The sequence below is a fragment of the Pelobates fuscus genome, chromosome 6, assembly GCF_036172605.1.
Source record: "Pelobates fuscus isolate aPelFus1 chromosome 6, aPelFus1.pri, whole genome shotgun sequence".
Lineage (NCBI taxonomy): Eukaryota > Metazoa > Chordata > Amphibia > Anura > Pelobatidae > Pelobates > Pelobates fuscus.
This window is the reverse complement of record NC_086322.1, coordinates 60,315,826-60,460,004: the sequence shown is the minus strand read 5'-3', so window position 1 is coordinate 60,460,004 and position 144,179 is coordinate 60,315,826. Positions and strand designations below refer to the sequence as shown.

The 144,179-nt window shown below is 38.7% G+C and overlaps 2 protein-coding genes across 2 annotated transcripts in view; one reads left to right on the top strand and one right to left on the bottom strand.

Moving 5' to 3' along the window:
• The window catches only part of STK32B (serine/threonine kinase 32B), a 227,830-nt gene extending 202,815 nt beyond the window's left edge, over positions 1-25,015 (top strand). Inside the window, exons 10-12 of the mRNA XM_063457772.1 lie at positions 10,071-10,202; positions 15,842-15,906; positions 22,540-25,015. Of these exons, the coding sequence (XP_063313842.1) occupies positions 10,071-10,202; positions 15,842-15,906; positions 22,540-22,684 (342 nt within the window). The 3' untranslated portion in view covers positions 22,685-25,015. The remainder of the gene's footprint in view (positions 1-10,070; positions 10,203-15,841; positions 15,907-22,539) is intronic.
• Positions 25,016-46,542: 21,527 nt separating this feature from the next.
• On the bottom strand, positions 46,543-142,957 carry EVC2 (EvC ciliary complex subunit 2). The gene is made up of 20 exons (XM_063457771.1): positions 142,799-142,957; positions 133,869-133,922; positions 121,603-121,798; positions 120,295-120,404; positions 120,005-120,064; positions 113,477-113,599; positions 107,124-107,275; positions 104,461-104,785; positions 99,625-99,864; positions 97,219-97,394; positions 87,458-87,617; positions 83,395-83,855; positions 81,770-81,974; positions 75,892-76,008; positions 67,899-68,126; positions 62,998-63,185; positions 62,648-62,735; positions 60,241-60,437; positions 50,780-50,881; positions 46,543-47,210 (listed from the first exon to the last, which is right to left on the bottom strand). The coding sequence occupies exons 1-20, from the start codon at positions 142,856-142,858 to the stop codon at positions 46,973-46,975; spliced, it is 3,480 nt and encodes a 1,159-aa protein (XP_063313841.1). The 5' UTR covers positions 142,859-142,957; the 3' UTR covers positions 46,543-46,972.
• Positions 142,958-144,179: the final 1,222 nt, after the last annotated feature.

Here is a 144,179-nt window from a genome sequence, read left to right as displayed (position 1 = left end):
GGTGTCGCTCGATAGATCCGCAAAGAAAGACAGCGTCATTCCCTCAAATTGGAGTGGTGGCTTTCCTCGCATGGCGGTGAGGATCGCCATTTTGTCTTGGTGTGTGCGGAAGGCCAGGATTATATCTCTGGAGGCTGAAGATGGTGCTTTGGGTGAGATGGGGATCCGGAAGATGCGTTCAGGGCCCGTTTTGTCAGCTTGAGTGTGTGACAATATGGTCGTGATCAAGCGTTTGACGAGTAGTGGTAGTGCCGCTGTGGGTATAGCTTCTGAGATCCCCCTCAGTTTAATATTATTGCGCCTTCTGACATCCTCCTGGTCCGCCATGCGGCGCTCCATGCTCCGCTGCTGCTGTTGTAAGTCACTCACGTTTTTTTGGAGTTCCCCAATGTCTCGGGCGTTCTTTGTGGAAGTATTTTCGAGGGTGTCCATACGGGTTGTCAGGCCTCTCAGGTCCCCCCTTAACGCCAAGATATCTGCTTGCAAGCTAGTTTGGAGATCAGCGAGCAGTTGTTTTAGGATCAGCGTGGTTACCGGAGAGGAATCCGGTGAGGGTCTGTTAGGCTGTGGAGGTATTTTTGGCGCCGGAGCTGGTGGGTATTCTTCCCCCGACAGGTCGTCGGAGAAGTCCGAGCAGCCTCCGTGGAGCGCCGCCATGTTGTGTCCGCTGGCGCCATGCGCTTGTCTCCACATATCCCCTATCGTAAGACCTGGGGTAGCTTTGTCTGCGAGTATTTTCTTTGATTTGCGTCCCATGTTGTTGGGGGGATGCCGGGGGACCCGGTTCTGTTCTGGGGGGTACGCCGTTTGTGTATAGTGTCTCAGTTTTCTCGTTTGGGCCTAGGAGCTCCGGTTTGATGCGACTGCTGGCTGCTGCGGCTAGGCTCCGCCCCCTGCATTTATTTTTTAAAGTGTGTTAATTAGTGCAATACATAATTTTTTTTAATATATATATATATATATATATATATATATATATATAGCTGGAGTGCTCACGCTTTCTTTGTTTTCGGAGATTCTCAACTAAAGCTGTGTTTATTTGGTGTTAATCTGCCCATAGAATTGATTACTTTATTATTGCTTCTCTACAATTTTACACATATATTTTAGTTATATTTAGTTTTTATGTGTATCTGTTTGTGTCTGTATCACTTATTTTTGTATACTCACTATGCTCTTACTAGGATTTAATTTAACACCTTTTATTTTTAACACTAGTACTATTTAATTTGTCCCCCACATTTTAGCGTAGGACCCACCAATATTGGGGTACTTTGAAAGTAGTGGTGGGCTTAACAACATATGGCCATATGGTGGAACCAAATCCCCATATTTATACTTAGTTAGGCATTTTAGTAGCCTTCTTTGTGTTATATTTTGTGTAGTCTGAGTGCGCCGCAACTATTTATTTTCTCATTATGAAGTTTGGTCACTGCGGCAGCACCTTTCATGCAAAATGCAGGTCGGGTTGTGCCCCCAATCCTTTCTCTGTAAATGCCCACCCGTGTCACAACTACTAGATAAACTTAAACAATATTATGTATATGAAAAAATGTCTCTTTTATCCGCCAAACACACTGCAATCTTCGACATAGCATGGAAACCATGGCAAGACAAGGGGTTTATTGGATAACTGTAATCAGAGTGTAACGGATCGACTGGCACCCCGACTTGGTACCTCCGTTAATGGATGCTCCTAGTGCTTCCTGAGGACTCCAAGCACTCTGGCAGACACCACAATCACCGAATCCGAGAAACCTTTAAATTCTCCCAAGCATATGAATGCTGTAGACCATTGAATAGGAACCATACGAATAGGCTTGTACTCCTAGCAGTCAACTGGAACAGCATGCAATAAATCCTTCCCCCAATAATGAGACGACACTTCACTTTGAGGGTAAAACAGGAACTCTGGACTGGCTCATCCAGCCTGGCTTTTATTTCCAACTCACACATACAGGCCACACCCAGGGGGAGGCATAAAAGAACCAATGACATAGATGTTACCTCCCACACATCCCCTCCCCTTAGTGTGACACATAATCCCATTATGCATACAGTGTAAAATATACTTTTACACAACTTTCATAACTTTAAAACCATACATCACATTCACATAAAAATACATACCCACAATCAATCCATTCAGGGGAACAACATATTAAAAAATGGCATGAATCCGACCAGGGGTTCAAAAGTTACTAAAAGTATCTTTTGTTCCTTTCTAGCTGGCAGAAAAACATCCCCACAATGCACCCTGGTTTCCTCCCTTCTGCCCTGGAGTTAATTGGAGAAGTAATCCAATTACCCAGGACTAAAGGCAGACTCCATTAACCACATGGTTGCAAAACAACATAAAACACTTTAAAATACATAAAGTCACATTTACACATAACACACAGACATTTCACCTATCCCCAGATAGCTGGGATCTGCACGCACAAAACTACCGAATAGCGCGCAGATCCTACTCACACAGTACAATTGCCATGGTGCTAAAGTCTTTCCCATAGTCTTTCATTATATGAATAGGCTCCATGGTATGGCTATCTGGGGTATCACATTCCCATAAAGTCTGGTCCATAGTCCAAAGGCAAGAGGCGGGCAATCAGCCCCCTCCAAGGACACGTGGCGAGGTCGGTTTCACCACACTTCTCCCCTTTACCCCCCAGACTAACAGGGTATCTGACCTCCTGCCGGTCAGTGCCCTGGTTAGTCCAGCAACCCACCCATGAAGCACAAACAGCAGTACCTCCCACCCACAATAACTGGTTACTACACCTGGGTAGAGGAGAACTTTGTCCAGGTCCAGGTGCCTCACCACGGCTGTGTGGGGGACTGGTAGTCTGCCTTGGTGGGTTGCTGAGTGGGCAGAGACCAGCGGTACTCTGCCCTGGTGCCAGCGCTACCACTGAAGTAGCCTGATTGGAGCCTGGTTGTGGGAGGGGGAGACCGACCGTCTCCCCTCTGGGTACACAGCTCTGCTGCTGGAGACAGACTGTCTCCCCTTTGGCTAAACAGCCCTGTCGTGGGGGGGCAGGACCGACCGTCCCTACCCCCTGTGCTGGAAGTGCAGAGACCACTGTCCCATCTGCACAGGTGTGGGGCTTACAGTCTCCCCCTGGTACATTAAGCTGCCGCTGGGGAGAGGTGGTAACCAGCTCCTCTCCCATACATACTTCCCGTCTCTGTGGAGGGAGACCGACTGTCTCTCCTCCCAGCACAGAGTCCTGCTGAGGGGGAAAGGGGGCTGGGCTCTCCATTCCCTGCTGGATACTCTGCCACTGGGGAATGGAGACTGGGCTCCCAATTCCCAACAAATCACACTGCCGCTGGGGAGGGAGGACGGCCCCTTCAGCTCCCTGTAACTTGGGCGCAGAGACCACGGTCCCATCTGCGCTGGTGTGGGGCTTACTGTCTCCCCTTGGTGTGCTAAGCTGCCGCTGGGGAGAGGGGGTAACAAACTCCTCTCCCTTACACACTTTCAGCCGCTGGGGAGCAGGGCTGACCCTCTGTACTCCCTGTAGGCAGGGCGCAGAGACCACGGTCCCATCTGCGCTGGTGAGGGGCTTACTGTCTCCCCTTGGCGAGCTGTGCTGCCGCTGGGGAGAGGGAATAACAAACTCCTCTCCCTTACACACCTTCAACCGCTGGGGAGAGGGGATAACAGGCTCCTCTCCCTGCACCGTAGACTGCCGCTGAGGAGCAAGAACGGCACCTTCAGCTCCCTGTAACGCACACTGTCGCTGGGGATCTGGGCCGACTGCCCAGCATCCCTGTAGGGCCGGTAGAGAGACCGCAGTCCCATCTCCACCTGCCATCTGTGGGTCTTCCCAGGACCAATCCGTGAGGCCCCTCAACATTTGTGAGTAAGGGCCACCTGCTTCCCCACCTGGCAACTCTGGCTGCTGCTGGGGATCTGGGCCGGCTGCCCAGCATCCCGGTGGAGAGACCTTGGTCCCATCTCTACCTGCCTGTTGTGGTTCCTCACAGGACCAGTCTATGAGGACCTCCACTTCGGGTTCCTCCCGCCGCCTCAGGGAAAGACGGCTAACCTCCTCGGATGCAGCCTCTACTCGGCTGCTGTAACGCTCCTGCTGCTGAGCATACTTCCTCTCTTTCGCCAACCGGAATTCTCGGTCCAGCCTTGTGTTTCGCTCGGCCATGACCTGGTTCCAGATCACTCGGCGTGTCTCCATGGGTATATCATCCCCATACTCGGCCACTCGCTGCCTCACCTCGGCCAGCCAATCATCTCCAGAGCCAGAACCTTCCATACTAGTCTGCTCCCAGGGGCGCTGCACGAGTGCTAGCGTTGCCCTCAATTTGTAAATCCAAACAGTGTCTCTGAGCTGCTTTACCTCGCACTAGGACGCCATCCCACCGCTTGCCACCAATGTAACGGATCGCCTGGCACCCCGACTTGGTCCGTTAATGGATGCTCCTAGTGCTTCCTGAGGACTCCAAGCACTCTGGCAGACACCACAATCACCGAATCCGAGAAACCTTTAAATTCTCCCAAGCATATGAATGCTGTAGACCATTGAATAGGAACCATATGAATAGGCTTGTACTCCTAGCAGTCAACTGGAACAGCATGCAATAAATCCTTCCCCCAATAATGAGACGACACTTCACTTTGAGGGTAAAACAGGAACTCTGGACTGGCTCATCCAGCCTGGCTTTTATTTCCAACTCACACATACAGGCCACACCCAGGGGGAGGCATAAAAGAACCAATGACATAGATGTTACCTCCCACACATCCCCTCCCCTTAGTGTGACACATAATCCCATTATGCATACAGTGTAAAATATACTTTTACACAACTTTCATAACTTTAAAACCATACATCACATTCACATAAAAATACATACCCACAATCAATCCATTCAGGGGAACAACATATTAAAAAATGGCATGAATCCGACCAGGGGTTCAAAAGTTACTAAAAGTATCTTTTGTTCCTTTCTAGCTGGCAGAAAAACATCCCCACAATGCACCCTGGTTTCCTCCCTTCTGCCCTGGAGTTAATTGGAGAAGTAATCCAATTACCCAGGACTAAAGGCAGACTCCATTAACCACATGGTTGCAAAACAACATAAAACACTTTAAAATACATAAAGTCACATTTACACATAACACACAGACATTTCACCTATCCCCAGATAGCTGGGATCTGCACGCACAAAACTACCGAATAGCGCGCAGATCCTACTCACACAGTACAATTGCCATGGAGCTAAAGTCTTTCCCATAGTCTTTCATTATATGAATAGGCTCCATGGTATGGCTATCTGGGGTATCACATTCCCATAAAGTCTGGTCCATAGTCCAAAGGCAAGAGGCGGGCAATCAGCCCCCTCCAAGGACACGTGGCGAGGTCGGTTTCGCCACACAGAGTTACATGCAAATTAAATACGAACTACTATGTGACTATGCTTGGATGTGTTAGACCTAGTTGATGTATAACAAGGAACAGATACGGTCGTGGAACAATTTTAAAACCTTCCCAACAGGAGCACCAGCTATGTTAGACTATTCATTAAAGATTGTATACTGCGATTTGAAACTGTATAAATGACAACACACCCCCACCCCCTCTCTTTCCTTCTGTACCCTTCCCCATGTTAATATCGCAAAATGAAATAAAACATTCAAATATGAAAAAAAAGTAAAAAAAATAGAAAACACAGTTTAAAAAGATGGATCATTTGCCCTACCTAATGCACAAACTATATAAATATTGGAATATCTCTGTCGGCAAGTATACTCTTGCAAGTATAAAGAAAATCATCTGGATACATATACTGGGAAATAGCTAAAAATAAAATTATACCTCAATTGTTGAATCAACCTTGTGAACAGCTGGGTAAAGAAATTAGCCATAAAGAAATTGTTAATTGCATTAAAGAATTACCAACAGAAAAATCTCCAGATCCAGATGGTTTCACAAATGGATTTTATATAAAAAAAAAAATCAATAAGCAAACATATTACGGTAATTCCACAGTTACAAAACTGTATCATGTAATGGAAGAACATTTTCAGTAAAAGGACGTTTTTGCTGATGACAATTATTATGAAGCTAAATAGCAATCTCGCGTAAAGAGTGAATTATAGGTCAATTGGTTTATTTAGAATAGATCTTACTATTATTGAGAACATTTGACCAATTTATATACATAAACCATAACTTATGCTATCCACCATAATCACAGCAGATGGTGACAATATTACTAAAACTGTTTCATTAGAAATGTGCTTCTATGACGCTGTTATCATTAGATATCACAAGACGTTTTCATTATGTTTTGTCTTTAATCTAACAGGAATTCTGCAAATTCCGATTATTTCGATTCTTTTCTCAAAGTAATTTGAACACTGTATGAAAAGGTTTTAAACTTTGAAATGAAACAATAATATTAATTGGGTGGTGCTCCCCACCACCACCACTACTTCTGACAGAGAGCTGGAAACAGGGCTTAGCAGATTTCATTTTCTTTTCTGAGCAAAATCCTTCATTCAGCTCTCTGGCTGATGTAGTGGAGATGGGGAGCAGCACTAGGCAGAACCCAGGTAAGTTTTAACGCCACTCTAAAATGGTCTTGGTACTTACGGGGAAGGGGATGGGGAGGGGGCACTGGAGCACTGTAGTGGAGAAACTATATTCATACTCCCTATCATTTTCCATTCGTCTTCATTGCCTGTGACAGAATATTTGCTTCCAAGCCTTCCTAGTCCTGTATTTAAAGGAATCAACCTGTAAAGTACTTTAGCTCGCTGAGTGTGTTCTCTTTCATTTTACAAAAAAGTGCAGATTCCAATAGAAATTGGCAAAGTTTTGTTATAAATTAAATTGTTACACCGCCCCTTGCTGTCAGACAACCGGTCCAGTTACATCCAGCTTGTTTTGCTCAATTGCCCAGAGCCCCTGGCTTGCAAAGACTTCTCATTGAGCTGCATCGCAGTCTGTGATTGGACACCCACTGAAAGTCTGGACAGAGTTAGTTGGGGAGGGCTTGCAAAGGCTACAGACAAGACATCTGCAGCTTTTGCCAACTGTTTTAGATCTACTCACAATTTAAAAATTGCATAATTATATACATGCATGTTTTCCTTTGTAAATATCTACTAAACACTGATTTTGTTTTGTATTTGGATAGTGGAGTATCTCATTAAATCTTGGCACTAAATACAGTCCCATGTTTATTTGACAAGTAGGCATACTGTACAGCTTATATTTGTTTTCTGGACTATCTGTTGTCAGTGGCAACTTGTCATACATTATATCCAAGAAATGTAAATTACAATAAATATGAATACATTTCCCATAATTGTATTTACTTGTAATTTACAATTATAATGCATTAATTCATCAAAACAAAGTCATTATGTTCATGGGCCTTCACAGATGTTGACAGGGTATAGCCGACATGTTTGTTTTGCTTTGTTTGTTTTTTCTTTAAATGTCACAGTAATGACATCTTCTTGTGTTACACGATCATGTAAACCTACAAGCCCTCTATTACATTGTCAACACTTGATGAACTGGTTGCAAGTGTGCTATAAGCCAAACTGACAGATTGAAGGTTGGAGATGGTGTTCTCTCAATTCTAAAGGACATGCTATATTAAAAGTCCAAGCAATGATATGCATGGATATTAATCTGTAACGGTAATATGTATCGGCAGACCAAGTTACGGAACAGTGCTTGCAACCTTCAATTGCATTTCTAAGTTAATGAAAGAGATAGCATCGTCCTGGCTGATAAAGTGCATGTTATATGAATTGCTCATATTAAGTAATTGGGACTGTAACTCTTTTTATTATTTTCTTCTGTACGCAATAAATATGTAATCGGAAAAAAAGAGAGAGAGATAGCATCTTACAGAAATGTTCTAATCTTTCTAAGTCAAATACAATGAAGTTTCTCTAAATTCACAAAATTTTACAATATAATATGACCAATATTAAAGACATGAACTTGAGTACTAGCAGACATCAAGGCAACTCACATAGCAATGAGGAGAACATCAACGTCAGTTATGTGTGAATCAGCAAAATCAAAGGAAAACAAAAAGACAATTAAGTTGCTGCAGAATTTAAGCATCACCCTACTTCACATGTCAGACCTCATCACCACCCCTTATGTGGGAGTGAAGAGAATGCTCACCAGATGGGACTAGAGCAGCGGTAGGCAACCATCGGCACTCCAGATGTTGTGGACTACATCTCCCCTGATGCTTTGCCAGCAATATGCTATATGTAGTGCACAACATCTGGAGTGCCAAAGGCTACCTGCCACTGGACTGAGCCTATTCCTCAGCTTCCTGCACAACATAAAAGATGTCACTAGCCCCTTAACCCCCCATCCCCGGTCTGCAGCAGCCACAGCTACCTGACTGCATCCTGTAACAGCTTCCTCAACAGCGACCACATCATCCAGTGCAGCAACATACGCATCATCTCTGTGCAGTTAACATCTGTAACGCTCGCTTACTGGCTTCATAAAACAGCATATTGAGAAATACAGAACAGAAATGAGTGACCTCATCTGTAATCAAATAAGTAACATGTCTAGACACATACACTCAGCTATACTGCAATTATGTCTTTTTAATTGTATGTTAAATGACATTGTTTTAGTTGGATTTTAATGAGTTTTGCTAAATGCTATTATGATTAAGTCAGCAGGCATTGCATCCTTGATATATATATATATATAGCAGATTGTTAGAATGTCCCTGGCCATTCTCATTTAATTTCTCCACACTGTAGACATAGCAATGTTTTTTGTGTTTTCCAAGTGTATAAATAGACGTATTAGACAACCTCTTGTATAGCATATTAATAACTTACACACAAACATCAGCCAAATAATAGATACAGGTGGTCACATCTAGGATGGAATCAGGCCCATTCTTGCAGTGTGATTACTTTACAAGCTCTGGCAATTTTGCATGGGTCCAGGACAAAACTTGCAATGTGACTGCAATACCACCTGCTACCATACATGTGATTAACATTCTACTGCTCAAACAAAATACTCATGTGTTTTGTCATTACCAATCAAGTCCCACAAATACACAAATACACAAATACGCTGTTTTATAACTGTGTTTGAGCAATGAGTTTATCCCATTACTCTAGTGGAAGATTCCCTTCTTTATTATACTCATGATTATTGATGTCATGGCTCTGACTAGCCCCTGCAAGTATACCCCATTTTCTATGATCCCACCCTGACCCTGTTTTTGTTTGACTGTCACCTGTCACCTGGTATCGGTACCCACCTTCTAGGAGGTGCCTGTGTTTCATTTGGACAGCAACTCATACTAATCTACAGGAATACCTCTTCCCCCTAATATTGGATTCTTTTTACCCTTGTAGTGCCGTAGTGCAAGCATTCTGCTCTACATGCTTACAGTCATTACAGGGGGCAAATAAATAAACTATATTGGAGGAAGTTCTGGTCTTATATATTGAGATAATGGGGGACACTGCAAAATTAGAATAAATATAAGAACCAGAAGAAAAGACTTGAAAAATGGAGCAAATGGAACAAAATGTGTCTAGAGAGCAAAGAGGGTCCTCTCGTTACATGGGGATAAGACATACATGGAAACTGGAACTGGGTGAATATTCAGTCATCTGTCCAGATCCAGGCAAACCATAACCCCAATTACCCTAAATGGCCTAACTTAATTCTCCCTAAACCTGAAACCCTATGTTTCCTTAAGACTAACATTAATCTTTAATATTGAAGTCTGAATATGGGATGCTATGCATTAATATTTTATTGATATATATTTGTCTGATTTCAGCGCTGGCTGAAAGGGATCTCAATTGGTTAAATCACCTGCTTCAACTTTGTGATTACATGTTCAATTCATTAAGGGCTCCGATGAGCCTTAAATCTTTCCAAGGTCAACATTAATCCACTAACAGTTTGGATAAAATTCAAACATATGAGTCGAGAGTTATGCAGGTGTACAAAGTGTTATATGGAAAAAAGCAATTATAAAATAGATTATCATATAAATATCATTTTCTTGTTCCATTCCAGAAAGGAAGACTGAACTGTGATCCCACATTCGAACTCGAAGAAATGATTTTAGAATCAAAACCTCTTCATAAAAAGAAAAAGAGACTTGCTAAATATAAATCAAAAGAGGCATCCAAAGAAAGTTGTCCTATGGTAAGTTATTCATTGATTTCCCCTCATATTTCACTTGGTTATTTGAGGATAATTCCTATTTAAAATACTATCATAGTATTTAACTTGAAAATACTAACTTAGTTTTCACTATATTGAAAAGGTCACTCTAGAGTCTAGACTGAAAGTGACCTTCCACCTCCTTTTTAATAAACTATATAGATGACACTATACAAGTATGCAAAAAGAAAAATTAAAAAAATGTGAAATCATAGAAAAAACAAACAAACTCATCTTCAAAGTTCCAACCAGTTTCTACTATTGAAATGGAGCCAATTGTGTCAGATTAACCCCTTAAGGACAGAGGCAATTTAGAATTGGAGCCATAGGTTTGTTCCTAAAAATTGGTGGGGGAGGGATGAAAAACAAAATACTATTTTTTTTTCACATTTTTGCTTAATAACATTTTTACACACCCAGTGCAAGTAATTAAAAAATAACTCATAATAGATTCATATTTCAGTCCTGATTGTTAACACCTAACATGTTTAGGATCTAAATTAATGTTTTATAGTTAACGCTAAACCAATACCAACTATACCCCTTACTCAATGCTAACATTAACTCTACATGAATTCCTACCCTAACCTTAGCCTGAACGTCTACCCTAACATACACCATCTTTATTTGTAAAACAGTATTAACCCATACGCAGCATTAACCCTTACGTTACTGTTGTGAATTCGTTAGATCAATTACTGAATGCCACTTCTGTGTCTGAGTACTCATCTTCTTAGAGAAGGATGAGAAAGGTGGCTTGTTCTCCTGCAGGACCCCTTAGTCAGAGTTCTCACCTTTCTGGTGATGTATGGCACTTTACCCCTGTGAGAGCAACTATGGTAACATTTATTGATTAGCAGTGTATTAGTTTCCTGTAATTCATTCTTACGGGCATTGTTATTTTCCAAACATTCATTTGAGATTAACAATTTTTGTTCTACATTCGCTAATTCTTTTTCTAGGTCGCGTCTCTATACTATTTAATTTTTTTAAGGCATTTAAGATAATCTAACCTATTTCTGCTGCATCCCTGCTCTCATGTTTCGAATAAACCCCTAAATCAAGCTTGAATGCCATATTTAGTGTCTCTTCCCCAATCCTTGGGTACACAACATCACCTTAACAGACTAGCTCTTGCATCTACCCATAGTAGTAGCCCAATGTGATACAGTCCCAAATGTGGTTCTTTTATCCCCCATCCATGCACTTAACTTCTTCTTCAAAGCAAACTCAAGTGCCAGCAAAACAATCCGTTTTCCTGGCACTGCAGGTCCCCTCTCCCTCCCACCCCCCAATCCCCGGTAGCTGAAGGGGTGAAAACCCCTTCAGTTACTTACCAGAGGCAGCGACATGTCCCACGTCGCTGCTTCTTCCTCCGCCGCCGCTCCTCCCAGTGATTACGTCAGCCGGTGGGCGAGACTGATCCCGCCCACCGGCCGGGGAGACCTAATGCGCATGCGCATTAGAGCTCCCTGTAGGAAAGCATTGAAAATGCTTTTCAATGCTTTCCTATGGGGAAATGAGCGACGCTGGAGGTTCTCACGGTGTGAGGACGTCTAGCAATGCTCTAGCACAGGTTTTCTGTGCTAGAAACCAGGAAGTGCCCTCTAGTGGCTGTCTAGTAGACAGCCACTAGAGGTGGAGTTAACCCTGCAAGGTAATTATTGCAGTTTATAAAAAAAAACTGCAATAATTACACTTGAAGGGTTAAGAGTAGTGAGAGATGGAACCCAGACCACTCCAATGGGCAGAAGTGGTCTGGGTGCCTGGAGTGTCCCTTTAATGAAACACATTGTCTCAGTCAGAATCTCAAGTGCAATCAGACTGCAAGACAATCACATGTGTTTCTAGTGAGCCTTGCGATTATATATTCTACCACTAACAGAAATGGGCCGCAGTTACGCTTTAGCTTTTTTATATACTACTTTCACACATTTGTCTTGGGATTTTATCTTTCATCTGCTTGCCTAAGATTCAAGTGCTAGTCACTAGTCAATTGTCCAATTTCATGGTACAAGTGCTAGTTAGTTACTTGTATGATTGCCAGCATTGAAAATCACTTATCTAGGTACAAATGCTAGTGACAAGTCAAATATCCAATGTAATGGTACAAATGCTAGTTAGTCACATGCCTAGGCTACAATTGTTACTAAAAAATAAAACCCCTTACATAGTGTTATGTCTGTAATAATCAAGTTTATCCTGACACATTATGTTGGGCAGCTGCAGAACCTTTGACCCCCGGTTACAGATTAATTATATATGCTTCAAGTTTTATGCATAACATACAAAATCACTGGTCAGTGAATAAGCATCTTGCATCAATAACAACACTCAAAAACATCCCTCTAGTAGCAGTATGGTATTTTAGAATAACTTGGGAGGCTTACTGACTAAATCACATTGGGAAAAATATTAATGTAAAAGATAAAATTGTATACAAATTAATTACATTAAAAAATAATATTTATGTCAAATTGGTAATTAACTGCTAATATTCTTCATAACTCAAATTCCTGCCAACTGCGCCATTTTGTTGTGCTTCGTGGTTTTGGATTAATTAGTTTATGCGATTCAAAGGGTTTCACAATAACTACTGTGTTAAAATGTACTGTGTTTATGGAGTACCAAGATGACCAATGCTCATGTACTTTCAGGAGCACCAAAGATGGCCTCTAATCTTGTGCTTCAAAGAGCATCAAGATGGCTGCCAGACATGTGTCCTGGTGTAACACTAATAACGGGACCATTTACTACTTTCTATCTACCTGTCTCTATACCTACCTTATCTATTCCTACTATCCTTTACAGCAGGCCTTATTTGTATAATGCATGGCCCTTTGTGCACAGACAGAATATGTCTGGGATACCCACGAAAAACGGGGGAAGGTTCACATATTTGTGTTATCCGAAGGATGCTCCACTCTTGATAAGTGTCATGCTATTTAACGACAAAAATAGGGGTGCTCATCTATTGTAAGGTTTATGCTATAATTCATTGCTGTGCTCTCAAATGTACATTTATGTGCTATGTTTATCTTGTTTTATGCGGTGAAGCCTACGTGCTTTCACTTGTATTATATAATTTCTGTGAAATATTTCCAAATAAAAACAGATTTTACAAAAAAAATTATCTCTCATATCCATCCCTAACCCTTACCCTATATCACTTACCCTAACCCTAACTGTAAAGCTAACCCTAACTCTACCCTAACACTAAGTGTAACCACTCTTACCCAGGGCCAGATTAATAGCCCAGTGGGCCTGGTGCTGACAGTTATGAGGGGCCTAAGTACAGAATCTTATTGACCACAAACACTAAAACAGTCATACCTCTCAAGTATTATGAGAGATGTTGCCGGAGGGAAACTTATAGGATGCAGCTATAAAAAAAACTCTCTTAAAATATGCTAATCTCTCTCTAATTCATGCTTTCATCTTCCAGGTAAATCCATATCCCCTAACAGCAGTGTCCAGTGAAGCAGGAAAGCACTGGGTGGTGTAAAAGGGTGGGCCACTGATGCGGATCATGTAACCAGAACTTCCAAAAGGGACAAATGTGCCCAAAAAAGAGGCGTGTCTACCCAAAGAATTGGAAGTATAGCCTGGCATGATTGCATGACAGACTGCCTGCCAATCATGCATGCTGGCCAACACGTCTAATGATGTGCTCGTTCCATGCTTTCTAAGGACTGTCCCCTAGCACTCACATGTCCACTTGTCTCCTTACCTTCTTACTAGCAGACGGAAGCTCCTAGTATACAGTCTGATACAGAGAAGAGGTGGATGTAGGGAGTATAGAAGAAAGGGAACATGCCACAGTGTTAGAGAGATGAAAGTCAGCATTACCTTAACTAATTTCATCTCAGCCAGTCCACACAAGTATTGTTTCCATATATACCTCTTAAGTCTCCATACTTAAGCAAGAGTATGTGAAGAGTAGTTAGGGTTGCCACCTTTCTTGGAAAAAATACAGGCCTTCTAATTTGCATAACTAATTATGTATGTGTGACATCACATTATGTAAATCACAAGGAGTGACAGAGAAAATTCTGTGAAATCACCAAAAAACTACTTAATTTGATTCTGCTGTATAGATGGATTGCTCCCAGTGTCTCCCTGTCTCCCAGTGTCCCCATGTCACCCATTATCCCCTAGTGTCTGTGTCCCCATTGTACTAGGGGACACTGTGAGACATGGGGACACTGAGACACTTGGGGAGACTGGGGGACACTGAGACTATGTATCACAGTGTCTCAGTGCCCCATGTCTCTTAGTGTCCCCATATCTCTGTGTCCTATAAGAAAACATTGTGATTGGCTGAGATCATCACTTCTGATGATGTCAACCAAGGATGCAGATGAGGGGCAGAGCCAGCACCAGCAGATTGGAATAAAGGTCAGATTTTACTATATTTAGGTGGATGCATGGGTGGATGGGGGGTGGACGGGGGGAGGCTAGAGAGTGTTGTTGATACTATAGGGTCAGGATAGGGTCATATTTGTGTTTCTGACCCTATAGCATTCCTTTAAGTTTATATTTTGTGGCATGAAATCAGTTGACTAATGCATCTGTAACGGAGCTGCCTGTACCCCAGCTGGGTACCTCTGCCAAGGACCACTTCCTAGCTGGAACAGGGAACACTCCTGCCCCCAGTCGCCGTGACTTGAGTCAGGAACTGTACAAACTCAATTATCTCCAGGTACAGAAAAACACACAATTTATAAAACACCCCGAAATACACGTAAAATACATGGAAACCCAACAAAGTTATATCCCCCGATAGCCCTGATCTGGGTGACCAACATATCCAAAAATCACCCAGATCGGTTCAGGGGTTCAGGATTTTCATGGAAGTCAATTATTTGACCGACCACGCACATGGTCCTATGCCCAAAACATTTCCATGAAATCAGTGCTAGCGGTCGGTCAACTTTGGCAACAAAAAAAACAAATAAAATACAGAATGTAGTCTCTATTTGAACTGTGGAGCTTGTTCTCCACATCCAGATGAACAATTCCACTGAACATTCTTCTTCTAGGATCTACAGAACTGAACGCAGGCGATGATGGAAGTCCAGTGGTGTTCGGGAGTTTCAGTTTCCGACGACCAAACACCGCTGCCTGCGTTCATGTGAACAAGATGGCCACCACCTTGTAGTGGTTCATACAAATTGTGGCCACCCAGATGAATAATTAGAACAGTTCCAAGGTGTTAATATGAGGTTCACAAGCTCCTGGATGGTCCCTGGTACATGCGGTTGTTTGGTTCCCGAACGGTATAGGGAAATTACACGAACCAAGCCAGTTAAACAGTCTTTTACAGGTTTCCCTGCAGGGCCCATAGTCTGTGGGCAGGAGGCTGGGAAGCAGGCTCCTCCCAGGGCTCATGGCAAACTCATGTGGGAAGGGGACTTTTTCACAGCATCCATTCTAGAGCCTGCTTAAGGCAACATGAGAAGTCTGGACAGAGTCAACCTTAATCCCTCTTCGGTAACTAAAATTATGAAGTGTGTGTTGTACGTGCTTTGAAACCAGGAGACAGCACTATATGAAAAAAAGATGATGATTATTATTATTATTAAAATATAGTATAATCAGCTTGTTTTATCTTCTTCCAGAATGGACACCTGCAGCAGTGCTTAGAAACAGTGAGGAAAGAATTCATCATATTCAACAGAGAAAAGTGAGTGCATTTATCAAATCATGTTCATGTTCTACAAGGAAAATTGCTTGGAAGTTATTTTTTAGCTGTTACTGGCAATGATTAATGATTGTGACAACAGGTGCAAAAGGGCTTTGCTGGCTGACTTCTGCATGACTCCTGGTGTGAGTCTGTTTATTGATTACTTGACTTTCTTGTCTGTAATGCAGTAGCCAACTTTCTTTACACTCGAAATCCTAATTAGCTGTAAATGTTCATAAATGTTAGTGCTAAGATTAATCTGCAAGGAAGCAGGGTTTAACTGTATAGCTTTCTCTAGTTCTCCAGTCTACAAGATCAAAGCAGATGTACGGAGGCCCAGCTGTGGATCGAATAAACACTTTGGAACCTTTAATGAAATGCTAGTATTATGAAATTGTCAGCTGTGGATTCTAGAGAAAAAATAACGGTGACAATGAAACTGATGAAATTTGTAAAATTCCAAATTTCTATTATTACCCTAATTTAAATGGATAGGTTTGTGTATACAGTTACATGTTGAGATTGTATAGAGAAATATTTTGGGGTATAAGAGAGGACAGATAAGGGAAATATTTTAAACTTTGTCTTAAAAACAATACAGGTCACAAAGTTTGTATTGAGGACCAAGCCATACAACAACCAGTCCCTCTGTAAGGAATGATCTTGAGTGAGGTAGTAGGGAGTCCCTTCTCATTTATCTCTGCTGACACACCAGATACACTGCAGTGTTACAATGCATTTAGAACAATTTGTAGAAAATTGTCATCAAGGCTGAATACTTCCTTTTTAGCTAATGATTCAATCATAACCAATTCTTACACACTAAGAAATCAGCTGGAAGTTGCAATGGGTAAAACAAGTCACAAATTAGCTGGCTGTGACTGCTGATCTGGATAAACCCAAAAATCGTACACCTCTTTATATCGTTGAACAGATAAACAGATACAAAAAGGATAAGCACTAGTGAATGATACAATGGATTACCTGTGGCATCAATTGCTATTAAGACAGATAACAAAAAACACAAACAAAGGTATCAGGATGCGCCTAATGTCAACTGAATATTTAGAAAAAAAGTCCAAAGGACACAGTCCAGAATTTTCTCCTTTAGCCACGTGATATTGCTTCTTTTAGTAGTTGGACAAGTCACCAGTACATTAAAAAAAACCCAAGAAGAGAGGAACCAATGGTGTAGTATTTTCAGATGAACAAAAGAACGCACAACATAACAAAATAAATGTTACACTCACAAGTATAGACGCTTGTGACCGGAGAAGAGGAAGATACAATAGTGTAGTATTGTAGCTACTAGTTAATAGTTAAAATATGAGAGGAGATACACTTACAGGTTAGGAACTCATAACACAAGTAATAGCTGTATTGCTTATAAAAGTTAATAGGTATGACTCAGGGTGGCCTAATCTCCTCCCAATGCATATTTCTGATGTCACAGGCTCTTCTTCAGTAGAAACATAAAATATAAACACAAAAAGAAATAAAATAGTGCTCTCTGGTGTGATGAGTGGTTATATGTGAAATAAAAAATGTACTCTCATATTTAGGAGCAATGAAACCACTCAATGTTCACAGTATAGGTGGTATCATCAACACCAAGGATACATTGCCAGAGTGTCTTCACTTAAAATCTTCATCAAGATGTCAGAAACCAATAAAACAATTAAAATTGGGCAGAAAACAATTCAAAATTTGAGGTAAAATGACTTCATTGGTAATATGACCATCAATGGTGCCTATTCTTCTTTGTGACCAATGAAGAATACAATATACAGACAATAACAGCTTTGATATATATATATATATATATATATATATATATATATATATATATACATATATATATATACATATATATATACATACATAAATCCCAGGTCCCAGCACTCAATGCTCCCGATCTTTAACTGCTCCAACCAAATAATATACAATCCAAGTAGAGAGCATTCTGGAGACTTTGAAGTAAATTTCAACTGTTTCTTTTATTAAGCAATAACAGGAATACACATCAAACAGGTCGACGTTTCAGTCTGTAAAGATTGTATATGTATAACACAGCAGCTTATATTATAAATTGCAACCTAAAATCAAGCTGTAATAAGGGCAGCAAATAAGAGAGAACAAGGTCAGGTGACATGGATTGAGGTTGTGCATCATGTGGCAAGAATGCCCTCGAGGGATAGCAGATGGGCCACGCTATTAAGGTGGCTGAAAACAAGGTTTCTCAAGGAGGTAAAATGTTTGAGAACATGGGTCTCATGGACGATAGCGGGGGTGATTTTAAAATTGGTGTAAGAGAGAAAACTATCCCGTAAGGGAAAAAAAAGGAAATTCAGAACGGACTAAAAATTCTAATTCTAATTTTCTTTATATATTTACGTTTATTATTAAAATCAAAAATAATAGGGAGGGCACGTGATTCGTTACTTTTATTTTGTAGGTTAAGAGATCTTATCTATCTTGTGTTATTACTGTGGCAATTGTGTGCTCCAAGTTTCTTTCAGGGTAGTTTTTATCCAAAAACGTATTTTATTAAATTATCACTTGTTGATTGAAGTTATCTATTGGCAAACAATTCCTCCTTATACATAAAAACTGTCTCTTGTGGATGCTATTGAGCCAGGAGCCTTAATGGCAGATGGACTGGTTAATGGCGGTATTAGTATAGATTTTTTTTTTAAAGTTTGGGTATTTATTTTATCGTCATGAGCAAAAATGTGTATGTCCAGGTAGTTGATCTTTTTTTTTTATTATTCTTATATTCAGAGGTAAGTATAACACCTCTATCATTGGAATTTAAAAAACATCTAAAAGGTATTTCAGTGAGTTTTCAAAACAATTACATATAAAAACAAATCATCAGTGTAACAGAAAGAGGAGACCAGGGTTGACTTCCAAGTGTGGTCATCTCGGATGGCACTGGATTCCAAATCTGCCATAAAGAGTTTGGCATAGCTAGGTGCGAAACAATTCGGGATACGGCTGTGTAAATCTACAAAAAGGATATAAAACAAAATATAGTGTAATACTGTTAAAAAAACTAAATAGTGCGCAACAATGTATACACTCACTAGATGTAGACAGGTTTAAGCGGTCTATGGGTGCCTTCCCCGGTGTAATGGGGGGCCAACAGATCCCTCTTATCACCTCCGGATGTTGGATCCAACACAGGACTTCCACAGATGAGGGTAAAAAAATGTAGAAATGTATTCAATAAAAGAATAAGCAGTCACCATTCAGCATAGGATATATATAGCGGAAAAAGGACCTTTTTTTTTTTACCCTCATCTGTGGAAGTCCTGTGTTGGATCAAACATCCAGAGGTGATAAGAGGGATCTGTTGGTCCCCCGTTACACTGGGGGAGGCACCCATAGAACGCTTATACCTGTCTACATCTAGTGAGTGTATACATTGTTGCGCACTATTTAGTGTTTTTAACAGTATTACACTATATTTTGTTTTATATCCTTTTTGTAGATTTACACAGCACTATCCTGAATTGTTTCTGTTGTGGTTTTCTATATACGATATAGGTCGCTTCTTGGTAACGACCTATGGAGGCTGTTTTTCGTTGTCTTAAGTTAAGTACCACTTTTTGTATTTTTCACTGTTGTGATTTTTTCACTTTTTGGCATTATATATTTGTTAGTTATATAGCTAGGTGCGAACCTGTTCCCCATAGCCATACCATGTTTTTGAAGACAAAAAAAGTCTATTACTCCCCAAACATATTGTTTAAAATAATATTAACATACCTTAAATAATAAAATGTATTTGTAATTATATAATATTTCCAGAATTCTAAATCTTTTTAATTGATTCGCAACCCTTGTCATGTGGAATAATCATGTACAATGATTGCACATCACAGGTAACTAAAACATAATTATTGTCCAAAGTAATGTGTTCTAGTACCTGGAGTAAAAAAATGGAGTATTTCAAATATGACCTCTTTTTTTTTCAACAGAAGGTTGTAGAAAGATATCTAAAAATTCAAATACATTTGAAAGGAAAGAATTGACATTGGAGATAATTGGTAGGCCTGGGGGGATTTTTCATTCCTATGTATTTTAGGAAGAACGCATATCACAGGAATTTTAGAGTGTAAAATTATGTAGGAAGATTCATGTTTGTTATTTAATATTTAGTTGTTTTCCTTTCTCAAGGCCAGCGCGTATCTATTTTATATTAGGATTTTGATCATAATCAAGTTTTTCATATACTTTCATATCTTGTAATTGTCTTAGAGCTTCTTCTATATACATTTATTTTGGTAATATCGCTATTCACCACTTCTATCAGCAGGTTTTATAACTATTTATTCATCTAGTTTAGGGCTTTAAGGGTTCTCTCTCACCTTTATTCAGATTATATTGGTCATATTTACTTTTTATATTGTCAAAATCTTTACAAACAAGTTTTTTTAAAGACCTCTATAGAGCCAGATTTAAAATTTAAGGGTACAATTTCCATTTCTCTTTTAAGTGTGTACTTATTCCTATTGGGTTATCTGTTGGTGTGGAACTAGGAGTATCTTGTTGAGGACTCTTGTTAATATATATATATATATATTTTAAGGGTTGCCATTATAACATATTTATTCACATTTAAAAGAGCTTGAAATGGGATAAAAGGATCGGTAGGGGCAAATTTAAGACCTTTGCTAAAATGCCTAATTGTATTTTAGTTTTTGTGGTCAAAGTCTTTCCATTCTTTCCCTTTTGTACTCTTCTTCTACCTTCCCTTCCTCTAATGTTAGGCTCCTTTTCCTGCCCCTTGGCAGATGAAACTGTTGTTGGTGCTGCTGGGGTTGGTTCTGATCTCGAAAAAAATGGTCATCTTGCTCAAAGTCAGAATCAGTAGATACTAAATGGTAACTATTATTGTGTGAAAAGCTAATGGGGGATTTATAGTGATTATCATTGTCATAGTGTTTTTGAACATACTTTTTGTCTTTGGGGTTTTAATTGTTGTTCTGAAGATGTGTATTAGTGTGGTGTTTTTCTCTTTCATATTCATAGTGCAAAGTGTTTTCACGATGTACTGGTGAATTTATGTATTCATTTTTGCAGTGTTGTTGGTGGAGGGTAGTGTTTGCTGTGGTACTGTTTAGGTGTTTGCCCATAGTGATCATTCCTTTTTTTTTTTTTTTTTTTTTTTTTTAGATAAACAGATTTTAAGAGAGGGTGGTTGGGCAAATTTGGTCTTCTTTTAGAATAAGATCTGTATCTTGGTATTATGGCATATCTGTGTGGCTAGTGAATTTGCTTTGGTACTTGAAAGTTATTTTAGGGCTTAAAACATTGGCTCACTGTCTAATACAACTACATAACATCACCTACAGTCACTGGAAGTCTTGACAATTAAGATACTTTGTTTTGAGGAATGTCTCCACTCCTGACACTTATCCTAGCCAAAACTTCCTTCCATGGAGGTCTGGGAAGTAGTAACACTGGAGACCTTTTCATCTAGAAGTACATACTTCTCATTCAGAATTCCTGCAGAGACACATGAACCACTGCCCTATCTCCTTTCAATACACATGTACAGCAACCAAGTAAAGGACTTGATATGAAAATGTACAAATTTTTTTCTAGAAACCTTTAAAACAGAGAGATCAATTTCAGGAACTCTGGTACCATGACTTGGATAGAGTGATAATGAATAGCAAATGGGAATACACTTTTCAAACATCTTTTTTTTTAAAAATACATGTACAGCTTGTCAATAATTTTCTTTCCTAACTATACAAATCTAGCGAGTCAAAGTGATGGTACAGAACTGTATAAATAACAGATAAAACATATATCAATATGCCATCTAAAATATGTGCACTAAGACAAAACAAGATAAATTAAATATGTGTGCTAGCTAAGAATGCACCGTAGCTTATTATTGTGTGTGTGTTAACTTACCTCTTTCTAAAATGTCATTCTATTTGTTGTAAAACATCTGAAGGAACATGCTTGCTGAAGTACTTTATATATAAAGAAGGTATCCTATTTTATAAATTAAACTCATTACACCCCCTGGCTGTCAACCAGAAACCCAATCCTGTTGCTTCCTGGTTTGGTTAGCTCAGGGGAGCTAAACTAAAGAGGCAGCAATTGCTCAGAGCACCTGCCTTGCAAAGACTTCTCATTGAGCTGCATTGTGAAGTCTGTGATTCAAACAAAACAATACATTTGGATGGCAGTATAGTGACCCTTTAAGGATATGTATATATTATGTAAAACTTGTATAATTTGCAAGCAATCACAAATAAAAATATTAAAAAATATTTTTTTTAAACAGTCAGATTGCAGCATGCATATTAAGTGTGTTTTACCTTACATTTTAATATGCGTGGACATTAACCTGGTGCTTGGAGAGATCCATTTATTATATTCTGGTAAAATACTATATCCCTAACCTGTTACTTATTTTTCTTTTACATTAAATGGGAACTGTCATTTCCCAAGAATTTTATATTTTATATTTCTCCGTTTGCAATGTTTGCCCTGGCGTTGCCTTCTCTAAACTGGATTATGATGTAATTTGCTAAATATTTTATATAAATTTAAGAGGTAATGGATCATCACATCAATATTCTAACACCTTAATTTCTTGACGCCTAGACTCAGAAAGCAATCGGAGCAATGTGGTCAAGCATCGAACATGGACAGCAAAGGAAGCAACCAACCACATATAAAGCTTCAAGATGGACACAGCACAAACAACAATATTTTAGTCCATGGCTGCACACGCGGATGCAGTAGCTAGTTAAGTGCACCCACCTAATGGACATTGGCGAGTTAATAAGGATACATTGCATGCCTTCACTCAAAACCATGAACCACCCTTAAACTGTGAATTATTACAAAATACTCAAGCACAGATTATCACTAGAACTTGGTATAAATACACAGGATTTACTTCCATCAAATACAAGCTAGAGCTGGTCAGATAGCTACTGTAGTACCTGCTCGAACCACAGAGTTGAAAGTTAAGTTGCCAAAAGAGTTAACTCAGCCTTTCTTCGCTCAAGGTCAATAAAATGAATTACATTGAGTTGGGTAATAAGACAGCTACATCCCAGGACATACTGAAGTTTTGTAGAAGAAACATCAACAGTGTCCTGGAACAGCACTTGAACCAGAACTTTTTCGTTTTGCAAAGTGTATATATAATTTGATACATTATCGACCAATGATATTCCATGGTGTCATAATGAGCTGGCCTGTGAACATCTTACATGTATAATATATGTATTGCACTCTTTATTCAGATGTTCTACAGATATCCACCTTTTACTATATGAGTAGGAAATTAACCCCTTAAGGACACAACTTCTGGAATAAAAGGGAATCATGACGGAATATTTCCCCCATGTGTCCTTAAGGGGTTAGACGTCATTGCCAGCTGATAGGATCCAGGTTTAAGATGACCTATATTTTCATTTGTCTCCAATACAAAATCCAACACATATATTATGGGAATGTAATAAATGTAGGGTTTTGTGTTTATCAACAAGTGAATTAAATATATTTTGTATAGAATTCTTAATAACTTAGGGTTAATTCAAACAGGCAAAATCCAGACCTACTGTGTGTTCTAGTGGTATTTCATAAAGGATCCAACATTCTATAGAATTGCAAAATGAATTCAAAGTGAATTTTGAATTTAACGCCAGAGTAGCCGTACTGAATGCATAGCTGACTTAGACAATCTTTCCAGTTTGGGTATTATGACATTACATTTGAACTTTACTTTGAATTCTCACTTTAGTTAATAACCCTGGACTAAATCAGAGTCTGAAGAAACTTGTCAAAATGAAACATTTGTTACTGTGTATTAAAGCTGTGAGTCATATAAATGGTTATCACAAGACTCAGGCATTTTTGTCTAGTGTTATATTCAGAGACAGATGATTAAAAGAGATGTCTGCAGCTGCTCACTTTTAGAAATCACGAATAATTAGATATAATCAAAATAATCTGACAGCATTCTGGAAATTTCACAGTAAAAATCTCTTAGAAATATTTTGATATTTTCTACTAATCATTTGGTAACGTTTCAAGAAACAAGCAAACCCACAGTTTAAAAACATGACTGAAGATTGTTGTTTTATATAACATAATAAATCGTATTCCAGTGAGAAAACATGTTGAGTTATTTATCCTTTTGGAATAAATGGCTGCATTCTTTTTGAGTTCTTGGTTAGTTAAGGAAGACTAAAAATTGGAGATATTATTTTCCCTTTTTTGGATTGAGCTGGCTCTGAGCAGGAACTTCTGGAAAGAAACCATAGAGATGGCCGTCTACAGAGCCTTTATGGAACCTCTCTATGATACTGTTGGCTCTGTCCACTAACAAGGACTTAACTTATAATTACATTATATATCACTCCCTCTTTAAATAAATAATTCCAAAACAATCCATGAGATATGTGGTTAATTCAAAGTTTTGTTTAAAGTTAAATGTTATTCAGTTTTTTTTCAACCACTTAAGGATTCGGGATGGAATTTTCCCATCATACTGGCCTTTTGCTGCTGAAGCGGTGTCCTTAAGTGGTTAAATTCATCTTGCATTTGTGCCATATATTTTATTTGTACGTGCAGTTGCCACAATCCTGATATTCACAACATATACCATAGTTGATGTTTAATTCCTGTGTAGACCTACCCTTGTGAGTATCGCTCATTTTGTGTAACCTAAAATGTAAGTGTTTCTGTAAGTGTTTGCCTCACGTTGCCTATCCCACACTTAAACTATCACTTTGTTACTGTTATTAAATTATTGACAGCTTAGAAAACAATACTGTGACTACTGACATTGTAAGCTGTTTTTCCTACAATGTCCTTATAATATTGAGCTAGGGTATATTTTCACTGAGCTGTTTTACACTTGTTATGTGTTTACAACATTTTGATAGACCAACACGTCTTGCTGGATATATTTATGGTTTGTTTTGGTCAAGCCCAGCATCACATTTCAACTTTTTAAATAAATTAGAATTTCTTAAACCAGGCACACCTTACTTTACAAGCTTTTTTATATTTATTCTATCATTTTGTAACTTTATTTTATATAAGATACTGTTTTATTTATATATACATATATATATATATATATGAAGCTATTTTTAAATTATGTTCGTCATATATATAATTTATATCATAATTTCATACCACTACTTTTTCATGATATCTGACTGCCCTCGTTGAAATGATGCATTGCACTGTAATTATATATTAAAGCATGGTTTTTATTTAATAAATAAAGCAAACTCATTTTGATTCATGTGGTTTATTCAGTGATATATGGAACAATAATAAGCACAATATCTAGAGGATCGTATTCTGATGGATTTTCTTGAATAAAATGTTTAACTACCATATTGCAGTTTCTTCTTGATTCTTTAATTCTGAAATAATTCTACTATTCATTAGCATTTTTTATTAGCATGATGCAAATGTGACGTGCGTGAGACCAGGCATGTGGTATAGCGCCAGTTAACCCTTGAAGTACTACAGCGGAGAACAGTGCAATGTAGCCCTGTCCACTCTGGTCATGCAGGGAAATGTATAAGTAATTAATGAATATGTGATAAGATCCCAGCATGTAATAAGAAAGAGCCAAACATACCCCTCGATTAAAAGTAAAATAAATAATTGAAAGTCCCTGCAGCCATATTTTCCCAGCATTGTGCAAAGTCTGTACTTATGCTGAAAAAAATAGATCCCTTGCTCTATTATGTCAGCTTGCAGTAAATAACATGGGGTTTTTAAACTGACTTCCAAATATCACTGATTGTATCAGCATGGTGGCTGTTTATACCCCTTAGTAATAGGACAGGGGTAGGCAACCTTCGGCACTCCAGATGTTGTGGACTACATCTCCCATAATGCACTAATGCATTATGTTGGCGCACTATAAAAGCTACCAGCAAGTAGTAATGACATTAATGCCTATACATTTTCTAAGTAGCAACACAATGTAGGTATTTCAATTTGTGACGTCTGCATTTATTTTGAGCATGATTCTGATTTTCCTGATTGGCAAAGCCCAATTTAATGTGCCTTGAAAAATAAATGTGTTGTGTTTGTATGAATTATTAAAGTTCTTTATGAAGACGGATGTTATTTTAAGCATACAGCCATCATTATATGAGAGAAACCTCTCGTTAGTCCTGCAAAATAAAGCCAAGGTCGTTAATCAAGCACCAACACTACAGGGGTTATCGATGTCTGCCGCTATAAATAAAAATCAAACGTATTATTAGCTTGCCAGCTTATGTTAGCACTCTATTGCAAATGCATTATGTTAGATAATTGTGGGTTCTAAACCTGGAGAGATGCATCACACAATGCCCATTGACATCACATTTGACTACCTATTAATTATAGAATCATTGGCACACTCTGAATTCTCTGTGTCCTACTTGCAGTTCCTTTTAACATTCTAAGTAGCTTCCTTCATGGAATCTTTGTCAATATAGATCATTTATGAAAAAAGAGAGTTATATGAGATATCGTTAGATCGTAAAAAGCTATGACGCAGCCTAAAAATGTACATGTGTGGCATGCACACACTGTGTGCATAAGCAATACAAGGTTTTGTATTTTTAGAAGGAAGCATATGTAGTGTCATATAGGTGGGAGGAGCATACAGCTAAAAAGGGAGTGTTTAAATAGGGTTATTTGCTAAGATGAGAATTGTTCAGAATTCAAAGTGAATTTAAAAATGTTGGCCTAAATAACTGAATTTGAAACATTCTCATAGCCAGCTTTGCTTCCATTTCAGATATTTTGATCTACAATTCAAGATTCACTTTGGATTTTCAACAATTCTCCCATTAGTGGTGAATCCTGAAAGTATCAGCATTAGCAAAAGTGGGAAAATTATAACATCGAGAACATTGAGTAAAGTGCACACACTCGTATGCTGCTCTTCTAAGGCATCTGCGTGTTTGACCTCACCGTACTGCTGGATATTATCTCCTACAGGCAACAATGCATTATTATTGACAATACACCAGGCACCACCCTCTGGTGGGAATGATTGAATAACAATTCTTTGTCTATACAGTCTTGTATTCACTAGAGCAGGGGTGCCAAAATGGTAGATCCCCAGATGGTTTAAAACTACAACTTCTATGATGCCTTGTCATTCTAAAAGCATTCTAAAGGCATGCAAAGCATCATTGGAGTGCTGTTCTACAACATCTGGGGATCTATATTTTGGGCACCCCTGCACTAGAGTCTTTTAAGCCAAAATGCCAGGGTACCAGCTAGTAAGAAGAAGTCCTTGGTGAGATACATTTTTTAGAGGACATCTCCTGTTAATTGGGCTCCTGCATAAAACATGGTAATCTTACCTAAAAGACATCTTGAAGTTTAAATCAAACAATCCCTCTGAAAGATAAAGAACAGAACATGACAGTCTAATTAACAGGCACGACATCCGAACAATGGCAGTGCCATCGATGGGCTTCAGAGCCAAATGTCATAAAATGTCCCTTTAAATAAAGAAATATAAATCACAAAGTTATCGTAGCTTCTCTTAAAGCGCTTAACAAACAAATTGCATTTTTTATCATTAGTGATTGTATTGTTGTACTACATCAGCAGAACTCTTACGTTGATTAATTAGTTTAAATGCATTCCATCATTATGATTTATAGCCTTTTCATGATGTAATGGTTTTTGCCCACACATACCTGAAGTCCTGTACACAAAACGATCATTTATAAAACTCATTTGAATATTTATGTTTTCCGGTTTGAGTCATTGTTGGATGTTACCGGTGTGCTACACATTAGTGTCAAATATTAAATTGTTCATAAACTATGATTAATCTGCATTTTTATATTCAAGCAAGTATTTCAGAGAGCACAACAATGCCCAAGAAACACGGTTAACCCCTTATGGACATATGACATGTCTGACGTGTCATGATTCCCTTTTATACCAGAAATTTGGTCCTCAAGGGGTTAAAGCTAGGGGATTAAAGTGAAATTTTACAAATACCCTTTTTTTAAATATAGCTTTCCGGATAAATCATTTTAATATATATATACACTTTATGCTAAACATTATAATATGAATTCAATTATTGTAAGGCATAGCCCCTGTTATCAATTAAATACTCGCACAATACTTTTCCAAAATAAGGCTACATATTGTAATGGAGTAGGAAGCAAATTGAGACATTTAAGATTCTATTCTGGGGCATGGTGCTACATTAGGACAGGTCACCCTGGAAACCCAAATTATGTAAATGTATTCAGTGTTAGTTTTTTTATGTAGTTTTTCCATGCTTTACATAAATATTACATCAATATTGGTTTGTCATTCGCTTAGAAATGACATGGAGCCCATTTTCTAACAATATTTTAACCAGGGAATTCCTACAGTTGATACATCTTAGCTAGGAGATTTTAGGTCTGGAAATCTGGGATATATCATTTTGTCTGGCAAGGTAAGTGTCTTTGGGTTCACAAGCCCACTCTCTGCAAATACCTAGAACTGTCACAGAGATTTCTCTTCATTTTATGCTTCCCAAACTCTCTTGGTCCATTCTACACCCTACATCCCTTGCAATCACTCACTCAATATTCCTACAAGGTAAGACATCAGATACATTTAGATTCACCTACCTTCCCTCCGAATTGGCTCCATCACTCCACAAAAGAGAGATTTCCCTCCATGACTACATCCAAAGTCTTAGCCCAGTTATGTAAATAGTCTATTCCCTTATCCTACTAAGATATCCCTTATTCTAATTTGCTCTTCACTCATGACTATTCTAGAGTTATGCATCCACTCCCCATTGTTAAATAAGAAGGATCTTGGAAGCTCACTTTTCTTGAATGGCCGAGTATCTGGGATTCAGTTCAGAAAGTCCGTGGCTCTATCCTTTATCGCTTACTACGTAGTGGTCCATCACAAATCCCAGTTCTTACTTTTTGTATTATCAACAATTCAACCACGAAAAGATGTCATGGAAATTAGATTGCCATTTTAAGCTACAGAAAGTTAAAAAAAAAAAAAACTATTAATTAAGTACTTGTTTTTCTTTATAAACATAAATAAGAATAGGATTCCAGAGATTTGAAGGTATTTGGTTGTTTTGAATTCTTGAAGTATTCAAACCTCTTTCTATTTCTAATTCATTCCGAATGTGATTTCCATTGAATGCTCTCTATAGTCTGAATTTTGCTTTAATTGTGATACATTATAATTTCAGTAAGTTCATCAAAGGCCACTATTCTTTCTATTGTCTTAGCTATAGCACTGGATACTCAAATATATTTATTCAGGATTGGTACAAACCTTCAGCTTTATGAGAGTAAAGGGTTCTGAATTCTATAATATCTTACACACCACTTCTTACTTTTCCCTTTGATCCATTTTGGTCTACCTACTACCAATCAGCAAAGATCAAGGTTCCATTCTGCTGCTAAAGAGGACTACTCATTTAATAATGTCATTTTTTTTCAGAGTGCCCGGAGAGTCTCACTATGTGTATTTACATTTAATTGCCACTGAAGCCACACTAAAATAATTCTTGTTAAAATTAGCAAATCTATGACTCGGAGATTTAAGTTGAAGAATCTAGTTTCTGCTCAACAATTAACGCAACATATTTAAAGAATCTCTGTCACTTTCTCTTCTCCCTATCCCCAAGCCTTTATATGTGCCCCTAGAACCCCTCATCCCAGTGATTGTGAGTAACCTTACTTTTTTTATGTTTTCCCAAGTCTTTATTCCTGTTTCCAAGGTCATGCTAGAGAGAAGTCTCGCGTTTGCCCTTCCTAAGGCGTGCGCACTGGACCTTGGGATGCATGCCTTGCAGTGGCTTTTTGACTCTCAAGGACTCTGTGAGAGTCAACACAAAGAGAAATTCCCTACTTTTTCTTCTGTATGACTTTTGAAATAATTATTTTGAGAAAAAAAACAAAAAAAATAAAATAAATAAAAACAGATTACCCATGGGGGACAAAGTGCACACATAATAAAATATTACTTTAAAAAACAAAAAAAAACAGAGACGTTTTAATATCACTGACGTTTTTTTTTTTTTTTTACGGTGCCTGTTAAACTTTAATAACAGCAAAATGCACAGCAATAAAGAAAAATGCTCACAGATCACACACATGAATACATACTGACACATCCAGAGTTAATCACTATAATATGACTTGCGGGCAATTCAAAGTAAATGTCAAATTGTATGATAGAATAGCTACATTGAAAAAATAGCGGACTTGGAAAATACCTTCAATTTGGTTATTTTTACTAAAAAATTTAAATTGACTTGGCATACTCAACAGTACACATTTTAGTAAATAACCTTGCTCAGAAGCCGCATGCCACAAGACATTCACCAATAAAGACAGGCGCATCAACAGTTACTTATCCTGTGGCACACCCAATATCCAACACCAACTACATCACAGCTGCTGCATCAAAACCTATGTCTTACATACATGCTAACTTCAAATATATCACAGGGTATTTATTTTTTTATTGCTTTTACCAGAGCAGCTCTGAAAGATTGTGTGTCCATAATGCCCCCAGTATGCAATATAGATCACATAATGTTACCCCCTAACACATAAAGCTGTCAATGCAGCACAACAAGGCACAGCAAAGTATACACTTTTGTATACAAAAAATTTACAGATATTTTTAATTGTGGTAGATATCTATATTTTAGGGATTTTTGTTTTTTGTTTTCTTAAAGAAATGTTTTACCTTAAAATCAATATTATTCTTAAAAAAAAGTGATTTCAATCTGTTAGAATTAATTTCTGAGCACCATCCATAATTCAGTTATAAAAATGAATTGTTGAAGGATCTGAAAATGTTTGCATAGAACCATATACACGGATTGGACATTTTGTTGTTTTTATAATACAATAAATGGAAAATATAATACATTTTTATATTCTAGTTTAATACCACATTTACATAATAAACTCATGCTTTAATGCAAATTATTATTTCACAAACAGCATGTGAATTTTTAGTGGAATGCAATGAAACCTTCACTGTTCTAAAGATCTGAAAATGAAATGAGATTATATAGGCTTTGGTTTTATGTATGTGAGAGACACATGGATCTCATTTTACACTAATAAAAAAAAGTATTCTAAAAAACAAAAAAGAGATAAAAAACAGTGAAAAAGTCACCTCGTATCAATGTATTACTAGCTGACATCTGAAGTGAACACGTAAAGGATGGAATCTGCCATAATGACGACAATGTTATTTCGATTTGTTCTAAGTTCCCTTGATTGATGGGGATCACTGCAGCATTAAAAATATATCAAAAGGATATCATAATACTTCAAAGGCAATATACAGCCAAGCAAAATACAAAACAAACCCAAAAGTCAACTGCCAGCATATTGCATTGTATCCACAGGCAGCGTGTGAAGGCTTTCAAAGCAAATCACATCAGCGAACAAATTCTATTTTATCAAAGTCACAGTGTACGAGGACCAGTGTGTGTAATACTTTATATTGTCAGAGTACAGATAATTGTTCTTAATCACAATTTAGAGGTCAAGTTGCTTTTTATATAATTTCATGTTTACACCACCAATAAAAAAAAACCCACATCTTTTAATATAATTTGTATTATACAAATAAATGACAATTTCGGTATTACTAGATACAGCAAGTAAGAGGTATAACCCATTGTACAGCGCTACGGAATCTGATGGCGCTATATAAATAATAACTAAAAAGTTGTTGTTTTTGTTTTTTAAATGATCTTCATAAATATCTAACACCGAATTAAGCCGAGCGGTGCAGGGAGCTATTCATTGGATGAGAGTGCTCAATGGAGCCAATAGAAGCTTCGTGCAGGAGTTTGTGGCCCCAGGGAGGCAATGACAGATGACTGTTTGACTATTTACCATGGGAGAGTGTCAGGACACTCCGAGTATCCTAACCATTACAGCAGGCTGCAGTGATTATGGTGCATTGAGTGTTTTTTTAAGATTTTTCTACAGTGTGAGTTGAGACAAATATTGGTATTATTGGTATTGCCTTTAATGTAGGTGCAGAACGATATAAAGATGAGGCATGTGCCTTTACTATCTCTATGATATTACAGTCTCAACAAAGTAAGCATCATCTGTACAGCTGTATTTACTTACAGACGATATCATTGTATTTCGGGGACAAAGGAATGTTTGGCATAGTTGGCTGATGTTCATGAGATCCAGGCACATTTTCATAAAAGTCATGTTTATTACTTAGGAGAAATACTATGCTATTAAATAATAATCATGTAAATATTTGCCCGGGAAAAAGTCAGAAATTGAAAAGATATCACAGCTTATACCATACACATAATTTAATTAATATAATATTGAATCCAATCACACAACAAAGATTACTTGCGATATATTTTATAACACACCTAGCTATCAAACACTTGATACAGTTAATTAAGGTGATTCAAGATTGCCAGTAGTCACTAATCACTAATACTTTAGTGTGATTGCATTGCTAGACTTTGCATTTGGGGTAATTCATTAACAACCAAAAATAAACTGAAATGTAAATATCTGGGAAAGTCCCATCATTTTATAAGAAATTGCCCTTTAATTATTCACTAAGACAAATCAGAGAAGCATTCAGAGAATAGTTAATGTAATATGGAGCAATACAGTTTTCCGTTGCATTAACAATGTCTGAGTTCTGAAGAATGGTCATAAACTTTGTGGAAACACAGAAGTGTCCTGAATTTGGAATTGTCGGAAGCAGAAATTTAATTTGGCCAGCATCTTTACTAAAGCAAACTTATACAGGTCAAGAGTGTGCAATAAAGAGAAAAATATAAAATTACCATATAGACATATCTAACTATGGACAACCATATAGATGATACGGTTACATTACCGGCCATCCACTTTAACCTTTCCCCTGAATGACAACACGCAATGCAGCAAGCTGATGTAACTCCCAGTACATATACAGGAGGTTGCATATATCATGCATACATATGTACACATACGTTTATGCGTGTACATCATTTGCACACATATATAAACCTAAACATATGCTTTGTAAGTGAAGAGTGCATGCGTGTGTGTGTGTGTGTGTATGTGTGTGTATGTGTATGATGAGGTGCCTAGACTTGACAAGACCTTGGGCAGCAAAAATCTCAAATACATTACTGCACTACACTACACAGTGAATAAACATTAAAGGCTTAGCAAAGGGTTTCGCTACTTATACAGTGGGGCACTACGGCGATCCTTGCACCGTAACCACTATAGTGTGCTGTAGTGACTATGGTACTTAGAGTGTTTCTATCCTCTGCACTATACCACACTACATAATCACTAAACGTTAGTAAACACAAAAAAAGAAAAAATACTAATTCACCGACATCCGTGCCCAAATGGGTATAGTGCCAGGAAAAAGCAGTACAACCCTTAGGTATGCTAAGAAATTAAAAGTCAATACTTTATTAATACAAAAGCTAAAAAATTACTTTGACTCCAACCAAGTTAATACTAGAGTAGGTAGGCTTAACTGCCAGAGGTAGAGTTGCAGGTAACTTCACAGGTAACCCAAACGGAGAGTTAAAGAGTCGATATTAGTCTGGTGCATGTATCCAGCGAGCAATAAACTCCATCCATATCAACTACACAGTCTAAACTGACCTGGTAATAACTCTGTCAAAAGCAACACGCTGACAGTCAAACACTGCCACGAAAAAGGGGGGGAAAAAATCCCTGTTGCCTGCAAACGCTTCACAGGTAGTCCAAAGTGGGAACCAAAAGAGTGTATATTAACCTAGTGCATATGATTAGGCAAGCAGTAAGCTCCATCCATGTACATAACACTGTCTTTAAAAGAACTGGTGTACACTCTGTCTAAGGCTCCATGCTAACAACTAAATGTTAACCAGACTGAACCCTGTTACCTCAGCAGTAGCCTCATGCTAATGCCTACCAAACCTCTTAGATTAAATAAAAGATCGAAGTCCTAGTGCTACCACCCATAACCCCAGTGCATAGTGAAGGAAATCAAATTAAATTAAAGAAAACAGCCCGACGCGCGTTTCAGCGTATTTAGACGCCGTCGTCAGGGGCAGAAACGTTAACCCCTACACTATAGAACACTATCATTAAATATAAAACACTATCACTAAACATTAGCCCCTTCCATACATTACACACAAACACTAAACAGGAACTTCTACACTATGCAACAATTAAATCCTACCCACTATCTTTACACTAACCATCAACCTCTAAGACTGACACAAACCATATACTAAAAATATACTGTAAAATAACATACAGTATGGCCGTGTATATATTATGGGGAAATAATGCCATCATAAGGTTCAAAAGACATTAATGAAAAAAACGAGACCTCTGGTATTGCGGTTTATCATGATGGCATTACCCCTCGATGGATTTATTTTCCCATACTTCATGCTTTACACAACTGAGCCATATTAAAAGAAAATCCCCAGAAGGCAAACTCTCTTGGCCTTTTGGGACTCTTGATGGAAATAACTGGCAGGAAACTGCACAATTCTTATATAACAGATTGTAACCATTGTTTCCACTGCAGCTTTCTTCTAGAATGATGATCTGATGTGATGTGCAATGTTCTAATCCCACATGTTCCTCTTGATTTACATACATGTTCAGATTTTTTTCATATACTGCTGTGAATCATTGACACATCATAAAGCAATTATGGAGATGCATTGACTCCGAAAGATCATGTTCCTCGACTTTACCAGAATGCCATACAAATACATGTAAAATTGCACAGACAGCAGTGTCACTTATCAGATGTTCATTCTGCAGTATTTTTTGTATGCTGCCTTTGCAATTCTGTTTCAAATGTGAGAATCCATAAAAATATCAGTATATGGTATATTCCAATGTATGATTTATGCTAACAAGGTCTAAGAATGTTTTAAAAGTTACAGATATGGGGCGGGGCCTGGACGCCGAGCTGAGTGGACGCATGTGGGCTCAGCTCCTGCTCTATAGAACATTAAACGACGGCGAAAAGGCACAAAACAGCCCAGAAAACATAAAACTGGGCGACCACACGACAGGCAAAGCTAAGCTGACTACACAGATGTCACGCAAGCCACTTTTCATGCCGGATCGCCGAGATCCGCGACTGAGGCCTAACATGGCGAGAGACCCGAGTGCCGGGGGAGGCGGCCGATCCCCCGACATGGGGCCCGCACTGCGCGGCTCTGTAGTCCTCCCGTCACCCCCCCCTATGGACCGGTGGGGGATATCCCGGTCCACGCTTGGGACTCCTTCTCACCTACCACAAGAATCACTCATACCGAGCAGAGAGCCACGCGCTGCGCCCAAGATGGCCGCCGCACAGCACTTGCAGCAGAAAAACGAAGACCCAGAGCTCCAGCGCTGGAGAATACAATTCGAGCGCCGGTTCGAGCAAATATGCCAAGCATTCTGGAGGCGCTTACAACTCAGACCTCCCTACAACGTCTCACCTGCTAAAAAGAAACAAGTAGCAGCGGCAGTCCATCCACCCAGCTCGGGGCAGGGGGCCCATACAGGGGTGCGCACACCCAGCCACTCCGGCAGCCGGAAAGCTTCCCGAAACAAAGCGACTACACCTCACTCCAACCCCAAGCGGATAAACATCCAGAGGAATAGACCCATGCTCAAACCACAAGCAGCACGGCGGTTGGCAAAGCGGAGGTCCCACACAGACACCCAAATCGGGCAGCTAAGCTCCTGCATACCCCGCAGTGCACGCAGGCCACAGCTCCTCAAGAGAAACACCCGGCCATGCCACGCGCTCCTATGGACAGCCCTCACCTTCCTCGAGAAACGGCAACAAGCCATCACTGCAACGCGAGAGAACCACACGGTCGGAGAGGGGACCTGCACTACAGCTGGAGGCCGGAGAGGCACAGTACAGCAGGACTCTTGTAACCCATATGGCAGGGATCCGAGGCTATTAGCAGAGGGCATCGGTTAAACGCGGCTAGAAACAAAGGAGCCGTGCGGGGAGAGAGTTTCAGACCCAGGCATAACGGAGTCACCTAGCCTACATTGTATATTTGCTAGCCTAAGGTCACTCACATATATTTACTGCATAACCTAATGTCAGGCAAATGTAAATCCATGCATAGCAAAACATGATACCAAGCTTAAATACCATGCATAGTACAGAGGTTAGTTAACATCCCACTGCTGAATAATGCTTAAACTCCTTAACCATTTAGTAACCTTCAAGCAGTGAGTTTATTGACACAATCTAAGTTTTCTGCTACCCCCACTTAAACTCAACTTAAGTGCAAATTAATGTTATTTTTTGGTAAAGCTTGTTCCCAGTGGCTTCATATCTTGTTAAGCATAATCATTTCTTTGTCTAGATAGTACAGCAATGATACTTTACACTATAAGCAAGAGCTAGATACGTTCACCTAGCATTAATTCCACAGGTTCCAGGATTAACCAGTTACTATCCTACTAAACACTATATGTAGACTTTCCGTGTAACCATGTTTGTTTTCACATTTAAAAAAAGTGCTGTTAATGATGCCATGATGCTGTAAAATATGTATTAATTCATCGGCTTGTACCCGCTATTGTGGCGATACAAGCGTGTGTTAAATCTAAGCACTGCAAAAATAAAGAATTAAAAAAAAAAAAAAAAAGTTACAGATATGGAACTTACCCCCAACACTGGCCTACGGAGAAGCGTGATGCCGTTGGAAAAGAGGCAATGAAGTGCGAGCCAGTGATGCAATTGCATCACTAGTCCAATCCAAAGGGGGTAGACACACCTGGAAAGGGGTGGGTTCCCATACATTATTGACAAGTCTTCCAATCAAGCAGGCCAGCCCATTGAGGGCAACACATACAGTGAGCACATACAGTGAGGGTCTCAGTGCCCTGAGTGTCGTGTGAGTACACACTCAAGAAAAGGTGCTACATCAACTAAAGAAAGTAAATGTAAACAAAGCTCCAAGGCCTAACAGCATTCACCCACGAGTATTTTAGGAGCTAAGTGTGGAAATAAGGGAACCTCTGGTTTTAATCTTTCAGTATTTGATTCGAAATTGTACCTGAGGATTGAAGAAAGGCAGATGTGGTTGCTATATTCAAAAAGGGTTCAAATTATTTGCCTGAAAATTATAGACCTGTGAGCTTAAAGGACCACTATAGGCACCCAGACAACTTCAGCTCAATTAAGTGGTCTGGGTGCCGGGTCCCTCTAGTTTTAACCCTGCAGCTGAAAATTACAGACCTGAGGGTTAATCCAGCCTCTAGTGGCTGTCTCACTGACAGCCGCTAGAGGCGCTTCCGCGATTCTCCCTGTGAAAATCACAGTGAGAAGACGCTGGACATCCATACGAAAGCATTGAGTAATGCTTTCATATGGGCTGTTTGAATACGCGCGCAGTTCTTGCTGCACATGCGCATTCGGATCTGACGTCGGCAGGGGGGTGGAGAGTTCCCCAACACAGAGGGAGCCCGGCGATGGAGAAAGGTAAGTGACTGAAGGGGTTTTAACCCATTCAGCCAAGCAGGAGGGGGGCCCTGAGGGTGGGGGGGACCTAATGACCCTATAGTGCCAGGAAAACGAGTTTGTTTTCCTGGAACTATAGTGCTCCTTTAACTTCTGTCACCAATGTTTTATGAAACATAGGTCATGTCAAACTAACTTTATTGCATTCTACGAAGAAGTAAGTAGAAGTATAGATAAGGGTGTTGCAGTGGATGTGATCTACTTGGAGTTTTCCAAGGTGTTTGTAATGGTTACACAAAATAGGTAAGTGTTAAAACTAAACGAAATTGGTCTAGATCAAAAAGTCTTGTACTTGGGTAGAACATTGACTTAAAGATAGAGTATAGAATGTTCTGTACTGGTTCTGTTCTGGGACTGCTTCTATTTAACATAGTTGTAAATGATCTTGAAATAGGCATTGGAAGTCATGTTTCAGTGTTTGCAGATTAAACAAAACTCTGTAAAGTAATACAATGTGAGCAGGCTATTACATCGCTGCAGAGGGATTTAGACAGATTGGGGGATTGGGCACTTAAATGGCAGATTACATTTAATGTAGAAAAAAATGCAAGGAAATCTCGGACGGCCAATCTGGGGTCAAGAACTATTTTTTTTTTCATATGTTTTTGCAAAATTGGAAAGCACTTCAAATAGTTTGTTGCCTTCTTTTGGCTCAACAGCAAAAACAGATGTGAAAAAGGCTGAACATGATGGACCAATGTCTCTTTTAAGCCTATGTAACTATACTATTAAAAAAGCAAAAAAGCCCTATAAAAAAAAAACAAAAAATAAACCACAACAATAAATATGCAGTCATTATGTTTAGTAGATACTGATTTCTTGCTGTTATTGTATCTAGAAAACATGGGATACAAGGTAATCCGGTTTTGTTCATCTGTTTCTTTCGACCACCGCCTGAGTCTGACCAGAGCTTTTGCAGGATCATTATTCCAGAATAAATGGAGTTTAAAACGCCTCCTGTGAAATGCAAGAGATAGCTGAAGTACACTGCAGAGAGGCTTCCCGGAAGGTCAGCATCCATTTTTATGATCATCATCCGTGCACTTAAAAACATGTAGAAGTGTGTAACATAGAAAGATTGATATGAATGATGCAATTCTGAAACCGAAGAACATTTCTGAGCAAGATATAGCCACTTAGTCTACACAGTATGACACAAGTCAAATAAATCCTACAAAACATTTTGCTCTTGACATACATGTATGTATAAGAAAAAAGTGGACATCAGTATAGAGTTATATTGAGGTAACACGTGAATTCCTAACAAACAAAGAGAGCTAATAAAAAAAAAAGTGGATTTGTTGAGCCTATTGTAATAAAATGAATGTGGACAAGATGCCACTAGTTCATTAGCGGTGTAGTGAAGACCTTAGCCGAAAGATTCTTTGGCCAACTGATAAATAAAGTGCATTTCTTAACTGAACTTTGTTAAGGTGATAATTTTAAGTGTGGGGGGAGGGAGGCAGAAACACCTCCATCATCTCTACATAAGTTTATTTACATGCAAATAATCAACCCTTAGTTTGAGGTGATAACTGTATTAAAGAAATCTTACTAAAGCTTCCTTCTACCTAGTCCTAAAGGCTACTACTCAAGGGATCAGAGCGGAATTCAAACTGGAATTGCTTGTAACGTTTCTTTTAAACATTGTGAATCAGATATGTGATTAATCGAATCTTATCTAAGGGGCTTTTTCTTCAAATACCACTATTTCTATATGACTATAATAATTCTCTAAATAATGAGCAGCCTTCTTCTAATCATCTTAATTCGCACACAACAAAATATATATGCCATGAGTTGGCGCAAAATATTGATGACAGTTCCTAAATAGAATGTAAATGGAATGTTTCTTTAGGTACAAACATTTCCAGTCCGTTTAAATGTGGTTTTCCTTTAAGGCTCTGAACAGGTCATACGTAAAATATTAAAACATCCAATGGCTTAGCAACTCTTGCGATTGCGACCACCACACACCCTTATTGATAATGCTCTCACCTGATATGGGGTCACAAAGTACTTCCACAGGTATGAATTGCTGTGACACTGTGTAAATACGGCGATATTCAGAACATTTATGGAGCACTCTGCACAAAAATCAACAGTCTCCGATTGTGCAATTCCACAGACCACCATCATGCATCTCTGTGTGTGGACGCTCACCTTCTTTAGAGACCAGCATCTTTCCCAGGATATACAGCGTCTGTTTTTGATTGGATGTCAGCATCAGTATGTTCTTTATTCCTGTTCTGGGGACACACAATATTGCCCTAAGTTTGAATGGCTACGTGACTGTGTATATACAGTGATTCCTAGGTCTATTTTGGAATACCCTGCACAAAAATCAAACAGACTCAAATTATGCAATATGTTATTCCACAGACCACCACCAAGTGCTGGCTCTCACTTTCTTTATATACCAGAAGCAGTATGCTCTTTATATATTTTTATATTTAAATAAAGAATGAAACACTTGTGAGTGGTAGCTTCTGAGTTGGCAGTTTAGTTACCCATTCACTGGGGATCCGTCCATCTTCCTCCACTCTCAGCTGCTTGAGGTCATAGACCATGTGACTTACGTGTTTCACCCTACTTCCGGGCTTTCACAAAGTCTAGTGGTGCCCAGATTAGGGAGTGTTTAAGTATCCTCCCATAGTCGAACTGTCATTAACTCTCTTAAATACATTGTTACAATGTATGCATACTGAGTCCTGTACAATCTTGTTATATTCTGAGGTAGTTATACTGTACAATCAAAAACTAATAATGATACTTATACTGTCACATTAATAAATAAAATATACCTCTTAATAAAAGATGCCGTTTACAAGAAAAATAATTCTGTTGGGAAGGATCCCATCTAGAAACAGAAAATAGGAGCACCCCGAAATATATATTTTAACTGATACACATGGTCAATATACTTTATCTCTATTAAAACTTATTTTATAAGCATATATATAGCAAACACATTTGTATATTACATTCGTTATGGGTATGTTTATCTTCATTTTGTTTTCAGTCGATTCAAATATTCCCACACTTACAAATTGCCGAATTTGGCTGAATTTCAATTCAGAAAGAAACAAATTGCACATGTCCAATATACACAGGCCGCCTAGTATGACTCAAGTGACCATCGTTATGACGAACAGTCCCTCACTGCAATCCCAGGCCCCTTCTCGGTCTTTATAGCCATTTTTCTCCTTAACCAAAAAAGTGTCAATTGCAGCATATTAATTTATTACCTGGCACCAAAGCAATAAAATGAGTTTACATTACTGTAAATGTGTTGTGTGTAATTTATGCTGTTAATACATTTAATCTATTCTAAATAACTTTCCTTAGAACATAAACGTCTCTCCGTAGGTTAATAATTAGTAAAAACAGGAGTAATAGGCGCTCACTAAATAAACTAGAGGTGGGCAGCAGTGAACCGAGTAGGAGTTCCCAACGCCTACTCAGAATAGTGAAACAAACAAGGAAAAAAGTGGTAAACCGCGCCCAAACAGTACAAGTAATAATGAAGATGTATACATACAAATTGTCCTATAATAAGGGATGTATGGAACCTTCAATAGAAAAATACAAAACAATAATAGTGCAGTATATCAAGCAAGTGAGAGTAGTTGAAACTATATAGAAGACTAACTCACACTTTGCAGAGCTACTCAGAGCTCTGCCGTATAGCGCCTAGACGGTACAATCCCCGTCTCAGGATGTCAAGTGATGGTGCAGTGCAGGGTCCAATCCTCCACAGTAGTATATGGAAAAAATAAAGATAGGATCCAATAGTATAGTATGTATAACAAACAGTGTTGGTAAAAAAAAAAAAAGGAAAAATATCCTACTTACAGATTTCAGAGCAAATATCTTGCTCTAGTATGTACAGCATATGGTGGTATAATCCCCACAAATGGATATATGCCAGGATTCAGGAAAATCAGGAACAGCAAATAAAGTAGTAAAAACTGTAACTTTATTTAAATATAAAATATGTCTATAATAGAACAAAATCTACTTAACGCGTTTCGCCCAGTCTAGGGCTTCTTCAGAAGTATCAAGTCCAAGTATGGATAAAATCCGCTTATATAGGTGTCCCTGATTGCTGAAATGTGGTCCTGGTGTGATTCCGCTTCCTACTTCCGGGTCGCACACGTCACCCGGAAGTGACGTCATCGCATCTTTCCGTGGCATGCTGGGACATGTAGTCTCCCTTCATTTGTGTTGTATGCAACACGGAAGTGACGTCAGTATAACTCCCAGTGCTCCATGGGGCATGTAGTTCGTATTGTCCTCCTTCCCATATACACGATTTCGTCACCCGGAAGTGACGTATCGCAATACATAGTAGTATGGGAATTGTAGTTTGGCAAATTGCCGATATAGGGTACAGTATATACGGGGGAAAAATACAAATAGAGAATAAAGAATAGATAAGTAAGCATAATAATATATCAGAACCTCTGTGGTATATATTAAAAAAGTAACCAATAAGCAGAGATTATAAATATATGTATAGATATCAGACATAAAAATATGGGCATGTATATAAATACATAAGGGGTGAACACTATTATAGTAAAAGAAACAACAGGGGCATATATCAAAAAGGTGGCCAACATATTATACATGAAGTAAAAGTAATATATTCAAATATATAAAAAAGGATGATGGACATAGTTTTAGAATACCATGCATAAAGTGAACCATGCATAAGAGTTCTTAAAGTGGTACTCAAGAGGTGGTGTGTGGACAATAGAACAAGTAAAATAAAATAATATGCAGAGATATATAGTAAAAAAATATAAAAAATATATAATAAAAATACTATAAAAAGTTAAAAAGGTCAAACTCTGCATTCAAACCTTTTGGGTGGAGTGTGTCTAAAAAATAGACCCACTCCATTTCTTTTTTGCCCAATTTATTAATTATATCACCAGCTCTCCAGTGTTGAGACAATTTCGAAATACCCATAAATTTTAGGTGACGTGGATCATTGCCATGTTGCTCAAAGTGTGAGGATACCAGGTAGGTTTTTAGCCCTTTTTCTATATTGCGGCAATGTTTTCCAATTCTGATTTTTAATGGTGTTATCGTTCTTCCTATATATTGTAGTCCGCAAGGGCACTCTAGTAGGTATATGACATTTTTACTCATGCATGTAATTGTGTCTTTAATATTGTAACTTTTGTTTGTATTATTTGATTTAAAATTATAAATACATCGATCGGTTTTACTAGTTTTTCTGCAGGCTACACAACAATTACATCTAAAAAATCCATTTTTGTGTTTCATAAAATTGTTTATTACTTCAGACTTTTTCTGTTTTGTGTAATTCTGTGAGAGATGCATTCTCAGATTAGGGGCTCCTCTGAATATAATTTTTGGCCGATCTGGGATGATTTTTCCTAGTATAGGGTCTTCCTTCAAAAGGTGCCAGTTATTCCGGATTAGTCTTTTTATTTGTTTGTTTTTATTATTATAGTCAAGGACAATAGGCAGTGTAAAATCTATCTATCTATCTATCTAGTAAAATCTAATTGCCTTAAAATTTCTTCACCGTCCCAGGCCACACGTCCTAAAGAAAAATTGAAATATTACTAAATGTTTGCAAAGTAAAACTTTCAAAGTTCTCCTAAAGAACTGGCAGAGAGCAGAGGGTTTATAAAATAGACAATTTTATTACAAGCTTCTTGTGTCGAGTATTGGCATCCAGGGGTTCTTGAAAATGAATGCCATGCCCTAGCAGCGATCTCGACTCGAGTTTATTTGCTACATTCTATTCCATTTCAGCTCTTCCCTTAAAATATTTTTGCAATGATGCCTGCAGCCAACTACATAATTACCATTTCATTTCTGAAACCTCATGTTCAGCTTCTTGTTCTTTCAGTTGATTTGAATCATACAACCGTTTTACCCAAGCTCCTTTATTTGTTTTTTGGGGCTGCATTTTGAACTGCCTGCTGTGACCTTGACCTACTTAACATGTAACATTTCCTGCATTCACCTCTGGTGCCTTGACTTGCCCAAAACCAAATCATCTACATTAAAGTGACACTGTCTCTAACCCACCATCCCCCAAATCCTCCACATTAAAGTGACACTTCCTCTATCCCTCCCCCCCCCCCCAAATTAGAAGCTTGATCTCACGGAATCCCCCATAGACCTCAATGCTGTACTCTCATGCATGTGCGAGATCACGTTTACAGTGTCCGCAAGGAGCAGGTTCAGGTAAGTAAACTCACCTTTACCTGTCCCCCGGCCACCTGACCACTAGTGGCGATGTCACCATTGGGGGACTTTGCGAATTCGGCAAAATCCCCAAACCGTGACAGTGATGCGTCACCTTTGTACGAGTAGTGCAGTAGAGACTTTGTGATGGCAAAATCTGCATTGATCCTTTTTTTTTGTAATTCTTTATTTTATTGAGACATTAGGTCAAACAGTACAAATAAGAGAATAGCAATTAGAACATTTGATAAGTTGTCACAACCACATTAGGTACACATACTCCTTATGAAACTGTTCTTTTTAGTGTTTAATAAACATGCAAGAATAGCATGTCAATAATTCTGAAATAACAAAATGTGAAACTGGCCATGCATATTCGACACCCAGGCACGCAATATAAAGTGTAATAGATTAAATATGGGTCTCAGGCTTTGCGCTCGTGAGTAGGTATAATATAATATAATAACGTGTTTGGTTGAGAGGTGAGTGAGGGTTGAGGTCCTTAGGTAAGCAATGCCTCGAAAGTGTGTGGGCAAATAATAATTGATGCAGGAGAGTGTAAAAATGGTGACACCGAGTGGTGTCATATAAGACAATACAATCTCTAGGTTAATATGCTACTAGGCATTGGACTCGCAAACTAAACACAAACTGGCAATGCAAGTAAGGCAAAGCTATAGAAATGATGCTAAAAGGAAAAATTATAACCATGCTCAGCTGCATTAAAGTGAGTCAATGTCTAGCTTCAGCCTATACCACAGTCCTGATCTAGCTGGGATCTGACTCTGCTGTCCAATAATGAGGGCTGGATGGCTCCGCTGCTTCCTCTTTGCCACACACATAAATCTCCGACAACTCCAATGTCAGAACAGAGGCACGTCAACCCCACTGCTCTCCAAGCCCAGGCTGGTGTGTAAGCCAGTGCCATTACACCACCTAGCCCTCCATCTTCAGCGGACCATAGCCCTGTAGGGTTCCCTCGACAGTCCCCCAGGGTTGTGGATGGCTGATGGACATAGCATCCATCTTGGCTCTTGGCCCAGAAGGCGAGCTGTGTATTAAAGCTCCCCCGGAATTTCCAGGTAAGGTAAGTGTTTGCTCCTGCTGACGTGACTATGTATTGGCCCAGAAGGCGATACAGAGAGCATCAAATGCCTTACTAAACTCAAATTCCCCTTGAGTCGTCGTCAGCTCATTTTGGCATGGCAGTCGTCTTAGGTCTGCTGCAAGGCCTTGTAGATGGAGGTTGTGTGAACTTCTGTGCCTCCTAGTGAAAGGCTAGCTCTCGTGGGGACTGGGATACCCAAAGTATTCATCCAATAAGCACAGCTTAGTTATAGAGGCCCACTAGTGCAGTCCAAATTTATTCAAAGAGCATTCAAAGTACAGACATTTAGGGACCCCTGTCCCTTAATCAATGATAAATGTCCTCAAATCATGCAACACACTCACCAGAATATATATGATAAGTGAAACTACCCTCCACCAACAGGACACGCTTGTTCCAGTTGCTGTTGCCATTTGGATATCCCCTGCCAGTCCAAAGATGGAGGGGGTTCGGGGTATCAGTCGGGGTATCATCTGACGTTTCTCCCCTGCACGTATCACCTTCTACGTCAAGGTCAAGGCCACTGGTGGGACAAGAGTGCTGGATATTCCCTCAAAAGAAGCTGCAGCTCACCAGAGCAGGTAGTAGCCGTTTAATTTACATTAGTGGGGAAATTCAAATCAAAGGAATAACGAGAGCACTCAATGGATTTTAAAAAGATGAAATAAATGTATATTCACAATCGCATAAATCGATCATATACTGCAGAGAGTCCCAGGAGGAAATATTTCCTAAGTGGATAAATCTCATAAGAGCAGGCATTAGGCTGTTCGAGTAGGACCTGCCAAGAATAGGGTACATTGACGTTGTGGCAGGCTTATACAATGTATGATCATATAATGTAACTAAACCCCCATTATTTTTTGGTCTAGATTAGGTGTTTTTAAATAAAACTATTACATTCTGCAAAACTTCAAATTGCTGTTTAGTGAATGAGTGAGTGCGCTGGATCTTGTACACACATACATACATACAAACACACACACACACACACACACACACACACACACACACACACACACACATATATATATTGTGACAAACTTACTTTCCTGTGTATGTTTGTCCAGGATCTCTTGGCAACTGCACAGCCCTCTAGGGTAAGAAAGCCAGGTCAAGACAAAGTCCAGTTTCAAAAAAAGGCCTCTGGCCTGTTTATTTTCTGTTGTTAAGAAGTAACAGGATACAATAAACAGCAAAACTTCTTTCTCCACAAAGCACTTTCTTTCTCCTCAAAACACTTCCCTCACTCCACCCTGCTTTAACTGCAGTTATATAGCTGCTCACAGCCCCTACAGGTGAGGCTAATGACCTCGTTAGGCAGTGAGCCAGAACTCCTTAGAAAACCTGGGCTGGACTCATGCACAACCACTCTGACAGTGGGTGGAAAATCAGCCCATCATGCTCTTTGGAATACTCCACCCCAGGGACCCAAATAACAACAGAGAAAAAAAAAAACCTACAACTTAAACTCAACTTTCCCTGGGGCTGCATGTGCTTACCCACATGTTAGGATAGTGGCTGTGCAAAAGTCTGGGTGCCAGATATACACCCCTGACCACCATTCCCAACACTCTGTCACAATATATATATATATATATACACACACACACACACATACATACATACACACACACACACATAAATACATACATATTAAAAAGGTTTATAGATTATATTCAATTAGAAAGGAATTTTGCATTGGAGGATGGTAATTTTATTTACAGTCATTGGCTTGATGACATATTGCCATTAATAATACACATATCTTCAGTATGAATCTAGAGCCTTGGAATTTGAAAAAAACAAAAACAAAAAACCTTCCATTTTAAGCTGTGCAATCTGATTATTCATAGATAAATAAAGCAGATTATGTTGATCAAATCCATGCAAATATTTAACTTTTCATATATATATATTTTTTTTTAAAATAAATTGTATGCGTAAATTAATATTTAATACACAGGAATTATATACAGAAAGAAAAGTGCAAATCCGAGATCAAAAACGTAAAAAATAATGGATGAATATTAAAAAAAATAAAATATGTGGTTGCAGTGCAATTTTTCCTCCCAACAAAACTGCAAAAGGATGAATTAAAATATAAAAAGATCCCAGTTCCTGGGTGTATCCCCCCAGTTTTCCCAGCTTTTAATGAGTAGTGGTAGTTCTTATAGAATTTAGGAAATTGCGCTTCTTCTTGGACTTGGTATAAGAGTTGGGAGACTCGCTGGGAGCGGTGAAGATAAACAGTTTCTCTCCAGTGTCTGGTAAATCTATTGCCTCCGCACTTCCAAATGTTTCACAGGACTGAAGAAGTTTTGAGAAGTTCTCAGTGTGGGAGAATGAGACACGCTTCACAGGCCGCAAGCGTTTCTTTTTCAGAATGCTAAAACGAAACAGAGAACTCCAATCAGACATCAGAAATTCATATTGGGAGATAATAAAAAAAAATATTTATACAAGCAATTTAAAAAAACAACACACAAAAAACACAAAAACAAAATTATTTATATAAGCTGTTCAAAAGGATTCATGTAAGTACCTTGGAAATACTTTCCCTACATTTTATGGTGCCACGGTAAAGTCACTCCAGTCCTATGTTTCACTAATCTGTTTAACTGGCAAAAGAGTCTTAAAGATTACATTTCTTGACTACCATACCAACTCATACCATTGTGTTGGTGCTTCAGAGCAGTGGTGGAGAGACTTACAGGGGCTGCTCCCTGATGAGTGGTATGTGTTGTAAAGCAACCTATAAATATAACAGAAATATACAAATTTTTTGTTATGTTAACTCTCTTTTTCCACCAGTTTGGAGCGGAACTTTTTACTGTAGAGAACCACAGCGTTCAATATCAAATTGACAAACATGCCATGTCAATGATGACACAAAGATCCAAGTTTTCAAGTTGCCCTTTTTTGTTCAAAGCGCATCTTCAAACTATGTCACTGCCATTGGCATTTAACCCCTTAAGGACACAGCTTCTGAAATAAAGGGAATCATGCCAGAATATTTCCGTCATTTGTCCTTAAGGGGTTAAACCAGTCCTGTGACCAGCCCCTGTTGTTTAATTGAAAGAGTTAAGATTTAGCAATACATTAGTCATGGAATCGGGAGCACCCAGACTGCCATTGACGTGTGGGTTATATTTAGTAGTGATTTAGTAATCGTTGTGTTCATTTACTACATAAGCAATGATGCGACAAATAAGACAAGCATTACTGGCTTCTAAATCATATCTGTGTGTTTGTTTCTGGGAAAGAGCAGGATTTCTGGAAACAAAAACGTACATTCTCACTCATTTGGCTCTGTTTCATTTGTTTATTGTGATGGAATATAGAAATTACTGCCCATATTAACAAAACAATAAAAAATAATTAAACACGATATACACACAAACGATATTTTACAGAGTTGACAGGCTATGCATTTTAATAGTCATCCTGTGTGATATATGTTTATAGAGTTTTTAGAAATCGCCTATTTAATGTGGAGTGCTCAAATCCCCTACTGGTACTGGGTGTATCATTTTTGGCCATTTCAGCATCACCTTATTATTATTATATGTTTGTTCAGGTGGGTGCTCCAAGTTTTGAATATTTTTTTATGAATTGGAAGCTAGACCTAGCTCCTTGGTTTACCACAACCTTCTGAGAGATCCTATGAAGGGTCATGTGAAGAACCATATCCACTCCACTACACCTTACATGTAGGCTATGCTGCAAGGAGTCTTTGGGGGTCACACCATGTCATTGTTAAACCAGTTACAAGAAATATAACTAAAATTGGAGCCCATCCTGGCACACAAACCCTGATGACTCTGCTGGCCCTCAGAGAATATTTCTAGAACATGCCCTGCAGTCAATATGAACATTTTTAAAAATACTATGCATGCTTTTTTCTTTTACTTTTCTTTGTTTTTTTTGTTTGAGGAATTGGTTATGTGTAGGGGAGGAGCGCTTTGTTATGAGAATTTAAATATCACAGAGCACAGACTCCATAACTAGATCATACATTATAACCAGTGATTCAAGAAAAGCACCTTTTAACTCTTTACAAACATATACTATGCTGAGCAAAGAAATCGTCAAACAGCACCCACCGAATGATTTAGAAAATGTATTCAAATCCTTCAGATGTAAGGGTAAAGAAATCTGAAAGCATTTTACCACAAACAAAATAACAAACCGTCTGCATATTTTTGGAAATGAGTGGTAAAAAGAAACTCTAGCACTTTTTTGCGAATAGGAATATAAAACGTCATGTGTGAATATTATCAAGCATCACAAATCACTATTTTAACTTGCAGGTAGTTCATTTTAAAGTATGCAAACAATTAAATGGTAATGTCATTTCTCTAAACCAAGAATTTATTAATTTTTTTTAACAGGGATATGTATACAAAACATGAGCAGAATACAGAACAAATAAATGCAGATACTGGTATTGTCATATGGAAAATTCTGATACGCTATCAATCTATGGAATGCATTAGCAAGCTATACCCAAAGAAAAATGGATTGTACCAGTGATAAAATCTTTGTGTTTCTACCTGCAGTTCCTCTACCCCTCCACACATTTTTCCAAATCTTTTTAAGGTCTTTTAGCCTTGCTGCTGGCATACATTTTTCTGGAATTTACAGAAAGCCATGGCAAAAATGACAAATGAACATAAGAAATATAAACTTTATTAAAGGGTTTCTCTGTTCTGCATGTTCTCTCTATGCTGACGGACAGGTGCAAGAACAGAGCTCATAGCAATGACAGACAAGTAGCTAAGATGGACGCACCCAGTTCCTGGACAGAGGTGTAGATTTCTTCATTCAATTTTATTTTTCACACCTTACAAACAGAGGCGTAACTAGAAACCATGGGGCCCCGGTGCCATAATTTCCCTGGGCCCACCCCTATATGTCTCATCCCCATCCTCAGCCCTTTAGCCCCTCCATGTGTCTCATTCACAGGGTTAGTGTGGCATGTTTGGGGGGATTGAGTATGACAGAATGGGAGCAGTAAATGAGATAGGGCGAGTGTGGCAGAGTGACATGGGGTGAGTTTGGCAGGGTGAAGGAAAGTGTGTCAGGATTGGGGTGGGTGAGTGAAACAGTGCAAGAGAAGGTGAGTGTAATATGGTGAATATGGAAGATCGATGGGAGGCGAGTATGGCATGGGTGAGTGACAGGATTGGTGGAGGTATTGTGAGTGGCAGAGTGAAGAGGGGTGACAGTATGTGTGGTGGGGTGACAGTTACATAGAGACACACACACACACAGACACATACATACACACCGATACATACACACACAGAGACAGACACAGAGACACACACACATACAGAGAAAAACATACACATGCATACATACATTACCCTCCTGTTTCCTACCTTTTAGATGCAGAAGGGTGACTTCCCTGCGGTACAGTGGTGGTTCAGTCTGATGCCACTCTGACTCCCTCCTCTCCTTCCTCCTGTGCGGCACTATGTGTAAGCTGGGAGGAGTTACCGAGGATGTCACTGCCTCCCAGCTCTGATGTCATCACAAGGGACCTGGCCACACTGTTAAAGCGCTGCAGCGCTGACCGGGCCCCCTGGTAATACTTTGCCATCGGGTGGCCCTAACAGCATGGGCCACCTGATGGGCCCCTGAATGTGTGGCCCCGGCGGTTCTACAGCGCGGGCCATGGCCGCAACACATGTCAGTGGGCACCCGGTCACAGAGGTCCATAAGGCGGCCGGGCCTCCTGGAGGGTGGTCCCGGTCGCAGCTGAGACCCCTGTGACTGCGGTAGTTCTGCCACTGCTTACAAATACATAATTGTTAATTATAGCAATACATAAACATAATATTCAAAATCCAGGGAAGTGACATTTTAAAATTTGAAGTAATAGCTCTAAAGTTTAAAGCAAAAATTTGTTTGTCTGGGTAAATATCTACAGATATGCCATAAAACTCATACCTTCTTTTCTTTCTTCCGCTAACTGTGGTTTTCTCTACTTCCGGGTTTCCTAGTCCTTCTTTTAGCCTCTTCTCTATAACTGTCCACAGCTCCTGGTATTTTCTTAAAGAAAAAAAATCATTTAAATATATGAGGATTTAAAGAAAGTATTTTCATATACACCCATAAAGGTCATTTCACAAGGGCTACAGAAATGACAGATAAATGGTGATATTTACAAGGTCAGTGCTGGAAACATCGTTCAATGGGATAGTGGGATCTACAGAGCTGTGTGCAACTTGCAGACTACAGGTTCGATTCCAGGCAGGTCCACTCAGCTTATAATCATGACTAGGTGGAAAGCAGTAGTAAAGATGTATGACCGGTTAAACCTAATGGACGTTTTTGAGCTTATATTACTGCACGTTCCTGTCCTCATAGAATGCATTGTAAAAACTCCAGGCAGTGTACCTCCATCAGCCCCATTATATCATTAAGATAATTAAATGTTGAGAATGCACCAAAACAGAACCTCTCCCTCTGTCGTGTGGTCTATCAGGACTTACTGGTCCAAGGGCACCCATGGCATCCTGGAGCAAATCCACAGAGGCCCTAGCACTCCATGCTTCTGTGGCCATCTCTCGGCTTTCTCCGAGGTCCTCTGTCAGCACCGGGATTCACAAAGGTAACTTTGCCACTGTAAGATGGCGGCAGCCACATGGACACTCGCTCAGTATGCAAGGGCGATTGGCAGGAGTCATAGATAGGTGGTGGTAAGGACTATGATGCAGCCAAGATGGCGCGAATTCCCAGAGTCCATTATATTGCTGTAGGAGGTTCAGCCTATGAGGAGGTGGGGGCCTGTCATGTGTCAACCTATATATACCCAGGCACTTCCCTCCCTCAGGCATTTTTCTTTGTGCTGTTTTTTCCAGTTCCTGCTCTTCCCTTCAGTATTGAAATTTTCTGGCTTTTTACCTTTGGATTTTCTTCTGACCTTGATCTCTAGCTGCCTGTCCTTGACCTCCGGACCACCTGACTTCAATTCCTGCTTGCTCCTTTAGTAGATACTTTGTCTTTTAGTCATTTTTGTAATAAAAGGCCCCATGCCACCACTGATCTCTCAGGGCCCTGTACCACTACCAGGTGCACCTGAGGGTCATGTTTGTGAGGGGTTCTGCTGCAACAGAGTTCTTCTCCAAACACGCTAATTGGTAGGTTATCACACCCTCTATATGTTCTGCCAGCAGCCTACCTGTCCATCCAACATCTTATACCACTTGTCTCAATCACCTCTCCCTTACTTTTCTTATTCTATGGTTTTTCTTCCACTTTCCTCACCATACGGAACTGTTTCCAAAACCACCTACTCAAAGAATATTTCAGCTAATCTTCTACCTTCCTTTCCAACCCCTAGTCTCCAAGTAAATTGTAAATTTCCAAAAAGTTGAATCATAATCTATTCTGTATCATTATGTATTCATTTGTAACTTCCTATTCCAAGTAATCAGTAAAAAAACAAGAGAAATAGGCGCTCACTAAATACACTTTTAGGGGGCAGCAGTGAACCGAGCAGGAATTCCCAATGCCTACTCAGAATAGTGAAACAAACAAGAAAAAATAGTGGTAAACCGCGCCCAAACAGTACAAGTAATAATAAAATCGTATACATACAAATAGTCCTATAATAAGGAATGTATGGAACCTTCAATAAAAAATACAAAATAGTAATGGTGCAGTATATCAGGCAAGTAAAAAGTGATTAAAACTTTATAAAAGACTAACTCACACTTTGCAGAGCTACTCAGAGCTCTGCCGTATAGCGCCTGGACGGTACAATCCCCGTCTCGGGATGTCAAGTGCTGGTGCAGTGCGTGATCCAATCCTCAGTAGTATATGGAAGAAAATATAGAGATAGGATCCAATAGTACAGCATGTATTGCAAACAGTGTTGGTAAAAAAGGAAAAATATCCTACTTACAAATTTTGGAGCAAATATCTTGCTCTGGTATGTACAGCATACGGTGGTATAATCCCCACCAACGGATATAAATCAGGATGCAGGAAAATCAGGAACAGCAGATAAAATAGTAAAAACTATAGCTTTATTTAAAGTATAAAATATAACAAATATATGTAAAATCAATAACTTAACGCGTTTCGCCCGGTCTGGGGCTTCTTCAGAAGTATAAAGTCCAAGTTTGGATAAAATCCGCTTATATAGGGGTTCCTGATTGGTAAAATTAAGTCCTGATGTGTTTTGGCTTCCTACTTCCGGGTCGCGCACGTCGCCCGGAAGTGACGTCATCATGTCGTTCCGTGGCATGCTGGGACATGTAGTCTCCCGCCGTTTGTGTTATATGTAACACAGGAAGTGATGCTAGTGTGGCTCCTGGTGCCTTATGGGGCATATAGTTCACAGTGTTCTCTTTCTCTTTCTAATGCACTAATACGTAAAACCAACATGGATACTATTCACCATAAAGAAAATCTTGATAGGAGAGAAAGGATTCACACACAGATTGAAACCACAGAATCCCCTATAGTTGTAAGACCAAAAACATACAGATTAACACAGGACCACAGGTCCCCTAAAGAAATTCGAAACAAAGATAGTAAACTCACGTGGAGAAGAGAGGAAAGGAAGACTCATAAAAGATATGAGGACACTAGAAACAGTCCCCCTGATGACGCACTCCAACATAATAGATACCATGCCCTCTCTTTCTCTGAACAATTTGATGAAACATCTTTTTTAGAGATTCCATCAAACCGGGAGAGACAGTCCGACCATATCAGCCCAATCAGAGGCCGCAAAAGAAGTTTAGAGGAAGAAGATCAGGTAGACGAAAACAAAAAAGGAAGAACAGAGAGATTCTAAAAGTAGCGACTAAAAAGGAATTAAAGGAAAATCTAAATGAGGATGACAATAAAGGGATTTTTAATCTATCAGGCAAACCTCTAACGAATATACAGCTAAAAGTTTTAAATAAAGGTCTTAAATATGCCCCTACAAAAACTTTTAATCCTTTTTTAGCATATATCGATATAAATAAGTTTGTAAGAAATGCCACAATAAAAAGGTTTTATATAAGCAAAAATGATGCGACTAATAATCAAGCTACAGATACGACTAACACGAGAGAAGATAAATATGTCAAAAGCTCCCTGAAAAATAAAAGTAAATTTTACCCGTCATATTTTAAGTCAAGCGCAATAGATATATTTGAAAAAAAGGTGTCTAAAGGTATAAGGAATCTAAGTGATAAACACATAGGAGACAAAAATAATTTATCAAAGAAGGAAAGAGAAAGCCTTAGAGATCTACAGAATGACGATACTATTGTCATAAAACCAGCAGATAAGGGGGGGGGACTTGTAATTTTATCGACAGAAATGTATGAAGAGGAGGCTTTTAGACAATTAAACGATACAAAAACATATGCTAAACTCACAAGAGACCCTACCCCAGATATTAAAAAAATTTTAGAAACATTTTTAAATAAAGGTAAGGAGGAAGACATACTAAGCATTGATGAATACAATTACCTAAATAAAAAATTTCCAAAAATACCGGTCATATATTTTTTACCGAAGATTCACAAAGACCTAAACAAACCCCCAGGGAGACCCATTGTCTCCGGTATAGACTCTATTCTATCAAATATGTCAGAGTATATAGACATTATGTTACAGCCCTATGTTAAACTGTCCCGTTCCTACCTCAAAGACACTATGGATTTACTCAACAAATTAGAGACGATAAAGTGGGAAGATGACTATATACTTATAACCTGTGATGTGCAGTCTCTATATACTATTATCGAGCATGAAAGAGGCTGTAGAGCTGTAAAAACTATTTTAGAAAGACACAATAAGATGAAAGAGGAACAGATAAATTTTATAATTGAAGGTATCTTTTTAATTCTTAATAACAATTATTTTTGGTTTAAAGACTCGTTTTATTTACAAAAGAATGGCACAGCAATGGGGACCAGGTTCGCGCCCAGCTATGCCAACCTCTTCATGACGGAGTGGGAAGAGAGAATGGTATGGAGCGGGCATGGCTGGGTGGAGAACCTGGTCGCCTATTTTCGCTACATTGATGATCTCCTTTTTATTTGGAAGGGCCCTATTCCCACGGCCAAACTATTTTTAGATTTTTTAAACACAAATGATGATGGTATAGTTTTAAAAGCGGATTTTAGTAAGACTAATGTAACTTTTCTAGATTTGGACATTTTTATCCACGATACTAATATTAATACTAAAACTCATTTTAAACCAGTTCATGTTAATAATTTTATTGGAAGGGACAGTTGCCATTATAGGAGTTGGCTTGATAGTATTCCCAAGAGCCAATTCCTTAGATTAAAAAGAAATTGTTCAGATGCTGAAACTTATAAGACACAGGCGAATATGATGAGTAAGAAATTTATTGAAAAAGGCTATAACGAAGAACAAATTGAGAAGACACTGGAAAACATTACGAGTTTAGACAGAAAAGATCTCCTAACCCAAAACAATGGTACAAAAAATATTAAAAATAACGGGACGGATTTTATATTACCCATTGTTCTTGATTATAACAATAAGAATAAACAAATTAAAAAATTAATTCAGAATAATTGGCACATCTTGAAGGAAGACCCTATATTAGGAAAGATTATCCCAGACCGTCCAAGAATTGTATTTAGGGGAGCCCCAAACCTGAGAATGCACCTCACACAGAATTACACAAAACAAAAAAAGTCTGAAGCAATAAATAATTTTATGAAACACAAAAATGGATTTTTTAGATGTAACTGTTGTGTGGCATGTAGAAAGACCAGTAAAACTAACCGATGTATGTCTAATTTTAAATCACACAACACAAATAAAAGTTATAACATCAAGGACACAATTACATGCATGAGTAAGAACGTCATATACCTACTAGAGTGCCCTTGCGGACTACAATATGTAGGTAGAACCATAAGACCATTAAAAATTAGAATTGGTGAGCATTGCCGCAACATAGAAAAGGGACTAAAAACTCACCTGGTATCTTCACACTTTGAGCTACACGACAATGACCCACGTCACCTAAAATTTATGGGTATCTCAAAATTGTCTAAAGACTGGAGAGGTGGTGATATAATCAAAAAGTTAGGAAAGAAAGAAATGGAGTGGGTCTATTTTTTAGATACACTCCACCCTAAAGGTTTAAATGCAGAGTTTGACCTTTTTAATTTTTTATAGTACATAACTTGGATCACTATTTTTATTCTCTCTGCATTCTAATTTTTATTAATTCTTTTATATTTTATATTATATATATATATATATATATATATTTTTTACACCACCTCTCAAGTACCATTTTAAGACTTTTATGCATGGTTCACTTTATGCATGTGTATTTTTTATACATGTTTTATATATTGTTACATGTTTATGTGTTCCATATATACCTTCACTTTTTAATCATATCTCCACTTTATGTATTACACTATTGCCCCCTATGTAGGAATATGCCTTTGTTGTCTCCTTTATTAGAATTACCTCTTACTGTTTATGTATAATTTCCTATATTTATAATTATGTTTGTTTATCCTTTCATAATCAACTTAAGTGTTTCTTGAGACATCATTTGGCTTTTTTACTTATTATTCCCTTTGTGTATTCCAATTCAATATCGGCATTTTGCCGAACTGCATATCCCATGATACCATGCAATGCGATACGTCACTTCCGGGTAACGAAACTACACTTCTGTGAAAGAGAACACTGTGAACTATATGCCCCATAAGGCACCAGGAGCCACACTAGCATCACTTCCTGTGTTACATATAACACAAACGGCGGGAGACTACATGTCCCAGCATGCCACGGAACGACATGATGACGTCACTTCCGGGCGACGTGCGCGACCCGGAAGTAGGAAGCCAAAACACATCAGGACTTAATTTTACCAATCAGGAACCCCTATATAAGCGGATTTTATCCAAACTTGGACTTTATACTTCTGAAGAAGCCCCAGACCGGGCGAAACGCGTTAAGTTATTGATTTTACATATATTTGTTATATTTTATACTTTAAATAAAGCTATAGTTTTTACTATTTTATCTGCTGTTCCTGATTTTCCTGCATTCTGATTTATATCCGTTGGTGGGGATTATACCACCGTATGCTGTACATACCAGAGCAAGATATTTGCTCCAAAATTTGTAAGTAGGATATTTTTCCTTTTTTACCAACACTGTTTGCAATACATGCTGTACTATTGGATCCTATCTCTATATTTTCTTCCATATACTACTGAGGATTGGATCACGCACTGCACCAGCACTTGACATCCCGAGACGGGGATTGTACCGTCCAGGCGCTATACGGCAGAGCTCTGAGTAGCTCTGCAAAGTGTGAGTTAGTCTTTTATAAAGTTTTAATCACTTTTTACTTGCCTGATATACTGCACCATTACTATTTTGTATTTTTTATTGAAGGTTCCATACATTCCTTATTATAGGACTATTTGTATGTATACGATTTTATTATTACTTGTACTGTTTGGGCGCGGTTTACCACTATTTTTTCTTGTTTGTTTCACTATTCCAAGTAATGTATGTCAATATATAGCAATGTTGAAATGGTCTAAAACACATTAAAGATATATTCTTTCTCATGAGAAAATATATGGTGTGTAAGCACACATGTACCCATACAAGCACATGCGCACACAGTGCAGCAGACAGATTTTAAAAAGAGAAATGTAGCTAGAATTAGCAACCCAGGTGTGATACATTTATCAAAAGAAAGAGCTTTTTCAGTCCTCATCCTGTGATACTTAGTCAGGTGTCCCAGTGTTCTCTCTGCTAGACCCATGATTTGTGTTTAGTGAAAGTCAGTGTCCAAAGTCTTAGCTCAGAGGGGGATGCTGTGTGTGAGGGGGTTTAAACAACTAATATTTATTAATTTTTGATCTTATAAGTGAGAAAAATTAAAGGGACACTATAGTCACCAGAACAACTATAGCTTATTGAATTTGTTCTGGTGAGTAGAATCATTCCGGTCAGGCTTTTTGCAGTAAACACTGTCTTTTCAGAGAAAATGGCCACTTCATAGATGGCTGCTAGAGGTGCTTACTGGGGCAGTGCTGCACAGTGTGACTGACATTCAGTGTCTTCACCCTCTGCGTGCAGACACTGAACTTTCCTCGTAGAGATGTATTGATTCAATTTATCTCTATGACGAGATGCTGATTGTCCAGGGCTGTGTTTGACTTGTGCTGGCTCTGCCCTTGATCTGTTTCCTTGACAGTCTCAATCAATCCTATGGGAAAGCACTGTGATTGGCTCAGATCACCACTTCTGATGATGACAACAACAGGGGCAGAGGTAGAAGCTTCAGACTTGAATACAAGTAAGATTTTGCTATATTTAGGGAGGCAAGAGGAGGCCAGGGGGGGCTAGATGATTTTTTAAACACAGCTATAAATTACATTCAAAGGTACCACAGTACAATCTTTTGTAGACCCATTAAATGTTGTATATAGGAAATGTTTAGGTATTTTTACTTTACTGAAGATCAGTTTAGCAACAAGCAATTCTGCAATACTTGGTATATTTAGTAATAAAATAACAGCACATGGTATTTTTCAATAAATCAGAAACGGATATTTGCACTTTTGCACCGGGGGTTAATTCCACCCCTGGCACTGTCTGTTATTTAATAAATATACAATATTTAATGGGTTTATGAAAGTTTGTACTGTGGTACCTTTGAATGTAATGTATAGTTGTGTCGAAGTTTACGATACATTTATAGGATAGTGATTTAAGGAAGACTATAGGGTCAGGAACAAAAACATGTTTTCCTGAACCTATAGTGTTAAAACCACCATCTAGCCCCCCCTGGCCCCTCTTGCCTCCCTAAATATTAGTAAAATCTTACTTGTATTCAAGTCTGAAGCTGCTACATCTGCCCCTGTCTGCTGACATCAGACAATTACTTGTCAACTGTCCAATTTTTGCCGGGACATTTTTGCCGGGACAGTCCCGGCAAACTGGAGTCTGTCCCAGGCAATTAATTCTCCTGGGACAGTTCCGGCAACTTGCAGGCCATGTGCCTTAATTATTTTTTCTCGGGCTGTAACAGAATGTTACAGTCCGAGGGAATTCAGGGCAGAGCTGCTGGGAGTTGCTGGGGGCTGTAGAGAGGTGCTGGCGGCTGTAGAGATGCTGGGGGCTGCTGGGGCCGGATAGAGCACTGACAGACTTCGATCTGATTAGCTTCAACCTTGTGGAAGCCTTTATGTTTGGTTCCCTTGCTCACGGATTAAATTAAGTTCAAACTCCCCCCCTCCCCCCTAAACCTCTAGTCCCCTGGCACTGTCCTTCCATGTAGCATTAAACCATTTCCAACTAAAGGCTGGGCTGTAAATGGTCAGGGGCATCTATTTTATTTTAAACTGCTTGAAAATGGTTTAACACTGAATGCAGAGACAGGGACTAAAGGCACTGTAACAAAGTCGATGAAATGAAATGGTTATAGTGACTACACAGTGTCCATTTAATGAGATAAGTGATTATAGTGCTTGAAGTTGATTAATATTTTAAAAATGGAAATTTGAAAATGTGGCAACATTTTTATAATTGCCGCTGCTCTCTAAAGTAGACATGGACACATGATTCCCCTAACCAAAAACTATCCCCACCATCTGAGGAAGATCCATCCACCATGGTCTTTGCCATGCCACCATCATTCAATTGAACAATTCCATGACATCATTATTCTTATGATTATTGTTGTCTTTTTCCATGCCACTATCAAAAGAAAAATCGGCATCCTGCCACAACTGCTCACAGAACAGCAGTCCACCACTAACAGGGCTATGAAACAAAACTGAGTATATACAGTAATCATAGCATAGTAACAGGACTTGCTCAAAAGGTATTACATCAGTGGTTCTCAAACCAGTCCTCAAGACCCACCAACAGTCCAGGTTTTGTTAGTATCTCCATTGGAATAAAACAGGGAAATACATAAATCCTGGACTGTTGGGGGGCCTTGAGGACTGGTTTGAGAACCACTGTGTTAAATAGACAGACAGGCAGACAAAAAGGCAGGCAGGTAGACTTGTGGATAGGCAGATAGGAGAGAAAATATTGCATTTAATTTGGCCTAATTCACATCTGAAGTTAAAAGCACACTGAATAAAAACCTATCTACATAACACTGCTATAAAGAGTAAAGAAGGTACACTGTAAAAAGGGTTAATATTTTGAGCACATTTAAAATACCAGGTAGTTCGCAAAAATGAAATAAATAACCGCAAGATAATTTAACGCCAACATCCACAGAGGAAGGAATTAGCTGAGAACCTCCATTCCCTATCCCCTCTCACACAATGTTGACATTGTTCTGTCTGCCCCAAGATGCATTTTCCCTGAAACAATAAGGTAGAATTAGATTTTGCTAGCAGAAATTGACATGCACTTACCTCTTCCTCCAGCTGTCAGCTTCATCCTCATTGCTGTCAGTTTCAGTAACATTCCCTGAATATTTATGACCCACTGAATATAGAACAGAAAGGATTTCATTCTCCAGACTGGAAGGTAGCAGAAGGTTCAGGACTCTGTGCAACATCTCCTCTGGTAACTTGGCTCGTTTAGTCAAATAAGCTGCCAATCTTACATCCTGCGGAAAGTAATGGTCTTGAGCCAGGTACTTTGTGTCCAACCAAATTAACCATCAGTTATTTGTCAGGCAAGACTAACTGTTTGGAAAATAAATAATAATAGCCTGGTCGTCCGACACTGACCTAGCAGTGAGTCGTAGTATTTGGCTGCAGGTCTGAGCAAAAGAAATTATTGCAACAAATGTAATTGTAAAGCAGGGACATGCATAAAGGTATTACAAGCAGAAATAAATCACCTTCATTTTGTCAGCTATAGACCACAGCTTCCATATAGCAATTATTTGTTTGTTTGTGTTTTTAATAAAAAGAAATGGTAAACTTCAGATTTGTGAAAAAGAAATTAAAAGAAGATGGGTTGATGGCATGCCATCAGGGTTATTATTTTAATTAAATTTTTGCAGTTAGGCATTTTTGTAAAATAGTGCACATTAACTAAGCCTGTTCCCAAATAATGACCCTCGTCGAAGAACTGTAGGACAAGGGGGGTAAAAATGAAGAAAAACAAACTAAATAAAATGACCTAAAACCTCTAACTAAACTAAAACTGTAAAACATTTCTATGAAACCAAACACATTTATTCACATCTGATATCTTTCATGTTACACCCAAACAAACCATAACGATTCATTTAAATATTGTATTGCTAAAACCTTAAAGCGACACTATAGTCACCAGAATAACTATAGCTTATCAATAATAGCTAACTCTAGGTGTTATACCCCAGGATAAACTCAATATTCATCCAAATGCACAAAATAAAATACAGGCACGTGATTTATTTTAGATCTTTATATTCACCTTGCAGATCTTTAAAGGGCCCAAGTCATATTTTCATAAATTAATCTATCTATTCTGCTGCTGATAGTTTTCATTTGCTGGCTTCTCATTTCAGTATTTGTGCAGTATCCTTCCAGGAGAATCGTTCTTGTATTCCACATGTTTTAGCATCTAATGACAATTTCCTGAGTGTTATCCTCTCTGTGCCCAGTTGATCTTTTGACTTTAGTATTTTATTTACAAGTATTCATTTAATATTCTAGTTTTGTATCAACTTCTTTATGGCTTTTTACTCAGGGCTTAATGCTGGATCAACATGAAGGCTTTAATTTGGATTCTCAGGGTCACCTTATTGTGTCTCTATCATTCAACAAACTCGTAATTGTGGCTTATTGTATATTAATTACCCACACTTTCCATTATTCAGCATTACCACTGTAAATTCCATATATGTACTTCTTGCCATTTATTCGGTTTATCCCAGCAGTCTGAAGTAGCTTACATCTTATTTTTCTTTGCACAGTAGACCGAAACAACTTCGCTTGCGTTCTTCTGCTTGCATATATTCGAATGTATGTGTATTTAGCATGTCCTGTGGCCATGTCAGGGTTGCTAGTGTCATACCTGGACCTCCTGGTGTTTTCTGTGACCCTGCATGCTCACACATCACATGCTCTTATGTACAACCACATTCGGGTCTGAATGTCAAATTTGCCAGGCCGGGTCTGGGTCTGAATGTTGAATTCGGTGCTATATTATGATGTTCGCAAGCAGTTTAATAGGGTTTTGTATCACCCTTGAATCATCTGGAATTCTAGGATGATGTGGGCCAATAGGAATTAATACTCCTCACCTCTCACACTCCATGTTTCCATGTTGTGGTTCTAGTTATCCCAATAGTGCTTTCTTGTATATCCTTTTTCTCGTAACTGATTCTTGACTTGTTTAATGTTTATTCTGATATCTGTACTCATTTAACCTTGGCTAGTTTACCATTTATCTGCTTTTCTCCTATCAATGACCTTGGTTATTCTCTCAGACACTGTCCAACGTTCGTCCACTTTAAGGACTGGTATACAAAAAAGTCTATTTGTTGTGATACAGGTCCTAAAGTTCAGGTTCCTACCATTTCCAGCCCATAAGTAGTTTTGCAGGGTACAAATGAATGCAGGCATTAAATTTCCCTCGCAAAACCACAGGAACAAACTGTCTGACTCAATTAATTCGACAGTCGAGAGGAAAGCATACAACATGCTTCATTCTATAACTTTATTGCTTTATTCTATATACTTGAAACAGCCCCAAATTTGTGTTCAGTCTGCCAAACACACTTATTATACATATTGAATGATGTTGCAACTGTTACAAGCAGGAGGTGAAGGAAAGCAAATCGCTGCACAGAATCTTATTTCTCAACTATTGAAAGATTACCTGATTGTACAGCCTGAGGAATATATCCATTAGTGCCTTGTCTTCTTGATCTTCAAACAACACATATTCAATTTCCTCTTTCTGCATTCTAGGATACAAAAAATGGAAAACATGTAGTCCAAAAATAGTATTTATACATAGTGAACCCAGAATGTATTGGGCATAGTCAATAAAGTATTCTGATAAAAAGGTATTTTTGAACCAAATTTAGAACAAATATGAGTGTTGCTACCATATAGTTGAGTTATGACCATATCACTAATGGGCTAGAATACAATACCTACTTTTTAAGAGCTAAATCTACTGACCTCCGAATCTTGGCCCATCATAAAAACTGTAATATTATTCACCTTTCTCTGTTGTGATTTATGATATATCTCCGCTTGTTAAGGGCTGAACGCAGAGCAGATGACAATGGCATGTCTGGTTCTTCATTGCTATCGGCTGAAGAATTCATTTTATCATTTGCCACAGGCTTATTAGGAAGCACTTCTTTGTGTATCCAGGTGTCCAAATTCTGATCGATATCTCGGATTTCCTAATGGAAATATGACAATTTAAATGCCAGTAAAAGGAACTATTTTGTTAAAGAAGAAGAAGCAAGTGAACTTCTTCATTTGAAATATCTGAGTATTAGATGTTGCGAGCAAATATTGAAGTAACAATGTTATGCAGATATTATGCAGATATTGTGGACCAACAATTATAAACCTTAGTCCTTCATTGTTGTTGGGCCCACTCAATTCCCTGACAATCTTTGGCCAGAAGAGTATTTGCTTAACCCCTTAAGGACCAAATTTCTGGAATAAAAGGGAATCATGACATGTCACACATGTCATGTGTCCTTAAGGGGTTAAGGTTGTCCAGTAAAATTTGGAGTCCCAAGGATTGACACTACCGGTATTCAATGGCCTGAAAGGATTAAATACAGGAAGTAGTCTTTTTTTGAGGCAAAATGTAACGTTACAGAAAAGAGATAATGGGTTATAGCAGATGAACTTATTACAATTATATCGTTATAGCATACAATATAACCTTGAGCATATCTTAATATATTTTCAATATAAAACAAAATTAAACAGAATAAGGTAGCTAAGCAAGCATGTCGAGCCTAGAGTGACACTGCAGTATTAGGCATGCAAAATAATCGGGTAACTGCTTAGGCAGTAAACAAGGCTTAAAGGGCCAGCTACACATGTGGAGTATAGATATAGAGGTCTGAATATAACAACTGACAGGTTGCTCATTAGTAGTCACTACTGGGTACATGAGCATATGTTAAAAGCGTATGTAAATAACCGCACAAAAACCAGCCTGAAATATAGTGTTTAGCCTTTGACTGACTTAGAATGCCCATTAGGTCAATGAAAAATGCTCACAGGTAATCCCCTGAACTAGGCTACACAAAACTCTAGGTCTCACTTTGCATGAATAGTGATAATATGCAGCAACTAAGGGGAAGTAGTTTTACCCCGTGCCTCCAGTTCTTCAAGAAGACGCGGACAACACAACTCTTCATGAAAGCATACCCTGTTTCTGGATAACATTTCTCTCATTCCACTGCTCTCATCAATTCGCTAGCCTCTGTAGCCCAGCTCACACTCTCTCCTGCCTCTGCTCGGTTCTTCCACACACCACTTTTACCAGATAATTTTTTGGCCCTTTCAAAGGAAGCACCTCTGGTGGCTGTCAGTGCGACGGCCACTAGAGGCATTTAAACCATGCAAGCTAAACATAGCTGCAGAACGACAATGTTTTACATTGCAGGGTTACTCAGACTGGGACACGACACCCAGACCACTTCATTGAGATTAAATGGTTTGGGTGCCTATATTGTCCCTTTAAACTTGTAGTTGCAATATAAGTATAATTGCTAAATAAAACAGCAGTAAACAACCTAAAGTTGTAAACAATAATTGTCAAACTCATATATAAATACATTAAGGTACAAATATACAGGTTTCTTATCCATCAATCCCTACCCCTTCTGACACACTTATTTCAATGGTGTGTTTTTACCCCTTCCTCGTGGACTTTAGGCTCATTTGAGCAAGGCCTGCTTTACCTCTTGTCTCTGTTATATTCCGTATGTAAATAACTTGTCAAATATCCCCAATTTAGAATTGTTGGCACTAAATAAATGCTAATAAGAAGAAGAATTAGAAGACATTGTTGACCTATTGCCCATGCTTTTGAGTAAGTTGGTGCTATTTTCTGGTTCTCAGTATTACATTGTTATTTAACAATTACATTTAAGAACTCGATTTTGGGATTTTGTAACTTCTCAGGGATATTGAAAAGGAAATCAGCCATTTATGAGGATAACAGTAGCAGCAGGTAGAAGGCTAAGAGGAAGATGCTGGGGGTATTGGCGGATTACTAGGAGCGACAGCAGATAGACTATTATGAGAGAAGGAAAGTGACTTTGGTGAGAAAATCCTTTCCATCCTAAAAAAAACACATCTCTGTGGAATGTGAATTGCTTTTTATATAGACAGGTACAGGTATATAGAAAAGTTTCATTTGGACAAGATCAATCTAGAATTATATATATATTTCTTGCAATCCCCTTTCAAATTTATACATTCAATTTCAATGCAGAGTAACATTTTGGAGATCTGCACAACATACAATATATATATATATATATATATATATGTATATATATATATATATATATATATATATATACCCATCCTAGCTATTAACCATTTGAGGGTTTGTAGATGTGACCAATGCTTAATTAAACTGACCAATGCTTAGTTAAACTAAAGGCATCAACAAAACATTTGGTTCTTCATTTAATCCATGACTAAGCTGCAGATAGTCAGACAAACCTCATGTAGTAATATCAGTCCCGCCCACCGGCTGACGTAAGGAAGGGGAGGAGCGGCGGCGACCCTAAACCACCGCCGAGGGACATTGGCAGGGGTCTCAGGTAAGTGACTGAAGGGGTTTTCACCCCTTCAGCAACCGGGGATGGGAGGTGGGAGGGAGGGAGAGGGGACCTGAAGTGCCAGGAAAACGGATAGTTTTCCTGGCACTGGAGTGTCCCTTTAAGCGTATCCTGTTGCTGGCAGAGATTAGTGGGAATTACAACTGCCACTCAGGGGTGTAAATCCCATTAAACTTGCCAGACTGCAAAATGTATATAATAATCCAAGCAGTATGGGATTCTAAAACATGATCTGCCCACACTGGTTTGCAATGCAGCACAAATACACATTGCCTGTTACACTGAGATTTAAGCATTTTGGACAAACACAGATTCAGACGTTATGTTTGCAAATTCCATTCTTTTTATAGAACTTAAAGGGACACTATATAGTCAATATCTCATTAAAGTGGTACGGGTGCAATGTCCCTGTCCCCTTATCCATGTAGCCTCTAGTGACGTTTAACTCTGTGAAACGATGGTGGACATCCAGCAACTCGAAAATCTCAGTAGGGAAGCATTGTCATTGCTTTCCCATGGGATAGACACAATGCATGCACATGCCCATTAGCTTCTCCCTCGCACGGACATCAGAGGAGGTTGAGATGGAGCCAGCGCTGAGGGATCTCAGAGCTGGAATCAGGGAATTGTTTAAAGGGTTAAAACCCTTTGACAGCTGGCTGGGGGGCGCAGGGGCAGAGGGATAGTATAGTGTTAGGAATACAGATTGGTATTCCTCACACTATAGTGTTCCTTTCATAAAAGGTGTGTACAAAACATCAGTAATCATCCTGGATAAATCAAATCATTATATATTTCCTGCATCAATTTGCAAATTAGCATGTATATTAGAAAATGTTGTCTGTCTATCCATCCATACATCCAATTACCACTACTGATTTTAGCACCTGCCCTAGCCCTTTTGCAATATTTTTACAAAGTGAGGGCTGTATAAAAAGAATTTAAAGGGACAGTGCTAACATATTTTCAGTACGATTGAAAAACAATGTATACCTTGCAACAGTATATTATGTGTTGAAAATATGTATTTCTGAAACACACAAACAAGGAGAGACTGGTCATCTAACAGAGCATTGCTTGTACATGGTTTGAGACCCACATTTGGCACATATTCACCTTACCTTATGTTTGCTTGTTAAAGGCATTGACAGATTTTGTTAACAGAACAATAACACGTATTGTATTACAGTCAACCAAGAGCTGACAGGGTGCAATAGCTAGCAGATAATTATGTTGGGAGACCAATATTAACTAGGATGTTTCAGGTCATCCTTTAAATAGTGGGCTTTAATGCCTTTGGATCAAAGTGTAACGTCCATTTTTAGTCCGAGAAGGGTTAAGTTCCTGCTCATGCCAGGAAGATCAATGTATTCATTATTAAAATCTGGGGCTGCTCCATGTCACTGACTTTTTGGATTGGATGTGAAAAGTCACATCTTTTTTAAATAACGAGGCTGAATTTTTTCATTCGGCCATGGAGTAACCTGCATTGTCTAAAGAGACAGTGAAAGGCAGCCAGACAGACATATCATGAGGAAGAATGTAAATACAGCAAGGTAAGGGACCTATCATGATTCAAGTCTGGAATGTGGTAAAATAGGGAAATAGATACATACTATATATCTTCCCAACCAAACCACATGGCATTAGAGAGCCCAAAGGCATAGCTGTGCCCTTAAGAGGGTATCCCCTGTCAGCCTCTGATGTGGCCATGGGTGAACTTAAAACAAAATGGTATACTTTTAGTTGAACAAGCACATATCAAAATTCTAGGTTTCGTTTTGTTAATGAAGTTAAATATATGCCTTAGTCCTTAAATGGTTAAACTTATCTGCCCTTGAGCACCGATTTTCCATTAATGTCCATACGGAAGCAGGTGTCTATGAATTAATGATATTACCCATCTGAGTTACACGTGACCCTTTAAGTTTACACATTACCGTAACCCATCTATGCCCAATGCCAAAGCCCAGTTGAATGACTGTCTAAGAGTGCTGGGATGAGTTAAAAATCACATTTCTGGTGATCTACAGGATTCACTTAGTAGACGTGCTACAGAGTTCCTTGTAAGTTCTACTGGAATTTATTGGGAAGTTAAATACGATTTGTAGCAAGCTGTCAAGCATAGTCTGATTACATTGTCAAAGTCACCCGAGCTGGAATTAATTATGGCAAGTTTAAAACTAATTGTGTAGATTAGCCACACCGCTTTGGTAACAGATTACTTAAACTAGACATTTCAGGTCTTCATATAATTAAACTATTCTTTTAAAACCTTAAAGTCCCAATACTTACATTTATCTGGACCTCTAAAAGCTGTCCATACTCTGATTTTGCCAAGATCTGTGATCGGCTTATTTCTTCCAAGAGCAAGGCCTGGAGGTGGAGAAGCGCTGTATGAATCTCCAAAGCCTTGAATTTGTAATTAATCAACTGGAACTGTATAGAAGTTATAAATTCACCTAGTTTATATTCTCTAGCTTTTAACTGATGCACTCTTTGAAGTAGCAGTTCTCCTCTGGCCTACAGAAAGAAAGAAAAATATTTAGAGAAACAACACGGATTTTAATGATGTTCTATGACCCAACTACAGATAAAAATTAAGAAAGAAAGAATTGTTCGTTTTACACAGCATAACTGCTCAAATTAACGCACTATTGAATGGGCATTTTTGGGATGCTTTCTACTTCTGCTATGCATTTGATCCACTGTAATATAACATGTACACACGCTGTCTTCTGAAATCCTAAAAGTTTGCAACGTAAAATATAACATAAGTAAAATATTTATTTAAAAAAAGAAAAAAAAATAGTCCAGTATTTCAATAGTTCAATTGTTTTTGGATGTTACAGAACAAATATTGTAACTTCCAAAAACTTGTGTTTTTGTCTGAATTTTTTTTTACAAATTGCTGAGACTATAAGTTTATTAGAAGTCACAATATACAAAAGCACTACAATACACAAATGCACTACACAAAAGTATATTTTTGTAGAAATTAGAGCATTTTGACACTTTTATATTTGATGTGTTTATGTTTTTCATAAATATATATTTCATACATCCTATGCATCCAATTTTGTTAAGACCCCAGATTTTTATTCTGCTATTGCCCATAAGTATTTAGCAATATATTTACTGGGCTTATGTCAATGTTTGGAGAACTGTAACCTTCGCCTGCACTTTACCCCATCATGGAATGTTATTTGTAAAATAAGGGAATTTGAGCAATTTAATATGGGGAATTCTAATTATTTTCACTCGACCACTTCATCACAAATTTCTGAATTTAAAGATTAATTTATGTTTACTTTTTTTTTTTACATACTTTTTAAATCTTAATAAAAAACTTAATCGGACTTATAAAGGCTATCACATGCATGGCTGACCCTGTGAAGACTTCTCTTCTTGGGGGATCTCCAAAAGGCTATTTATATGATGTCTCAGTAGTGAGGCATCAAGAAATAGCTCAGTCTCACTGACCATGGCAAGATCAGCTTTGTACTAGCATTGGGTGCAAAAGTGGCCATCACAAAGCGGTTATTTCACGGAAATCTATTATTTGTTTTAAAATGAGTAAAATAATAAAAAAAAAAAATTAAAAAGCTACCAATACAGACGTTTTTCCTTAAAAGGAAATTAATGAGCTATCTATATAATTAACGATCTTTCTAATTAGATATATCTGCTTACAAACCAAAACTAATCTGTAAATCCTGTGGCTGCAAATTGCAGACACAGTGAAACGTTTTAGTTGTCGACCAAACTCTGCATTTGGTAACACTCAGGGCCTACTATCACACAACAGACTTCAACTATGATTTCATTATTGAATTTTGACCTGGTAGTTCTGGTATCTAATAAACTGCTTATGCTTTCTGATTTGAATGCAATGTCATCTCTGGAATTTACAAAGAAAATAGCAATAAACAGCATCATTTTAGGTGAGTTACATTTCTGCTGAAGTATCCTTCTCTAACACTTAGAAATGATCTGCTCAATTGGAAAATAAAGTATTTGTCATAAAGTAAGTGAAGTCCAGATTTGTTGTACAGTATGAAAACGGTGTAGCATAAAACATCAGTCACATGTACGATGAAGACTGAATAGAGTTCTTTAACCCCTTAAGGACACAGGACATGTGTGACATGTCATGATTCCCTTTTATTTCAGAAGTTTGGTCCTTAAGGGGTTAAACGTTTTTGTCAATGTTGAATTCATAACTACCATTGCGTATATCAACATTTATAGTTCTAAAAATATTTGGAATATAAGCGGTTTTTGTATTTCTGTAGCTCCTTCTGTGTACTGCATGCAGTAAGCAATTTCTCTTTTTTATATAGAAGGTCAACATGTGTTTTAATTGTAATTATTTACAATTATAGGAAACATCTCATCACTTGGAAACAATTACCAATGTGAAAGCCATTTTTTATGCATCCAACCACCAGGAACAGCACTCCCAGGTGGTTTAGAACATGCTAATTTATATGGTCGAACGCTTTGTAATTAAACCCAGGTAACTAGAAATCACATAATAATTTAAAGATTGTAACCAACTCACACTTCTTTGTAGTAATGATGAGTTTTGTAAATATCGATTTGAGGTATTAATTGAATAAATGAAAGCGGAGTTTTGAAACTAACATTTCCTGATAGATGAACACATTCCATGTCAAACTATTTACTAGTTTGCTAACCTAATAATGTAGAAATGTTAAAAATGGAACCAATAAAACTTAACTGATTTTACAGATCAGTGGTTTTAGCCCCTTAGCTGCGACCCATAAAATTGTTGCAAATACCTTATATACATGGCTTTTGCCTATTTTAAATGTTACTGCAGAAAAAAGCACTGAAAGTCTACAGAGAAAAATGGGAATAATAAGCATTTAAAGAAAAACTCCAGTGCCAGGAAAACAATCTGTTTTCCTGGCACTGGAGGGTCCCTCTCCCTCCCACCCACCAATCCCCGGTTACTGAAGGGGTGAAAACCCCTTCAGTCACTTACCTGAGGCAGCAGTGATGTCCCTCGTCGCTGCCTCCTCCTCCGCTCCACTCCTCCCTGTGATTCCGTCGGCCGGTGGGCGAGACTGATCCCGCGCATGCGCATTAGCGCTCCCCATAGGAAAGCATTGAAAACGAATTCCAATGCTTTCCTATGGGGATTTGAGCGACGCTGGAGGTCCTCACACAGCGTGAGGACGTCCAGCGAGGCTCTAGCAAGGAAAATCCTTGCTATAAATCAGGAAGTGACCTCTAGTGGCTGTCTGGTAGACAGCCACTAGAGGTGGAGTTAACCCTGCAAGGCAATTATTGCAGTTTATAAAAAAACTGCAATAATTACACTTGCAGGGTTAGGAGTAGTGGGAGTTGGCACCCAGACCACTCCAATGTGCAGAAGTGGTCTGGGTGCCTGGAGTGTCCCTTGAAGAAAAAAAGCTGCATTCTGATTGGACTGTTGTAGTTTACAACCAATCAGAAAACAGTTGCAATTAAATCCACTGTGGATTGTGTAAATGTGTAGCTAAGTATAGTATAAGGCCAATGCTCTGCTGTAAAATACTGACATGATAAAAGTTTCAATACTTTTATGACTTTAATATATTATTAAGTATAGTAATGGGCAAAATAATGTGCAAACCCTGAGACTAAGGAAAGTGTACTGAAAGAATGGAGACCCCTTGTGGGGGTCTGTGTATAAAATGAGGCTGTACAGTTGTACACCAGAACTGGGTGTCGTCCAGTTACTGGGGGGAGATAAGTGTTAATCCCTGTGCCAGTTTGTTGCAGCTGGTGGAGCATGCAGCAGGGAAAGTGCTCGTAAGGACTGGAGTTCCCAGAACTGAGTGCCATCCAGTCCCTGGGAGCAACTAGAGTCAAGTCCCCTAACCAGTAACAGCTAGGAAGCAGACCCTTTGCGGAGGTACTCAGCAGGCTACAGGAAGCTCAGTCACATGTACTTTAGGGGTGATGGGGTCTCCCTTATGCAAGTGGGACTTTATTTGTTCGATTTGGCGTTACAGGATGCGTTGGAGGAGGCCATGACTTTGGTGTTGGGGCAGTCCCGCTAATTTAGGGGGTAAACCAGCGGGTCTTGTGGTGGTATATTGCCCTTGTCAACCGGGGATTGGACCTGTGGTCCATGGAAAGTGGATGGGTAGGGCTGACCTTCCCCTAACCTTAGGTACAGTTATGGATAATAGACCTGCCCACTGAGACAATGATCTGCTAGTGGTTAGCATTACGAGAATGGAAGGCCCAGAAAGGCCTTGTGCTGGTTGGGACGAGGGGGGAGGACAGCTGCCCAAGTGATTTTTTTTTGGTTAGCAAGGTGGTACTCAGTGACCTATATATTTACTGAATAAGTTATGTATATATGATGTTTATGTTAGAAAGTTGGAGTTTAAAGATTTACACATATGTGTTATATATTTAATAAAGCTGTGGCCTATTTTCACCAAGTAAGTTTGTGGTTTGATTATTTCAGGCAAGAAAAGTGATTTGGGGTCAGCGGTTGGGTTCACTGGTATACGCCCATACACAATACCCTCTACCTACACACAACAGATACACATTGCAACCCTGCAATCTGGATAGATTACTTTAAGCAAATCTTTAATAAAGGATCATTTACAATCCAGAACAATGATAAAAATGGAATGTAATTCACACACCACCTCCTGACATTCAGGGTTTATTAAAAAATATATATATTGTATTCATTTGTGTAGTTTCCACATAACTGACATTCTATTTAACATCTAGATTTTCTGCTTAAAAGTACTTTTATCTTTGTGCAGTTAGGGGCTCTGTGTACTTTGCCTGAAAAGCAAATTGAAATGTAGCATGCATTATTTAATGCTATGGTAATGGTATAAGATGACAAAAGCTATTCTGGCCTACAGTTGGCATGCAATAAAATCCACTCTTGGGATGTTTAAACCATTTCAGAAAAGTAAAAGAATGTTACAAGCTAAATAAAAGCTTAAAAAGGAGCGCAGGAATCTGTCCTAAATGCACGTAGTCAGATGGAATGAAGAGAAAGCAGGGGGTATGAACGTAAAACAGGAGATAGAACAAGTATAAATCCACATCATGGTTAATTGATGACAATTTTTTTTCACGTTTCCATGCACGGCATGGGTGGGTTAGGACACCAGAGATTGTTGCAGTATATGTTAATCTAGACAAAATCACTGGAAGTAAATATTGAACTTAAAGGAAATAAAGATGTGTTGCAAATAATGTTTATAAGAATATAACGTATCTCGGTACATTTATTAAACATACAGAGGCAAATTCACAAGAACCTGACCAAAATAAAACTGATGGTGTTGGGAGTTGTGAAGCATTACTATGGGAGGCTTTAGAGCAGGGGTAGCCAAAGGCAGATCCCCAGATGTTGTAGAACTACAACTCCCATGATGCTTTGTGCACCTTTAGAATGATTTTGTCATGACAGAGCATCATGGAAGCTGTAGTTTTAAAACATCTGGGGATCTACCTTTTGGGCACCACTGCTTTAGGGGTTGAATTCCCAGATGTGGATCTCCACAGTTGCTGAATGGATCAAGAGGATATATTTTTTTTTAAGATTAGTAGTATACTCCCTCAGGCCATTTAAGGGAACAGGATGATGTTCCCCAGGTGACTGCCAGAAAGGAGTGCTGGGGTACAGAACGTTACCGCACACCAGTCTAATAATTAGGTAGTATGGCAGGATTGTGTTAAATATTTATGCACCATGTGCTTGTCTCAGCCAATGTTTTCAATGAAATCCCAAAGAGCATCATCAGCACAATGCACATGGGTTTAGAGGACGGGACAGAACATAGAAGGCTTGGATGTGTCCGGATACATCTCAAACTCTCTGCTAGTGTAAGGGTCATCAAGTCTTCCATTGTGCTCAAGCCCCCAGATTTCTGGAACCTAGTAAAGACCCTGTCGGAGTTCCTACCCAAAGTCATTACTTTAGCATACATTATATTTGTAAACCAAAAATAACTTTTTTTTATTACATAAAGCAATGCAGTATTTCTAGCATTTTATTTCTAATATTTTTCATTTAACTTAATTTTGTAGCCCACCTCTGTACTTTTTCCAGTTCCATAATACCCTTCTTTAAAAACACTGCCCAAAACTGGCATGGATTTAGTGATGGGATCTTAACACTTGTAAATGTAAAATATATATATATATATATATATATATATATATATATATATATATATATATATATATATATATATATATATATATATATATATATATATATATATATATATATATATATATATATATATATATATATATATATATATATATATATATATGCAATAATAAGCCTTTTAATATACTACTAACTTTTGTAACGACATACTGACATTGCACACTCAAATCTGCCCTTTGTAAAATATCCCTATGTCACTTATTTACTGTTATTTCTAAATGAGCGCATTTAAGGTATAAGATGTTTTTAAAGTATCTCCAAAAATATTAAATCATTTAGAAAGCTTAATTAGAAAAAAATTCAGATCTCTAATGAAAAGACATACCCAACTTGTCCATCGTGAACATTTTTCATCTGCTCTCAACTCTACCTTAAATTCACTCTCATCTGCCACATTGCAGGCAGAGAATTAAAAAAGAAAATTTGACTTTGGGTCCATTTTGCTGCCTTATTCCTAGGTTCATAGCACTTTTTTTTAATAACTATCTCCCCCCAAGGCAGCCACCGATTTCCCTTCACCTTATTTTACCAATTAACGGCTCTTCACTGTGTTGTCTTAATAGTGTGAACTCTTGGTGTCATAATTAAATTTTTGGCTATTAAGTTGCAATAGTCTTCCCTACTTCTGTGCAGGGAGCGAAGTGGGAAACAACATAGAGTGGGTCTGTTTCCAAATACTCAAGGTCCACGTATACGGCTGAAGGGCCAGGTCATATACTAAAGGTAGGGATTAGTTTTTCTCAGTTTGTTGTTGTTTTTTTTACGTATAATTCATTTAAGAAAATCTATAATCTTTCAAAACGTGAGGAAAGGATTATAATATTTAAAAAAAAGTTTTAAGTAGACAATCGTCCTTTAAGAGAAAGAGTTGTCACATGCCCTTTGACTAACAATCCACCAAAGATAAATGAAAACATTTTATTGTAACATAATGATGTCTTGACAGATACATCGTGCTCCCTTTCAATGAGTTTGCTCTGAGCGAGCACTTAAAGGGACACTGTAGGCACCAAAACAACTTTAGCTTAATGAAGCAGTTATAGTATACAGATCATGCCCCTGCAGTCTCACTGCTCAATTCTCTGCCATTTAGGAATAAAATCACTTTGTTTACGCAGCCCTAGTAACACCTCTCTGCATGTGACTTACATAGCCTTCTTAAACACTTCCTGTAACATGAGATCCAATGTGTATCCTTCCTTTATTGCACAGTCCATTTAATTTAGAATTTCTTATCTCCTACATTGTTCATAGATTGTCAAACCTTGCAATAGCCTCCTGTGTGTTATTAAAGTCCAATTTACAAAACAAAGGATAAAAAATGTCTAAAGTAAGTTAACATCTAACTTCATTTTTTTCATGCAGGCTGTGTGAGTCATGGAAGGTGTGGCTAGGGCTGCATCAACAGCAACAAAAGGGATTTGACTCCTAAATGGCAGAGAACTGAGCAGTAAAATTGATCTGTACACTAAAACTGCTTCAGTAAGTTAAAGTTGTTTTGGTGGCTATAGTGTCCCTTTAATCATAGACCCACTGTATTGTTATTATTTTGATATAGAAAGAACTGGCATATTGCTTGGTTTTGTACATGGCTATGCAAAACATGTAGGTAACCGGGGCACTTACACACAGTAAAAAAAACACTAATGGAAACATTTACTCTCACACCCTCTCTTCGAGAAGTATAATGATTTGTTCATCTGAATGGCGCTGAATAGATAGGTGCCTACCAGGACATGCATTTTGTAGGCTAGAATTCTGCTGCCTCTGGCTTTGCAATTATAGGTTTAATAGATGTTCCTATTAAGTAGTTTTATTAGGATTTTCATTTCTATATTTCTGTCCTTATTTGTATGATTCCTTAGAACAGCTACACAACAGCAGATTATAAGCATATTACCCAAGGGGAAGTTTTTTTTTTGCATGATTAAATAGGTCGCATTTGTTGAACGGAGTCTTATTTTCTTGCATGCACCAAGTTCACATCAAATGCAAACATTCATGAAACCGGATAAGCCTTGAATGGTTTCATTGGTCAGATCTGATTTCCGTTACCTGCTTAATCTTGTCATCTGTAATTTGTGTTTCATAAATCAGAATTTTATCCTCGACAGATTTCTTCAGCACCTCTACGGTTTTATCCGGAGGATGTTTCTTCATCTTCGAAAAGGACTGAAAAAGCAATTGCACAAGATCTTATGTCATACGAGAAAAACAACTTGAGTTGATACAAATGATTTCAGCTAGATTGAGAGAAAGAATCCAAAGATATATATTTCTTACATAGCCCACATCAGTAGCAATCTGAGAATGGGATTTCATGATATTCCCCAGCATACCATGTTTATAAATAAAAGAGTAATATATGTAAACAGAAATCAATGTGGCAGAGAATATCATTTGCATGTCAATTATTTTACTCATTACAGTAAAGGGCATGCATCAATCACGTTAATAAAGGTTACACAAAGTGTAGATGTGACTTGACCCTGAGCCACAAGTCTCCAGGAAGTTTCATACTTTGTCCCCAGTAGAGAACCCTGACATTTTAAGCTCCAGTTGCATATAATCTCTCCTTTTAGTTGACTCCAACACAGCACTAAATAAAGACGATGGGTTATGACATCAAATGCCATCGCCTTTAACAGACATTTGCGAAGGTACAAGAGAGAGCAATTTGGATGTTTGCACCAATGGAATATACATTATCTCCTCGCACCACTTTTATTTTTGTCTTCCAGAAAATGTTGATTTTCATAATAGCCTCCACAGGCTTCCTCCGAGGCGGGCGAAACGCGTCACACGTACGTCATCAGAGGGGCGGACCCGGTCACGGATCACGTGAACGGAACGAAACCAGGAAGTGATTCGCATCTTTTACTGCTTTACATGCTTTTATGTGGGTGACTCTGTGAGTCTATACCCACCATATCCCAAGTAAGAGTTTTTAACTTTTGTTGTTAAATAAACTGCCTGTGATATTATTCAGTTGGAGGTCCTGCCCTTCTTTTTCACACAGCATTACTGAACTGCCATTGGATACATACTTTGGAACAATCTTCAGTGTGGGGATATCCCCTCTCCAAAGGAGCTTTGCAAACCCAGAGCCAGGGGTGATAGGGCTCTGGGACATATTAATTTAGCACGCTTTTTTTGGTAATTATTGTTTCTATATACACACTTCTGTGTGCATTGTTGGTTTAAGCGCTGCCATTGTCTGTATTACATCCCACAGCGCTTACACATTGGTTTCTTTTCTTGAGAATCACTGTGAGCCTACAGAACTTGGGGACCCGACTTACCTGTGTTAAACCTCGAGCTGGTGAGGCTGAGATGCCGGAGATTGCACTACCCTGGAGATGCAATGAGGCCCCACTTCAGCTACGATCAGCTGCACCACTCTGCAGACTGCCATACTCTCGATTGTGCCTGCTGATGAAGGGAGTAGGCTAACATCTAGGCCCCTATTGCGCACATGCCTACTATAAATGTGTAGGACTTAGTAAGAGCTCTATAGACACTTTCACAGCATACTGTCTTACTTTGCCCCTGCTCAGCTACCTGCTCTTTATGGCGCCTTTCCTCAACTCTGGTAGCATACTTGTTGTATGACTAACATGTTTATCGTAAAACTGCACCTATGCAAGACCCAGTCTATTTCATTAGGATCAGTCAATCTTAGTGCATATGATGCACTACATTCTCATATATTAATGTATCACACATGCACTGTGCTTTTCATCAATTTCAATTATCTTCAATTATTTTCATTATTTTTCAATCACATTTAACCTTAGTGCATATGATTATCCTTTGTTCACACACGCATTGTTATTATCTGCTTGAAAGAAAAACAAAAAAAAGAGGCTATTTTTCCTTGGAGCCTATTTTACTTGCTTGCATTTATTGTCCTTGTGCCTATAGATCCTAAAGCTATTCTATGTTGTGTATTACTCAAAAGCCTAAATAAAATAAAGAATTATAAAAATAAAATAAAAAGCAATGTTGTTAAATACTTTCCTTGTTCACAGGGATGTCCTTTTTTACGACACACCACTACTTAAGTGTAACTTCATGCCAAAAATAGATTCCTGTGCTTAGCTGAAATTTGCAAAAGGACCCGTTTTAATAGATTTGATTAATAAATTTACCCTAAATACTCGAGTATAAGTCGAGTTTTTCAGCAATTTTTTTGTGCTGAAAAACCCCAACTCGACTTATACTTGAGTCAATGTCTGTATTATGGCAATTTACATTGACATAATACAGACAAGGGGCTGTGTATGGGGGGGCTGGCAGAGAGTGTTTACTTACCTCTCCTGCAGCTCCTGTCAGCTCCCTTCTCCTCCGCGCCGGTCCGGTCAGCTCCCCTGTCAGCTCCCAGTGTAAGTCTCGCGAGAGCCGCGGGGTCATAGTGCGGCCGCGAGACTTACACTGGGACTTGCAGAGGGAGCTGACCGGACCGGCGCGGAGGAGAAGAGAGCTGACAGGAGCTGCAGGAGAGGTAAGTAAACACTCTCTGCCAGCCCCCGTCCCCTCCACTGAACTGCCAATGCCACTGGACCACCAGGGAAGGAGAGCCCCCCTCCCTGCCATGTATCAAGTAGGGAGGGGGGACGAAAAAAATATAAATAATAAAATATCAATAATAATTAAAAAAAAAAGATAATATAAAAAAATGAATATAACAAAAAAATAATATTACAATTATAATAATTAAAAAATAATAATAAAAATGCCCACCCCCCACTCATTACACACACTGCACTCATACACACTGCACTCATATACACACACACGCTGCACTCACACACACTCTGCACTCACACACACTCTGCACTCACACACACACTGCACTCATACACACACTGCACTCATACACACACTGCACTCATTATATACACACACTGTAAATAAATATTCAATTAATACAATTTTTTTAGGATCTAATTTTATTTAGAAATTTACCAGTAGCTGCTGCATTTCCCACCCTCGTCTTATACTCGAGTCAATAAGTTTTCCCAGTTTTTTTGGGTAAAATTAGGGGCCTCGGCTTATATACGGGTCGGCTTATACTCGAGTATACACGGTATATCTGTAAAATTTTACTACACAACATTAAAAGAAAAAAAAACTACCTTTTCTTGTCCAGTGTGCATGAATTTATATATTATTAAATTAAAGCAGCACTGTCACGTCAAACTTACTTTTCTCCTATTGTTTCCTCTTCTCATCCTCTGTCCCTATTGGGTTGGGGCCCAGGTGGAAAAACAATAGGTCTCCCCCTTTTGTCACTTGCCACCATTGGCAACATTTGAGGGCTAATTGTAAAAGTAAAGCCCACCTCCCATGTGACTAAGGGTTCCCAAGCCCCTAGTCCCCCCTCCCCCCCAATAAAATATAAATATACTTACCCCCTCGCACTAACAATAGTGAGGGGGGGAGCAATTAACTAAATATTGGAAAATCTAAAAAAATATAAATACTTTTTTCTAAAATTTTATTTTTTTTAGCCCCCCAAAAAATAAAATAAAAATACATAGAGCCTGTTGAACTAGTACGATTTTAATTTTTTTTATCGCAAACCCCCCGACCAAAAACGCAGAAAAAAAAATCCAGACAGTAAAAAATAATCCATCTTCACCCAGCGAGGGAGGGTGCTCTGCAGGGCAGGGAAAGGCTTATAAAGTATTCCCTAGATCTGGGCAAGATATAAAGAGTCAAAAAAATTGTAAAATGGGGGACCTTGGGTTATTAGGGGACAATCAAAATGTAGTGGAGTCGGGGGGGGGGGGTTAAAACAAAAAATTGATGCGACCATGAGAGTGCCACTTTAACTGTGGATCTGCAATTATAGGGACAGATACTTTAACAACTGTAACGCCTTATCTACATGGAGAGGGGAGGCAGGTACACCCTACGAGGGCACATAGTTTGACAAATACCAGATGCACTTCACGCAAAGACATCTGACACTATGCAAGGGATAAGCAGCCTTCGGTACTCCCGATGTTGTGGACAACATCTCCCCTGATTCTTTGCCAGCATTATAAGTGATGTAATCAACAACATTTGGAGTGCAAGGCTGTATTCCCATGCACTATACCTACAACAATAAATTATGGTATTTATAGTGCTTAGATTGTCCCTTTAAAGAGAAGGATAATAAATAGCAATTATACATATCCATGCATGATGACTTCAGCAAGGGGAGGATAACTTAGTCATTATCATATCTTAATGTTTGGTGTCTACCATTTTTTCCAATCTACAATTTTTGATCGTCAGATACAGAAAGTCGAGAGATGTTTGGGGGATAATAGGATACATAACCCAATGATTCCTTCACTGTAAATTCCCCCTTTACACAGGAGAATTCTGTTTTGAACGGATACACAATACAGTATTTATAAAGCGGAATCAATATAGATCCAATGATTAAATGATTCTATACAGTTACAGGAACTGCTATTAGACCACGACAGCTCTTTCTTAAAAAGAATCTCAAGTGTCACTTACACATAATGAAATGTCCGCAGTTGTATTATAGAAATTACATGCAACATAAAACAAACAGTTGTTCAGCTCACTGCCATATAATCAAATTGTTCTTCATTTATAAATATCTTTACACAAGTATTGAAAACACAGCCTTTGGCATTGCATAAAAGGGCAATTTGTTTATTTGTCGTGGACAGGGTTGGAGAGGTCTACAGGCTAGAACATTCCGGTACCAGAGTAGGATGACAATTACAATATAACTCATTCAAAAAACAGAAAACTCAATTACAATGGGGACTCTTGTGAGAATCATTAATGAAGTCTGAATATTTTTCTTCTGATTAAGGATTTTGTGAGCATCCTGTGATCTGACAATGACTACAGGCAGCAACAAAGAGATGAATAATTTAAACCATGCTCACCCAAAAACAATGTAATAATAACAGCATTTTATCTTTCTCACAGTTTGTGCTTGATGTTCCTATTGATGTTTAACTTGAAGGGAAGAAGAAGAAGAACAAAAACAATCTGAAAATTCTACCTTCTGTCACAATGAGAGGGAATTATAAAAATTCAGATAAATGTGACAATTATGGAACAAATATGACAAAACAATTGTTTATGTTACAGTGAAAGGACAGGGAAAATACCAAGAAACGGGAAATTATCTGTTCAAAAGCTATTGTAGCTCACCAACACGGAATACAACCAATTGGAATGCAGATATACCTATGCTATGAATGAAGATAACCCAATCTTTTGATTGACTATTATATTATTCATCTCTTTAAATAATCATTATTTATTTTCGTTTACCAACTAGCTTTTCAAACTTGTAATGCTTTATGGTTCCCACCACCATTGAGGTGAAGAGGTCTGGATGACTAACCATTCTTTAAGCGGACAATAAGTTTTTCCAAAATTAGAAACTTGGGAAACATGAAAAGTATGCAAGTAATGTCACTGTTTTTTTTTTTTTTAACCAAAATTTGAAATATATGGGTGTTTATTTTTTGGGGGTGGGAGGTGGGGGGGTGGGGAGTGAGGGAATTTGCCCAATGGGGTCTTCTGTGAAAAATTCCATATAGCTATATTTTGACTTCTTTCTCATATGTTAAATTTCTGTACCTATTGGTCTAGAGGTTGGAGAATATAATGCCTATTTCAGTGCAGCAAAGAAAATACGCATATACTCCCAATGCCTTTTACTTGCTAAAGCATGGACCACACATAAAAAGATAAAAATAAGATGCATTATCCTAATAATGTAAAATAAAATTTGTGGGAAATTAAACATGATGTGACAAGTTGAAGGTTATCTTTGTTGACATTTCCCATTCTAGATTATAGAGACATGCACAGACTCTTCCAGTAGTACAGTAAATGGGCAGCATGTTTAGCTCTGTTACCAATACACTTTCATGTCATTTACCTGCATCTCCATGCCTATCAGGCGTTGGTCCACGTTATGCAGCTGTTCGTGTCTCCATTCAGCTAGATATGTCTGGAGTAACCTTCTTCCTTGTATTTTGGGGAGAGCCAAAGAAATATCCATCTGAGAAAAGCCACTCTGGAACTCTTGTCTTATTTTATTTATATCTTCATTACACAAAGAAAGTGGTATCTGAAGGATCCTTCTGCTCGGAGAAGAAAAGTAGATAGCAATAAATAACATTAGTTTACTGTTATTGTCCGCAGTTCAAATGATATGTTTTCAGTACTTTAAACACTTGGAGAAAGGCCTGTTTAGCAAAACGCGTTAGTGTTTTTATGCTGAATATTGGTTTAATTGTTTTTTTTTTAATATAATTACGCTTTCATCAAGTTTTGAAAGGAAATATATAATTAATTAATACGTTAAACCGTGAGAAAAACCCATCCCTACCTTTAGTATATGACTGGTTCATTCAGCCATATACATGCACCTTGGGTCAGAAAGTGTGTGAAAACCAACAGTTAGTGTCTCTGTTGTCTTCCCTGATTCACTCCCTGCACAGAATCAGGGAATACTATGTTATACCACATGCACGTTAATAAAAGGTGTGGTTTCATTGTAGATTGGTCATTATATATAACATGGTGTAAGTCTCTGGGTAAAGTCTGAAGAATGAGTGAAACTAATATGGGCCTGTTTATAAAGGGCTATTCCAAGACAATCTACTAATGATGGAACAATCAAAATGGAAAATAATGGAATATTACTGCTGATTTTTTAGCTATTAGAACTTAAAGGGAAACTATAGTCACCAGAACAACTAAAGCTTAATGTAGTTTTTCTGTTGAGTATAATAGCTGACCTCAGGCATTTTCATGCAAACACTGCTTTTTCATAGAAAAGGCAGTGTTTACATTGCCCCTAGGGACACCTCCAAGTGGCCACTCCTTAGATGGCCACTGGAGGGGCTTCCTGGCTCAGGGCTGCACAGTAAGCAGCCTTGCTGTTCAGCGTCCCAACGCTCTACATGGAGACGCTGAATTTTCCTCATGTTTTCTCAAACATGGAGGTGGAAACAATATGCTTTAGGGTGATTTCCTACTAATGGGACAGAGCAACTGCACCGCATCAAAGAGACGATCGACGGGGCCATGTACCGTCAAATCTTGTGTGAGAACCTCCTTCCCTCAGCCAGGGCATTGGAAATCGGTCGTGTATGGGTATTCCAGCATGACAATGACCCAAAACAATGAAGGTTTGAGTTGCCAAACATCAGCCTCGAAACCTTAATGACTTGAAGCGGATCTGCAAAGAGGAGTGGGACAAAATCTGTCCTGAGATGTGTATAAAACTGGTGGCCAACTAAAAGATTTCTATCGAAATTTCCGGATTTCTATTTTTTTTTTAGACATTTATTCTGAATTCTGTCATCTCTAGTTTGGCTACAGTGTGCCTATGTTCAAGTGTTCGTATCCCTTCACACCCTAGGACTTAGTCATGTTATATCAGACTACCTTATATACTTTTCCATATGTTTTACTTTTTCTACCTTGTCGACCTTAATGGTTTCCCTAATCATAATAGAATGTTTTGAAATAACAAGAAGTAGGAAAGATACGTACATTAACAGCAACTGTTCCCAGTTCCTCAGATTCTTTTGTTCTTTGATAGTGAGCTTGACTTCATCGTCAAGCTTCCGCTTGGTGCTCTCCAGAGATGTTCTTGAATCGTTTGCCTTGTCAGTCTCTTCCTTCTCCAGCTGCTGAGCCAGACGTGCGGTGTCCCGTTTGTGCTCCTCTATTACTTGTTGGAGGTGAGATCTAGGCACGTTGAGCTTTAACATATCCTGCATAATTACAGTATTCTGAATGAGGCAGAGATCTTCAATTGCTTTCTCCGTCAGGTTACATTTAAGTGCTTTTAGTTCCTCGACAGCATCATTATCGTGCTGTTCAAAAACCTCGTCGAGTTCCTGGCACTGATCACTAAATAGCTTTTTCCAGTGCTCCAAATAGTGTCGTACATCTTTACTGCTTCGACATACTTCCTGTATTGTACTCTGCTCCTTCTTTTGTTCTTTTAGCTATGCAGAGAAGACAAAAAGATATATATATTGGAACTTGTTGAAGTAACATAGAAAACAAAAAGACAAAACAGTACTTGGAAAAGTAACGCTTCTATAAAACATTATTATTAGCTTTGTGGAGAGATAGACACAGAGGGAGAAAAACATAGACCGAAAAAAAATATTTTTTATTTTTTAATGTACTTGTCATGGTGTGCACATCCAGATACTATCCAGTCAAGGAGCACTACTTTAAATGTAAACAAACATTTTATTAGATAGGTCCACAGAAAGTAGACATCTCACAATGCAAATCAATAAATCAAAACACGAATCACATATGAATAGTATACGAAAATTGCCAGAAGTTCTATAATTACATAAACGCAGGATATTTAGCAAACAAATTCCTGAATACCAATGTTGTAAATAGTTAATAGAGATACCAAATCATAACAACCCATCAATAAATATACACAAGAAAAACAAATGCATACCAGAACTAGTAAGAAGAGGGAAGAAAAATCAATCAGCAAGCCCCCATGGATGTGCACATCCATACAGATGGTTCTCCTGCTCTCTGTCACAGCATCTACAATGCATGTGCTGTAGTTCCTTATATAACACTTCCTCTTTCAAACATATCTCACACTTTGCTGGAGGAATATTGAAAGCAATGTGATAGAAGTTACTCTTTTCTGATGCCAGTGTGCCCAAAAGGTGTGCCCAACTGGGGGAATTGTTCTCAAGCAGAGGCAAAGAGCAACAGATGCCAAAATACCAGAGTATTGCAGTATGCAATCTACACTATATCAAAAGGGAATGCCCACCTACACATCAAGGCAAACCTCTTAGATGGGTGCTACACCATTCATTCCATTCCCTCTCTGTCTCATTAGAGATATCTTTGCAAGAATCTCAAGGAAGCAAGGTGATTGGTTAGCGTAGGATCCACCTGAGAGGTTTGCTTTGATGTGGCAGGTGGGCATTCCCTCGAATGGCCACTGGAGCAACTAAATAACCTCCATTTGCTTACATATACATAGGGATTTGGGAGAGAGCTCATGTAACTTTTTTCTTTGGTTTTTACTGTATGTATTGGGGCTGATGTGTACTATGGTCGCTGCTGCCGCCCAAGAGTAGTGGGAGTTGAGCGCAGGACTTGTTTTTTTGTATTTGTAATCTATACTATATATTTACACTATATATATTTAGATGAACTTGGCAGTTACAGTATTCAAAAAACAATTCCATCTAGAGAGAGAGCACGCAAGAGCATAATGAGAATAAAAATATTGGGTACATTTTATAGCTCTAACAATGGTCTATGCTGTGCTTTCTGAGCTAAAAAAAAAAAATACCTTTAAAATCAAAGCTTTTTAGATTTTTCCTTTAATAATTTAAATAATTCCATGCACACAACTCATTAATAATGCCAAACTGTTAAAATGTAAATCTGAGTTATTTCTTCCCAGAACGGATTCCCTGAGGTTAGCAATAAGAGCTGAACAAAGTGTGCAAATTAAAAACAAACAAACAAAACAACAGCAAAGAAAAGATTTATGGTATAATAGAGACTAGATCACATTATACAACATTCTCCAACACTTAGAGAATTACATGATACTCTTAGAGAGTAAAACATCTGCAATGCTTGTCGATAATAGTGAATCTTTTTACTAGTACATATTTTTGAGAATCGGGAACTGGCAAATAAAACTTGACCAATTAACCTGGAACCTGTGAACCAGAGCTTCCAGCCAAGCTGTAACCAATCCAAGTGGGGTATACTTATTTATGAGCTTGACACTTGGACAAGGGGAAAGTTTAATCCTTCCTTTCCTACAACATATATATAGGTGCTAATGTAATTTTGAATTGCAACAGATGAGATTTCATGCCTCTATGTACAATTTCAAAACAATATAGAAACCTTTGCAGGACAAACTTCATGGCTGCATTCTAGCACCCACGGAGGAGTGCATGAAAATTATGAGCACAGTAAGCACATTACATGGATTTTCACTAAGCACACTACATGGGTTTTAAACAGATCGTTATAAGAAGCATAATAGTCCTTCTCTTTCAAAGTATTCACTTGTCACTATATGGAAGACACAAGGATTCAACCTTTTTAAAGAAGTGTTCTGTTCTTGTATTAACAAAGAGAAACTGATATTTCCTTATATCCCATTCACAGTAAACACTATGGTAGGTATTCAGACGTAAATAATAAAAACACACCAAAAACTTTGCTACTTTCCCACACCGCAAAATCTTGGGTGCACCTATGTATGTTAGTGCATATACACAGAAATGCTATATGAACATATTTAAATATGAAGGTAATGCTTCAATATTGACTTAACTGTGCAAGCACCAAGCATACATTACTGAAGGGGGATAAATTAGATTCTATGCCAGGTACAATGTATAAATTGAAAAAAAAATGGAGTCTGTGGTGTCTATGGCCCTACTCTTTAAATGAAGACATTACGCTTTATACTAAAAGAGAAGAATAGTACATTGTGGACTAAACGGACGCTCAGAATTGCCTGTGAGCACCGTGATGGTGTATGTGGGAAGTTGCTGAGAATTTAGAAACGTATATCTTCAAGCTTATAATATGCAGGCTAAAATTATAGTTGGCTATCTTAACAAGGAACCTTTTCCAGGTATTAGGCTTACAATAAGAGCTAAATGGCATAAATCAGAATTAATGTATTAAATCAAAATGCAAATGATTATTAAATCACAAAATTAGCGGTTTAATTGCTGTTAATTAAAGCGCTTGTTACATCTGATAAATAGGTCGCATAGAAATAAAATGCTTAGATCTATCACCAGCTCCAGTTTGCCTTCTGACAACTGGAAATAAAATCGTAATGCCAAGAGAAACAAGGCATGCATCCCTTTTTGTATTAAATACCAATTATTTGATGACAATGTTTCTGCAGTACTTTTATCCTGTCTTAGTCACTTTTTGTAAGGTTTCTTTTCCTTTTTATCTACATTAATTTGGAACCCTCCAGCCATCAATTCTTTCTCCATATATACAGAACAAATAAATATTTAGACTGAGCATCTGCCTCATCTTAATCATTACTAATATTATATATATATTTTTTTTATTTAATTTCTGGTTTCAGTTGATCTTAATTTTACTTATTTTCTGGTATTTGTGTACTTTAAAATATTTTAGGTTACGTGTGTTGCTATGCCTTTGCTATCCTTTTTCAAGTTTTAATTAAGGAAATTAAATCGCATAAAATGAACATTGCTTTATTCACTATTTCTTGACTTACATCTCTGTAGTAACCAAATGTTTTCATTTTCTTCTTCCATGCCTGTTTCCCATGGATAAATATAAAAAAATATATATTTCTGTATAAATATTTTTAATTTATCTTCTTCCCTTTTCTTATCAACAGTTTCTCCACGGCAATGATTTCTCATAATGTTTTTGAATCTGTCGAACTTGGTCTACTTAAAGTTTGATATTTTTGTGAAGCCCATCACAATTTTTTGTTTTTACTTTATCTCAAAAGGCATCGTTATCAATAACAAATAAGAAAACTATTCTTACATCACAATAGTTAATCAAAATACCCTCTAATTACCGTTTGTACCAAGTGACGTTTCCTCCGTGTACTAAGTTTTTGGTGTAATTTACGTTTTTCTGCCTTTAATACATTTTCCAACTTCTGTTTCACTTTTATGACTTCGGCTTGAGCTTTTTGTAAGAGCATCTCAACTTGGCCTTCTGTCATGTGTCCAGCCCTGGAAAATACAGTTCATTAAGAACAAAAAATTTCATGGTGCATGCAGCAATATCAGACTAAAAACGGTTTACACAAGTTACGGGTCTAACTGGCCGACAAGTTTGTTCAAAACTGACAATCATCTCTGTCAAGAACAGGGGTCTCGATATGCTAGAGAAGAGATCATGTGCGTTGTGCAAATTTCACTCAGCAAAAAAGTCAGTGTTTTTTGTCCAGGAAAACCATTATAGGGGCACTTTGGTGCCTCTTATGAGAGATAGTAGATACCTTAACAGATTCTATAGCAACTTCACTGAAGCCAAGGCCCGAGGCACAGCGATACTCTTCTCTATACCATTAGCATTAACTACCGCTGCCGACCAACAGATATGTAGAGGAGATACACAATGGCTAAGGGTCATGTTGCTAATCAGGTGTATACTTTTGTTAATATAGATCTGCCTAACGTCAAACAATGTACATCCATAGCTAAGATCCTAGACAAACTGAATGATTTTGCTGAGGGTGTTACAGTGGCAAGAGGAGATCTTAATCTCACTTTAGATCCATGCTTAGACAATACCTCGGGGTTCTTACAGTCAGATGTGCAGTACAGCAGTACATTCAGCATCCTACCACTTAATACTTCACTTTTTACTCACAGGTTAGACAGTCTTACTCTAGAACAGACCTACTTTCTGATATACACCTTCACCTACTGCATGACACAACTACTGCACACATACTATAGTCGGATACTGCCATGATTACCCCAACAACAAGATCCCAATCTCTGCAACCTTTCAACCTTTTCTGAAAACTAAATGAGACTCCCCTTCACTCCCCTTAGACTTAAATAAATGTACAAGAAACCCTTAACTATTTTGCAGAAAATTTTGAAATTTGGGAGGTGGGTGGTTAAGGAGGATGGGCTACGCTGCTGAAATTAGAAAAAACATTTTACAGCACTGCAGGAAAACTACACATAATTGAAAGAAAAGAAACTATCCACAGGTATTTGAGCTTATTAGCTTTAATGTACGCTTATCTTGTTTAGCTGCCTGGTGTGTCCCTTTAAGAAACAACACAATGCAGATATCCTTTCCCTCGTTAACCAGCTCCATTCCTTTGAACAATGACACAAAAAATATATGTCTCAAGACACTTTCAGAGTTAACGGAGATGAGACAGAAACTTAATAATCTACTAGACTCTAAGGCAAACGCTCCATTGTACTTAGTAAACAAGTTTATTATCAGCACAGCAATACATGTGGAAAGCACCTTGCAGTCAAACAGCAAACTTTTATCTTTAAAATTAAGATGACCTCAGGGAAATTAGCACACAAATCTGAAGAAACTGCAAGAGAATTTCAAATATTATATTCCCTCTAATAACAATTCTGCATTGGACACTACCAGCCCTGTGGCAAACTACCTGACAATTCATGTCAACAAAACTCAGACACAGAGAAAAAAACTCTTCTAGGCCGACACATAGAACTAGAGGAATTATTAGCAGCCATGAAAGAAACACCCTTAAACAAGAGCCCGGATCCTGACAGGCTCACATTACAATATTATAAACACTTTCAAGCACAACTAACAACACACTTTCTCAAGGCATTCAACACAATACCAGGATCCTCCACAGACACAAAAGTGTATTGTACCCTGATTTCTAAGCCTGGTAAGGACCCGGAGGTATGTGGGAGCGATCAACCTATTTCACTAATCAAATCCAACCAGATCAAGTGAGATTTGTACCCACAAGAGACACAATGGAGAACACAACAATAGTAATCAGTCTTCTGCTGCTAAACTATCTTCAGTTCCATCTGTTCTATCAACAGATGCCAAAAATGAACTTGAATGTGTGGATTGGCCCTACCTTGGGGCGGTTTTATAACAGCTGGGTTTCGGGTTGGGGTGGAAGAGATGGGGCACTTTATTCATACCTATAAAAGTAAAGTCTTCTTAAATAAACCTTCTATCGGAGCCACTGTACATCAATAATGGCATGACAATGGGCGCCCCTGCTGTTTGTCCTAGCTCCGGAGCCCTACTTGAATGCAGTTCACATAAACAGGGCGATAACCAGATTTTGAGTGGGTCACTTTAATTATAAAATTGCAGCATATGCAAATGACCTGCTCTTCTTCCCAATGAACCCACTAATCTGTCTCCCAAACTCATCAATGAAAAATTATAGCACCTTATTTAAATGTCTCTACTAACTATGAGAAGTCAGAATATTTACTTATTAATCTGACTCCTATCGTGCAATCTACACTCGAAAATAACTTGCCCTTTCGAGCAGCTAAATTCTCCTTTACCTACTTAGGTATGAAAAGGACTCCCAATCGCTGTGCCTTATTTGCTACCATCTTTCTTTCATTTTTAATAGCCATTAAATCAGACATTCATAAGTGGACCAAACCTACTATTTCCTGGACAGGCAGGATTAACATACTAAAATACAATAAGAATAAGAAACTCCAACTTAATAAGACAGACATAAGAAGACAGAGAGACAGGGGTGACTTGGGTTTACCAGGTATACAACAATGTTACCTATCCAATCTCCTTAGCCGATACCGCTAAACCATGGAAAAACCATGGAGGCTAGCTTTTTAGAAATGCGAATAGACATTTCACCTTGGCAGACTGCAGGGATCTCTTCTCCTTCACAATGGCACCACAGGAGAGAAGTGGTCTATCAACCACATACTGCCAGTTACATCCACTGATGAATAGCTTATTAATACCTTAATATCTTTTAGATTGGTTATCCTCTCACTGTCTCCACAGAGAGAGTGCTGCTGAGGGACATACTTAAAAGTATGAAAACACCTTCGCTGATGGAACACTTGACCAAAGTAGGACTCCTACAGAATTTGATACCACCTGTATAACACAGACACCTCCAAAACAAGTTCTATCACAGACATATAGAAGTCTAGGTAATGCAAAATGGAACCCGCTAACTACTTACACCAAAAAGCTGGAAGAGGACCTTCAAATTTAATTATAAAACCGACAATGGCAAAATATGTTTAAACTCACACACTCTTTAACAATAAGTTAAAATTCCAAGACGCAGGGTTTAAACTACTTTCCAGATGACACCCAACTCCCAATAAACTACATAAATGTCATCCAACAATTCCTGACACCTACTGGATCCGTGAACAAGGGTACATTATTGCACATTTGGTGGTAGAGACCAATGATTGAGCGATTATGCAGAGAAGTTTTACCAAAACTGGTCTCCTTATCTCATCTAGCCTAGAGGAGATCTTACTATTACACACTCCCATTTCACTTTCCAAAATTTGTAGATTGTACCTTTCTTTCCTTTTATTAGCAGCCATAACTATAATGCCATTCCACTGGAAAGCCCAAATCCCTCTTTCCTTATTTGCTATCTCAATGTCCCTCTTTTCTATGATCTCCATATTGTTGGTGTTTCTGAGTAATGATACTCACAACATGATAAATGTGTTTAGACATTAGCCTCTGTAAATAAGATATGTTATACATCAATATTATTTCTGGGAATAACATCAGTAGAAATGTCGAGGATTAGGGAGTCATACTGCAGGTTGACTTCCTGAATATCACTCCAAAAACATTTAGACTGTTTTGCACTCGCTGAAATAGTCGAGTGCTAGCCAAAGTCAGTTTATGTAACCACTCAGAAACTTTATTTAAAAAATAATTATTTTAATAGGATATCAAATTAAATGCAGCTATATTAGGACATGCCAGTTTTGCCAAATATTACAGAATACCGACCATCTACGTTTTATGACTTTCAAGTACACCGTCTTTTTTTCCGGGAGTTAGTAAATTGACATGTTTATTGCTCCTTTTTTGCTTTTCTCTTTGTATAGAGTCTCCATATATCTAACAGGAGATTAAAGAAACTGCTGGCTGGAACTTTTCCATGTGTTTTTTTAAGCCTTCACTGATTTGAAAAGATTTAGAATATTTTTATAAATTAAACTTATCCAACAAAGTTTAATAAGGTTCCAACCACCAATATGTGCACCAAACCTTTACATTAGTGTTACTGTATTTTTTTAAATCACTTTACTATATAAATTATATGTCAGTGCTATGTTTTATTCAAATAATTAAACAATCGATTTCTCACACATTTGACATTATATTTTACATTTATTTCACAGAAAATGAAATGATCTGCAATTTGCAATCTGCAGCAGAATGGTTTGCTACACTTTTTCAACAACTGATTTAGAACTGCTTTCGCGCATAAGGATTACTTTGTTTTTTGGCTCTCCGAGATTAATTTGTATATTTTCAGTTTTGTGTTTGATGTAATTCAGATAGCGTTTATATTCTAGAGGTTAAATGAGGCAAGACTAGAATTAGCTGGGGGACCAGGGTTAGACTCCACATAATTCTAAGGGTGATCTGCAAGTCTATAAAATAATGCTTTAGTGTTAGGATTCCAAAGATGAATTCCTAACACTAAAGTGTTCCTCTATCTCATTGAAGTGGTCAAGGTGCAGTGTCCTTGTACCCCTTAATCCTGCAATGTAAAACATTGCAGTTTTATAGAAACTGCAATGTTCATATTGTAGGACTAAGAATGCTTCTAGTGGCTGTCTACCAGACAGCCAATAGAGGCACTTTCAGGAGGTTATCTGGACTCTAGGTCACCTAAATGATCCTGAACGTCCTCAAGCTCTGCATGAGGACATCCAGCTTCAGAGAAATCCCTTTGAGGCAATTCTTTCCTATTTGGAGGGCCTAATGTGCTCGCCGCACTCTACGGATGATGTTGGAGGAGGCAAAACGCCAACCCAGTGCCGAGGGAGATCAGTGTTGGAATTGGGTGAGTAAAATATTTTTTTAACCCTTTTAGTGCTAGAAGGGGGGGCCATGAAGGAGGGGTGGACCAGATATCAAATATCTGGTTTGTCAAGGAAAGTTAGTACTGACTTACTTTTTTGCAGAATAATGGAAGCCGCAGTTGCTTAATTTATATACAGGCAACAATTCTCTACCCATCACTGGGTAGCACGCAATGAAGCACTGTGTTATGATAAATCATTGGATAATTGCATACCGGAAGTAAATTTCAGGAAGATTAATGGTGTCCGACAGTTTTTAGAAAACAAGTGTATGAAAGAAATTAATTTCTAGACAAATTATTCTCTTTCTTCCAAACAAAGACTATAAAAGCACATCCACATTGATTGCAAAGTTAAACAAAATTGTATCAAAGCAGTTAGTTATTTTGATAGAAAAAGATAAAAATGTGTCTCTGTGCGAGTTTCATCATCAATTTACCATAAATAACAGAGTGGCAAGCAGATATAAAATATATATATACACACACTGAGATACACTGCAAATACAAATATATTGCTACCGTTCTCTATATTCTAAGCATCACAGAGCCAAACATAATCAGTGCAACACCATAATTCTCTCCCTGAGCCTTGGTTTTCAAATAGGTATTTTTTTCAAGATTAGGGGATATATATATATATCCCCTAATGTCTATCTATAGATAGATAGATAGATAGATAGATAGATAGATATAAAAAGAAATTAAGATGCACTCGAGGGAATTTCAAATAGTAGATATTTACTTAGGTGTCTTCTTTACATAACGAACAAACTGTCCCGATCGACGTTTCTACCCTCATGGGGTCTTTCTCAAGATCAAAGTGCAGTGTAAGTGATAGCAATATATAAGAAAAAGATCAAGTGACTTACCAATCCGTGTTGTGATCCTCCGTGTACCCGAACCCGGAAGTGCTAATGCGGGACACGTGTCCACCTCAGTGCGTGGTGACGTGGCGTGTCGGTCTCCATGGAGATAGGACGCTATACACACGTATGACCAAAGTGCTAAGATACGATTAGTCTATTACTGTGATTATAAAAGATGCTAACATCAGGTGTAAATAGAGCGAAGTTATGTGAAGGAATGAAGATGTAAACAAACCCAAGGGGAACCATAAGAAAAATAGATATACCGTACATGTAGAAACCATTAAATCTTCCTAATAAGGAAAGCGGACAAGAATGCGAGTGAAAACTGACAAAACCGTGCCGTGAACATATAAAACAAAAGTGCTCATGTGAATTAAACCCCCATCACTATAAAGCAGAGGATCACAACACGGATTGGTAAGTCACTTGATCTTTTTCTTATATATTGCTATCACTTACACTGCACTTTGATCTTGAGAAAGACCCTGTGAGGGTCCAAATGTTGATCGGAACAGTTTGTTTGTTATGTAAGACACCTAAGTAAATATCTTCATTTATTTTCCTGTTAATATTACATGGCTTGCACCAGGGTATTATTATTATTACTTTGTTGTATGTGAAGGTGAGTGCCAAGTAACCTTCCCTCCCACCCCAAGCTCATTTCCTCATTTATAGATAGTCTCCCACACAACTTTCATTCTCCTGAAATGACAGGTGCAAACACTGATCAGCACATCTTTCCAATCTCTTAACCCTATAGAACACATACCCTCTCTCCCTACAAATAGATATATCACACACCAATACTATATACTTTTTATTTAATTTTTGTTTTTCGCAATTTCTGTTTCATTTTCAACTACACACCTCATACCACTAACATGAATCCAAATATGACCATACTGTGATTCTTAATAACACTTTTTTCACTCCAATTTTGTTCACATCACTACCGCCATAAGCACACACCTCAAACTGGAAAACAAATTATCATACACCTTGGCCTGCTCTGCTCCTGTAACTTATCTGCTGAGTGCTAGTGGAGAGTTATAAAAAAATAGCCCTCCTACCCCCACCTCACAAAATTATAAAGTATCCCACTCACTATATGGCCAAACAAAAAATTATATCCAAATTCCTATTCCTTATGTTACTTGCCCTTGCAAATTATGTGGAGTCTAACCCTGGTCCCCCAGCTAATTCTAGTCCTAATCTCCCCACTCAAAAAGGCCTCTCTTTTTTGCACTGCAACATCTGTAGCTTAATCCCTAAACTGGATGCACGGTTTACAAACCAAAAATCACTGTGCTCTTAGAATCATGGTTAATGACTAAAATACCAGACTCCACCATTGCAATACAGGGTTATTCAAGTTTTAGAAATGACAGAGCAAAGAGAGGAGGAGGCATTGTTATTTATGTTGACAAGTCCATAAAATGTACTCCTTTAAAAAACTATAACTCCCCTTCTGCCTTTGATTTCCTTTCTGGCACAATTGAGATCCCTTTCACTAAAACGATCATTGTGGCTGGAATCTACTGCCCACCTAACTCTCCGGTGCACTCCCTTTCTGACATACCCCCAACTACTAAGTGAAACTGTAGCTCAAAACCAAAAAAGTGAACTGTTAGATTTTGGAGATTTTAATATTGATTGGCTGAATCCTAAAAATAATAAATCATGTACAGCTAACACAATTAATTTCCTCCCCAACTCGCATTAATATTAAAAACCAGAACCATACCTTGCTCGATTGTCCTGACAGAATCCAGGAGGCGGGCGTTCTCCCTAACATTTTCAGTGACCACTGTCCAGTGTACTGCATACGCAAAATAAAGGCCACTAAATCCCCTCCCAAGATTATAATCACCAGATCTTTCAAAAAAAATTAATCTTGAATCCTTTTGAAATGATCTCAATGGCACAGATTAGGTCTAATAGCAGATTTAGACTCTGCAATTGCATTTTTTCAGTCTGAGTTCTTGCTTGTTTGGAATCTGCATGCCCCTCTGCGTAAAGTGCGACTAAAAGGGACGCACCTGCCCTGGGTTACAGATGACCTCATTCAAATGTACAAGCTTAGAGATTAATTGTGGTCAAAGTTCAAGCGTACTGACTCCATGAACGATCACTGTACCTACAGACAATGGCGAAATGCATGTACAAAACAAACAAAAATGGAAAAGGCCCAATATTCCAGTGAAAATTAGAACAACCTATCAAACCCAAGAAACGTCTGGAAAATCATAAATAGCATACAAACCCCCACAATACACTCCCAACCCTCCACTGTCAAAATGGACAACCAAACACTGCAACACCCCCTAGATGTAGCAAATGCCTTTAATAATTATTTTGTTGGACGTGCTACCACCCTGGTTGCTAAGATAACAAATTACACTCATTTTCAGACCGCAAATAAAGATCAGGCCCTGCCAAATCTTCAAAATCCTCATATAGAGAAATTAAATTTTAGACCTGTGCCTGTTAGTGTCGTTAATAAACATCTTAATAATCTAAAAATTAAAAACCAGTGTGGACCAGATCAAATCCCAGCAATGTTGCTGAAGCTCAGTGCGCCAGCAATTGCTAAACCCGTCACTACCCTAATCAATGAATCCCTGGTGTCAGGATACAAACGCAAACTTTGGAAGACTGTAAAAGTTGTACCTGTCCACAAAAGTGGTGACAATACTTTAGCACCTAACTATCGCCCGATACCATTGCTCCCTGTAATGTCAAAAATCTTGGAAAAATGCATATATATATATAAATATAGTAACAAGTTCGAAATGTAAGACAGCCATTAGTAATATTCCATTGGTTTCAATCATGGTTTGTCTAAGTTGCTCCCAAATTGCTCTAGGTACTGAAATCCTTTTATCTATTCTTTACTTCCATTTCATTCGGTCATGTGGTTGTTGCAAATAATAATGGGATTGAAGCATTATAACAGCTACAGGGTTATTGGTGTGAGCTAAAAGGAGGGCACCGGGTGAAGTGCACCCAGGAACCCACAATTGAAGGCAGATAAAGTAATCAGTATCTGTAAAGTCTGTGGATTCTATTTACAGTCATGCACCCAGCTTGCATGTTAAATTAACGTATGGAGTAAGTGGCTGTAAAATGAGCCCACCCAGTCTCTCTCACCAGACCCCTTTTAGTTATGTTTACCTGTTATGCACCATGTCACATTCACGCAATCCAGCTGCATTCTCCCACCCAATGACATGCCCAACCATTGCCACACTTCCAAACCACCTAGTGACCTACACCTACTAACGCACCAGGTCACATAGTACCCAGCAGTCTATATTTATCCACCAATGGATCCAAATTTTTCTATCCACCCTCCAACCATTTCCTACAAGCTCACCTATACACATTATATATAAATCGCCATAAACACATGATGCACATCCACAAATTACATGTAAATTCACATACACCCATTTATAACAAAGCGGCACCTATCATCAGGTTTAGAATGGAAGGAATGGGGAGTGTGTTACACTAAATAACATTACTAGTGACTCTTTATTGGGTAAGGGGTAGAGCATATAAAATAAACAGATATTTCAAGGGAGGAAAACGAGATATTGAAAGAGAAAAGCAATTTAACTGCACCCAGATTTGGCATCGAAGAGCCCTGCACCCAGGTGTCAGTGACCCAGGGCTCACTCCTAGTGGCCCCTAACTTTGACATCACAGACATCTGTCAATAACATGTCCCATGATGCTTTGCTAACTTTAAAGAACGCTTTAGTCAGGCTGAGCATAAGATGTAAAGTAGTTCAGAAACATGTGTCCCAAAGACAGCAAATACTTGCCCCTGGTGATCTGCACTTTATTTCCTGTTTTTATTACCTTTCAGTCTTGTTAATAAGACTCGCTATCTGTGTGGCCGCTGTATTTAACAAACATCTAGATCTGCTGTCGCAAAGCTGGATGTTGTATATTAAATTCTTTCGAACAGCAAGTCTTTTGTTCATATGGTATTTCTTAATGGCTTGCATGAAGTCCAAGAGGTCTTCTTGTTCAGTCTGAAATGATGACAAGATTATATTTTATCCACAGAATAAAATGCGTTAAACAAAACAATAAATAAAATAAATAAATAAAAGTATATGAATGAAGCATACTAGACTTATCATTTGAATGGGAGATTAAGACATATTGATTGGATACATTTCTAGTTAATTCAAATCAAAGTGATGTGCCAAGGGTTGACAAGTTAAAATATTCAATTAACCTCAAGTTTTCTTCCACTAAAACATGAAATAAGAAAGGATAAAATACACTTTATGTAGTAAAACATCATGTTTTAATACGCGTCGCCATTGTAAAATGTGTACCTACCAACCATTTAACATGTTTATAAATGATCTTGAAATGACCATTGAAAGTCATGTTTGAGTGTTTGCAGATGACACAAAACTCTGTAAAATAATACAATGTGAGCAAGATATTAATTTGCTGCAGAGGAATTTACATAGACTGGGGCACTGGGCACTCGGATGGCCAGAAATGCTTAAAATTGCGTTTTTGCCTTGTTTTGGATCAACAGCAAAAAACAGATGTGAAGAAAGCTGAACTTGATGAACACATGTCGGTTTTCAGCCTATGTAACTATGTAACCAAGAAGTATAAAATAAGTACGAGTTACAGTAACTGTTAACAGACAACTACGAAGCTGATCAATTTATGAACTGAAAATTGTGTAATATAACATTTGTATCACTGTAAATGGGGTAGTAATTTGTAAATATATTGGTGTAGAGGTGAGGCCTTTAAATGCACAAGCGTTGTATATTTAAATTTGTGATAAAAGTTGTTGTTTTTTTTAATTTAGTTTCTTCGTTAGACCTATAGTGATTTAAAAACTGAACTGCAAAATTCAGGCTTTAACAGACAAACTGCACTAAAGTTAGATGCATATTTTTCCATTTGGCCATAATTCTGTCATTCGGTATTTAATACACCACAATTTACTGAGATAGATAGATTTAAATTTAGGTGGCAGTGAGTTATCACAGTACTTGATTAGTTCATCTTTTCCATATATATATATATAAAAAGATACCGTTATAACAAATTGGAAGAAAAAAAAAAAGTATTGGTAATATTGTTGTGATCTATTGTGTATTATCCATGGAAGTAAACAAGCAAACGATCCTCTGTACCAAGTTTATTAAGAATTCTGAACAGGTTTGGACATTGCTTTTTAACATACAGTTGAAGGTCTGAGTGCATTTGTTTGAAAGCCCATTAGTGCTTTCTTTACAGACAGCCCTCGCCATTTAACATCATTTTAAGAACCCTCGAAGCCTCGGTTAAAGCTTTCTTTGTACTTATTTAAGATATAAATTGTGTGATGACGTGAGGAACAATCCTTTGACACGAGTTTTTAGAAATCACATTTAAACTCCACAAATCATTTTTATCTTAATGTCGAAATACAGATGCATGTAATTGGAATCTAGAACCAGGCTGCAAAGCTCCAATCTCGGCAGGTAAGAAGCAAGTTTTCTCTGCAGCCTGATGCGTTCGTCTTTGGATAGATAATGACCTCTACTGCCTTTCTTTGTTACATTGTTCATAAGGGCTATAATTCAAACAATTCTCAAAATGCCTTCTACAATCTCCTGAATCCATTAATATTTTCAGAAAATAAGCTGAAATCAAGCGTACCATTTGTTGCCATAGTGATGATATCCGCCTGTGTGTTAGCCATGAGAATATTAAAGGGGGCACTTTGGGCTTTATTTAACTCCCTTTTCTAACTGCATTGACATCCCAGGATATACTTGGAAACTACATTAGTCTTATCTGAATTTTAAAGAAAATGCATTAAAAAAATACATTCAAATAATATATTTTTTAAAAATGTACTTTTCTTTCTATGTTTCCATTGTACAACTTTTTTTAAAAGGTAGTAAATATGTCCTATCCAGCTCACAGCAAAATAATAAGTTGGAGATATAATTCAGACAATTTTTCTTCTGCCATTCAAATGACGGGCATAATATTGCAAAAGTGCATGAGATAATCAAGAGGTGGCTATATAGCAACTAGTGCTTTTTAAGACTTAAATGGAAGGTTTCTTGTTAAAAAGATATCATGCATATTGGGATACGCAAGTTATCCTATCAGCATGGGGAAAAAAAGACAAGGATCCAGGAAAACATGGTGGTTAATAAGTCTAAAGCGACCTCGAGGGCATTAACACACCAATGTTCCTAATAGTATTGAGCAAAACCGTTCATATTTTACCTGGACTTTTAAATAGTTTTCCATTAACACTCGTTGAACATCTGGTTTAATTTTCCCTCTGGAAACAGAGTCCTGCATCTGGTCAAAGTAGATATTATGTAGCTCATTCCTGTGGCAGATGTTCAACTGTCTGTAGGCCTTCGCAAATTCCTCTTCTTGTTGACACAGGAGTAGTCTCTTCATTTCACTTTGTTCTAATCCATGCAGTTTGTCCAGAACAAGTCTGTATTCTGCGAGAGACTGTAAAATAAGGGCACTTGGCATTATAATTCACAAACATGACATTCACCAACAACATCAGAGCCAAAACAACACTTCTAAAATGATCCCTTCCATACTGTTGGCAGGACTTTCCAAGTTACGTATCTACAAAAGTCACAGTTACCGTTTTTAATCACTCAGAAAGCATATTAAATTAAGGACAATGACAATAAATATGAAGAAAAATACTTGAGTATTTCTGGAGGTGACTCGTGAAAAATCGGATTTTCTTCTGCCGACTCCTACAAAGTTAGCATTTGGTCTCGGAATTGTCCCATGTTATTATACATCATTTGCAGTTTACAGTTTGGCCAATTGTAAAGGATCATAAAATCAACCATGTATAATGAATGGAGCTAATGTAAACTGATCACTATTGAGGCTCTTCATTAAACTAGGAATTACATAAAACAGATAATCAAATGGCAAATTTTATCCCCAAATAGCTGAGCTAGAAAAATATAAACCATTTCACATTGCCCGGTTAGTGGACAATCAATGTGTTTCTGCATAAAAAGTGATGTAAATCCGAACATAATAAATCGTTAAAACCTTGCAATCACTTTAAATCAGGGTTTCAGTTTGTGTTTCTCATCTACACAAAGTAGTTTACGTTTGACTAATGTCATGTCCGAACATAACTCTTGTGGTAAATCACATGAAAATAGATACCTTTTAATTTAATAACGGAATATAAGATTAATTTGAAGGAAAAGGAAGTTATGCTTGTGGCTCTGTCATGGCTGTGTCATAGTATACGACCAATGAGTGGCAGAATCGGCATCAATGTAAAGGCAATTACAACTTGGATCATCTACAAAAAAAATCCAACCCTCACTCACTCTACAACTATGGGATTAGGACTCCAGAGCCTTCCATTGATTATCCCTCTCCAGTCCATAGGTCATGTGAGAAGGAAAAGGTGGCTATTTGCTTGATTTTTGGGATAAGGGTTATTTGCCAGGCACTGTTCAAGGTTTCAACCTACATTTATCTTTTTTTAACATTAGGGACATTCTTGGCCACAAAGCTATTTAATTTTATTGCATTTTAATGTATTTTATTTTATCCTTTCAGGGCTGCAGCAGAGTGTTTCGCATCTAATGCTCTCGCCCACAATACTGAAAGGATTGCATTCGTACACTATATGGACACACGTATTGGAACACACCTCATAATTATTTAATTCAAGTGTTTCAACCATACCCATTGCCACAGGTGTATAAAATCAAGCACATAGCCATGCAGTCTGCATTTACCAACATTTGTGAAAAAAAATGGGTCCTTCAGAAAAGCTCAGTGAATTCAAGCTTGGTAACGTGATAGGATGCCACCTTTGCAATCCTATCACCTTTGTGAAATTTTATCACAGCTAGATATTCCATGACCACCTTAGCCACAAAGTGAAAGACCTCATAAAGTCACAGAGCGGGGTCACCGAATGCTGAGACGCATGGTGCGTAAAAGTTGCCAACACTCTGCTGATTCCATAAAGTTCCCAACTTTCACTGGCTAATATCAACACACACAAAAACTGTGCAGTGGGAGATTCATTGAATGGTTTTCCATGGCCGAGCAGCTGTATGCAAGCCCCATATCACCAAGTACAATGACAAGCAATGGATCGAGTGGTGTAAAGCATACCGCCACTGGACTCTGGAGCAGTGAAAATGTGTTCTGACCATCAGACTGTTCTTCAGTCTGACGGTCAAGTCTGGGTTTGCTAGATGTCAGGAGAATGTTACTTGACTGACTGCATTGTGCCAACTGTAAAGTCTTGTGGAGGAGGGATAATGGTAAAGGGGTGTTTTTCAGTGGTTGGGTTTGACCCTTTACTTCCAGTGAAGGGAAATCTTAATACTTCAGCATACCAATATATTTTGGAAAATGCTATGCGTCTAACTTTGTGGGAACAGTTTAGGGAAGGCCGTTCACTATTCTAGCATTACTGTGTCTCAGCACACAAAGTAAGGTCCAGAAATACATGTTTAGAGGACTTTGGCGTGGAAGAACTTGACTGGTGCATTGGGTCACAATCATGCTGGAATAGAAAGGAACACAGAGCCTTGACTTCAACCCCAAACACCTATGCGATGAACTGGAAGGGATATTGTGAGCCAGGCCTTTTCGTCAGTGCTTGACCTCACACATGCACTACTGGATGAATGGGCAAAAATCTCAACAACATTCCAAAATCTTATGGAAAGCCTTTCCAGAGGATTGAAAGCTGTTATAGCTGTAAAAGGGGGGACCCAACTACATAGTAAAGGGAAACTCCAGTGCCAGAAAAACAATCCGTTTTCCTGGCACTGCAGGTTCCCTCTCCCTCCCACCCCCCAATCCCCGGTTGCTGAAAGGGTGAAAACCCCTTCAGTAACTTACCAGAGGCAGCGACGATGTCCCATGTTGCTGCTTCTTCCTCCGCCGCCACTCCTCCCAGTGATTGCGTCGGCCGGTGGGCGAGACTGATCCCTCCCACCGGCCGGGGAGACCTAATGCGCATACGCGGCAATGCCGCGCATGCGCATTAGCGCTCCCCATAGGAAAGCATTGGAAACGCTTTCCTATGGAGAAATGAGTGACACTGGAGGTCCTCACACAGCGTGAGGACGTCCATCGACGCTCTAGCACAGGTTTTCTGTGCTGTGGACAGGGAAGTGCCCTCTAGTGGCTGTCTAGTAGACAGCCACTAGAGGTGGAGTTAACCCTGCAATGTAATTATTGCAGTTTATAAAAAATTGCAATAATTACAGTTGCAGGGTTAAAAGTAGTGAGAGTTGGCACCCAGACCACTCCAATGGGCAGAAGTGGTCTGGGGGCCTGGAGTGTCCGTTTAATGTCTATGTTTTTAGAATGCAATGTCATAAAAGCCCCTGTTGGTGTAATGGTCATGTGTCCCATATGTTTGACCTTAAAGTATATGTCGAACTCACTAAGTGGTAGTTTATGCATATGTAAAATGCCTAAGGGGTGTTTTTTTTATGTCATTAATAAGCTTAGAAAATGTTTGGTTTACAGAGATGAGGTGGAATCTTTTTGGTACAAAATTGTTCCTTTTTATACTGTGTTAGGCTGGAAGAGAGCATAGAAAGTGTAATTGATTTTCCGATTGCATAATGTTTTATGCAAGAACAAAAATTTAAGAAATGCAAGCCATGTTTACGCCCATGTGTGCCACTGAAACAAAAGTCTGACATTTTTTTTAAACCATCTGTAGTTTTTTTTTCTGAATATGACTTTCACCATCTTAAAATATCATACAGAAGGAAAATTCTATGCACAATACGTTAAGCGTTTTTTGGATAAACAGATCATGTTTATCTACTACTTCAGTTCTTATGAATCGGAACAATTCATAGCATCTGTCATAGTAAATATTTTATATGTGTATAATCACCAAGGAAAACATTTTAATGTTACATTTGCTATGGCATGCTTTGACACTATCTAAACCATTTCACACACAATCTTTTAATAGACAGTATTGTTTATGACATTTAGAATGTACAATACATTTTTTTTAAAAGCCTGGTGTGTCTGTAGCCATATATTCATTTTATAAAAGAACAATAAATAACGGTTTAGAATGTGAATTTTCTTGTTGTGCCGCTTGTTGTAGAACTATACAATATTTAAAAAAAAAAAAAAAACTATAGTTTGTACAACAGATTTGTTTGCCTTTCTGAGGTTTATATGAGGACATTCAATAATTGTGGATTTATCTTCTTTTGTTACATGCATTGTATGGTCATATATATCAGTGGTCCCCATACTAGATGCCAACGTTCATCACCTGTGATCATTTATGTACTTTTAAATAAGGTAGAATTAAAATCCAAGCAAAAGCAATACATAAAAGCTGTGTGGTCTGCAGCTCTATGTCTACCAATAAAACCAATATAAATAAATCAGTAGGATCAGCACGGAAAATAAAATGGTTATTTCAGGAATCTGAGAGGAAAGCCTGTGTTTTCAGATATATGGTTAAAGGAATACTACAAAGAGGCAATTTGCTGAAGTGCATTATGTGTCTGGAGTCTTGTCGTGTTTGACAGTTTATAAAAGTGTCAATTCCAGTAGGAATCTGCTTTTTGATAATGGGACAGAAACACCTCCCGGCTATCACTCAGACAGCCAAGGAAGTTTCCGTTCGTGCCACAGAGCGAACGGAAGCAGGACCTTGCGTTGTGCTACAGCTCGACTGACTTCTCTTTTCACCGAGTTGTACTACACAGTCATGACTCCAGCTTCAGATCCCTGGCTCAGGGAAAGTCTGTGTCACGGGATAAAGGTAAAGGCTTGAAAATCCTGCAGACAACAGGTTTGCAGCTTATGCAAGCGGTTATTTTCATATATCCCCGAAGAAAACATTCTGAAAAAAATACATGCATGTTTTTGTTGGGGTTTACATATGAAAGAGCTAAAAAAAATATAGTCATATATAACTAAGCTACTTTTAGTTCTTCATTTTATAGTTTACTTTTAATTCGTAAAACAGAAAAGGGTAAAATATCTATTTCTGGCTGTGTGGACGGCACTAGAAGGACTCACTAAAGAAGCTTGATTTTGCTATACCTTTTCTCCAACATGTTTCATTATTTCTTCAGCTTCTTCACTTGCTGCCTTCTGTTTGCGATATTGCATGTCCATTTGTTTGCGGGTGTCCAAATTGCACTCTGCTGTGAGAGCCACCATCTTGCGCTGATGTTCTTCCTGTATCCTCTTTTCCAGGTTCAGCCAGTGTTCAATCAAGGCGATGGTAAGCCTCTTTTCCTCCTGAGATGTAAGGTCCCCAACAACTGACATGCTTCTAAACATTATCTCCGTGGAATCTTTGTATATATGCATTCGGCAGTGTTCCAGGTAAGCATCGGCGTGCGGTAAATTAGCAATTTCTGAGCTAAAAACAAAAGACCAAAAGACATTACAGCGATTTTCAGTGGTCATGCTAAATGTGTCATAGTGAGACAGATAAGACATTCTATATACGACTCGTACATTCTGACTTTGTCTTGTCTACATTGTGCTCACGTTCTTGTTTGAAATGTCTGACTTTTGTGTTCCAACCTACAAACTTGTCAAGCTTTTTTTCCAAAACTGATATTTATTTTTTTATTTTGCATTTCATAATCAATTAGGAGACATGGATTTTACTAGCCTGAAATATGGCTTTTTATATAGACATGAATTTTATTATGACTTGAAAAGTTGTTTCTCTCAGCAGATTGCACAAAAAAGGAAATTTAGCTAGAATGAGTGAGTCAATATAGCATGGTGACAATATAATATAACACCAATATATTATTAGAACACAGCAGACAAAATCAGCTCACACACAGTGATAGCGAAGTTGGACACTCCACATATTTAGGAACTATGTTTTCCATAATTCTCAGATTCCCTTAAGGGGTACACCATATAGCCACCACTAGTTTAGTGCAACTACTGCAACCCATCATAGAGAATGCTACAAGTACATTCATTAATATGATATGGGCCATCAAGCCAAGACTAATGGAGCTGTAGCGTGTGATCTAGAAGGAACAAGGATAATCCAGGAAATAACAACAAGCATTAAAATAAAACTGTGCTTTCTATGTGAACTCTGCCTGTCTGTCTTTGTCATCTTACAACTTTTTAACTTAATCACATTAGATGCACGGAATCTGACTACCACTGTATTAACACGCTACAGAATAGATACAAAGATCAGCTTGTCAGCGGGAATAAACCACATGCAGGTCAGAAAGGAAGGCTAATCTGATCATAGAAAGCATACACAGCCATCACTGTCGTCACTGTCGTTCTGTGTCTTGCTGGGTCTCTGACATAGGAATCTTTGTCTACTTTTGAACAATGGAAAAAATGATTATGTATATATACTTGTTTTTTTGTACGGTGTGTGTGCACCCATTCCGGGGCAATATCTGTTATTTTCAGCAGTGTGACTTATTCAGCAGTTGATCTGTCGACAGAGGAGCGGAGGAGAGAGAATATCGTGGTCTCTGTCTCCCCAGCGACTAGACTAAATAGGAGTTTCTCTTGGACTTAATTATTGGTGACTACCTGCTTCAAATAACTGCTGCTGATCAGGTGCGTCGCTAATGAACCATTACTTTACATGTATATACACATAAATACATGCAAACACACACATATATTAATCATGTGCTAATAATGGGTTTGTTTTTTCTTATTCAAATTTGCCAACAATGAAGGCAAAGAGCTGATTAGATTGGTCACGCTCATTACTTGTGACATAAATAGAAACAGCACTTTAGATGAGAAATGCTTTTGATGTAATAATACAGTATTTATATTTTCCAAAATGAAAAATCCATTATGATCTGTGGGAATATTTGTGTCGAAATCTGTCGACAGATTTCTACATTTTCCAGGAGATCCAAGAACCGAGAGAGTGTATGGAATTTGCTGAACTCTGACTGTTCTTATACGGGCGCCCATCATTTTATTATTATTCATTAATGTGTATATTGGATTCTCAGAACATGCATCAGTACCCCTTTATACTTATCTCTATAGTTTAACACGCTTACTATTAATTCTCAAATGCTAGAGTGAATGATGAACTTTTCCAGGTTACCCAGAGGCATTTTTTAAATTATACAATAAATTATATATTACGAAAATATTACTATAAATAGTTTGGGAATACTGCTAAGCCATTTTAAATATGTTATGGAAATACATAGGGATTTATTCAGAAAGCAGCAATTTGTGGTCGGTGAGCATCTGACTTGCATTATTTAGACTAAAATAACTATGTTGGAAAAGAAAATTGCAACTTTTTAGTTCCAAATTTTACAAGGCATTTGTCACACATTTGCAAGATATTGCTTAGTGAATTTTGGAAATTGAGAAACTACTCCAATATATGCAAATAGTGCTTTAATAAAGAAATAGCCAGACTCCTATTCTATAGGTTGTCATTATTATTTTTTAAGAAAAAAAAAAATACAAAAAGCATCAGAAAATTCAGACTGAAGTAAAACTGTAAACGGTGGTCTGGAAAGGATTAGTCGATCAAGAGAATCTCTAGTTTGTTTTTCATTCTATGTGTCTGAATTTTAATTTAATGTTCGCAAATGTTGTTGTTGTTGAGCGAATATTGACGTATGTGTAAACATAATAAAGGTTCCACAGGAACGGATTAGATTTATGAAATCAGTATTCTTTGTTGTTGATCCCTGATGCAAAACCAATCCTTGAATACTTACTCGTCCAGTGCTTGAAGCATATTATCGGATTCGTCAAACGCCAATATGTCAATCATTCTGTCTGTTATAAGGAAATCTTCGTTAGCACTGTCTGATGTCTTGGTTTGTAACGGTTCTAATTGCTCCTCACAATTAACCTTGTGCAATTTTCGCTGGTAATAGAAAAAAATAAGATAAAACATTAGTGGTGATAATGAATTAATGGTGATTTTATCCTTCAAAGCGAAACATCTGCACATCCGCCACCCCAGCCAGATTCTTCTTGAATAGCATTACATAAAATTATAATGTGGATTTTGTAAATGAATATAAAAGTAGTCAAGTTAACCCTTTACGGACACTGCTTGTGTACTTAAGTGCAAAAGAAGCAAACTGAAGCTATTTGTGCCTTTTTGCTAGACTGTATGTGTGTTGAACTGTCCGCGTCAGCTGACCACTCTCAACCAATCAGCGGCACCCCTACTCTCAACCAATCAGCGGCACCCCTCACCTGCAACACTCCGTGCTTCCTGAAATGGAGATTTCAGAAGCCAGATACTGCTGCGGGAAATTTAGATTGGCGCTGGAGGCTCACTTAGGGGTTTTACCGTTAGAGAACAGTTCAGCCCCTTGAGCTAAAAGCATGCCCGGGAGCTTCCTGGCATAATAACTTAATTTAGATGAAGTTGTTATGGTGCCTAAACTGTGCTTTCAAGGGTTTTTTTATGTTGTTTTTTTTTTTTAGAAATAACCTATTTATTTATTACTTTCTTCATACCTACAGTATATATATATATATATATATATATATATATATATATATATATATATATATATATATACACACATACACACACACACATACATACATACACATACACACACACACACACACACACACACACACACACACACGCATATCTATCAGAATTAATTATTTGGTCCTTTTTCACATTATTGCTTCTCCTCAGCAAAGGGTTTACACATACAAAAATAAAACCGGCTGTGCCATAAAAAGTCTAAATGACAATACTCTTGTTTTGGAAATTAAAAAAAATCTCAAATCAATGTGATTATCTAGAGTGCTGTAGCTGGTAGTTGATGCGGATTCAATATACAAATACAGTTGCAAGAAAAAGTATGTGAACCCTTTGGAATGATATGGATTTCTGCACAAATTGGTCATAAAATGTGATCTGATCATCATCTAAGTCACAACAATAGACAATCACAGTCTGCTTAACCCTTTAAGACCGGAGGGCATACTATTACGCCCTATTTTAAGCGGCTCTAAACGCCGCCGGGCGTAATAGTACGCCCTCCGGATTTTTGTTACTTACCCGGTTGCCGGCGATCCCACGCCGGCGATCGCGGTTGGGGGGACTCCCAGGGAGCCCCCCACGGCACATCCGACGTCCTGGGGGCCCCCCCGGCCATATGAGAGTGAGGTCCTTGCGAGGACCTCACAATCACATGGCCGGGTTAGCTGGCTCAGGCATTGCCAGCAGGGGGACTAACTGTAATGACAGTTAGTCCCCCTGCTGGCTGGAAATCAAATAAAATTAATGAAATCAGTGTAAAAAAAATAATAATTATATACTTAGATCGTATATATATACTTAGATCATATATATATATATACATATACATACATATACATATACATACACACAGTCTAGGTGTATTTTACTTTTAATATATATGTATATATATATATATATATATATATATATATATATATATTAATATCAAATTACACAGACTGATACTGATTAAATATATATATAATTATATATAATATAAAAAAATACATGTAAATACGTTAAAAAATAAAATTAAAAAAATAATTAAAAATAAATAATTAAAAAATATATAGATGTGTGTTATTTCGTTCTAACTGTATTGTGATATTAATATATATATATATATATATCAAAATACATGTAGAACAAAATAATATATATCTATATACATAAATATATACGTATATATCACTATATATATATATATATATATATATATATATATATATATATATATATATATATATATATATAAATAAAATATATTAAAAAAAATTATATTATATATATATACATATACATATATACCGTGTTTCCCCGAAAATAGGACCTACCCCGAAAATAAGCCCTAGCCGAATTTTCGGGGTGGGCTGCAATATAAGCCCTACCCCGAAAATAAGACCTAGGCATTTTACCTTTGGCGGGACTTCCTTCTTCTATGAGGAGGGGGAGGAGCGTTGCGGGCCGCGGCATCGCGCAGCGTGATGACGACGTGCGCAGCGTGATGACGACGTGCGCAGCGCCGTCAGTCTGCCTTCACGGATCTTCAGCGGAAGGATCCATTCCGGGCGGTGAGGCACCCAGTGGTCGGACTCTTTGAACTGTGAGTAGATACCGGTATTTTATGCCTGGGACTTAATTAATTAAAGGGGGGGGGGGTGAATTAATTAAAGGGGGGGTGAATTAATTAAAGGGGGGTGAATTAATTAAAGAGAGGGTGGATTAATTAAAGGGGTGGTGGATTAATTAAAGGGGGGTGGATTAATTAGAGGGGGTGTGTGGATTAATTAGAGGGGGGTGTGGATTAATTAGAGGAGGGGGGTGGATTAATTAGAGGGGGTGTGTGGATTAATTAGAGGGGGTGTGTGGATTAATTAAAGGGGGGTGGATTAATTAGAGGGGGTGTGTGGATTAATTAGAGGGGGGTGTGGATTAATTAGAGGAGGGGGGTGGATTAATTAGAGGGGGTGTGTGGATTAATTAGAGGGGGTGTGTGGATTAATTAGATGGGGTGGAATAATTAGAGGGGTGGATTAATTAAAGGGGGGTGGATTAATTAAAGGGAGGGTGGATTAATTAAAGGGAGGGTGGATTAATTAAAGGGGTGGTGGATTAATTAAAGGGGTGGTGGATTAATTAGAGGGGGTGGATTAATTAGAGGGAGGGTGAATTAATTAAAGGGGGGGTGGATTAATTAAAGGGGGGTGGATTAAAGGGGGGTGGATTAATTAAAGGGGTGGTGGATTAATTAAAGAGGGGTGGATTAATTAAAGGGAGGGTGGATTAATTAAAGGGGGGTGGATTAATTAAAGGGGTGGTGGATTAATTAGAGGGTGTGTGGATTAATTAAAGGGGGTGGATTAATTAAAGGGGGTGGATTAATTAGAGGGGGTGGATTTATTAAAGAGGGGGGTGGATTAATTAAAGGGGGGGTGCATTAATTAGAGGGGGCAGATTTATTAAAGGGGGGTGGATTAATTAAAGGGGGGGGTGGATTAATTAAAGGGGGGGTTCAATGTACATACCGGAACCGTAAATAAATAAGCCCTACCCTGAAAATAAGCCCTAGTGTGTTTTGTGTGACTAAAATTAATATAAGACCCGGTCTTATTTTCGGAGAAACACGGTATATACACACACACACACATACGTATATATATATACACATATATTAATTCTACACATATATTTATGTAATATTTTTACATAATTAGGTATCTTAACTAATTACAATTAGCGGGACCTGCCTGACAACCCATGCTGAAATTAAAGGGAATTTAATTTGCTAGCACTATATTTAACCCTATAACTTTCCAAGACACCATAAAACCTGTACATGGGGGGTACTGTTTTACTCGGGAGACTTCGCTGAACACAAATATTAGTGTTTCAAAACAGTGAAATGTATTACAACGATGATATCGCCAGTAAAAGTGAAGTTTTTCGCATTTTTCACGCACAAACAGCACTTACACGGACGATATTATTGCTGCAATACTTTTTACTATTTTGAAACACAAATATTTGTGTTCAGCGAAGTCTCCCGAGTACAACAGTACCCCTCATGTACAGGTTTCATGGTGTTTTCCAAAGTTACAGCGTCAAATATAAGGCTTGTGTTTCATTTTTTTCACATTAAAATTCGCCAGATTGGTTACCTTGCTTTTGAGACCCTATGGTAGCCCAAGAATGAAAATTACCCCTACGATGGCATACCATTTGCAATAGCAGACAACCCAAGGTATTGCAAACAGGGTATGTCCAGTCTTTTTTAGTAGCCACTTACTCACAAACACTGGCCAAAATTGGCGGTTTTTGCATTTTTCACACACAAACAAATACTAACGCTAACTTTGGCCAGTGTTTGTGACCAAATGGCTACTAAAAAAGACTGGACATACCCCATTTGCAATACCTTGGGTTGTCTACTATTGCAAATGGTATGCATTATGGGTGTAAATTTTATCCCTGGGCTACTATACAGTCCCAAAGGCAACATAACCAATCTGGCGAATTTCAATTTCAAATGTAACATGGTATATTTGACCCTGTAACTTCCCAAAACACCATAAAACCTGTACATAGGGGGTACTGTTTTACACGTGAGTCTTTGCTGAATACAAATATGTGTATTTTATTGCAGTAAAAGCAAACAGTATTATGACATTGACAGTTAAAATGTCGTGTAGAACTAAAAAAAATAACAAATTTTCTTATTTTCTCCCATTTTTTTCATATTAAATTATGTTTCATAGCTAAATATTTGATATTAAATGAAAGCCTTAACTTCAACCATATGTTTCCTGTAGTTGCAGATCAGATGTGCACAACGGTCAGGAGTAATTCTTGACCATTCCTCTTTACAGAACTGTTTCAGTTAAGCAATATTCTTGGGATGTCTGGTGTGAATCGCATCTCAATCGGGTTGAGGTCAGGACTCTGACTGGGCCACTTCAGAAGGCGTATTTTCTTTTGTTTAAGCCATTCTGTTGTTGATTTACTTCTATGCTTTGGGTCATTGTCCTGTTGCAACACCCATCTTCTGTTGAGCTTCAGCTGGTAGACAGATGGCCTTACGTTCTCCTGCAAAATGTCTTGATAAACTTGGGAATTCATTTTTCCTTCGATGATAGCAATCCGTCCAGGCCCTGACGCAGCAAAGCAGCCGCAAACCATGATGCCCCCACCACCATACTTCACAGTTGAGATGAGGTTTTGATGTTGGTGTGCTCTGCCTCTTTTTTTGCCACACATTCTTCCAAACAACTCAACTTTGGTTTCATCTGTCCACAGAATATTTTGCCAGTACTGCTGTGGAACATCCAGGTGCTCTTGTGCAAACTGTAAACGTGCAGCAATGTTTTGTTTGGACAGCAGTGGCTTCCTCTGTGGTATCCTCCCATGAAATCCATTCTTGTTTAGTGTTTTATGTATTGTAGATTCGCTAACAGGGATTTTAGCATTTGCCGGTGACTTTTGTAAGTCTTTAGCTGACACTGTAGGATTCTTCTTCACCTCATTAAGCAGTCTGTGCTGTGCTCTTGCAGTCATCTTTACAGGACGGCCACTCCTAGGGAGAGTAGAAGCAGTGCTGAACTTTCTCCATTTATAGACAATTTGTCTTACCGTGGACTGATGAACAGCAAGGCTTTTGGATATACTTTTATAACCCTTTCCAGCTTTATGCAAGTCAACAGTTCTTAATCGTAGGTCTTCTGAGAGCTATTTTGTGCGAGGCATTATTCACATCAGGCAATGCTTCTTGTGAAAAGCAAACCCAGAACTGGTGTGTATTTTTTATAGGGCAGGGCAGCTGTAACCAACACCTCCAATCTCAATAAATTGATTGGACTCCAGTTGGCTGACATCTAACTCCAATTAGCTCTTGCAGATGTCATTAGGGGTTCACATACTTTTTCCACCTGCACTGTGAATGTTTACATGGTGTGTTCAATAAAAACATGGCAACATTTGATTCTTTGTGTGTTATTAGTTTAAGCAGACTGTGATTGTCTATTGTTGTGACTTAGATGATGATCAGATCACATTTTATGACCAATTTGTGCAGAAATCCATATCATTCCAAAGGGTTCACATACTTTTTCTTGCAACTGTATATAAAATCAGAAAATCAAATAATTTTCATATCAACCTAGTGTTCAATTTTTTTCTCATTTTGTTTTTTTCAAAAGCAGTAGGCATACCTCTTCATTTATTATAAAAAGTAAGTGGTCTTTACCAGAATTGCGTTTCTAAGCACCAATGAATTACCACAGAAAAATTATAGCAGGATCCATAGTAAGAAGAAAACGAATATAGGAAACGCATTAGAAAAAAAACCAAACAGTTTATTCATTAAATAGTAACCTGTAGTGAATTAAAAACGGAATTGTAAAATTTGGGGCAATACAGTGTTTTTTTTTTTTTTTTAAATCTTTAAGTTACAAACAGCTTGATTATTTTAGCCTCAATTTTCAGATTTCAATTCACTGTTTGGTGAACAAAATATCAAAAAATATCAAAATAAATTGTCTAAAAGTGTGAAATTCATGACAATTATGGTTTACTTACAGTAAATCTCCAGTTCAATCTTTTTGTGTAATAAAGGATGGCAAAAATAACACACGTCAAAATGAATGAAACAAAAAATGCAATCACAAATCCAGCGCCATGTATTCCATTATTGGGGAGCACCTGCAATGATAATGACAATATAAAAAGGTTCTTTCATTTAAATGTATTATTTATCCAAACCAGTGATAGACATTGACAATGCAGATGTTTTGAACTACATTTCCCATAATGCTTAAAATCACGGTAAAATTACCAAAATATTAAATTCACAAAATATGCAGATTGTGAGCCATATTTAGCAAAGTGCGTGTGTATGTAAAATAAATTTAACAACAACATTAACACATATATAGCATTTATTTGCACTGATAATTAATAGATCACTGTTTAATCTAGCAGGAAAATATTAAAGAACGTGAGTACAATACATTTAAATACATTTTCCAAAGATGATAATGTTCATGGGTTTTGTTTGCTGCTTTTTTTGTAAAAGAAGAAAATCAAACTATATGATGGTCAAGATGTGAATACTCTAACGCGCAAATGCAGGACAAAGAGTACAAAAGAACACACATTACCTTAGAGTCCCAGAGAGTAATTTATAAAGATAGGAAAAACAGTGTGCAAGCAGACAGAGGTCTCGATTTATTATTATTGGATACATTTTAGAATAATTTACTACTACCCAAAAAAATTAGAATTTTGCAATATTTTTTTTTTTTAATACATAAACTTTTTTATATACAGTATACTTTTTGATATTTAAGTTGAAAACATAATTTCAAAAGTATATCCAAAAATATGATGTTATTTAGAAAGCTTATCGGACCATATTAAAATCAAGCCCGGAGTAATTAAACTGAGACACACTGAAGTCAAGGGTTACAGAATTATATAGAGACAAAAAACACACCAAAGAGTACAGAAATCGGAATAATCGATAAACAGAACCTTGTTTTAAAAAAGTAAAAATAACCCCCCAGAATAATCAATAACTATCAAAACACACAACAGGGCACTGAGCAGACTGTAATGTCAAAATGATGAGGCCTGCTGACATTACACTAATGAGCTACAAGGAGCGTCAATACGTGTGCCATGGCGGCTTCCAGTTGGGGTAGAAACCATGACAGTGTTGTACATACAATTAAAGGATCACTATAGGGTCAGGAACACAAACATGTATTCCTGACCCTATAGTGCTAATCCCACCATTTAGGTGGCTTGCCCCCCCTTTAAGCCCCCCTATAAAAGTTTAAAACTCACCTGATTTCCAGCGCCATGCGAGTTTGCCGGCGCTGAATCCACCCCATTTGTGACATCATAGGGAAAGCATTGGTTTGGCTAAAATCGGCACAGGGGTGGGGCCAAATGCCGTTTTGGTCAATCAGGACCTCCTCATAGACATGCATTGAATCAATGCATCTCTATGAGGAAAATTCAGCGTCTCCATGCAGAGTGTCGGGGCGCTGAACGGCAAGGCTTTGCAGCCCGGAGCCAGGAAGTCCCTCCAGTGGCCATCTGAAGAGTGGCCACTTGGAGGTGTCCCTAGGGGCAATGTAATCACTGCCTTTTCTCTGAAAAGACAGTGTTTACATGAAAATGCCTGAAGGGAGCTATTCTACTCACCAGAACAACTACATTAAGCTGTAGTTTTTCTGATGACTATAGTGTCCCTTTAATATAACATTGCATTTGATATGATTCAAAAGAAAAAAAACAATGAGCAAAAAAGTATAACTACACATTGATGGGATATTGCGGTGGTGACCATTTCTTGGAACAGAGTTTATGAAGAATTTTTAACAAGATTTTTTAACCAACCTAAAAAATAAGAAGTCCTTCTTAATAAAAAATAAAAATAAAAAAAAAAGGTGCTCAATGCAGAGAAGTCCTTTGTCTTGGGCCTCTGGAGACATATAGGTTTAAGTAATGAGTTTCCAAAGTTGAACATATTAGGGCTTTTGAAGAGCTGATGGCTTCCTTTTAGAAAAGGATGAAAAACTATTCTAAAATGACAAAGAATGTCACAGGTTGAAAATTATATAATTTTGATATCAACATAGTGTTCTCCACTTGTTTTTCCAAAAGCAGTAGGCGTACCTCTTAATTTATTATAAGTCTCCTTGAGAGTGGGACCCAGTAGGTTGGAGACTGCTGATAAGAGTGTCAAAAATACTAGACTTAGTTTCGAGTGGTTCATCCAACTCAAATTCCTTTTAATTCATACCCATATGAACTGATCAGTCCAAAATTTGCTTGTGGAGTCTTATTCAATTAATAAGACGCCAGATGTAAATCTCGGACAAATCTATTAGGGAGTGGAACAAAAGGAAATTGGTTCAGGCAAACAGGCCAAAACTAATTTTAGCACGTCTAATAAATCCTGCATTCTCCAGCCCATTAACCTCTCCAAAATTGCCTCCCATATGTAATAATGTACCCACATATTATTCCTTGCTTCTATCTTTTATCTTTCTCCAATGTTCTGTTCTTACAATTTATCTTCTCTCTCTGTTATGTCTTTTTTCTTCAACAGTATCCCACATACCTAGTAACATTTCTTTTACAGTATCTCACACTAAATCAACAAAATAATATGTTGTTACAATCTTGGTTTTGGACATCACATACATGTAGTCAGAATTGTATCTGTGCTCTCTTGCTGTTTTGTAAATGCATGAAATGTAATATGACAACAAAAAACTAATATCACTGTAATATCTATAGAGCCAAAGAGTGAACATACTCACAGCACATCTTTGAGAAATAATTACCATTTGGAATGTAATTTTCTTCCAAAATGGTACAAATAGACACAGTATTGTAAATGTGGAAGAAACAAGGTTTACTATAATAATAATAATAATAATAATAATAATAATAATAATACACAAAAAAAGTTTTGTAAACTAAAGTTTGAGAGTTGTTTTAAGCATTGGAAGGACCTGGAGCTCGAATCAGGTAAGTTTAAATAAAAAAAAAATGCTAACTCTTTATTTGCTGGAAGCCGGGGAGCACATAGGGGCAGAGGGACACTATAGTTTTAGGAATACTATTTTAGTTAGTGTTCCTTTAAAAAAAAAAAAATAGCATGTTTCTTGTGGTTTTGTTTTGTTGTATGAGTAATCATGTCAACTCTTAGAGAGACCCTTGAGACACCAAATACTTTAATGTGGCCGAAATGTTTTCCCCCCTAAACAACGATTTTACTGCTAGGTATTAATTATTTGGTTTGTTACAAGGGGTAGCTAATACGTACATTATTAGCTGTCAATTATAGTCCCCATTATCCACATATAGGCCTTTGCTTGCTTCTATCCAATCCTGAGAGATTTTTTTTGTGAGCTCGTTTTTAACCATACTCCTTCCACTGGCCTTTTTAAATAAACCGGTTCTTTTATTCCCATAGAAGCACACTAGGGGTATATGCTTGGCTAAACAAGCATGTTCTAGATCAAAATGCTTCATAAATAAATTATAACTAACAGTGAACATCATTTTAGTTTTTTTTTTATAACCTCTACACGGGAAGTTTGCTAAATTTAATGTATAGTTTTGCAATGTTTAATAGGGAAGAAAACATACAATATATATATATATATATATATATATCTATATATATATATAGATATATATATATATATATATATATATACACACACACAGAGAGAAAGGCACTTAAAATGCATATCATTCTATTAGCTACGAGATGTCAAGCAATTATTCACAGTTTAGAATTGTAAAGGAATCCCAAGCAAAAATGGCTGACCTGAACCTAAATTTCAAAGCTTCTTTTTTACAGATGTGTAGCAAGACAATCTGCTCAAGGCTTTATTTATTTAAAGAAATATGTTGTTCCTCCAGCATCTAAACCACGAATAATTTAACTGGCACAAGGCAGTATTCCATCCAAAATTCAGGTTTTTCAGGCCTCGGATTGTGGCGGAGCCTGCATGTTCCAATGGCCCAGAGACCCAATGCCTACATGTTTCCCCATATGACTTGGTCCTTTCATGTATTGATTGTCCAGGTTGTATGTGCCCTCCCTGCCTTTTCTGGTCTTATTGTTCTACCAGTAGGGCATTGTCCGATTGTTCCAGGGACACTTCCAGACCAGTTCAAACTGACTGTCCTGCCGCTTTTTTAACTCCAAATATATTACTTACCCGATCGCCGCCGTTCCCTCGTCGGCGACCGGTGTTGCTCCCGGTCTGGAGGGACTGCCTGTTATTGTCTGTCCTCACCCTTCCTGGTAATTATGGGGCTCCATTCACACTGGTTTGTAGTGCGATTGGTAGCTGTCACGAATAGCACTTCACCATTGGGTTTTGGAGAGGCCTGCTTGCCAGCCTCTTGCCCTGTGACTATGGCCCCTGGGATAGATTGCCCTTTAAAAACACTATTTGGGCATTTTGGATTCTAAAACACTGTTTCTGCCCCTTTAAATTCTATTGGAAAGGATCTGCACTTTTGAAGTGGCACTTCGGATACAGCCAAAGCAGTCAAAGTGGCCGCCATTCGACATACAAACACGTGGCGGCGGCTCTTTCAATTCAGTCTAGCGCGTTCAACTGTGTTTGGTCATCGAGTTCATGGAACTCAAATCGGACATGTGACAGCACGAACACCATTGAACTTTACCTTCTCCAGAACTTCGACGGGAGTCGAACGTTCAACAATTGGAACGCCACTTTAACTTTGGCTATTTGCATGAATGGCCCCAGTCTATTGAAAATAGACCGGCCGCACAGCCAAATTCTCTGGAACTGTTTTGGGCATGAAATCATGCATGTGGTCTGTCAAAAGAGACTTCCATGGAACTTTTGAACTCCTGCTCTGATCTGGGAAATGTTTGGATATGTTGTTTACCCAGATCAGGGCTATCCAGGGATGTATAATTTACAGGGATATGTTTGAGTTTTGGGGCGTTTCTGAACCTTGGGTAAGAATTGATATTTTCTGCCTATGGATAATTAAGTTATTCCATTAGCTAGCTTAATTATATCACAGGCAGAGGGGAGGGCTTGCTTACTGTATGTGGGAGTGTTACTGAGTTAATTATTGTTCCTATTGGTTTGTGTCCCTTTTGTCCCTGTGTTCCATCAGGTCCAGGGGCTGTGCCTCTGGCCTGAAAATGTGTATAAAAGAAATGCCTTTGTGCTCAATAAACCAGACCTTCTTACCCTCAACTCGCAGCCTTGTCTCGTGTTGTAGGGAACAGCTATAACTGCTATATCACTGCTAGCTCTTGTAAGAGCTCTCTTCAGCTATACAGCTATACTCTCCTGGAGGAAAGGTCCTTCCCACAAGGTCCTGGGTCCAGAGGTTGGACCAGGGTGGGAAGGAGACCGTGAGACCCCAACTAAGCTACGGCGGTTCGTGGAGTCTGCGGTGGCTATGGTGTCCGGTGCGGTGCTCATGGTCCTTGAGAAGCACTAGGAGTATCTGTCGGTGATGGTACCCAGCCAGGGTACAGGGAGCTCCGTTACAGTAGCTATCCCAGGTTCATCCTGTTATTGGTTGGCTTGAGTTATACAGTATGATTGGTTCTGTATAAAGTCCATACTGCCATTGGGTTCCACTGTGACCCTATTGTACGTAAATGAGGCTGTTGGGGGTATAAATAGATGTTCTGTTTTAATAAAGGTTGTTTTTCTCCCCTTGACTAATTGTTGTCTAGTGCTTGTGGAGATGGGCTATAATCTTTACAGCAGGATTTCTTCCAACCTGAGAGGACTTCAGCGGAGATACTCACTTGGAGTATTGGAGCGTCGCTACTTTGATAAATTATTATTATTGGTATTTATATAGCCTTAACATATTCCACAGCACTTTATAATTATAGAATGAGGATATTTAGAGGTAAAGTGTAGGGTTAGATGGACAAAATAAACCATTAGTAGTCCCTTGCATCTCCTAAGAACTAGTCATGAGCAGAGAAGTGCCTCAACACTCAATGAATGGAGTGTGGGAGATAGAGGAAAACACAGAATGGGAGTTTAAATGGTTCCCTAGTAGTTTGGAAGGACTCACTGAGTGTTCATACCTCTACTCTCATTCCTCTGTGAAGGGTTTTAAGGAAGAGATCTAGTAAGTGGATGCTGGTGGTTATGAAATGGTGGCCATGTTCAGTGCTGCTGCCCACCCCATGTGTTCTCTATTAAGGGTTAAAAAGTGTGTTAGCGATTTAGAAAAATAGACCAGCTGAAGGAAGCAAGGTGAATTGTTAGTGTATGACTCACCTAAGAGGTTTTGTCTTGATGTGGCAGCTGAGCTTACACTTTAATGGCCATTGGAGTGGTAATAAACACCTCCAGTTATTTAAATGCACATATGGATTAAACCATTCATAAATAGTTTAACCCATTACGGCAAAATTACACCTAGGGCATACTAGCACCATAGCAACTTCCTTAAGATTGAGTGGTTATGGTGCTTGGGGTGTGCCAACTTTAATCAGCATTGTACTTTACCACAATGTACTGCGCACCCATTATGTTTTAATGATAAACTGTGGCTTACTTTGAGGTTCTGCTGTGCTGTAATTGTAAAATTAGCCACATCACGAAACGTTGCTGTGATCTGCAAAGAGAGAAAGAAAAACAACTAATAGATCTACAATATAGTTAATTAAACAGGTCAAACACAAGTTAAACACTGCTACTGTATTAACAACTTGAAATTATACTTAGCTACCCTTCTGGGATTTAGGTTGGAGTCTTGCAGCAAGATAAATTTTAGATTGCGTAGGAAGATAATGGTAACATTAACTCACGAGTAAGAAAAATAAGTAAACAATTAGAAAGCTCTACCTGGGAAGAATTTTGGTAGGCTAGCTGAGCGGGTAATAAAAGTTCCATTCCATCCTTGACAGTAGTCATGTTCAGAGATAAAGTGTATTTTATAAGAAAATAGTCTCCAGCTGCAATACAAAAAGATTCAGAAACAATTTGAGAGACTGACAGCATAAGCATTTTTCTGCTAATTAAACTCTATTGAAAAACATAATTTCACTGTTTTGGAGCTCCGATCTCCATGTACTTGAATTATAAATAAAATAAAACCACCAGGCAGTGGTATTTAGTGTTTTCTAAAATTTGTGTAACAGAGCACGCTATGGAATGAATGGCAGATAAAATGTCTTATTTTGCCACAAACTTAGCTAACAACGTCTCCTGTAAGAGCCATTTTAGTTTTTGGAGAAAAAGATGACCTGTGATGACGTCAGCTGCCAGTGATACGTTTTGTGTTTAGAGTTACCAAGCTGAGATTATTAAAATGTTGTGGGAAGAGTCCACATACAAAAAAAAATAAAAAATTATCTGCATTTAGTTCGTAGGATTCCCATTTTATCACGCTGTTGAGTAAAGTCATCTGTTCGTTTTTTTGTTTTTTTTTTAATGCCATTAAAATACTTAAGTATTTTATAAATTCAATGACTTGGGAGTGAGTGCAATGTACATCTTTAGGTGCAGAAGTAAGGACTGGGTCATTAATTGAAACATCTTATTAGGGTTTGATAATAGCAGCTACTTACACATAATACACATAATGGAATATAAAGTGTTTATTTCAATCTAATATTTCTTCGTGAGTGCAGTAATTCAGGTCCAATATAAAAATTCATAGAAAGATGCATTAGAAACACATAAAAAATAATGATCTGGAGTTGACATTTTTGCACATATTTCTCCAAATAACCCAGGCCACCACAAATGCCGATTTTCATTACTTTGAGATATATGATACCTCTATGTACAATGAAATGTTCTTTTGTGGTTAACTTACACAGTAAATGACAGCTTATACTGTGATGTTGCTAATGGTAATCACTGCTATGAAAATAGCCCCAGTTGAGAACAAGACACGGTGATTAAACATATAGCATGCCTATGTGCTTGTAGTGTTCTCTAAATTGTCTGTGCTTTGCATTTACTGACACAGATAAAAGTATTCATGAAACATTCTGTTTTGACTTGTATGGAAATATATAGCATTGTTCAAATCACAGCTCCAAATCCTCACTCCCGGTGGCTACAGCCCTGGCTTAACAATAACAGCCGTGTTCTGAATTCTAGGAGCGCTCAATTCTTCAGGCAGCCCCACGTATAATTTGTCACCTTTTAGAAATTCTTTCTGATATGTCTGAATTCCATCAACAGAGCTGCTGATATTATAGCTGACATCCTGAACAATGACATCCGCAATGTTATCTTGGAGGACGAGATTAGAAAGGTTCGCTGCAGAAGATGACACATCTGTAAGGTTTGTGACCAGGCTGATGTTGGCAGTTTGAGGGTCTTCCAGGCTATTTACCTGAGGAAACAAAGAATTATTCGGTTGTGGAAATTGTTAAAATTGTGTTTTTGTAGTTGTACATTGAACTGTTATTCTAACTTTAGCATTGCTATTATATCCAGTGTGTCTATTTCCTCTCCTGACCTTAAAACCACAATATCATAGTGCCATGGCAGGGCATTTCGGCAGCCATGATTGGTTAAGTTAAATTATTTCATACTTTACTGTAATTCTGTGAGACTTGAGGTTGCTGTTTGGTGGATGAGCGAGTGCACTGGATCTTGTAAGTTATATGAATTGGCACCAGCAGCACCCTATAATATATGCATGTTCCGGTGAGTGCAGCCTCTTGGTTATATAATATACACACACACATATATATATATACAGGGAGTGCAGAATTATTAGGCAAGTTGTATTTTTGAGGATTAATTTTATTATTGAACAACAACCATGTTCTCAATGAACCCAAAACACTCATTAATATCAAAGCTGAATATTTTTGGAAGTAGTTTTTAGTTTGTTTTTAGTTATAGCTATTTTAGGGGGATATCTGTGTGTGCAGGTGACTATTACTGTGCATAATTATTAGGCAACTTAACAAAAAACAAATATATACCCATTTCAATTATTTATTTTTACCAGTGAAACCAATATAACATCTCAACATTCACAAATATACATTTCTTACATTCAAAAACATAACAAAAACAAATCAGTGACCAATATAGCCACCTTTCTTTGCAAGGACACTCAAAAGCCTGCCATCCATGGATTCTGTCAGTGTTTTGATCTGTTCACCATCAACATTGCGTGCAGCAGCAACCACAGCCTCCCAGACACTGTTCAGAGAGGTGTACTGTTTTCCCTCCTTGTAAATCTCACATTTGATGATGGACCACAGGTTCTCAATGGGGTTCAGATCAGATGAACAAGGAGGCCATGTCATTAGATTTTCTTCTTTTATACCCTTTCTTGCCAGCCACGCTGTGGAGTACTTGGACGCGTGTGATGGAGCATTGTCCTGCATGAAAATCATGTTTTTCTTGAAGGATGCAGACTTCTTCCTGTACCACTGCTTGAAGAAGGTGTCTTCCAGAAACCGGGAGTTGAGCTTGACTCCATCCTCAACCCGAAAAGGCCCCACAAGCTCATCTTTGATGATACCAGCCCAAACCAGTACTCCACCTCCACCTTGCTGGCGTCTGAGTCGGACTGGAGCTCTCTGCCCTTTACCAATCCATCCATCTGGCCCATCAAGACTCACTCTCATTTCATCAGTCCATAAAATCTTAGAAAAATCAGTCTTGAGATATTTCTTGGCCCAGTCTTGACGTTTCAGCTTGTGTGTCTTGTTCAGTGGTGCTCGTCTTTCAGCCTTTCTTACCTTTGCCATGTCTCTGAGTATTGCACACCTTGTGCTTTTGGGCACTCCAGTGATGTTGCAGCTCTGAAATATGGCCAAACTGGTGGCAAGTGGCATCTTGGCAGCTGCACGCTTGACTTTTCTCAGTTCATGGGCAGTTATTTTGCGCTTTGGTTTCTCCACACGCTTCTTGCGGCCCTGTTGACTATTTTGAATGAAACGCTTGATTGTTCGATGATCACGCTTCAGAAGCTTTGCAATTTTAAGAGTGCTGCATCCCTCTGCAAGATATCTCACTATTTTTGACTTTTCTGAGCCTGTCAAGTCCTTCTTTTGACCCATTTTGCCAAAGGAAAGGAAGTTGCCTAATAATTATGCACACCTGATATAGGGTGTTGATGTCATTAGACCACACCCCTTCTCATTACAGAGATGCACATCACCTAATATGCTTAATTGATAGTAGGCTTTCGAGCCTATACAGCTTGGACTAAGACAACATGCATAAAGAGGATGATGTGGTCAAAATACTCATTTGCCTAATAATTCTGCACACAGTGTATATATATACATATGCACAATGTACATATGAATCTATACAATAATTAAGAATACAAAAAATAAACATATAGGCAGATTATGCAAACAAAACAGGGTAGTACTAGCGCTAATTTGCAAAAAGTGAATAGCGGATGAGCAGCTTAAACACCAAGTTCTTATCTTTAAGAGTGGGTTCAGTGGTAGTGTACTGGTGAAGCGCTATAAGATATTAAATTATAACAATAGTGTTTTTCCTATTTACAATTGGTGAATAAACTTTGACATGTGAATATATGCATAAACAGTACCTTTTAGGTATATACAAAGGTGTCCTAAGTTGGTAATCAGTACCTTAAAAAAAAAACAGAATATACCAAACATAGTGTAAACTGTGACAAAAATGAAAATAGATTTGAATTAAGAGGGAAAAATTCCCACTCACACTTTGGAGAGCTAATAGTGTATAGCTCAATTTGATCGCCTGTGGGGTCCGTGGAGGCGACCCTATCCCTTCTTTTTGCTGGATATTGTTGTCTTTAAAACTCTGAAACGTTAAAACATATATATGGTGCAGTACCGTATGGTTCCAAATATGTGTGAAAAAGAACAGATTTGTACTCACAGACACAGAGCCATCCACATCGGCTCTGATCACGGGTATATGTGGTTAAGGACCACACACCTTCTTTAAGAGCAGGAACAATGCCACCAGTGTTTATAAAAGTATAAGTATATTTATTACATAAAACTATTTATAACAATAAAAAACTATATATAGCAATATAAAAACACTGTATAGGCATAAAAAAGTCCAAATAAATAAAGACCGGTATTCTCCAAGTTCCAGGACGCGTTTCGCTTCAACAGCTTCTTCAACTGGATAAAAAAGTCTCTATTTCTTCTTTGGGACCTGTTCCTGCTTTTATACGTCTTTAAGAGTCCAATCCTTGATTAAGAGTCCGTGATTTCGCGGGCTATCTCCATGGGAACGGTGACGCCCTGCGATTCACGTCTCGTTTTCGTGTATTTCCGGGTTTCCGCATCACTTCCGGTCACGTGTCTCTCGGCCGTTACGTCATGCGTTCCACCTTGCGGTTCACTCGGCCGATACCCGGAAGTGTGTGGTATCATTCCACAATGATGGGAGATAGATGTAGGGATAAGAAAAACACATACATTCATAATGGCAAAAATTCAAATGAGGGGAAAGGTTGATTTTTTCTTAAATCTTATACTGAAAAAAGGGGGATAAATATATTTGATTTCTATCTTTCTAAAAGAATGGGGCCATAAATATATTCCAAAGAGACCAATAGTTTTATATAAAAACATTAAGCTAAATTTGCAGAAGATCCATTGTAGCAACAGGGGAAATGAATAATATACATGTATAGATAACCAGGACCATAAAGTGCATAAATTTTTTCATAGTGAATGAAATTTTTCACTATGAAAAAATTTATGCACTTTATGGTCCTGGTTATCTATACATGTATATTATTCATTTCCCCTGTTGCTACAATGGATCTTCTGCAAATTTAGCTTAATGTTTTTATATAAAACTATTGGTCTCTTTGGAATATATTTATGGCCCCATTCTTTTAGAAAGATAGAAATCAAATATATTTATCCCCCTTTTTTCAGTATAAGATTTAAGAAAAAATCAACCTTTCCCCTCATTTGAATTTTTGCCATTATGAATGTATGTGTTTTTCTTATCCCTACATCTATCTCCCATCATTGTGGAATGATACCACACACTTCCGGGTATCGGCCGAGTGAACCGCAAGGTGGAACGCATGACGTAACGGCCGAGAGACACGTGACCGGAAGTGATGCGGAAACCCGGAAATACACGAAAATGAGACGTGAATCGCAGGGCGTCACCGTTCCCATGGAGATAGCCCGCGAAATCACGGACTCTTAATCAAGGATTGGACTCTTAAAGACGTATAAAAGCAGGAACAGGTCCCAAAGAAGAAATAGAGACTTTTTTATCCAGTTGAAGAAGCTGTTGAAGCGAAACGCGTCCTGGAACTTGGAGAATACCGGTCTTTATTTATTTGGACTTTTTTATGCCTATACAGTGTTTTTATATTGCTATATATAGTTTTTTATTGTTATAAATAGTTTTATGTAATAAATATACTTATACTTTTATAAACACTGGTGGCATTGTTCCTGCTCTTAAAGAAGGTGTGTGGTCCTTAACCACATATACCCGTGATCAGAGTCGATGTGGATGGCTCTGTGTCTGTGAGTACAAATCTGTTCTTTTTCACACATATTTGGAACCATACGGTACTGCACCATATATATGTTTTAACGTTTCAGAGTTTTAAAGACAACAATATCCAGCAAAAAGAAGGGATAGGGTCGCCTCCACGGACCCCACAGGCGATCAAATTGAGCTATACACTATTAGCTCTCCAAAGTGTGAGTGGGAATTTTTCCCTCTTAATTCAAATCTATTTTCATTTTTGTCACAGTTTACACTATGTTTGGTATATAGGCAGATTATCATGAAGAAAAAACAAACAAAAAAACAGCTACATATTTGTACATACATGCATAAAGAGAAACACATATTCATGTGTATTTAGCATATCCCCATCATTCGTGTCCTGGGAAGTAAGAAGCTGGTGGGAAGAGGTTGATCATGACACTGGCAAGCTAAATAAATGTAATATAATAATTCCCATCCTCATCCCATTTGCTCACTGGCCTGCAACCCAGTTACACTTTTACCAACTTATCCTATCCCAATTCTTCCTGTATTCCATCCTCAATTCATCATATCCCCTACAGACTCAAGTTCACTTGATATTACCCCGATGTGTGTTAAAGACATCTCTCAGTTTGAAAGATCACTGAGCTCAGTAAACTATACTGAAGAGTATATTGGCATGATTTATGAAGTACATCTTCCACTTTATTTGTATGTGAGACAGCAGGAACCTTACATTGTATAAAAAGGATGTGCCCGGCTCACACATGATATATGGTACAAATTATTTTCAATAATAATATTTGGGGGGGGGGGTTAAAAATAGAATACTCCTTACGTTACTAAAATGATCAAATGGGTTGCTGACAAATTTACATATAACAGAAAAAATATAAATAATATGAAGCACATATGTAAATGCTTTAAATGGCTTAACTATGTGCTCTTAGGTCAAACAGTAAGTAACTGCTAGGTCTAAACAATTTTCAGGGAAACATTATTGAAACACAGCAGCTGTATAGAACACTTCCAGGATACGTTTTATTACTTTTTCTTACATTCTACTGTTGCTAAAAGGTTACTATTCAAACATTCTGCAAGTGATTTTGTGATGTTATAAAAGGTCATTTCTCAGCTTTGAATTTTGTTGATCTGTCTGCCAGTGAACCTTGTATAATATTGAAAAGTGATGACAGTTCCTAGATTTGTTTTTGAAAGCATAACCTTGAAGACATTGTGAATCGAATCACCGTTTGCACATTCAATTTTCAAAAGTGCCCCGAATCTCTTGTGTGACAAAACGGTCACTAAAATGTTCACCCTGGACCTGCATATTGCTAAGGCCAATATTCTCACATTCATCCCAACATTTCCAAAGGCCAAATAGGGAGGCTGTCTTCACTTTAGGGATTGTGATGATAGCTATTTATGTAACTGAAACTGAAGATGTAATTGAGAATATTACCAAATTGTTTTACTTACATATACAGAATTATTTCTAAAACACATTTGCTTTAGTTTAAAGGTACACTGTGCCCAAATAAAAATAAAAAACATTGTTTAATAGATATACTCACAGTAAAAACTTTCATGCATTTAATTAAGCATTTGTTTTCATTTGTAGTACCTATAATAATAGCTTGCAAAAGCTTGGAGTTCTTTTGTCTGCTGCCTCTGCAAGCTCTCCCCTTCTAACCCCGCCCAGACTTTCTGTGGCTGTCCAATCACAGACTTCCCAATGCAGCGCAATGTGAAGTCTATACAGGGCAGGTGCTCTCGGCAATTGCTGCCTCTTGACTTTAGCTCTACTGAGTTAACGAAACCATTAAGACTGACAGAAACATAGAATGTGACGGCAGATAAGAACCATTCGGCCCATCTAGTCTGCACAATTTTCGAAATACTTGCATTAGTCCCTGGCCTTATCTTATAGCTAGGAATGCCTCATGGGCGTGCTGGGCCAGGGGGCAGAGAGGCAATTGCCCCACAGGCTGCCCTAAATCATTTGAAAAACGGCTGCTGCAAGGCCGATCCTGGGCAGGTGCACAAGGTGCACCGCACCCAGGCGCCAGGAGGTGGGGGGCGCCGCGCCGAGCAGGCTGATGGCCTGTCACAGGGAGCCCAGCTAGGGTGCCCCAGTAGCAAGGCAGAGTAGGCACCTGCTTGTCCCAGATGGCAGGTGCCTACTCTGCAGCAATATACCGCCCGGGTGAGGAGGAAGGCAGGTGGCGGCGAGGAAGCACTGACTGTGCTGATGATCTTCCTGCTCCCTCGGGCACCCACTCTGGTGATGCCAGGAGCCAGACTATGATGTCATTCCGGCCCTGCATCACTAAACAGTGCAAGGGAGCAGAGAGGAGCAGGAAGATTATGAAAGTCACTGGACCCCGGGGAGAGGACCCAGAGGACTCCTAAAGGTAGGAGCAACAAGCAATAAAATTAATGTGTGAGTGTGTGTGTTTGAAAGTAAGTGTGTGTGTATCTGTCAGTGTGTGTGTCTGTCAGAGAGTGTGTGTGTGTGTGTGTGTCAGTAAGTGTGTGTGTGTCAGAGAGTGAGTGTGTCTGTCAGTAAGTGTGTGTGTGTGTCTGGAAGTGAGTGTGTGTGTGTCTGGAAGTGAGTGTGTGTGTGTCTGGAAGTGAGTGTGTGTGTGTGTCTGGAAGTGAGTGTGTGTGTGTGTGTCTGGAAGTGAGTGTGTGTGTGTGTGTCTGGAAGTGAGTGTGTGTGTGTGTCTGGAAGTGAGTGTGTGTGTGTCTGTCAGGGCAGTCTTTCCGCATGTGCACGCTGGGCAGTTGCCCGGGGCCGCACAGGCATGGGGGCCCCATCGTGCTGCCCAGCATGCCCAGCCGACAGTGGAGATCATTTGATCTCCCGTGCCGGCCAATGGAGAGGCGGCCCTGTTTTCTGTAGTATAGGCCAGCCCTGTTTTCTGTATAGTAGTATTAAAAAAAACATTTGCTACCTGCACCCCTCAATCACTGCAATGTGTCTGTCAAGTAAGTGGTTGTCTGTCAGTGAATGTGTGTATCTGCCTGTCAGTGTGTGTGTGTGTGTGTCTCTGTCAATGTTTGTGTGTGTGTTTTATTGAGAGTTAGTGCCAGTGTGTCTGTCAGCAGGACCAGCCTTTGGGCTGTGCAAGATGTGCGGTCACGCAGGGCACCATGACAACAGAGGAGCATATTCAATTTAAACGATTCCCTAGTGTTCCACTGGTGCGCACCAGCAGTAGGTGCAGTCAGATCATATCCTCTCCCTCTTGGTTCCGGTGCTCAGTTAGTGAGTCAGAGCACAGGCTCAGAGCTTCTCAGCCTGCGCTCTGACAACATTAAAGGTCGGAGCCACGAAGGAGTTGGTATGACAAAGAGCTACTGATTAGCATAACATCAATATCCGTTATAAAACCAGCTAAAGGTGGGCATGGATGGTGAGCTGATTCGGTGGTGCAATGTGCCACTTGACTGGATTTGCCCTCCCAGGCCTGAGGCTGCCAGCCCTCCCTTGGATTGCCTTGTGCCTATCCCACGCATGCTTAAACTCCTTTACTGTGTTAACCTCTACCACTTTAGCTGGAAGGCTATTCCATGCATCCACTACCCTCTCAGTAAAGTAATACTTCCTGATATTATTTTTAAACTTTGTCCCTCTAATTTAAGACTATGTCCTCTTGTTATGGTAGTTTTTCTTCTTTTAAATATAGTCTCCTCCTTTACTGTGTTGATTCCCTTCATGCATTTAAATGTTTCTATCATATCCCCCCTGCAGGGCTGGACTGGGAATAAAAAGCAGCCCTGGAAATCTTTTACACCAGACCCAACATTAATTGTGCCAACTATGACAGATATACAGGTGGAAAAACACAAATTAAAAATTATTTACCCAACGTTTCATCCCCAGAACTTGAATAGTCCAGTAATGGGAATGAAACATTGACTGATTGCTGCTGCATGTCTGATTTAAATTAATTTTATTTTGGTTAGTCCTCATTCCTATGAGTGCACTCTGTGTTGGATATAGTTTGATACCAGGGAATGAAAGACTGAGAGAAGGGCAGGGTTATCCATTGAACAAATAGTTTTTGTGAATGAATTCCAAAAATTAGGCTACACTAGTCAAGCTGTCACTATGGCTAAATTGGATTTTTTAAATCTGCTATTTTGGTCTAAATTGCGTTATTTAGATTTTCACTTCCTAAAATTCGAAATTTAGTGAACAACCCTTTGACAAATGTAAGACCCTTGTTACATTTATATACGTGTGTAATTTCCAAATGTGTATTATGTATGCATATATAATTGATTATATTACGTTTGTGTTTGTGTGTGTGTGTTTATATTATGTATATATATATATATATATATATATATATATATATATACACAATGTATGATCATATAATGTAACTAAACATCCATTATTTTTGCCTAGATTAGATTTTTTTTTTTTTAACTAATAAAATCTGTCAACATTGAAGTTGCTGTTTAGTGGATAGGTGAGTGCACTGGATCTTGTGTATTGTAAAAATTGGCCACCAGCGGCACCCCATTTATGCATGTTCAGTCTAGTCAGCTCCTTAGTTTTGCACCCCTCCATGTCACAGGTGCCTCATCCCAGGGCCCTATTTAGTCTTGTACTGCAGAGAGCCCCAGATGGAATTTTCCCCCCAAGTAAGTGGGTTAATCTTATAAGAGCAGACATTAGGCTGTTAAAGTAGGAGCCAGGGCCGGCCTTAGGCCTTTAGGCGCCCTGTGCGAAAAATCTTCACAGCACCCCCCCCTCCCCCTGTCATGCATGTATGATGTAATGTTTGTGTTGTCTGTGAATGTGATAGACAGCCACACACACACACTTACAGACACACACACTCTATAGAGTCCTTTTAAAAGATTTACCCAGGGCTCGAGTCCTGCAGGAACGCATGGGAACGGCGTTCCTGCACTTTTTCCAAAGCAGGAACGCCGTTCCCGCTAGTGATCCTGCAGGACTCGAGCCCTGCTACCTGCACACAGGGGCCATCACACGCTGTGTTCCCTCTCCATCTCTAACTCTCGCGAGACCCGCCGTTGTTAGAGCGTTGCCACGGGTTACCATGGCAACGCTCCGCACAGGCGAGTCTCGCGAGAGTTAGAGCTGGAGAGGGAACACAGCGTGTGATGGCCCCTGTGTGCAGCGGCTGCTTCCCTCCACCGGACCACCAGGCGATCTCCCCCCTCCCTGACAAGGTAAGAAGCAGGGAGGGGGGAATTAAATAAACAAATATAGACACAAAGTTTTAAAAAAAATGCTCCCCCCATCATCCAGCACACACACACACAGATCATCCAGCACACACACACACACAGACAGATCATCCAGCACACACACACACACACACACACAGATCATCCAGCACACACACACACACACACAGATCATCCAGCACACACACACACACAGATCATCCAGCACACACACACACACAGAGATCATCCAGCACACACACACACACAGATCATCCAGCACACACACACACACAGATCATCCAGCACACACACACAGATCATCCAGCACACACACACACACACACACAGATCATCCAGCGCACACACACACACAGATCATCCAGCGCACACACACACACAGAGATCATCCAGCACACACACACACACAGAGATCATCCAGCACACACACACACACAGATCATCCAGCACACACACACACACAGATCATCCAGCGCACACACACACACAGATCATCCAGCGCACACACACACACAGATCATCCAGCGCGCACACATACACACACAGATCATCCAGCACACACACACACACAGAGATCATCCAGCACACACACACACACAGATCATCCAGCGCACACACACACACAGATCATCCAGCGCACACACACACACAGATCATCCAGCGCACACACACACACAGATCATCCAGCGCACACACACACACAGATCATCCAGCACACACACACACACAGATCATCCAGCACACACACACACAGATCATCCAGCACACACACACACACACACACACAGATCATCCAGCACACACACACACACAGATCATCCAGCACACACACACACACACACAGAGAGATCATCCAGTACACACACACACACACACAGATCATCCAGCACACACACACACACAGAGATCATCCAGCACACACACACACAGAGATCATCCAGCACACACACACACACAGATCATCCAGCACACACACACACAGATCATCCAGCACACACACAGATCATCCAGCACACACACACACAGAGATCATCCAACACACACACACACACACACACAGATCATCCAGCACACACACACATCATCCAGCACACACACACACACATCATCCAGCACACACACACACACACACACACATCATCCAGCACACACACACACACACACACATCATCCAGCACACACACACACACACACACACACATCATCCAGCACACACACACACATCATCCAACACACACACACACATCATCCAACACACACACACATAATCCAACACACACATAATCCAACACACACATAATCCAGCACACACATAATCCAGCACACACATAATCCAGCACACACATAATCCAGCACACACATAATCCAGCACACACATAATCCAGCACACACACCATCCAGCACACACACATCATCCAGCACACACACACAATCATCCAACACACATACACACACCATCCAGCACACATCATCCAACACACACATACATCATCCAGCACACACACTTCATCCAGCACACACTGCATTCATTATACACACACTGTACTCACTACATTCATTATACACACTGCACTCACTACACACACTACATTCATTATACACACTGCACTCACTACAAACACACTACATTCATTATACACGCTTTGCACGCACTACAAACACATTACATTCACTATACACACTCTGCACTCACTACAAACACACTACATTCACTATACACACTTTGCACTCACTACACACACTACATTCACTATACACACGTTGCACTCACTACACACACTACATTCATTATACACATTCTGCACTCACTACAAACACACTACATTTATTATACACACTCTGCACTCACTGCAAACATACTACATTCATTATGCACACTCTGCACTCACTACAAACACACTACATTTATTATACACACTCTGCACTCACTACAAACATACTACATTCATTATGCACACTGCACTCACTACAAATAGACTACATTCATTATACACACTCTGCACTCACTACAAACACACTGCATTCATTATACAAACTCTTCACTCACTACAAACACACTAAATTTATTATACACACTACATTCATTATACACACCCTGCACTGCACTATATGCATAGGAGTGGAATTTTTTTTTATGGGGGGGAGGGGGGGTCGGACTCTTGGGTGAGTTCCCACACTTTTTTCCCCAGGACTTGACCCCTGGATTTACCTATGTGCACCTTTTGTATCTCTGTATTTAGAAATAAAATGTAAACTGAACATTTGTTAGCAATTCAACTACCGAAATGCATAGATCATACATTTTATTTCATATCCCTACTTGGTACAGACTGCAAAATAAACAAACAATAAAGTTAATATTTATATAAAAGCTAAAATAAATATTGATCTAAAAACAGTTGTATGGTATACCCTCACTCTCTAAAGCAGACAAGCAGTCTGTGCAGCAAAATTCTACCATGTAGAAACTCCTTTCTTTAAGCCATCACTCTACCAGCCAGACAATGATAGCCGCATGCGCACGGGGTGAAAGAAATCATTTTGTCCTTACTTTGTTCTGTCTGTAAGTATTTTGTGCCACTTATTTTATTGCACTGTTGTATGTCTGAGAAACCTCAAACAAAACATAATTTGCAACCGTGGATTTTAAAATAAACAGTTGTGACTTTACAGTGTTTTAATATATGGGCAAAGAAACAACTTAAATAAAACATACTTACAGAGGCACATTTCTGAAAAATGACTCCATTCACAAGACGTGAGACATCTTGGCGCTGTAGGAGATAAAATCGCAGTTAAAAATAAATATTCATTTGCCCATTATAGAGGAAAGGTTAAGAAAAAAAAAAAAGATTTAACACATTTTCCGTAACGGCTTGCAGAGACAGAAATATGAGAAATTAAAGTCAATAAGATCAAAGCTGCAATCCTGTATATAAAAAGAACTTTACTCATTTATAACCTTTGACATCTCTGCGGGATCAGCAGAGTCACAGCTTAGCGTACATACATATGGGCGATATATTTTAATCCTTAAGACGTAAAAAGCAGGTATGCTATCCACCAGGGATGTCCAATGCAAAGCTCTCCGCTGTTTCCCTCGATACAACATTTTAATTCTTAATATAAAACCAATTAACCGTTTTAATAAAGAGTATGAATCACAGACACAGAAAGATGTTCTTATAAAGAAATCATTTTTTCCATTTCCAAAATCGGATCTGGGTCTTTGGCTGCTTCTTTGCCGAACACATCACAAAGTTCGGTGTAGCCGGTGCAGCCCCTACACGAACAGGCGTGCAAGTGTAGTGCATAAGGGAGAAGCCCATTTCAATCCAAAAGGGATAGAGTGAGGAACAACTAGACACCAAGAGGAAATGTGGTCACACAAATGGGACAAGAATGGGTTATGTTATGTATAGATCATAGAACAAAGATGATAAAAGTCACTATAAGCCAAGACTGGTGGTAATGCAAGGCTTTAATTTGAATTTGACAACTTAATGTAGTTGTTCTGGTGAGTATAGTCAGTCCCTGCAGGCTTCTTGCTCTAAACAGAGTAAAGGCAGAGCTTACATTGCTCCCTAGGGACACCTCAAGTGACAGTCACTCAGACGGAGACTAGAGGTGCTTCCTGTATACATGCATCACTGACATTCAGCATCTCCATGCTCTGGATGGAGGTGCTGAACTTTCCCCATAGATTTCCCCTTACCCCATAAAACAAGTTTCAGGCACTCACTGTGATAAGTTAAGCAGGTTTAATGGATACCGCAACGATTTTCTTTGATCTAAACCAAGGAGGCAGATTGGGGGGGGTGGGTTTTAAGACTATAGGGTCAGGAATGCAGGTTTGTATTCCTGATCCTAAAGTGTTCCTTTAAGGAATTTTTCAAATCACTTTATGAATTGGGTCTTTATCATACCAAGCCTAGTACACATTTTAAATTATTATTGTACTCATGGATTTTTCTTTCTATTTTGTAAATTAAATATGGTTACATTCATTATGCTTGCGTATTTATGCCATTATCATACTGCCTTATATGAAGATAGGTTGGTAGTTTTGTCAATTTAACTGAACCCGTATAGAAATCTTGAAAGTCTGCATGTATTTTGCTTCTTTCTCTGACTCCGCAACACATACAGAGACTTACATAATAAGTATTCAACCCCCTTGGAAGGTTTCAAATGTTGCAGTGTTACCTGGAATTAATAGTGTCTATCGTTTAAGACACAACACATTTGTATTTTGCATTAATTAAATCCACAATGCAAAATCCATATTTTTTCTGAATTTAATATTATAAAATTTGGAAATGTCCAAAGGGGATGAATATTAATGCAAGGCTAAAGGTTCCACAAATTACAGACGTAAAAAGGGGGCTGCTCACAGTATAGCTTAACACTGTCACCGTGTCTAGCGCAGTGTGTATATGAATATAGATATGACAACGTATACTGGTCCTAAGAATGGCCGGGTTTGGACGTTGTTAGATATAGAACAATTAGAGACAAGCAGAGTCAAGGAAGTCAGAAATCAGGGAAGCAAAACCCAATAGCCGAGTCGCAGGATTACAGAATGAACCACAACAGGGCAATGATCCGTGTCCTATTGATATAGTCTGTGGTTTTAATCTGTAGCTATGGCCCCATAACGTTAGAATTCATGTGTTTTTGGGCAAGACAGAAGTCATTGAGTAACAGAGAGTGGAATGGGACAGCTGAATCTTGCTCTGTGCTAAAAACAAAATCAGCAGGGACAATTTGGAGTATGTTTAAAGATCGAATATGCATCTTGGTGTTGGTTATCAAGTCTCAGAACACACATTAGAACCTCTACCTCTACTGAAAGGTAGACACCATGCTTTCTCATAACCTATGGATAATGGTACCAAGCAATAACGGATTATAAAAGCAACATCCAGTTTGTGGCTTAGATGCTTTGTATGATCAGTATTTAAGTTAATCTGCAATCCTGAAGTATTGAAACATATCTGCATTATTTTTATCTAAGAGTAAAGACATACAATGCAAAATGTAAGCACATTTGAAAACACGTGCGTCCTAGGAGAGCGAGCACGTCAGATTGAAGAATTCTCCAAATGTGATACCTTCAACAAATTAGGTTTACAAACGTTTCATTACAGCTTCTTTGGCTTGGCAGTTGGCACCTGACATTTTCTATTGCAGTTGTGAATGAGAAACTTTAGAACAGTGATTCAAGGTAAGAATAAAGGAAAACAGTATCAACGCAGAACTTATATGAGACTCTACATTCTATCTGGTGGTTGATTAGTGATGTAGACAAAAATCATATTTTCTGAATGGTCCTCAATGTACACGGAAAATAAAGGTATGATGGGTCACATCAGGAAATGCAACACTCAACTATATATATGGAGGAGAGGATTTATCTTGTCATCATAGGGTACTTTTTAAACGATCGCTTACGTCTTTGTAGCCAAGGAACAAAATTACTAGATGAGCATTTAGAAGTGTGATTAGAAGCCATCTGAAAAGCATTTTAGATTTTAGAAGGGCTATTTTTCTTCTTACACATTATCAGACAGCGAGATAGATGCATGAAGTACAGCATCAATGGGATCAATTGAAACATACAATTTTAGATGTAGCATTACACCACTTGAGGTATGCGATGAAAATAAAATATGGTTCTTTATGGAGATAGCAGATGTTATGAGAGAAATGTATATGAAATGATAGTGGAGATGGAGTGTAAGAAAGGAAAAATAATAATGTTTTAATCAGTACAATTACATTTTTATTGTTTTAATGTTTTATTCTATTTTGGGGGAATTAATCATTAATGGACAGGCCACAGGTACACCCATATAGTCTAGAAATATAAGCCAGACGAATTATTTTAGAAGCTCTATCTCCAAATATCCACAACAGTATTGTCTTATCAACAAGTAAGCCATATTGTAATGGGATTACCCAAGGCTCATTGGTTTATAAAAACTGGAGAGGTGACTTGTTGATTGGTTAACCCACAACTATGCAGAAATAATGAATTTTATGAAATTCACAATGCAAAGAAAAAAATATATACAATTAAAGCTGTGCAACTATTAAACATCAAACGAACGACTACATAGAGACAGCAACAAGATCACATCTCTTGATGTAAATATCAGCATTTAACGGTAGTTCTGCTCAACAACCCATGAAGGGGAGCCGCAGAAGATTAGATATTGATTTTCACATACAAGAACACAAATAATTTGCTTTGACAACAAACACATTATTTTCTTACGGATAAAAGTAAAATATAATTGTAGACAGATCTTTGAACAGGTGCCCTACTGAGAATAGAAAACATCTAGAGAATGATTATGGAAAAGGAAAAAAAAGATATATTGTACATAAAAAGTTGTTGAAAATATTGAAGCTATTAACACTAATGGAAAAATCGCCCGAGGCAAGGATTCCTTGAAGACACCAAATGCAGTTGAGCTAAATTATGATAAAACTATGTTAGTTTATATCCATACAAGTCATGTTGATAATGTCAAAGAACAGTATTAAGAGAGACTTCTATGTATTACCTTCAACTATCGACCCTTTTTTGTGTGTGGTTAATGAAAGAAGAATTAATAGAATAATATGGTAATAGAAGGCAATGTATAGGTGTAGGTACAAAGTTGCCTCTTGGTGGATGACAGAGAAGGCTGTATGTCCCATAACTTTTTTTCCCCCACTACAATATAAGTAGATTAAGCTACAGAATGCAGTCCCTACATGAACAGGCGTGCAAGTGTAGTGCATAAGGGAGAAGCCAATGTCAATCCAAAAGGGATAGAGTGAGGAACAACTAGACAGCAAGAGGAAATGTGGTCACACAAATGGGACAAGAATGGATTACTCAGGGTTATGTTATGTATAGATCATAGAACAAAGATGAAGCACACAGGGGAAGGGTTGTCACAGGATGGACAGATGGGATAACATAATTTGGGTTGCTATAGTGTAGTGCAGTACAATATAATGCACAAAATCAAGAGTGGAGATAGAAGCTACAGACAGAGTAAGGACACAGCACAAATATATTATCTGTTCTTCCAGTGGCCACCGAAGGGACAGAGGGTAAGGTAAGGTAAGTATAGCGCACACAGGTTAAAAGGGCAAAAGAGATAGATTGTGAGAAGAAACGACACACCCTTATAGAGGCACTCTAGCCATGCAACCACTACAGTACTAATAAAATGCCCACCTCAGCCACAATGATAATGAAGAATTAGGACTTCTACATTATCACTGCCGATTTTGTTGAACATGGAGAACAGGGATTCTGTGAGTATGCTTGGGTATGTTTAAAAGTGTTTAGAGAAATTCTTAGACTTTTTTGTCCAAGGTCCAATAATAAAATTTAAAGGGAAACTATAGATTAAAAAAAAATTTTTTTTTTTAATGTAAATCAATTTGTAAAATCTTTGTGATCCCCTGTACTTTTTAAAACTTTTAGTAAATAAGCTTTTACTTATCCTTTTTCCACTTCCATTACTCCCAATTTCTCATAGAGAAGCATTGTGAGCATTGAATCCAAAGCTTTAGGGTGTTGAATGCCAAAGAACGCAGCCTCAGGAAACAACATCTAGCGCTGTCTCCCTGACCGCCACTGGGTTTAGCCCTGCAATGTATATATTGCCATATCTCCAAAATAGCTAAATTTTACATTTCATTATTTTTATTCTTTTGGCAGAACCACAAAATTCCCTCAATGAACAATACTAGTTGTAACGGACCGTTTCAGCATAAAAGGGGAAAAATCCGTTTAGGCGATAATCCCCTTTTCTGGATACAGGCACAGCTACTGCAGAACACCACACTCCCGATCTGGATACGAAATAACACTCCGAACTGGAACAGCTGAACAAGAAAAGCATACAATCGGCTTACACTCTTGGCAGTCAGCTTACAATCCAATCCCCCCCAAGAACGAGACGACACTTCATTTTGAGGGTTAAGCAGGAACTCTAGACTGGGACACCCAGTCTGGCTTTTATTTCCAACTCACACATACAGGCCACACCCAGGGGGAGGCATAAAATAACCAATGACATAGATGTTACCTCCCACACATCCCCTCCCCTTAGTGTGACACATAATCCCATTATGCATACAGTTTAAAATATACTTTTACACAACTTCCATAACTTTAAAACCATACATCACATTCACATAAAAATACATATCCACAATCAATCCATTCAGGGGAACAACATATTAAAAAATGGCATGAATCCGACCAGGGGTTTAAAAGTTACTAAAAGTATCTTTTGGGCCTGGGCTTGCAGCATGGCACAATCTGGCTCAAACAGAAGTAAAACATCCCCCACAATGCATCCCGGCTTCCTCCCTTCTGCCCTGGAGATAATTGGAGAAGTAATTCAATTATCTAGGACTAGAGTCAGACTCCATTAACCACATGGTTGCAAAAAGACAGTAAAAGACATAAAATTACCTACTGATACATTTAACACATAAAACACACATTTCTACATATCCCCAGTTTAACTGAACACATAAATACCTACATAATATTTAAGACAGTATTACTGTGATATGTTACAAAGTCTTAAAGGGACATTAGTCCCAAAAGTCCCAATATGTCCATCGCTGATTTTAAAGGGCCAGTAGCAGCAATATAAATTATTACATGCCCAAATATAGTGTTTATAGAGCAATATGTCCATGGGCCGTAGTCGCAGGGCAGGAGGCTAGCAGCCAGGCTTCTCCAGCCCACAGTGGCGAAGTTGGTTTCGCCACAATTCTCCCCTTTACCAATTAGACTAACAGGGTATCTGACCTCCTGCCGGTCAGTGCCCTGGTTAGTCCAGCAACCCACCCACAGAACAGAAGTAGTAGAGCAGCCCACCCATAATAAACAGTTACCACACCTGGGTGAGGGAGAATTTTGTCCAAGTTCAGGCGCCTCCCCACGGCTGGGTGAGAGACTGATAGGCTGCCTTGGTGGGTTGCTGAGGGGGCAGAGACCAGCGGTACTCTGTCCTGTTGCCAGCACTACCACGGGAGTAGTCTGGTGGGAGCCTGGCTGCTGGAGACCGACTGTCTCCCCTTTAGATATATCGCTCTGTGGCTGGGGGACAGGACCGACCGTCCCTATCCCTTGTGCTGTAAGTGCAGAGACTACGATCCCATCTGCACAGATGTGGGGCTTAACATCTCCCCTTGGTGGGTTAGGCTGCCGCTGGAGAGAGGGTGTAACAAGCTCCTCTCTCTGGACGGTAAACTGCCGCTGGGGAGGGGGGTTAGCAGGCTCCTCTCCCTGCCACTCTCTCTGCTGGTGGAAAGGGGGACCAGCTGTCTCCCCTTTCATTCTCTTGTCCGGCTGCTGGGGTGCGAGACTGACTGTCTCTGCTCCCTGCAGGACACACTGCCGCTGGGGAGGATGGACGACACCATCAGCTCCCTGGGGCACACACTGCCGCTGGGGAGGGAGGACGCTGCTCTCCTCTCCCTTCGCTTCACACGGCCGTCTTGGCATCTCACTCTGCTGCTGGGGGGCAGGAACAACAACCTCTGCCCCCTGTAACTCAGCCTGCCGCTGGGGAGGAAGGACTGCACCTTCGGCTCCCTTGGACACACACGGCTGCTGGGGAGGATGGACGACACCATCAGCTCCCTGGGGCACACATTGCCGCTGGGGAGGGAGGACGCTGCTCTCCTCTCCCTTCCCTTCACACTGCCTTCTTGGCATATCACTTTGCTGCTGGGGGGCAGGAACAACAACCTCTGCCCCCTGTAACTCAGCCTGCCGCTGGGGAGGAAGGACTGCACCTTCGGCTCCTTTGGACACACACGGCTGCTGGGGAGGATGGACGACACCATCAGCTCCCTGGGGCACACATTGCCGCTGGGGAGGGAGGACGCTGCTCTCCTCTCCCTTCACTTCACACTGCCTTCTTGGCATCTCACTTTGCTGCTGGGGGGCAGGAACAACAACCTCTGCCCCCTGTAACTCAGCCTGCCGCTGGGGAGGAAGGACTGCACCTTCGGCTCCCTTGGACACACACGGCTGCTGGGGAGGATGGACGACACCATCAGCTCCCTGGGCCACACATTGCCGCTGGGGAGGGAGGTCTGCAAACCCCCTGGCCCGCTCTGATTCCCACGGCAAGTAGTCTCGCACTGCTTGCTTCACACGCTGCACTCTATATTCTGAGGGGTTGGGTCCGCATAAAGCCAGTATCTTGGTGACCTCTCTGTCATACGCCTCTTGAGTGTAGCTGGGTGCCATGCTTGCTCTGCTGCAGTTGGTTCCTTGTAGATAGGGGCGCTGTACGGGTACTGGCGTTGCCCTCACTTTGTAATCCAGGAATGGTGTTGTCTGTAGCTGTCCCTCTGGTTGTAGGAACGATCCCACCGCTGCCACCAATTGTAACGGACCGTTTCAGCATAAAAGGGGAAAAATCCGTTTAGGCGATAATCCCCTTTTCTGGATACAGGCACAGCTACTGCAGAACACCACACTCCCGATCTGGATACGAAATAACACTCCGAACTGGAACAGCTGAACAAGAAAAGCATACAATCGGCTTACACTCTTGGCAGTCAGCTTACAATCCAATCCCCCCCAAGAACGAGACGACACTTCATTTTGAGGGTTAAGCAGGAACTCTAGACTGGGACACCCAGTCTGGCTTTTATTTCCAACTCACACATACAGGCCACACCCAGGGGGAGGCATAAAATAACCAATGACATAGATGTTACCTCCCACACATCCCCTCCCCTTAGTGTGACACATAATCCCATTATGCATACAGTTTAAAATATACTTTTACACAACTTCCATAACTTTAAAACCATACATCACATTCACATAAAAATACATATCCACAATCAATCCATTCAGGGGAACAACATATTAAAAAATGGCATGAATCCGACCAGGGGTTTAAAAGTTACTAAAAGTATCTTTTGGGCCTGGGCTTGCAGCATGGCACAATCTGGCTCAAACAGAAGTAAAACATCCCCCACAATGCATCCCGGCTTCCTCCCTTCTGCCCTGGAGATAATTGGAGAAGTAATTCAATTATCTAGGACTAGAGTCAGACTCCATTAACCACATGGTTGCAAAAAGACAGTAAAAGACATAAAATTACCTACTGATACATTTAACACATAAAACACACATTTCTACATATCCCCAGTTTAACTGAACACATAAATACCTACATAATATTTAAGACAGTATTACTGTGATATGTTACAAAGTCTTAAAGGGACATTAGTCCCAAAAGTCCCAATATGTCCATCGCTGATTTTAAAGGGCCAGTAGCAGCAATATAAATTATTACATGCCCAAATATAGTGTTTATAGAGCAATATGTCCATGGGCCGTAGTCGCAGGGCAGGAGGCTAGCAGCCAGGCTTCTCCAGCCCACAGTGGCGAAGTTGGTTTCGCCACACTAGTCATGGATGAATGACAGGAAAATAAACAAATGACTCTGTCCCCAGCACTAAAGCACTATCAACATTCTTTCATTCAAAAAGTTTGCTTCCTTGTCAATCGGTCACATTTTCCAGTATTGTGAACAAACAGTGTTAAATATACAACATTTCTAGAAGTTACAGTCTAAAGTTTTATCATAGTAGAAACCTGTGTTTGGCTTGTAAAGGCTGCACGCTTAACGAGAGTCCTTTTCAGCCACGATGACATCCCGGCAAATACGGAATGGCTCCACAAAGTGCCCGGCGCTGATGAAACAAGAAAGGAACTGGAATCCTCCAAGTCTGCTGCTGATTTCTGTCCTGGATGTAAATCGAAATGAAAAAGAATGAAGTTAAAATAAACAGAATATATAATCTCAGTGTTCTTGCAATTGGGGGTGTGACTAAAACAGGAAGAATAAGCATGGACAATGTTCATTAAAATACACGTTTGTTAATTTTTACGTTATGCATATGCTTGTTGAAGACTTTGCACAATGACACACTGGTTTGTACTGTATAATGGTTCTATGTATTGTATAGATCACGGTTTGCAAGAGACATTGGGATGGGCGCTGGAGATGAACAAGATCTAAAGCACAGTTGCTAGATTACGGTTATTGCTAGTATCATTTCTATACAGTTGGTTTTAAGGTGTGTGTTTCTTTTCATGGCATTTACAGTTATTTTACATTACCATTAACGTTTGTATGGGGTATGACTGACACAGTAAGAGAGACCTATCACTTCTCTGGAATGTACACTGGAAGAAATGCCTGTAACATGTGATTCTCCGTGTGACGGAATCCTGGTCTGGCCACATGGAGAAACTAAAATTTGTGCAGGAGTCCCCAACACTCCCTAAAAAGAGCTCAAGTCACCTTTGCTTGTCTCCTCCCTATATCCTCTAGGCACAGCCCAGCAGAGCACCCACGGTCCCAGCCACCTGGTAGCAGAGCCATGCCAGGGAATCCACAACTCCACTGGCGGGCACCTTAGCCATCTTCAATTAACCCTAGAGTGACTTCCAGGCTGTTAGGCGACTTTTGGTCACGCTATGCATGGAACATTCAGCATTATTCAAAACCCCTATGGGGAAATCCTAATGCAAGTGCAGTTATTGGCCTCTCCCACCGACGTCTGAGGAAAAAAGGCAGACCCAAGCCAGCACAGAGGAACATCGGTTCTGGACCCAGGTAAGTGACAGAAGAGGTTTTTAACCCCTTTTGCACCATAGGTAGGACTTGACCAAGGGGGAAGCTATAGTGCCAGGAAAAAAAAAATTTTCCTGGCACTATAGTTTACCTTTAATGCTTCCCATTGGAGATGTATATATAAATATGTGCAATTGTGCACAATAAAACATTCCTTATTTCACTATTCGTCAAGCCTCGACTGGTGTCTGGACATTTGGGCTGTTCTCCATCACACTCCATTTTCTTTAAATGTATAAAATAAACAAACAGGTTTTTATGGTCAAAACGTGTGTTTTAAGTGTGTGTGTCACCTTCTGTTTTTTTTTACTGCATATTTTGCAAAGACCGCTGATG

Bases quoted from the DNA above. Each gene is read 5' to 3' on its own strand.
- EVC2 (XM_063457771.1), bottom strand. From the start codon at position 142,858: ATGTCATCGTGGCTGAAAAGGACTCTCGTTAAGCGTGCAGCCTTTACA. The intron at 133,923-142,798 runs GTTTCTACTATG...TATCTCCTACAG, and splicing joins CCTTTACAAGCCAAACACAG to CGCCAAGATGTCTCACGTCT. The intron at 97,395-99,624 runs GTAAAATATGAA...TCATCATTTCAG, and splicing joins AAAACTATTTAAAAGTCCAG to ACTGAACAAGAAGACCTCTT.